This window comes from Conger conger, chromosome 6, assembly GCF_963514075.1.
Source record: "Conger conger chromosome 6, fConCon1.1, whole genome shotgun sequence".
Classification (NCBI taxonomy): domain Eukaryota; kingdom Metazoa; phylum Chordata; class Actinopteri; order Anguilliformes; family Congridae; genus Conger; species Conger conger.
This window is the reverse complement of record NC_083765.1, coordinates 16,094,202-16,238,380: the sequence shown is the minus strand read 5'-3', so window position 1 is coordinate 16,238,380 and position 144,179 is coordinate 16,094,202. Positions and strand designations below refer to the sequence as shown.

The following is a 144,179-nucleotide window of genomic DNA, read 5'->3' as shown; positions in this document are numbered from 1 at the left end:
GCCCATTTATCTGCGATGGGCCAGCTCTCAGCACTGCTAAGGTGAGCCACTGCGGTGCTTCAAACTTCCACCAGATTAAAAAGAGGAAAGGAGGGGGAGTGAGAAAAAGGGGGAGAAAGTCAGCAGGCGAGAGAATCAAATCTTGTTAAAATGTCAGATGCCCTTGGCCAGCATATGACACCGGCGATCATGGTGGGGTCAGAGACGAGCACTTTGTATAATGACATTAACGGGGGCTTGAGTCCGGCTTTGTTCCAGTGAGCGCGCGCGGGGGACACTGCTGCACTCTACACCCTTGTGACTTTTGTGTCCGCCCCCTCGTCACCTCAGGGTAGTTCTTCATAGCAACTTACTGTCCCGGATTTCAGCAGCCATTGGGATCCAGCATTACAGGAGCATAACATTTCTAAACCGTTTCAACATTTCAAAAATATGACTTGGGTAACTCTATTGTGGACTGTTATGTTGGATGTCTGTAAATTAACACAGGCTGGATGGTAAGGTTTTTGGCTCTGTGGAGTTCTGAAGCAAGGATTCATCGGCCCCATGGTCTGCTCTCACCATACAGTAAAACACACTGGAGTGGAACAAAGGCGATATCCTTGTAAGAAATCCTGAACAACCAAATTAAACTTAAAGAACACAAACACACACACACACACACGCATAATCATTGAGCTACTTAGTGGGATGAGCTGAGAACAGGCCAGGAGACTGCTGTGTAATCAATACTGTGGCCAGAGGGTGATTCTTCAAGCACAATTATTATGTGTAATTGTTTACTATTCCCATGGCAATGGATGGTTCACTGGAAAGAGGTTGTCTCCACTGGGGCTGTCAGCGACTGATGTCTTGCTTGAGTAAAGAGGCATGTTTTACAGCGAGGATGTCAGGAAGGGTTAGGCCATGAAAGATAGCCATAGGGTCATCCCTAGGTAACAGCCCAGCAAACATTACCTCATCTTTGAACCAACTCCTTGCTTTCTAAAGATGCGTTCTGTGAATAAATGGCATCTGCTACCTGTACTTCATGCAAACCATCCCTCATTTCTTTGGTGGCAAAAATGGAATTAGGAATTAGACTCAGGCCCTAATAGGTTTTGTGAAGAGGTTCAGCTGTTTTTTCTGGGGGGTTTTTTGTCAGAATGGTGAAGAAATGTGATCTGAGTGACTTTGACCGTGGAATGATTGTTAATGCCACACAGAGTGGATTGAATATCTCAGAAACTGCTGATCACCTGGGTTTTTCATGCGCACGTAGTCTCTAGAGTTTGCAGAGAATGGCGAGAAAAGCAAGAAAAACATCCATTGAGCAGCAGTTCTGTGGGCAGAGACATCAGAGGATAAGGGTCAGACTGGTTTGAGCTGACAGAAAGGCTATGGTAACTCTGATCACCACACTGTACAATTGTGGTGAGGAGAAGAGCATCTCAGAATGCACAACACATTGCACCTTGAGGCAGATACAACAGCGGAAGACCATGTTGAGTTCCACTACTGTCAGCCAAGAACAGAAAGCTGAGGCTGCAGTGGGCACAGGCTCACAAAAACTGGACAGTTGAAGACTGGAAAAACATAGCCTGGTCTGATGATTCTCAATTTCTGCTAAGGCATACAGATGCTAGGGTGAGAATTTGGCACCAACAGCATGAATCCATGGACACAATCTGCCTTGTGTCAACAGTCCAGGCTGGTGGAGATGGTGTAATGGTGTTGGGAATGTTTCCTTGGCACACTTTGGGCCCATTTATACCAATCAATCATTGCTGGAATGCAACAGCCTATTTGAGTATTGTTGCAGGCCATGTGCATCCCTTCATGGTCGCAATGTACCCATCTTCTAATGACTACTTCCAGCATCATAATGCACCATGTCACAAAGCAAAAGTGAACATGACAATGAGCTCAATGTTTTTCAATGGCCTTCCCAGTTACCGGATCTGAATCCAATAGAACACCTTTGGGAGGTGGCCGAACAGGAGATTCGCAGCATGAATGTGCAGCTGACAAATCTGCAGAAATTGTATGATGCAATCATGTCAACATGGAACTAAATCTGTTTTCGACATCTTGTGGAATCCATGCCCCAAAGAATTGAAGCTGTTTTGAAAGCAAACAGCCATAGGGCTCATTGAAAATGTTGAGGGGTGACAACACCACCTTGTTTTTTAGCATTAGCATACGGCTATTGCGACAATGTGTTTTTGAAGTTAGGCCGAGCAGTTACAGGCGGAAGCTTGCCTGCCCCCGCCTGCAATATGAGATTGCTGTTGCAGCGCTTCTCTTTGTGCATCTGACAACTGTTGGTGGTATATGCTTCACCTTTGACCCCAAAGGCCTTCCTCATTCCAACCTTTTCTGCTGGTAATCTCTAATGTCTCTCTGTCTCCACTCTAATTCGTTAGTCACCTCTGCCAGACCACAGGATGAATGACTCACTGCAAACACACATCGACATGATCATGACCATGACTGGGAGTTGATCTTGCACATGACCGTGTAAAGATGCATTTCTTTTGGCTTTGTGAGACTTTAGCACAGCCACATTTTGAATGTTATATCCTACACCCAAAAAACATCAGTCATGGATGTAACAGGACCCAAATGTTCATGAAAAGTACACAAACAGTGGCTGTAAATAATTGACCACATAACCCATCAAAGAATTATTGTACATTCACCACTGGTGTGTGTGGCTGTAGACCTGATTATAATACCCAGTTGCATTCAAAGTTGACATTTGGAGCATGTTATTTTGGGACTTTAAATTACATTGGCTTTACAACATAACCCAAGCCATTGGTCAAGAGCAAAAGAAGAAGCATCCTTTTCAGCTTTCTGCTCCTACTGTTATGGTTAATGGTTGCAATTTGCCTCATGCTTACAACCTCCCATACATTTGGAGTGTATTGGATTTTTTATGATAGACCCTTGACCTCATACAGAATTACTGCTGACCTCTCAATGCAAAACCGTTGGCTGCTCCTTAGACTCTGACACTCTGACACTTCTGGCCCATTGTCCTGGCCTTGTATCCGGGGTAGGGGTGAAGGAAGCGTGGGGCTGTTCATGGGGCTTGATGAAGTGAGGTTTTGGAGCTTGTTCTGGTAGGTTGTGTCCATAAATCCCTTGTGATCAAATCCTAAATGAAATTGTAGGGTTGGGGACAGGACCTCTCCACTGACCCCTCCCACCTCTGGGTATTTAGTCACTGGGTGAAGCAGCAGGCCTCAGCATGCCCTATCAGCAAAGACCGCCCAAAGAGCTGATCACTCTTTAGCCCTCTCCACCAGCACAAATCAATGAGTGCACTCTTCTTTCAGGGGCTAATTGAGATATAAGCATCAGTAGCCATTAAAATGCCATCATGTGTCTTCCATTTAAACCGCACAAGTAGAGTAGCGGTATCTGTCATTTTCCTCAGTAAGAAATGTCTTTTTAACACTGAAAGCAAAATGCTTTTCTTTTCAGTTTTCAGACTTGTATTGCATGCATTTTATTTTTGACTCAGTCTATAAGTAGTTACTTATATTTTGTCTCTTGGACTGTTAAATGATCATTAAAATGAACACTGAGATGGCCTGTAACTCGATATGGGACATATTTGCATTGTGCCTTCATGACACGAGGAGATCATTTTAAAAAGCTGGAGGAGCTCACCGAGCAGACCCTGTGGGCAGCAAAAGAAACTGATCTGTCCTTTCACACCATGGTGATAGCTGTCCTCCAAGGCCTTTTGTGGCAGACAATAAACAGGAGAGGGGCGAACACATCATTTTGATGGAGTGAGCGCTTTACTGCCGCTGTAGGTGTGAGGTTTTTGAATAGTCTCACATTCCCCTGACCAGAAGGATACATTATGTGCCATTGTTAGCCTGCTCTGCTCCAGGCTAGCTGCAGACCTTTATTGTCTCACTGTTACAGGAAGACAGCTGTCAATCACACTGCTCACATGTACTCATTTATCAATCATTGGCTATAAACAACACTATTCCATTTTTCATGTATTAAGTAGATCTAATACCTGGCAGTATTTACAGGCAATATTGCATCCAGACACCTCATGCAACTCAAAAATTTGAATTCCTGCATTGTATCGTGTACGGTTTAGAATCTGTGGGTTTCTCAGATGATACATTTTCTATCTGTGCTGTTTTATATATACTGAAAGTAATATTTTGTTTTTGATATTTACAATTTTACAAGTATTTACAATGCAGGCTATACACCTGCTTTTGTATTTGCAGGCAGCAACCTAAGCCTCTACTTTGTAGTTTACTGATACATACATACATATGTGCTGGTATATAGGGATAATTTGGGGTCTTGTTTCGTAATACGGCACATTTTAGTGTATTTTTGTCCATCTCCAATCCCTCGACAGTCATTGTGGGGAGCATAGACCTTTTTAAGTGTGAAACAGACACTTTACCACTCAATGGCCCAGAGTGCTGGATCACCTTTCACAAAGACAGCAGAACATCTGCCTCTACTGCCAGAATAAGAGCCAGGGTCCAGACTATAGGGCTGACCACCCCCAAAGGACAGAAGCCCAACTGACACACACACGCACGTACGCACACACTCTCTCTTTCTCTATCTCTCTCTCTCTCTCTCTCTCTTTGGCTTTCTCACACATACGCACCTACACTCATATCCACATAGTCATACACATACACACACTCATACACACACGTGTATGCATATAAGTACATGTATCTTCTACATGGCTTAACATTTAAACAAATAATAAAAAATATCAGTTCGGTCATATTTAAAACATACTGTACATCCAGTTCCATTCATTATTATCCTTTCTATTTGCTGGGAAATCTGTGTTTTTCAACTTTCTATGCCACCCTGTGGGGACAGAACATAATCAATAGGTGCAATGTATCTCCATAAACACAGTGGTCATTCATCTGTTTTTAAAGGATAGTTTTTACAGCAGTTAAATATTATATGTACATTATTTTCCCTGTTGTTCCATTTAATAAGGCTGTCAAAATTGATTTGGCTGCCTTTTTATTTTTTCTTCTTTGGTTTCATTTTACTGGAATCTCAATTTTCTCGCACCCATTTTCTAATGATGGATTTCCAAGTTTGATTAAAGTTCAATATGCAAAAAAAGTAAAAGTAAACCATTCATTTTATCACAAATCTGTGTGCATACTTGCAGCTTTATTTTCATGCCCCAGCATACCTTTGCTAGGATTTGTAGAGTGATGGGAGCAGGAAATTATGCCTGCTTATCGACGTCTCCATCTGACAAGCTATGCTTGCAGCGGCTGAGTGGGTTGCAGGACTGAAACTCTTATCCAGACCTCTGTAGTACACGCTCATCTTACAGATGACAGGATAATTGGATAATTAGCAGTTGGCACATATATCAAACTGTTCAAATCAGGTTTTTTTTTTTCATTTACGAAAATGGCATCTGAAAGCCACAACTGCACGACGGAGAGGAGGTCATCCCACTGCTCCATCAGCATTCCTGTAGTTGAACGAACGTGTCAGTACGGGATAATTGCATATGTAGATGCCACAATGTCAGTTTGACAGCCCTCGTGCTTCTGCTAAGATGGGGCTCTGTTTGCGGGAGGGAGGCAGGGCAGTCCGAGGACCCCGCCCACAGGTTAAGCAGACACACACCTGGGCTAAGTGAGTTGAATGTGCGCTCTTTCCCACAGTAAGCGTCTGAGACCGGGGGACTGAGGAGCCGGATACAACAGAGCAGAGAGTGTGTGAAACTGCAGCTAACGCTGAAAAGTTTAGTTTTTATTTTCCTTTCTGGTTACTGTTTATTGTTTATTGTTGTCACGGCGTGTGACAATGGTGGAACGGTGGAATGCCTCTTGCTTTTCTTTCAAATACTCATTACTTAACACTGCTAACACAGCAATAGTAAAGAAGTATATAATAATGAGATAGAAAAGTAAAAATCTGCTAGACATCACCTGCTGTCTATGCATAGATATGTTACAGGACCCTTCTGGTCAAGGTGTTGTATTAGCCTACAATATGTAAAGTAATTCAATTAAAATAAAAGTATGAGTGATGGATCTATGGCTGCTCACTGGATTTTATTTTGTTTGTTGAACCGTTCTTTGCAAACTCTAGAGACTAGTGTGCGTGAAAATCCCAGGAGATCTGCAGCTTCTGATACTCAAACCACCCTGTCTGCCACCAACAATCATTCCATGGTCAAAGTCACTTAGATCACATTTTTCCTCATTCTGATGGTTGATGAGAACATTAACTGAAGCTCCTGACCCATATCTACGTGATTGTATGCATTGCACTGCTGCCACACAATTGGCTGGTTAGATAATCGCATGAGTAATAAAATAGTGTTCCTAATAAAGTGTTCGGCTAGTGATACAGGCACATGCCTATTTTTAAAGTTATTTTTGGATGTCTAAAAAAGGCAGAATGATTCATTTTATTTGACCTTTAGGATCTTTAAAGACTTTTTATTACCTATCCATTAAGAATATACAGGTAATGAAGACTTTTTATACGTGGTCTGTCTAACAAAACAATGTGCTGCCTACATACTATTAATGTGCTCTTTCTGGTCCCAGGTAGCAGTGAACAAAAGCTCTGTAATACAATACTGCGTCCTGAACTGCATGTCTTATCTGGAGCAGATCCCATTTTAGACATTCCTTTTGTCAAATCAAGACATCGGGGAAAATGTTTGATTTGACAAGAGGATTATCACTTGGACATAATCCGCAAACAAAGAAATCAGGTTTTTGACATTTATCATTTTGCATCAATTCTGGGAGCCTTTTACCATTAAGAGCAGCGTTATGGATGCGGTGTAAAGTGGCGGTGTCACTGTGCTGATGGCAGAAGACAGAAATGCAGAAGGTAAAGTGGAAGGTGACATGTCAATCCATCGGTCCTGACTCTCAGAGACATCCTTCTTTCACGCAGAGGGGAAAGAGGACACGCTCAGAAGTGGGAGCTGGTATTATGAGCAACAAGCAGATGGGGCCCGAAAGTTATGTGCTTCTCAGCTGTCTGTGGAACAACACTGATGAGCTTAATTTATGGCCACTTTCTGTGATTGGGGAGGAAAAGTGAGGATCGATCTGAAGCCCTCGCTTTCACCTGTTAAGAGCTTTTCTCATAATTGGCTGCCAGAGCACTACCAAAACAGCTGGCTCCCCCGCCGGACAATGGTATGTTAAGGTATGTGTAAACCGCGCCTGCCCCCCCTCTTAGCTATTGATTTTTAAATGAAGTATCAAAGAAAATCAATAGTAATCAACAAATAGGAAGCAAGGCGTCTCTGTGTCACTTCTCAGGGCCGGCCTTAATCAATTTTGTTGCCTGTCACAATATGGAGTGGGTGGGGGAAACAACAAGGAGCTAAACAGGGAGGGGAAAGTGAGTGGTAGAATGAGTTGAGCCGTATGTCATCTGGGCCACCATTCCCCCCTCAACCGCACATTTTCTCCAACACCTCTCACTGCCACACACGACGGATGTTTCATTCAGAGTTTTCACTGTGTCCTCGGGCCCTGGGTCGCGTTACCGACCCCCCACCCCACACTGAGTCATCCCAAATGTTTCACGGTTTGCAGGTCGTTCAGCCTGATTTCAGTGCTACACAAAGAGACCTGATGATAAAAAAAAGCATAGCCAGCACCCCTGTTCCCTAGTGTGTAAGGAAAAGAGATGTTGGACAGGCAGGAGTTATTCAGAAAGGCCAAAGCACTGGAAGAAGCCCTGTATGGCAGCCAGAGCCAGTGCAAAATGACTTCATGATGCTCTGCCTTCAGCTTCCAGGAGCAGACAGTAATGACTTCCGAGAATGTTCTGGCTAAAACAAAGGTTTTACTGCAGTGCTTCAGGAGCCCCTGGACTGGATGATGAAAAAGTAAATACACATCTGCGCCAACTGCCAGTGGAGCTGGATTATATGCAGTAACTGAGTAAGTCTGAGGAAACTCTTGCCATTGCAGACATATCTCACGTGAAAAACATTGCAAAGTGAAAGCTGTTGGACAGTGAGGACTAGAATGTACAATTAATGCATTCTACATGGTGAGCTACATGGTAAGGATCATGATTCCTATAGCACACACACACACACACACACACACACACACACACACACACACACACACACATATAGCAAGAGGGCTTTTCAGAGACTGTGAGTGCAGAGATCAGCTGGAGTCCTCAAAGCACCAGGAAATGAAAAGTCAAACTACCATACAACAACCATACAAGATAATTGCAGTTCTACAAAATGGGGCTAAAGAGACTGCAGTGGCCAATAATTCTTGGAAGGAACTTAATTTGGACCAGTGGAAGAAAAAGCAAAGCTTCAAGTGCCGTGATCCACAGGATTATGCGTCAGAGAGAAAAACCCTGGTGGGAAGTGTAAAGAGAAAGGGCTTTAGACTGAGACCGGGGTCTGTGGATGTCTGGCAGGAGATTAAGAGAATCGCAGAGAGAGGTGTACTGAGGTGAGAGTCACCTTTCAGTGAGTGGCCAACAGAGACACATTCACACCTGGAGCCCAAACCAAACAGGGATCCAAGTGTGAAAGGGCAATACAGGGCTAAAACATGATTTCAGCAATAAGACATTCATCTCAATGGTGTAATAATAATAATCAAAAACTGATGTTCACTTTCATCCACATTAGGTTTTTTCAAAAAATTATCTGTCGAATAACTAGACTTCATATCACTTCTCACTATGATGATTTCTAGTACTGAAGACAACAGGAAGCAATGTAGTTGCCAACTTTACTTTTCCGCCCATGGCTCAGAGCAGACATGACTCAGACTGGCAAAATAAATAATTATGTAACTTGAACTTAACGAAGCAGCTCTGGTTGCAGCTCTACAATGGAAAAGGGGCATAATAAGTGATCTAATCTGGTTCCAGCTCTTCAGTGGAACAGGGCTTTCCACAGGTCCACTCTAGCCTCACGTTTCCTCTCAGTGGGACTGCTTTTAACCACATCCCCACACTCGACAGTCCTGTTTGCACCGTGAGAAAACGATCGCTAGACTGGTTCAGGAGAACATTTCTCTGAAAGCAGTGGCAAGCTTTAAGGGCAAGTAACAACTACGTATGTGATTGTGGCTTGAAGAGGATTCCTGATTTTTTTCAATTCTCTCTGTTTATGAGAGAGAGAGAGAGAGAGAGAGAGAGAGAGAGAGAGAGAGAGAGAGAGAGAGAGAGCACAACACAGCAAGAGCTTATATATACAGACATACATTTCTTTACCTTTTAAAATAGATGTATGTGCATTGTCACTTTTATATAAGCAACATTGAATAATGTCCTGGGAGAGCTATTTTTATGACACAAACTGTATATGCTCACCACCAACAAAGGTGAATTAAGGGGCAGGTTGTGATTAATTGATTATTGACTCTGCATTGTAGCTTTGTGTGTGTGCGTCTGTGTGTGAGTGTGTGTGTGTGTGTGTTTCCCTTAACTGATTACTAATATTTATAACCCCAGCCCATTTAGCCATGCCTGCTGCAGAAGGTAATATATATCACTTAGCAATTGCTCCTCATTTAACCTCTGGGGATGTAAACCTGTCACTGAAGAATAGTGTAATATCCACATTGATGAAGGGGCATAGTACAGTATTATAGTACAAGCTGTATTGAAAGCAGATATTTCTGCATTTCAATTTGACTATGGAATTATTGTTCTTTTCTCAGAATCTATGGTGATATGATCTCGCAGTGTGAATCCCTGTACTGAGAACATCTTACTGTAGGTTTCCGAGTGTCCAGCCTCTGGCTCTGAAAGTGGCTTAGGCTTGCATTATATGAAAAAATGACGCATGGATACATTGATATTCATGCAGTTGAATTCTTATTGTGCTTGACTATTCAGTTTTCACAGTACGTAAGAATGAACAATAGACGTCTGTTAATAGATTTCAAAAAATAAATCTTAGTCCTTTTCACCATTCCTGATGACGTGTCTGCATCAGCTTCCTCTAAGCTCTTTTACATAGCCTTTACGAGTTTTATGATGTTTTTTAAGGCACAATTCATATTGTACGGAGCCATTTGTGCTGGTTTTATCTGCAGCGTTTTTAGGGTCCACTGATGTTCCTTTTTTTGGCACCATGTTGTAGTCTGTTTTCCACTTCATGTTTACAGTTTAACAATTGGTAAACCTTCATCTGGGACATTTTATTAAGTGTTACTTCAGCTTGTGTCTGGCCCATACACAACGTTCAATTTCTCTTGTAGTTCATGCCCTGTTCACTGAGATTTATATTGTGCTTTAGGAACAGAAGAGAAGTATCTTTTAATCTCCTTGCAGCATCTGTGGAAGACATTTGATCTTGCGAATTGATGCATTTATAGTGTTTTTATGTCTATGAAATGGTATTCCCTTAATGTTTATTTTTGGACGATTGTTAAGGATTCATTCTTTATCCTATACTGCCTTTGATATAGATACTTACTGGCTTAAGAAAGACTGTAAACCATTGTTCTTATTGTAGACTTTTTATGTTAGCAGATAATTAAGAACTGGAATGTGCAATAACAGTTATGTGCAATAACATTATATCTGGGAAATCTCCACTAATTTGGATTACCTCCCAGTATTGTCCTTGGATTCAATATCTGGACATTGACAACCTGTATTAAGGATTGGTCTTGTCCAGAACGCCTGCATGCTTCCCTCTGGTTGGTTGGACATGGCGGGGGATTCCGGGAAGGCTCAGTTGTCTTCCCTCCTCTCCCGGAAACCGCCAAGGCTTATCTCCAGGCTCGTTGACAGTAAATCCCGCTGCTGGTGTGGCGGGATCAGATCATGCGCTGTTATCAGCCGCCAATGACAGCGATCCTCCCTGGCCTCTCTCATGGCCCCACACCCCCGCACCACATGCACAGTCCATGCAGATGTGATTCATCCCTGAGCACGCTCAGTGTCTTCCACCGAGCTCTCCAAGATCACATCGCAGTGACGTGAGCCAGTATATCCCCAGACCTATCATTTCTTCATTATATCAGTTTGTTAATGCAAATATTGAATCAGCCAATCATGTGGCAGCAACTCATGCATAAAAGCATGCGGACATGGTCAAGAGGTTCAGCTGTTTTTTAGACCAAATGTCAGAATGGGGAAGAAATGCGATCTAAGTAACTTTGACTGTCGAATGATAGTTGGTGCCTGACGGGGTGGTTAGAGTATCTCATTAACAACTGATCTCCTGGGATTTTCACGCACAACAGTCTCTACAGTTTGCAGAGAAAGGTGTGAGCATCCAGTGCGCAGCAGTTATGTGGGCAAAAATGCCGTATTGATGACAGAGGTCAGAGGAGAATGGCCAGACTAGTCAAAGCTGACAGGAAGGTGACAGTAACACAACTAACCACACATTACAACAATGGTATGCAGAAGAGCATCTCTGAACACACAACACTTGAATGAACCTTGAAATAGATGGGATAAACCAGCTTCAAAAAAATAAGTCTATAAATACCTAACAAAGTGCTCACTGAGTGTATGTGTGCATATGCTGATTAAAGAGCATAAATAGAATGGGAAAAGGAGAATGTTATGAAGAACTTTCTGTGAAACCAGGAAACAGAAACAGAATAAACAAAAGTTCCTGGCATGGCATGACCTCATGACCTTTCTCTCTCCCCCCGTGTTACCTTATCTTTTCTGTGCTCTGTCCTGTGGCCAGGAGAGGCTTCTCTTGCACACCCAACTACCGTTCAACTGCTTCCTCTGAAGGATGAAGGAGAATCGGAATCACAGGTCAGCACCCGGATCCCAGACTTCCTTTAAATAGTAACAGGTCTCCAATAATAACAGAGCAGAGGGACAAGGCAGCTCTCACATTCTGAAGTTGGTCTTTGAGTCTGACTCTCTTTTTTGTCCTCCTCAATAAAACGCTACTGGAGTCCATAGAGTATTTATTCCAAATAGTCTCCAATTTTTTAATTAAATTCAAGATATCACTATCAAGGGAGGAAAATGCTTTGAAATGCACTCACCTTGTGGGATAATACCTTCTCGGCAAAAATCTTGCAGCGATATAATAATTATGTCATGTGCGATTTAAATATCTCATGATGTCAAATGAGGTCAGATGTCAGGGCGGTAAATGTTCCTGCGTCAATATGTGGTGATTCAGACACAATGATATCACGACCTTGCTCATAGGAGTATGGAAAAGCATGATGTGGCATGTGTCCTCTATCCCCTTCCGTTATATAGTTTCCCGCTTCCAGCCTCAACCAGCTACAATCAATCACCAGAACAAGCAGCACTAGATAACGTCTCAACCAGCTCTAGATAATTGTGGTAGAGTGCAGCCACTGCCTATGATTGATCCAGAGCTGATCCGTCATGATCAACGTACATAGTTTGGAACCAGATAGTTCACTTATAAAGTGAACAGGGACAAGACTCCGGTGCTGTTGTAAAGCAGTGGTTGATCATTGGTTGGATCAAGCATCACTATACACTTCATGAGAGCCCTCTCAGGGCTGCCCTCTAAAGGCTAAGCCCTGAAGCAAGACAGCAGGGTATGCCTGGGCAGATGATAAACCGAAAGGTCCAATCCAGTATGGTTCAAGATGCTGCACTGGTTGAATGGGATCACCAGAGGGAGGCTCAGGGGGAGAAGCGCCTGTGGTGTTCTCCTGGAGATTTAAGACTAGGTTCCAAAAGGTCATTCCCCAGTTATCTGTACATGGCCAGATAACGTCCATCATCACTGAGATAGAGTGCTCTGAGGTGTTATTGTGTGAGTTATTCAGGGAAGTGACATGTCATTGTGTATCACCACTGTAGCTGCAGGTGATACTGCACGCCACCATTCCATTTCATCTCTTGTTATTGGCCCCAACTCTGAAACATGGTTACTCCTGTGTATTGGATTTATTTGGTTTGGTCAGCTACTGCTTTTACAATCATTTTTGGGACAATAACCATCATTGTGTTCAAACTGCCTTTGAGTGACTTTGCAATGAGAAGCCATTTTTAGCCTGCAGAGAGAAGTATTCTAAGACTGCTCACTGGCACCTGTGGTCACATCCATGCCCTCATAATTTCTCCATCAACAGGAAACAGCAGACACTTCATATCAGTAAGTTATAAAATGCCTCAGCTATCTCTTCTGAGGCTGTTGTTGTTTTGTGAACAGAATGAATCAGTGCAGTTTCCCAGACAGATCCTACAATTAGATGCATTTGATTTATACTTTGGAGTTTAAAAAAAGCCTTCCCTAATATTGAAACACATTCTTCTCTAAATTAAATATATCGTATGTGTAATTGCCCTTTGCATGGTGAGTCCATGAAATAACCAAACAAAAGAGTAATATGAAGATGCGATATGACAGAACTGTATATGCTCTATTTCTGTTTATGCTACCTCATTTCAGGTAAGGAAGAAGATTTTCAAAATTGATCACCGATTATGTATTATTGTTACAGTAGTACTTTTTTGTATTATGTGGAATTCCAGTGGTCATAAAAGTGGTTTGATGATGAACCACAGCTGTCTTTGAGAGAGACTTGCAGACATGTGTACCATTTCAGACAGCTAATTATAGACTGCAGTACTGAAGCACAGTATTGATGCCATGTGAGCTTGAGGCTAGAAAGATATACATACATACACACACACACACACACACACACACACACACTCAAACACACACGTAAATCCGATTGAAACCCCTGGCTTTTTCTGATGTTCCATGATGTTATGTTCGATTGGGTGATGTGGGTGGTGCAGTCACCTCTTCCGTCCTGATCAATACGTTTCAAGCGAAGATGGATTGGGGCAGCTGTCTCTGTTTTATGAAGTGGGAAATATAGTCTTTTCCAGCAGGGAGTTGTAATGATGACATACGTATTGCATGCAGGGGGCGGTTCACATTACGTTGATGGTATCAATCATTGATGGGTGGGATGGTACAGAGGCCAATCATTGATGAATGGGAGGGGACAGAGGCCAATCATTGACAAGTAGGAGGGAACAGAGGGAAATGAGTGGCCTAAGGACGAGCGTGCGTAAATGGTCAATTACCACACATCCACCGCTGAATATATCTTGACATAAAACATTTCAGATTCATTAGCATTCCCTCAGACCTTTCCTGACATGTTGGTTAGTAAAATAAGCATGTGTGGCAATGCTGAGCTACCTTTAGAGGCAGTGCATTCCATCACACCCATACTCATCAACAGCCATAGAATCTGAACATTTTACCTTTTGATGATGGCAAAGATAGAATTCCTTGTGTTAACCAAACCGAGTTGAATATATGATCAGTACAGAGCATCTGTGGTTATCCTGAGCTGCATTTGCTCCTCAACAGAAAGGGCAGACCTGAGGGGTCATAGGTCAAAGGTCATGTAAGCTGTCCTTTCTCTGGGGGCCATATACATGGATCAGTTACATATGAGGTATGTAGGAATGAAATGAGACCAGCTCAAATAGTTAACAATCTATATTTTTAAATGCACAGTGTATTTGTACAAAATGTTATGCATGTATGCTAGTAGTTGCCAGTGAACAGCAGATACTAGGGGAATATTACATACTCCTGGAGGTGACAAAATAATAGTAAACACTTTTGTTATGTGGGTAACAGTGATGCCTCACGCAAAATTAATTTCATGGTCATCTTTTAAAAGTGTTATTTTTGTGTGTGAATAGAATTCAGGTCTCTGGGTGAACCACTGTTTGATGATCCTTTGATGATTATACATTTTTTCAATTTTTCTTCCCACATTTATTTTGACTCATAACTCTGAGTAACAAGGTTATATGAAACTGCTTACAGGTTGGGAATCTGTGCCAAACCAGGGAATCAATGCAGTAACACTGCGGTCTCATTGCTATGACCCTAATTACTGTGGCCCACTGCTGCATTGAGAGGACAGACTCCTCATCTGTCCAGCTGTCAGCCCTGCTTGTTTTTTCACACTGCAGTGACACTGTGAAAGAAGAGACTTTTGAAGACAAATGGGACAGTGCAGCTTCTTGGACCCTCAAATTCGGCTGCACTCTTGCATGTGTGTCCTGCACATGACTAAGCTGCTGATTTTCACTCTGCAGTCTATCAGCTGAGATAAACTGCTATCCTGGGCTGCAGAACTGGTGCTCAGCTGCTTCTACTGAGGCTGAGAATTCCTTAATGAATGAAGCCCTGTATCCCTGGGAAACACTAGTCCAGTGATGCACTCAGCTACAGTTGGCACCTGCACAATCTAGATTTTAATTTGAGAGATACAGCACAGCTATAAGAACATGTTCCTCACCTGAATACACCACCTCCCTCTGCAACTGCTCCCACACTATCACCATTTTTACCCTCATAACAGACTCTCTATGCAGGAGAGCTAGTTACAGTAACATTAACTTCTTACAAGTTTGAGATGGCAGTGCCAAATCTGGGAATCAATGCAGTAACACTGAGGTCTCATTGCTATGACCCTAATTGCTATGGCACACTGCTGCATTGATTCATCTGTCAGCCCTGGTTGGTGTTTCGCACTGCAGTGACACTGGGAAAGAAGAGACTTTGGAAGACAAGCAGTGATGAGATTCACTGCTTTAAACTAACTGTGTGATTTTGCTATCAGACTATTGTCCGTTGATTCCTCCTCAGCAGTGTTTGACAGTGCATGGTACTTTCATTAACCTTCTGATGAAACTCCTTCTTCATCAGAGTTGAAATCTTCAACAGAAATCTCTCTCCTGTAGGACCTGGCCGATAATATGCAGGGAGCTCTTTTTTAAGAAAGCCCTCTCATAGGCTAAGCTCATTACTCTGATAGACACTGCCAGTCTGGGCCCCTCCTTCAAAGTGGGGATCCAGCGTGGTGAACCAGGGAGGGCACTCCCTGTTCTAATCCCAAGACAAAGTCAAATAAATACTGTCTCTGTTAGCACAGGGTCTGCCACACAAGCTGCTTTAAGGCAGAATCGTTTGGAGACCGTGACCTAACCAGCAACTGCCGTGTCATTGACCCACCCTACCTGTTATTTATTTTCTCAGCAATATCTGATTCAGTCTCCATTTTCTGCTGTGAAGCCATGGGCAATACTGGGCACTCTAGACCCCCTGACACTTTACCCCCCACCTTCTCATAACCCCCTGCCCGGGGGTCTGCTGTAGTATCTGACCCTGGCACGCCGGTCCCTCTGTGACCGCTAATGGTTTATTTTGTGTCAAACCAGATTCTTAGCTGTTCTCCTGGAATTTTGGGACAGAATTCTCTTTGAGTCCTGCACTTACCAGTCACACGCCCGGTGTGTTTACATTTCAGGCCAAGTGTTTGTCACTGCTTTCAAATAAAAAGGTAGGCTGAGACGGACGGTGTTTATGGCACGGCGGGGACTGTCAGGAACGCTCGGGGCCCGGGGCTCCTGAGCCGGCTCCTCTATTTACATTTTCATTTGCCAGCTGTCACGGGCCGGCTCCCTGCCGAGGTCGGCCGCTGGCTGGCAGCGCCCTGGTGGTGGACGGCGGGCGGACTCCTACCTAGCTGGTCCCGTCAGTCCATTTCTGGTGACCAAGCTGACTTAAATAATGAGCATGAGCAAGCGTGGAAAAGGAACAAATCAAACATTAGTCACCTTACTCAATGGCCTCGCAAATACAGTCTGTAACGGCAATTTAAAAAGACGTAACAGAATAAACTGGTTCGCTGCCACTTTCTTTCTGGAGTGTATTCCACAGAGTCTTACCCCCAGAATACTATGCCATTTGATACAGCTGGATGACAGATTCAAGGGTCTGTTGCTTGCAGGCAGCCAGAGGCTCTCAATGTGTTTGGTGGAAATAGATCTACAGTATAGTGAGCAGAAATGTCCAGGTTCATAATTCTGTCTTGCTGTGAACTGCCTAAATGGCATGCCATTTTGTCTACCATAAATTGAAATATAGAAATTTAAAGCAGCATAGTTGCTTCAATTTCTGTGAATTTTTGGCAAACTGACATTTCATATTAGCTGCCTAAAATGGTGCAACTCAGTAGCCTGTCCATTTCTCTTTACAGGTACCGATCATTCTAGTCCAAAAATCTTACACAGATACGGCTACCGATGAGACAATAGTGAGCACTGTTTCTTGCTAACGAACAGGATAAAAGTAATCAAGATTCATAGACTGTAGCATCGCACTCACTGAACTGAGATCAGCGAATAGCACAGATTGAGAAATCAGTTTTTGTTCCCCAGACATCCACTGGGTGGCAGTTAAAGGGGGAGAGGTGCCTGAATTTGAGAAGCGCCTTTAGAACAGCTCATTGTAGGTGGGTGACACTCTACGCTTGTCGGATTAGGGCGGAAAGAAAAGGAAATCAGACAATGTTTGTACGTCCCTGCTGTGTGCTGTCAGCCTGATCGTTTCCCTTGGCTCAGAGGAGAGTACTGCATTTGTTCTGAGCTGCTGCCATTGTGTAGAAGTGTGGAGCAGTTCCTTGTTTGTTTAAAGGAGCTGTCAGAAGAAGGGCATATTTTGGGAGAGGGAGGGGGTTGGCCAGGTTTATGGAGTATCCTGTCTCTTTGTAGTTCTGTTGTAAAAGCCTTAATTTACACTGTCAGGATTTGGAGTGTGAATTAATGCAGAGGCACAAGAGTATAACGATAGAAAATCTCTGCCAATTTTCACCATTCTCATGTCCAACGAAAGGCTCAGGTCAAACCTAGTCATCTGTAAAATGTTCATCAAAGAAATGTCGCAGTTTGTGGGAATTCCCCAGATTCCCTGAATGGTTGTTTTATTACCAGTACCAAGAATAGAATTTTCCACAAAAAGGATCGCAATAGCTAAATGTCAGGCAAAAGGTTACATTCCTTAGGACGTATGACCATTTTACAGATTTCAGTAGTCTGCACAAGATTGTGATATCCCGATATATAAGATATTAGATTAGATATATCCAACTGATATACAGTTAGATAAAACTTTTGCTTTCTTACGGCATTGTTCGAATCCATTTTATCTGTATCAGTATCTGTTCATGCTCATGAATGTCCCTTACTTTATACTGTCAAAATGTGTTAAAATGGTGGTAAGGAAATATGGCGATTAATTTTACTTTTTAATACTTGTATAGTTTTTCTGTGACATGGATTGTAGTCAAAGCCAGTACATCCATTTATCTAAATAAACAATTATCATAATTTTAAGGTTTCTGGACTGAAGTAAATACTTAATCCATGCATTTTATTTGAGGAGGTTTTTCATATGATGCTGCAATATAAAAAATAATTTCTTAAAAATTTAATGAAATGAAAATATATTATTGCAGGGTTAAAAATATTAGCATGGGTCGATACCAACAGCTCATCTCAGATCAATAAAGCAGCATCTGTCTAATAGGAATGACTGGGTCTGGGTTTGTAGTTGAAACAGAGGTAAATGCTGCAGTTATGGAACCCGATCTCTCTGCAAAAGAGCCCACAGACAGAGCCTGGCTAAACCACTTTCCACAGAGCCTTACGTTGACGTTAACAGCCTGCGCTCTTGTGCCCAGATGCATCAGAAGCCAATGTTTGCTGTGTTTCAGTAACTTATCAGCCAAAGGAAAGGCAACTATGCTTATGTGTGTACTTACATTTTGTATGTCTGATAGCAAGATTGCTAATGTAAATGAAGTGGCTAGGTTGCTATATATTCAGTGAGCACTTAATTAGGTTTTTTTTTTTACTTGGTGTTCTGCTGCTCGAGTCCATCCACTTCAAGAGCATCTGCTCTTTCTGTGTGTGTGTGTGTGTGTGTGTGTGTGTGTGTCCAAAAATCATGATGTCAACTCACAAACAAATGGAAATCTAACCTTAACGTTCTCCGTTCTGTGCAGCAGCCTTGACTCAACGTGGCCCGCAGAGATCAGCACATTTTTTATTAATGGAGCCATGCAGAAGATGGGTGTGCCTTAAGCTCACTTCAACACCTGTTATTGTAAAGTCAGTTAGGAAATGTGCTCATCACATTTGCTAATTGCCTGGGACATTCATAACACTACAGGGCTATTTTTATACACAAAAACGAAAAATGGGAAGGGTGAGCTATCACATCTGTTTAACTTACGTGTATGCAATTCACTGTATACAAATGTTTTTACACCAAATTGAGAGCTTTCCAGATCATTTCAAATTAAGGGCTTTTTTAATTTAAGCAAATAAGAAACAGATGATTTCATTTAACCTAGTTACTAGAGGCCGTATTGCATTTATACTTTTTGAAGACAATTATCCCAACCCTCCCAGTTTATCACACCATCACAAAATAATTTCAGCAAGTGATTTTGTCATTCAGAAAAAATAAAGCGTTGTATTTGTACAGAATATTAATGGAAAATGATGCCTGTATGACCTAAACTGAACACTTGCTGAACAGTGGAAAACCATATAGCAGGAAGACAAAGTCAACCCATGTTTGAAATGATCTGCCATTGAGTGGGTCAAAGTTCTGTTTGTAGTACATGTTTAATCTTCGATTAAATCAGAATTAGGATCAGCACTCATTAATAGACTGCCGAGTTATGCAAGACTTGTGTGCTGGTGCATGGATTGTGTTTCACTGAGCAGCTGACCCCAGGGCAGCACTGGGTGTGCTCACTCTAAGTATTTGTTGTTCTTGTCAATCTTCTGGGATTAATGGCAAGAGTCACAGATTACTACATTTACAACTAAGAGTCACTCTCAGCTAAAGCATTTGTTTTGGAGAAACAGTCAAAGATGTCATCCACGTATCTGGAACTGAGATTCATTTTTACAGTTAGTTTAAGTCAAGTCCCCCAGCATAGCAATGGCACAAACAGGTTCTTTTTTATTTTATTTTATTTTTTACCACCTAACACCTTTTGTACCTTTCTGTGTTGGTACTGATGTTCCATAATGTTCTATAGGCAAATCACATCATCATTACTACAGTCATTTATATATAAAATAGAAATGCATATGCAAAAGTCACAAGTAGTCAAAATTATTAGTTACTAAATCATTGATGGCAAAAAAATATTGGTGAAACTTCATTACTTCAGTGCTTTATTCTTTATAAGGGGACTTTTAAAAGTCAGTAATATTGGGGCCGGCATTACTGTATGTAAGAACTGGTGATGTCTAGCTGTGCTGATTTCTCTTGGACAGGATTGCTGTGAGTGAAAAGGTTGGGAGAGACACTTTTTCACTTTATCAGGCCGAGGGCATACATTCATACAGCCGTGTGCCCCCAGCTCATGCTGTCCCATGATGATAAAAATGGTGTTTAAAAATGTTTGCATATTAATAAATGTATATTAAGTCATACAATGTATTATCCAAGCCTTGATTTTGGTTTGTACACTACTGGGGTTAGATTAGCTGAATAAAACTCGCATATATTTTTTCAGAAACTGTAAAAACTTTTTTTTTTTTTTGGTTTATTCTCTTCATTGGCTGGAGTTGCTGTAAGGGGTGGGACAATTCTTGTGTCTGGTTCTGTAAAATCTGGCCCTGAGGGATACCCATGGTAATGATGGTTTAGATGGAATTTTAGCTGTTTCTTTCCTCTAATGATCTCCCAGCCTGTCGTCAGGAGCCTGAGGGTTGGAAAGCTCCTCCTCCACACTTTCCTGTCAGCCAATGGCAGAGGTCAGTCTGATTCAATAGAGAGACAGGGCCATCCTGCTATTCCAACACCTCTGTCAACTCCTCAAATTAGCAACCATCCCCTCTTTTGATCAGAGTAACATGGGTTACCATGGGTAATAAACAGATATAAGTACCTGGCTGGAAAATGTGGGCTGTCCCATGTATGCAAGTCTATCCACTCTTTACTCAGAGATGAGGATTATAAAATAGGCTCTAATCCAAGAATTCAGTCTGCCACCAAGGACTAACCCTTACATAAGTTAGTAATATTATCATTTATCATTATAGAGATATTTGGAATATTGTATGTTGTCTGATTTTCATTTTAGCTTGGATGTTTTTATGTTTACTGTTTTAATTGAATGTCACAATTCAATTGATTGTGGCTTTCAAGATGTCCATTAAACCTCAGCCATCTTCTCACAAACTAGGTTTTCATTTAAAATGGCTGTTTTTACAGACAATCACAGTTTAAAAGGGGGTGGACAACCAGGCAGGGGAAGTTTTGTCCATGACTGTTTGCAACCTAGAGCTGATAGACTGAAGGAGCAGATGTTAAGAATGTTAAACTTTGCAATTCTGCATGTGATTACTTTCTGATGGATTTATACATATTCAAGGGTTGTTGTATAATTATTATTGTGTTTCTTTACAAAAAATATTAAACTCAGTAACAAATAAACACTGTGTTCTGTGCTTGTTTGCAATGCTGCCAAAAAGTTTCTTTTTTCTTTTTTCTTCTTATTATTAACAACAGATGCTGCTACTAACATTGAAACTGGAGGCCATTGGCTGCATTAAAATCAACACGCTATAATAGACTCTGAAACAATATGCCATATCACCTGCAGAGGAGGGCCTTAATAATGTTATACAGAGCTTTCCTAGGTGATTTAATTAAAGACAGGCCTATTGAAATATATGTGAAAACATGACTTTTCTGATACAAAATCAACTGAACAGGTCGAGAAATGGGTAACATTATACCTGTACTTTTCATTCTATGGAAGGTTGTGCTTCAGCATTTCACCACATCGCTAATGAAACCTTTCAAGAGATTTCTGTAAAAAAACAACGTGCATGAACGCACAACCACATTTGGCCACACCAGCAGCTCGTTCCCATTCCTAATTAAGAACCCCTACTATGATCAATCTGTGGAATGTTCACAGTTGTTGATTTCACAGGGAAAGTGATTAGAACTAAAATAATCTTTACAGTGTGTGGGGCAATTAAATGCTGTATTTAGAAATGTGATGCTTGATTATATTTCAGTTATATCTACAGTAACACCTGCTCAAGATTAGAGTACAACATTAAATTAAGAACAGATGAATTGTTGTGGTTGAAGATGACTGTAAGTGGTTGCTGGTTAAAATTTTGAAGCGTAATAGAAAAAAGGTGGAATAAGAGTAAGAACAATATTTGGCATCAGCATGTTGTGGTGTCAGAATAGCTGGTCTTGTAACCAAAAGGTGCAGGTTCAATTCATAAGAGACATTGCCATTTAACTTAAGTTCAGCTGCTCTATACAAATTGCTTCAGTAAATATTCAGTGTTTCACAATATAGACTGTGCCATAAATAAATAAATGAGCAAATCAGCAAACAATTTAACCAACCATTACCATGAAAGCCCAAGTTAAACCTCTCATCCTCTCCAAAAAGTCCATTTAGCAAGCCTTCTTCAGCCATTTGTTTTCAGCATGCTGAAAAGCTTTTAGGATGGTGTGTTGATGGGCTATTTAAGAACAGCCTAAGCCATATAAGAAGCTTTTGGTTGCACGGAGAGATGTACCGAGGCCTCTCAAGAAAATGCTCTTTACAGTGTTAGCTTAGGTTTAGGCTGTGGAAATGTGTAGGTTGTAGAAAATGGGAACCATGTCCTTTTAGTTTTGTTGCATTGTCAATACATTCATAAATGGTTTCTCCATAAAAATAATGAATATGTGCCTATTTTACTACAGTGCTGGGAAGATGTGGTTTGGGGCTGGTGAAACATACTGCTGTTAAAAATGTTTTTTTGTTTTTTTTCACCACAAACTTGCACAACCTGACTGTAATGTAAAAAGTTGCAAAGATTGATGGGGTGATATAAGACTTCTGTCTAGTGTCCCCACCCCCACAAATTTCAGGGCACCCTTCCTTCCCCGTCGCTGTCTAAAACCCAATCACTTAACCCCACTGAAGTTCAACCTTTTTTTCTTTTTTGCCTATTGTACCACTTGCACACATGACTGACAGGGAAGGAGCTTATGTGTAATTCTGAGAGACACTTTTTCCATGTTGAGTTCAGAGGAATGTGTTGGGGCTTGCAGGTCTTGCTGAGTGAAGCATTATGCAGGGACACGGTTAAAGAGATGATGAGCTGACTAAACTCAGGCTCTTCATGTGTGCTCTGTGTTCCCTTCCGTCGGCACATCGCAAATCCACAGCCCTCCCCCAGAAAGCCCCTATCCCATTAGCCCAGACTCAAATAGACCTCAGATTTTGGGGAGCCCATCCTTCCATTTTTGTGTCTGTTGATTTATACGGTCCTGTTGCCACAGCGGCTGACTCACTGCCAAGCCTTGGACACAACCTCCCGCCTAGCTTCAAAACAAAGGGGAACTATGTAGACTTGCTGAAGGTCTTACCCTTTAATTATGACTCAATTTACTGCCATCACTCAGTAAGCAGGCCTTGAGCTGGGCAGAACAAAGCCAGTTAATTATGTAAAAATATCATGTAAAGTTACCTTTTCATCACTAGCAAAGCTGGCCCGAACTCCAGTGTCCACAGTGTTCTTCTTTGGAGAAGGCCAGTAGTACTCCACCTTAGAGACAGAAAGACTTGCCAAATATGCTTGTATTCAGACTTATTTGTTTCGGTTTCTTACCATCTTTCTGTGGAGTACTGTTGACCTTGCTTAATATAGACTCAGTTTTTTAAAGATGTCCAAGATTTGTTTTCCTTTTCCTTTTACAATGTAATACTACTTGCATGTAGTATTGGAGCCAAACATTCAAAAAAATAAAGGCAAACACACATTGAACCAAAAAGAAAATATTCATAGTAGCAATATGAAGTTTATCTGTTGAAAGCGCATATTGTTTTATAAACCCAAACTCAAACAGTGTAATGTAATATAGAATAGACATAACTGTAGACACAGGCACAGATAACACAGCAAACTATGACCTCACAGTCTTTTGCTTGAATAGCAATAAAAAGGTGAGGTGTACTTTAAATGTAAAAGCTTCTCAATTAAGAAAGATAGCATTCATATTGAAGCTAAATTTAAGTCCAAGAAGTAAGAAGCAAATAAGTAAGAAGCCAGTTACTAGGTCCCATGAAGGACTAAATGAATGTTCCAGTACTTTTTAACAAACGTTCTAACCCCCCACTGGACTGCATATTTCAGCACGGACCTCATTGGTGCTTTGGATATAGATCTGGGAGGTTGTTTCCTTGCAGTGAGCTCTGACTGCAGTGGGAGCCAGGAGTTAGGGGTGGGGGCAGGTTGTATTTTTGAGATTTAACAGGAATGCTTCAGGGGAACACTTCGGTGTTCAGATTTCACTTCAGCTCTCCTTTCGGAACTGGATTTGGGGGAGGCTAGTGAAAAAAAGAGAAAGAAATAGAAAACTCTTTCCTCTCAAAATAATTTGATCCCTTGGTCCACCTTGTTGTTTCTGACTGCATTTCTTGTTCGTCCTTCTTGGAACAATGCAGATCAGGTAGCGTTTCAGGTGAAAGGCGGAGCTGTCTGCCCTGGAACAGATTCCACAGGTAGTTACCATGCCCTGCCACTCCTACCACAGTCCTGCACATTCTGGCCACCCGTCTCCAGTAATGGCTGATGTTATCTCCTCATGGTGTGCACCATGGCCACAGTGCAGATGTCCCAGCGGCACCTGGAAGTCTGCTTCCCTCAGTCTTTGCAGCCGGGACCTACTCTATGCTACTCTTAAAAATAAAAAAACATTATTATTGATATCAATAAATGCCTAGAATTGTCATGAATTGATTGATCATTGTGTAATGAATGAAATCTTTTAAAAAGGGACTCAGGTGTACATGCAAAAGTTGACTAGACCGACATGTCATTTTCTTAGAGTGATACTGGGCTGCTGGGTAGCTCATGCAGTAAAGACACGATATGTGGTGCACGGATGAGCCCCATGGATGAATAATTAGTGACTGTGTCACCCAGGGTTCATTGCTATCTAGCAAGCATATCTGGGTTCAAATGGTATTTGTTATGCATTCATTTATTTTGGGATCATTTAATTTGATCAAATACACCAGGGAAGCTTAGTCAAATGCAGAAAAGAAAAATAAATAAATAAATAAATAAAATAAGGCTGGACGATATAGCCATCGCGGTGCATCAAATTGTTTTTTTAGTGCAGTAAGAACTATCTCTGGAATGTGGCGATAGTTTTTGTTCCCTCTTTTCATCTTTAATCATACTTGATATGGGGAGAAAGAACATCACTTGTTGTATCTTTATCCTTACAGTAATTTTTTAACTACCACATAGAAACAGCATGGCCCTGTTGCTCTCATATCAACATTGAAAAGATACGAGTGATGTTTTTTTTTCTCCCGGGAAGCCATTTAACTTTGGCTCAGAAAGTTGGAGGTGTGCTACTGCATCAGGAATGATTAAATAAAAAAAGCCTGAAAGAAATCTAGCATCACATGCCAGAGATTGTTACTGCACTTACCAAAAAAAAAATTATACCACGATGGCTGTATCGCTCAGCCCTTAAGCCAGGTATTTACAGCGGGAAAGCACTGAGTAGGTCAACGAGGTTCCAACTTAGGTTCCAACGAAACGTTCAGCCTGGTTCTAATGCTCGGCCTTGAAAAGCATGGAGCATAACAGCAAGCTGAAATATCTCCCTAGGAAGTGTACCAGTAGCGCTTGCTTGCGAGAGAGAAACGGCTCCCATTAGTTGGATTCCGCAAACAGCATTTATTTTATTCTGCGGCTTCTGGTTCTTTCAACTCAGTAAACACAGTTAAATATTAATGAGAAGTTTCCCATGTGTAGCAATGGATAATTTCCCCCCTTTGTTTTATCGATCTCCTTTGTATTATTTTTTTTCATTTGACTGATACACAAGTACATTTGTTCAATCCATCACCCTGAGAATGGCTTCTTGTTTTTGACTGGTAGACTGTTGTTTTCATTGCTTTGCCAAGGTTGCCCTCTGAGTGGCCATACACTCTCATGGGGGACAACCTCTAATGGACTCAAATAGCCATTCACTTCCCTCATTAGCATTTGCTATTTTCTCTACTCCATTAACTGCTGAATATGCGTCTTATATTTATAATGCTTTTAGAGACTATCTTGAGGCAGTCAATTCTGCAATAACTGAAGAGTACTGAAGCCAGCTGAAGTGGTGAAGTGAATGTTTAAATCTCTAAAGGAGATGCAGCTTTGACCCAGGGTGACATTTCTGCAGCCAGTAATTAAACTCCAAGCTGGAACAGGTAGCTTTTTAATAGCGATTTTGTTTTACTCTCAAGATATCTTCACAATTTATGGAGGTGGGCATGGCCAGGACCTTGTTTAAGGGCTTCCCGTTTATTTTGTTCTTCTGCTTTTTTTCAAAGTTGGAATGAGACAGCTACTTTCCATGTTTAAGGAAGAGGAAGAAAGAATTCAGTCTTGACCTTTTGCCCTGCCAGGCATGCCATCTGGGCTGTTATGGGTGCTTTGGTACCTTCTTTAGATTTTCTAAAGAAATGATAGCAATTATGGCAGACTGCCAATCCATACACATTTTTTATTACTTGAAAAACTTGTTGAACATTCAACCAATACAAAGGCCAGTTGTTTAAGCCAATACTACATTTGCTTCAGAATGTATGGTTAGACATTTAATAATACAAATATAAACAGGTTAAATGTTTTTGTTGTTCAGTGCGTAGAGGGGGTGTAAAATCTTTATGGCTTGTAGAAGTGTGGGCAATAAGTGATACATCCCAAATGCTTTTCTTCTCAAAATACCTGAAAGTAAATTAATTAAGATGGGACCAAGAAATGATGAGTTATTTTAATGTTTATTTTAACATGTTACAGTGCTGATTTCAGATTAAAATTCAGTTCAATTGTTTAGCAGAATGTTATTTCAAACTATGCTCTTATTCAAAAAAGAAATTTTTCACAGCAATAGCATGTGGAAGCTCTTAAGTGGTGCATGTCTTACTACCAGTCCAGGGTTTGATTCCTAGAGGGAAGCAGGTTGTGCCCTTGAGTAAAGTAATTTAACTGAATTGCTTTCTTATAATACCCAGCCATATAACCAAATAACATTTAAGCTATGCACACATGGATTTGTTCGTCTGATACATATCAAGAATAATCAGTCAAATGACTGGGGTCAGAGAGACAGTAACCTTAATATGCACAGGTTTATCTGTGTACTGGGAAGACCCAGTATCGATCGCCTCCTTTCAAATAAGGCCGGTGATTTACCAAAACGAAGACGACGGCCGGGACGCTCCAGGATATCTTCCCCCAGGGATTTGATTTCCATCTTGTTGCCATTACATTAATGAGCTAATTATTCCCCGAAACGATGTTAATATCTCCGCGTGCATCTGCCGGCATTCCCGAGGGAGGATCAGGATGTGTGGAGCTGGAGGAAATCAAGGTCGGGCGTCTGCAGCTGGAAAAGCCGACCGCTTCCGTCCACATAAATAACCGGCTCATGAGCGCACTGGAATATGCATGAAAGGCCAGTCTCCTAGACACCGACCCTCAAAGTCCTCAATAAATAAAGACGGGGTCCCACACAAAATGGCCAATAAGCTGTCTCCCTCACTTCCCCGTTCTCCCTCCCTGTCTATGACTCAAGGGCTGCAGCTGATTGATTTTTGTTTTTGTTTTCATAACATTGCTCCTTACGCTGTTTCCTTTCAACTGACCTCACAGGAGCAGGTGAATCAATCTTCACTGAAATTCATAAGAGGTCAGGGAGGAGAGTTTGGAAGGATCCAGTGATTAACCATGTTCTGACTTTGGAAGAAACCACTGCCCTTATGGTCCCAGTAGATCTGCTGTTTCAATGGGCGTATCAGATGGATATATGCAGTTTTGGAAACCTTGTTTATGAACTGTAGATAAAAATCTAGCTGTAAATTATTAGCACATGTTCAAATCTGATTAATTGTGTTCCAGTAATGAATGTCCATTGATAGATTTGAAAGTGCAATACATTCATTTTATTTGTGTATTCATTTAAATGTATTTATTTACTGCTGAGATGTTTCAACCCTTCCTTTTTTGAATTGTGAAACAACCCTAGTATCTTCCCTGTCATTGAAGGCATCTGCATTGTGTAATGGTCAACACAGCACAGCAGAGGTGCTAACCTCAGAGTGTTGCTGGGGTAACCAGCCAAAATAAACTCATCACAGGTCTCCAAGAGAGCAGCTGTTTCAAGTGGCCTGGGAGAAGAGGGGTGACTGCTTGTTTTTATTATTATCATGATTATTACTTGGCATACAGACACTTTAAGGAGCTGGCTTAAGAATGTGAACTTTGGGGGTCAGCCATCTTTCTGTCTTCCAGTAGAGGCCACTGGAGAGCAGAGAAGACACGACTGCCCCCGCACCGACTCCCCAAACCCATACCCCCCCCCCCCCCCGCCAACCACTCCCCCTGGGCTCAAGACCAACCTCCTGTCAGCATATGAGCCTCCTCCCCAGAGTCCGCCGAGAGTCCAAAAGATGCAACCAGGAGCTCATCTGAAACATTTTCACTTTCAGCCCCAAGAAGGAAGGAGCACTCGATGTGCTACAAGTAGGCTCACAGAGGATAGCATGCAGCATTGCCACTGGCATGCCTATAGTACGTCGCTCTGGATAAGAGCATCTGCCAAATGCCAATAATGTAATGTAATGTAGTAGATTAAAGGTAAAACTTGCTAAAGCAAGAAAACTAATATCAGAAGCAGGGACTAGGGCGGCCTGTAGCGTAGTGGTTAAGGTACATGACTGGGACCCGCAAGGTTGGTGGTTCAATCCCCGGTGTAGCCACAGCCATTGTGCCCTTGAGCAAGGCCCTTAACTCTGCATTGGTCCAGTAGAGGATTGTTTCCGGCTCAGTTTAATCAACTGTAGGTCGCTCTGGATAAGAGCGTCTGCCAAATGCCATAAATGTAATGTAATGTAACTTGGGTTACACCTATGGGGCAGTATTAATAAAGCCATTCAGACAGTAAATACAGTAGCAAGCCTGTCATGTAACAGACTCTTGCACTATAAGCTTGAGATTATCCACTGAAATCAGAACTTTGCTTTGGCTAAAATGGCTAAATGAGAAGAAATGATTGCTTGTTAATATTTATATATTTATATATTTATTTGGCTGATTCACTTAACTAGAGTGCCTTTTGAGGCTATCACATAATGGGTGGAGACTTTTAAATACTTTTGAGTGACTCACATAAACTAATCAACGTGTTACCACCAGCGAGTCATTGGTAACAGCTAGTTCATCAATTCTGTTTCCCATTGCTACTATAGGTCTAAATAAAAGTGTGAGACTGGTCTATCAACAGGAGCACATAATTAACCATTCACTGTCTGGGCCTGAAAAGGCTTTTTCTCAGCCTCTGCTGACAAGGTTAAGCTGTTTAAAGTAGGTGAGGAGATTACACAGTTTATTATCCTCCCCATCTCTCCATTCCCCCTGTTCTGTCTGCCAGCATGGGACGGCGTGGAAATATAATCCCATATCTACAAGATAAACCTTTATTATGGAGAATATTAACAATGCGCCCTTTTGTTTTTGGCTGAAGCAGCCTGCCAGGGCTGGAGTCAGATTTGATGGGCTGAGCGACAGAGCGCTTGAAGCCGGAGGAGGAGGAGGGATGCAGGCCGTGGAGCAGGGTAGCTCCGCATATTTCTCCAGTAACTGGAGAGGGGAACAGCATGTCACTTTACCAAATTGCCCCTCAAAAGCGTTGACGTCGGGCTGTCAGAGAAGGGCAAAAGAGGCGGTGATTTTTCACGAATTGAGCAAGGCCGATATTGTGAGTCATGCATTGAGCACAAAGAAGGAGGAAGGAGGTGTTGTCAGTCATTTGAGGCTCTGGGGGTGAAGTGTGATCCGTGGGGTATACTGTCGGCTCTGTTAACAAGTGTCCTTTACAAAGTTTCAAGGCAATGTAGTACACCGATATTAAGGTTTGCAGTTTGAGTTAACGCACAAGATGTGACACATGGGACTGAGTGACAGTGCGGAGCAGAGCTTTTTGACTTGCACCATACGCATGTTGTAAAGGTCAGAATTTCTGGCCTTGAGCAAAGAAAAATTGCTTCAATGCAATATCCAACCCTAAGATTGAATGATATGTACTATGGATAGTTTGTTTCCATTGATAAAAGCAAGAAACACAAGAAAAAAAACTAGGAAAGTATCACCCACATAAGAATGGTAATGCAGTGCAGTATGTGAATTAAAATAACCATACATCTCCCAAACAACATCCCATCTTAAGCATTAAAAATGTGACTGTTAACCTGCTTGCAATATTAATATGGTTTACTTACTGCAGAAATGTATGATTCATTATATAAAGTGACATAATGTGGGTTGGGAGGTTGAGTGGATGTTAATTATTATGTTCAATTATAAATTTGCTCAGCTGACTTGTGCATTTTACATTTTGCGCACTATGCATTTGCGTTGTTAGATGTTTAATGTAGTAATCCATATGGATTTGAGCAGCTGAAGGAGAAGTATACCTTGTGGTGACACGTGGGGCCTGTTGTGTTCTAGTCATCGTCAGTTTGTATTTGGTTAGTGACAGTCGACAGCTGTTTTTTCCTTAATAAGATTAGAGTAAAGAAATTAGTTGTGCATTCTTTAATCTGCCATTTAGCAGGGCAGGCCACCTGGGGCCTGTCGTGTCCCGTACGCTGTGAATTCCTAATGAGGCCCCATATAACTCAGCCCTGGAGTGGGGACAGAGCTGGCTGCTTTTCCCAACACAGTCACTCTCCCAGGCCAGAAACAAAGCAGACACACTGACATTCAATACCGGGATGACTTCCTTAGCACACTTCCCTGTGTGTTTGCTGAAGGGGCATCTGAGATTGTGTTCTAGCTGTGACTTTTTATGGTTTCACGGAAAGGTGTAGAATAATCATTACAAACAGAAAATGTGTTTTTGTGCTTGAATTAACCCAGACTAATAGGCAGTCAGTGTGAAAATCATATGCATGCAGCATACAGCAAATTTAATAAACACATAAATAGTCTGAGCGGTGCAAGCATTCTATGGAAATCCACACCAGCAAAAACTGGCATGTGTGTCAGAGCATGTGTGTGTGTGTGCGTGTGTGTGCATGCGAGTGCTTGTGTGTGAGAACGTGAGAGAGAGAGAGAGTGACTGACAGAGATTGAATTGTGGTGCATGCTCTACAGAGAGCAGGATGCATTGGTAAGAAGACAACAAACCTGCAGCCATATTTAAAAAAAGAAGTGAATGCTGTTTGTTTGAGTTTGTTTTTACAAGGTTTTTAAATTTAGCCAGGGCAATCTCACATTCTGTTACGTAAAAAGCTGCTTTTGGCAAGGTTACACAAATGGATCTCTCTCTCCCTCTCCCTCTCCCTTTCTCTCTCTCTCTCCTTCCTCCCTCTCTCTCCTTCTCCCTTTCTCTCTCTCTCCCTCCTCCCTCTCTCTCTCTCCTTCTCCCTCTCTCTCTCTCTCTCTCTCTCTCTCTCTCTCTCTCTTTCCTCCAGGCAGATCAATCAGCCGGCTCCAGTGCTGGTCGGTGGCCCAGAATGCACTGTTTTGGAGGAGGTTCTCATGTTACGTGGCTCCTTCCACTGAAAGGAGGCTGTATTATCAGTCCGCTCAACCGTGCTGCTTCCTTTTTTCACTCACTTTTTTGTGCTCAAAAGATATTCTTTTTATCAATATGTTTCAATTTCAGCCTTACAATTGTGAGCTGCTCTTACCCTTGGCAATCAAAATAAGCTATAATTAAAAACCTCTCTGAAATGGAAAACTTAATGTGGCTTTGTATCTTGCCTCCATTAACTCTTCTTGATGTTGTAATTTTGTGGTTGTGACCTGGGTAGATTTTTCTCATTTCTTTGTATATTTAAAACCTATTCCATCCATATGTCTTATATTCTCCCGTAGCAGTTTCAAGCGACTGCCATAAGGATTTTTCTTTGAATCTTCCAACTGCTCTTACACATCAAGATTGTTTTTTTTACTCCTGTCACCATATTAATCAGTTCAAAGTCTATGTTTGTGTATGAAGCTGGGCCTTGCACCAGTATATGTATGGCAGAACATTTGATGCTTATGGAACTGTTAGTTTACAAAAAAAATGTTTCTTCATGTCTGCAAGCGGTTATTGACAGTTCAATTCCGAATGCAGTATCCCAGTGAGTTTTGGCTGAAAGCGTACAGCAGATGTGAAGGTTATGGTAGATATCAAAATGTTTATGACTAGAAATAAACATAGCCTCCTTTGGAATAGGCATGTCAGAGTCCTCCAAGGAGCATATAACTCCTAGTACTCTGTTTTTGGTTAAAATATACAGCTGTCAGAAAATATTAGCTGATGAAAGCAGTGAGGGGGTGATATGCAAGTCTGAGTAGAATGATTGCTCATTTATCTGTTGCATTAATCTACTCTCAAGCTTGTTTAAGGCAGTCATCATGCTAACTGGCTTGTAGTTGCTTCGTTGTTTTTATATAATACTAACCCTCTGGCTATTCGATGTCTTACTTGCACGGCCGAGCTGTGCGAAGAAAAGGCTTTTTGGAGATGTTTGTGTGGATGGTGACTGTGATTGGATGTCTTCTGGCCCTTTAGGGTCATTTGGCCTTAAGTCGTGGTCATCGGGTCAGAGATTAGATTGTCTTCTTGACTGGGAGGAATCTGACAAGCAGACAGAGCAGGTTTCTTACAGCATTCGCCAAGAGATTCCTGGTCTTTCTCTCCAGACTCTCGACATCTTCTGCTGACACCTACTCTGGACACTTCCTCTTTTACTTACCACCTATGAGGATGTGTTTGACTGCTCTGATAACAAAATCTGGGAGTGAAGAAAAAAAATGCTAACTAGGGAGTACAAACATGTCAAAATAACCATGCACAAAATGTGCTAGTTTGCATTTTATCAATGGTAGCATTGGCCATGAATATCTTGATTTTCTGCCTGCTTCAATACGCTGAAATAATACAAATGGCAGGTCAATGACAGATGTTTCTATAACATACCATTAAGTTTGATGTGTACTAATCTTGCTCTTTCTCTCTAAATATTCTTAGTATATACATTTTGGTTTTTTGGGGGGGTTGCTGCCTGGAAGACAGGTCACTGCAGGATGGTGGAGGTGAGCCAAAATCAAGCAGGTTCCCACTAGAAAAAGTAAAAAAACAGTGTCCCTACTAGGTCATGAGGTCATTAAAGATTGTATAGAACATCCTATGGGTTTTCTCAGTGTGGCCAAATCCCCAATATGGCCATTTCCTCTTCCCCTGCATAATAGGTTTGTTATTTCTTTGGTGATTTTTTCCCTTCATTTACATAATGCACAGATAATTTATAAAAAGGGATTTTTGGTGTTGTGTAGTGTATACTTATACCATATTCTAATAAATTAAATAGGAGACAGTATTTAAGATGCCTAGCTGAAAGACAGGATGTCCCCTGCAGTTTCCAGTGACTGGTCTATCATAACATATAAAGCTGTACAACCCTTATGTTTCACAGATGGCTGTAGAATCTTGTGAACCAGGCAATTTGCTAATTGAAAAGTTATGTACTGTACATGCTGTGAATAATTCAAGCTGTTCTCCGCTGGAATTAACTGGATGTTTTGAAATGCAAATGAGGGATTTCATGAAAGACAAATTAAAGATTACTTCTGTATATAAAATACAGACAAGGATTGTATGCATTTATTGTCAATGTTTGTTACAGATATATATTCAGGGGAAGAGTTACATTCATATTCAGGAATTGTAGAATAATAAGGACATCATAATAAGGATAATCTTATCCTCCCTCTGCTTCTCACTTCACAGAGGAAAAGGAGTTCCTTCAGTCCCTCCTTGTGTTTTCTTCCCATGATGCCTTGTCAGTTTAGGAATGGTTGTTCAGAGTATGTGTTAATGTTAAGCCACAAAGCCCACCCTTAAGAAAAAAACCCCGCATGTGAACACCCAACATGAGAAGTACACACAAGAGTGGGAAAAGGTAACATACAGAATGCTCTTTCAAGTATTTCATGTTTTATTTTCACAATTGAACATTGTAGTTCACATTAAATCCATCCAAGTCCATGACATCTGCAAATGTTGAATTTCCAGTTCTCTTGCAACAATTTCTTCTCACATGTGATTTATTTGAATATGAAAATGTGGAATTAATGTTAAAATTGCGATTTGAACATGTGGCAAATGTGTTTCTTTTTGTAAGGGCAGTGCAGGCAAACTAACTCTTTAGCTGAGAGCAGACGAAGGGACGCAGCCAGGCACACGCAAGGGGCCATCGCTCACCACTTCCTCACAGGCCGTAAAATCATCAAGGGCTGGGCAGATAGCGGAGCCTCTGGTCTGCTCATCCTGGCTGGGAAGTGCCCTCCAGCCCCTCCCGCCCTCCCCACCTCTCTTTTCAAACGTGTGAATTCCCGGAAACAAGAGACCGTGGTGTTTAGTAAATACATAACCTTTGCTGGGTCTTGGTTCTCCATTTCTCTCAATGTCCGGTCTGAAGAAGCTACATTTCCTGAGGGCCCAAAAGAGGAGGTTAGCCTAATATTCTGCAGTTTACACAAAACACAACTCACTGACAGCACTGAGAACTGGCTTATTTACCAGGTTTGTGGTTTCTAGATCAGTACACCCAGGCAATGACCAAGGGACATCTAGAAACCTGAGTTGTGAGTAAAAACCCTAGTTTCCTGGATGTTCCTTTTGGTGTTCCGATTATTCTGGTCTTCAAACCTTTATAAATGGGATACGGTTAAAATATTTTCATTATTCACTATTAATGTGAACATACTGGCCTCCATCTACTTTAGATATTATTGCATTCAGAAATATAAAAGAATGTGCAGCCTTACAGCCTATATTATTGCAATAATCCTGTAATAATTTTCATTATCATAATTCAGCTTTTTGCTGTCTCGTTGTTATCTGTTTATTAGTTTAGCAGTTTATGTTGTTATATTTTATTGATTTATAGAGCTGGATATTAATTGAAGCAACTCAGATTAAATATCACACCTAAGGGTATAATGTTGACGGTCCTCAGATGAAATGTTTTGTGTGTCTGTGAGCATGCATGCATGTATTTGCCTGTGTATTGACTGTGCAAACCTGTGTGTGTATGTATGTATGTATGTATGTGTGCAAATGTAAATGCAAATGTGCATCTGAGTCTTCGATATAAAAGGTACATAAGTGTATTTGTGTCCTTACATGAGTGTGTGTATGTGTGAACTTGCACATGTGAGGGTGGAGTGGGTGTCTGTCAGAGCTGACCTATAATTAGATTAATTCAGTAGTTTATCCTATTTTCCAGCGCTGTCAGCTTCCTCCCTTGGAAAATTCATCATTTCATGTTGTGATCTACCTGAGGAATTTTAAGTAGCTTAGCTTGTCTTGCCTTGTGTAACTGCATCTGAACTTTTAACCCCAGCTGACTTAAATTTCGCACAAACAGTGCTACATTTTAATCAAATATGATAATGGACTGGGCATCTGTAAGCCTTCCTCGATTTTTCCAAGAACAGCAGTCAGACATGAGGTTCAGGAATGAAGCACAGCGAAGCAGGGGGCACATGCAAGGTTTATGAACACTTAAGATGTGTACAGCACCAGTTGGCTTTGATGAACAGGCTGCATATGTCTCCTATAGGCAGTGGCTTTAAGCAAATACTTGTTTATTAATGAACTGGGATCGCACAATGCTTATTAAAGTTAGACCTTCTTCCCATTTGCTAGAAAGGAAATGTGACTGATTGGGGATCTCCCTAAACATGATACAGAAGGAGATCTCTACCATGAGAAAGAGCTAAATATTTTTTCTTTAGGAATTCTTCCCATGAAGTGCTCTCCTGGCATTTTGCCTACTCCTCAATATTGTGTTCTGGAATTACAGCCGAGCTTATTTCACCCAGCTAAGCCCTATTTATAATGGATAAATGGTGTGGATACGCAGGCAGATGCATCATTCTTATTGATAACTTGTTGATATGTAATATTGAATATTTATGCACTATTTTTTAATGGTGTCCACTCTTCAACATCTATGCCTTTAGGGCAGAGGAAGCTCTGGCTGCTCTGTACACTGCTGATGTAATGTTTAAGCCTTGTACAGGAATGCATTGACAGGGGATGCTTGGCAGGGTCCACGATGAGCATGTAGCAGAAGAAAGCTCTCCAAACGTGCCCGTGTGTGAACTGTACCATGAACCTCTTGTGTGCATGATTGGCTGTTTACAAACAAATGTGTCTGCACAGTGCCTGCTCTTGCTGGAAGTGTGTCAGCTGGCTCTCGTGTCTTGCTTGTGATTCTCCTGCAGCTGTACATCGTCTGGTGAGGACGAGTCAGCTGCCAAAAGCAGTGTGAACGAGCAGGTTTTAGAGAGTGACCGCACAGCTGTACTGGGTCACCTGAGATCCCCTTGTGTCCTTTCCTGGCACTGACGCACTGTTTGCCAGGGGCCTCCTCAACCACCTGATTTGAGATATTATCATGTGCTCTATCTTTCTTTATCCTGTCTCTATCTTTCTTTCTGCATTGCTTGCACTCATATCCCCTCCCTCTTTCTCTCCTCCCCACTTCCTCTCATACCTCCTATCCGTGTCTTTTCTCTGCCTCACCAATTTTTCCTTAACTCACCATCTAGCTCCTCTGTCAGTCATATACCTCTCCTCCCCTTCACAAACCTCTTCTCTCCCACTCTCCCTGTAACACTTCCTCTCTCCCTCTTAGCCCCTCCCAACTTCTCCTAGCTCCTCTCTTCCTAATATATCTTCCAACTCTCTCATAGCTCCTCTGTCAGTCACACACCTCTCCCTCTTAAAGCACACCTCCCCTTCACAAACCTCTTCTCTCCCACTCTCCCTATAACATTTCCTCTCTCCCTCTTAGTGCCTAGCATAGAATAGCTCCTTTCTCGCTCACACACTCTTCGTTTCCCCTGAAAATAAGAATTTCCCTGCTACAGCTGTCTCCTTTATTCGGTCTCTCTCCCTCCGAACACATCTCTTTCCACCCACAGCTGCTCTCTCTTTCATTCGGTCTCTCTCCTTCAGAACACATGTCTTTCCCTCCCACGGGCTGCCTGTAGCACAGACACACGGCAGGTCACTCCCCTTCACAGCCTTCCAGTGACAGGCCCATAGCTCCAGCCCAGATAAGTAAACGCAGAGGTGCGTCCTCCGCATTTCTCATTTCTAAAGATATCCATGGAATAAGTCAATGTATTTTTCTCACACGGAATGAGCTTCCCAAAGAATGTTTTAGTGGATGAGCATATGATTTGTGGCTGAATCCCCTTCCAATTTATGTTTCCATCTGTTAGGAATGATATTCTTAATCTATGAAAGAGGGGTTGTGTATTTAGTTAATGGGAAAATTCTAGAAGAAGTAACGCAAGTATCATGAAGGAATCTCCCAAAAGATTAAATCTGCTTGGGAAAACTCCAAAATGTATCTATTTTTGGAATGCAGCATGGGTTGTAAGAACTCCTCTTCTGGTTTTCCCTTGACAAGGATCTAATGGTCCTGGCCAGCACGCTTCCTACAGTGAGTGAATTTGTCTACATTAATTTAGGACACATTCAGTGTCTCGCATTAACACCATCTGTCTGCGATGCTTTAACTGTTACATGCATTGCATCGGTTACTGCAATGTAATCTGCCCAGGTCAAACAAACTAGCTGCCAAAAAACTGCTGGCAACCTCTACTTGAGCCTGGTCCCTGAGAGAAAGCCATCCATGGCTGTAGAGATTATCTGGATACATTTAGAGATGAGGAATGACTGGCAGGTTATTCAGGGAATCTGGGGGGTCTTCATGTTGTCCCTCCTACTGTTTCATGTTTCATTTGACCACCGCTACTTCACTGTGCCAAACCCCTGCAGAGACTTGGCCCTCCCACAACTCTTCAGACTGTGGAAAACTTAAAACTTAAAAACATGCATCTTAAACAAAACACCAGGCCCAATGAATCTGATCTTGCCTGGTTATTCTCAGCAGAATTATGAAAAACAATTTTATCTGCTTGCATACAGTTCGTTACAGTTAATCCTGTTTCATTGTATAAATAAATATAAATGACAAAGGTCCCAGTCGAGGCATAATCATTCATGAACCTCACATATCTGCCATATACACAAAAATACACCCTACAGAGAAGAGCACTGAAGACCGAAACTTGATTGAGCATGTAAACTGTTCAAATGGAGGCTTAACCTCAAAGAGAATTAGAACAATAGTGTGGAGAGTGGTCTTTTCAGGCCACTGGAAGCCTAAGAAGAGGATAAAGTCATAACAAGAGATGTCGGTTCAAGTGTCAGGTGACCTACTGAAGGAGGATAAAGATGAAAAAGAAAGAAAAGTGTAATTATGTGCCAAAGCTGGACAACCTCCTCTGATTGGCAACTATAACAGTAGAAATAGAGAGAAGAGGGGCTGAGATGGAGGCTCGGAGCAGTGTCCAAAAAGCATGAGGGTGGCAGAGTGAATGGCAGGGTCCGATGAGTGATGGCAAGGTGAACTCCTCAGTGTGTGGCAGGTCTGGCTCAAAGGCCAACATACCTGAGAGAGGCACGTTCGCCCAGGGGGAGATCCACATGCCGCAGAGTAATGGCACAATTACCAGTGATTTGTTACTGAGGAGGCGGGGAGAGAACGCTCAGACCTGTCACTCACAGACAAATTAGCAATGTCAGGGTGGTGGGCTTCACCGTAAAGGGGATGTATCGAGTGTCGTCTAAGGTGGGGGGTAAAATTACCCTGAAGATTACCAACCAGCACTGTGGGATTCTTGTAGTCCAAGGACTTAGTCAGTCTGCATAGGATCTTTGTTGCTTTCTTTTGTGGAAATAGCGTTCACACGCAACTTTTTTTCCTGCATTGGGCTGATTTAAATTTCTTTCAAGTGCATTATATTCTGCGTGCACCTTGAAACACTCGGCTAGTATGTGCATGTTTTCAAAACAACCAAAAACGGTTACACATGAAAAATCCAAAACCTCCATTATTGAAAAAAAACTATTGAGGTTGTTGAATTATTCCTGTTCTGGGTTACTTCCCACAGCTACAGTGACAGGTCACTGAGTATCACTTCTCACGCTCCGCCCTCTGCGCCCCTGTGCCAATCATGTTCTTTGCTGCTGTTCCTAGTGATGCTTATTTGGTGGCTTAAGGATCATAAACACATATTGACATCCCTCAGCACTGTGCTCACTTGCTTCAAGTATTCTATCACTGACAGTACATGAGCTCTTATAACTTTTTGACATGGAACACCTCCCACCTTTCAATAATATCAAACAAAATTGCCCCAGAATTGTGAAGGAACAAAAAAAGACTGTCATATATTACAGCTTATGTGAGCTGAGGAGCTATGCTTATACAGTACATTTCTGAGTTTTTAAATAAGGTAACCTTTTAATAGGCAACATTTTGTTGAGTACAGCTTTTGCTCAGAGATGTGACAGAATTGTCCTTGTGTCTGTGCTCTTATAGATGGGGAGCCCCTGGCCTCTCCACCTACTGAAGCAGTCGGTGCAAGGGCATGCCGTCCACACATATCACTCCATATCTACTCATATTTCTGCTCTATACTATAGAAAGTCAATTATTCTGTCTTGGCCTACATCACTTTTGACATTCCCTGTGTCTGGAGATTTGTTCTCTGAACTGAAGTCATAACAAGAGTCGCATTTTCAGAAATATGTGCAGAGACCAGGAGTCACATAAAAAAATAGAGATCATATTTTATCATCTTTCAAAGTCTTTGTTTTTATTTTGGTTGATTTTCCGCTGTATGCTTCTTTCATGTACGTAGTTCATTAAAATATTAATGTGACCATATTAGCAAACATATCACATTAACTTACCACACAATGAAGGGCTGGTTCTGAGACTGGGTAATGTACAGAGACGTGTGGCTCCTCCCCTCTGTCTGCTCTGACCTACGACCCCAGGAGGCCCTAATGGAAGCACCTGAGTGCCAGCTGATAGCAGTGACAGGGCGCAGTGTGAGAGACACTTTTACTTCATGGTGAAAGCAGTGGACTAAATCTCTATTTCCTGTTTCTGTGTGATGTGCACTGTGACCAGGATTTGCAATAGGAACATCCAGGGACCCAGAAGCTTGTGAAGAGATTCACACAATCAAGGCCCTATCCCTGTGGCCAGGAATATTGATGCCCATGCATTAATTTTGTGTATGTGGTGCTGAAAAATATTTGCATCTGTGAAAGGAATCAGTGATGTGATGGATTTGTAGTATTTTGTTATTAAAAAAGAAAACTGCAAAAGCACAAAGAGCACATTTGTAAAAGTACACTTCTAAGAATCACCAAGCCATTGTATATCTGTATCAAGATAGAAGGCTATTGCATATCTAATCCATCAGTAGTCATTATGTATATTAGAATTGATATTACATTGGGATTCCATTCAGTGTCAGGGCATTGCATGCTTATTTTACAGTAAGTCACTCAGAAAAACTCTAACCATCAGTTGCCAAAGGTGAAGAGTTCTGTATACAGATGTTAGAATAATCAGGAAGTGTAGCTGGCTCACAGCATTATGAGTAATGGAGGGGTACAATTGTACTGTGATTTCAGACAGCATTTCTGTTTCTCATGTAGGGAGGCAATTGTAATTCTATGCTAAAGCTGTAATTGTCAGATTGTAAAACTCACCAGGGGGTGGTCTTAGGCTTATATTGGCTTTTTGCACAACAATTGTGTTGCCGGTCCTGTAGTAGACAGCCTGACTGTATGTGCTGGGATGTGCTATAGCCTACCGCACCAAAGTGCTGGTTGTATTGTGCTGGGTTCCATTAGCTGTGAGAATAAGCCACCTTTCTGCAGGCTGAATTTCAGGGCTTCTGTTTCAGCGTAGGAAGTGTGTGCATACAGTGTGCATGTGTGTGTCCATGCATAGTGTACAGTGGTGAAGTTGGCAGAGATAAATCACACCCTAATTTCCTAAATCTTTGGGTTTGGGTCTTACTGTACGTTCATATTACATTGCTCTAATTTTTGAGGCACAGCATGCCTGTGCCTCTACTCCCTCCCCCACACCCATCCCACGGCGAGGCTGAAGTGAAGACAACTCTCCACTGTCCCCAGAGTTTATTCATATCATTTCTCTCCCCCGATGAACGCACCCAGCTGCACCGCTGAACCCGATAGGCATGCTGTACAACCCAGGCAGCCCACATTATTGATATCCAAGCGGACAGCCCTGGTCAGCGGGTAAATCTAGAACCCGCAGAGACGAGACTTCCTGGTAAACCACCGACAACTACATGGGTTGGGTTTCTAATCCTGACAGCCCAGGTCTCCGGTCCCCGTTGTCGACAGAGCAACTGACACCTCCTCATGACCATCTAACAGGTTCCAAGACTTTCAGTTGATTGTCAGCAGCTCCTCCCTTCAGTTGGCAGTCAGAAATTCAGCCTCAGTTTTAATACAAGATCTGCAGCATTGCACTGTGGCCATGACTTTGACAAACTCAATTAAACTTCAAATTGTCCTTAAATATTAAATGATACATTTAGTGAAATGTCATGCTGTACAGTAAGTTCAGCAAACATCAAACTTCAGATTCTTTCTTTTTTGCATTCCAAGTTTGACCCCATTGGATCAAAAATAATAGTTTCATTCAAAACAAGGCCATATGAGTACTTTACTCCCGGTGCATTTGACATCAAACAACAAAGAGCATGATGCCAGCAGCACTGCAAAATGACCCAATACAATAACAAGTGCTTTAACAGTGTACCCTTAACAAATACACTGTCACAGTAGTTTACATCTCAAATCTCAATCTTATTTGGCTTGGGTAAATTTAAATAGTCATATCTTGTCATTTTATATCTCAAACTTCTGACATGCTAATCCTTTTTTAGTGAAAACTTCTCATCAACAGCCCTTTCGTATGCACGATTTCATGTGTCTACAGTTGGACGTAAGGTTTTGGAACCAGTCACTTATTTTGCATTATTCTGCATTTTGGCTGCCATAAAAGGTTCTTATCAGTGGGCAGCCCCTGAGCAGTCATATTAATATGGTATTACATTCTCATACACAGGGTATAATGCCCCCCTCACAGAGGAACGCCAGTATGTGAATAATGGGGAGGGTAGTTTACTTGGAGCTCCTGAGCTGCCATGAGGAGACTGTAGGCTATTTCCTCTCGGAACAAAGCTGACCTTTAGGAACATAAACGCATGTGCCCTCTGACCTGAGGCCGTCTGTTTAGTTTGAACTGAGCTGTACAAGTCTCCACAGGGGTTGGGCACGCACGATTAGTACATGGCCATGGCCATTAGCAAGTGTCCGGAGGAGACGAAGAAGAACAAGAACAAAGCCAATGCTAAATCAGTGACAAGCAAACACACCAGAGAGGAGTGGATGGCATTATTCATGTTTAGTGCGTCAGAGTAAATACTCTGAGGGTGTTTAGTGTGGCTGCGCTGTGTTCTTGCTATTCAAAGCAGATGCCAATCTGATACACACTATTCTTATCAACATGTTTAATTACTGTACTTTATGGCCAAAGTAGTAATGAACCGTGTGGTTTGGATTATGCAATGCCTCAACTAATAGGTGCCCAAGGCAGTTAGACTGCTTTGCTTTGTTCTGTAATATACTGGTGAAAATAAGGATGTCATGACCTTGAATATGAGGAAGAGACCAGGATGATCTGAAAGCTATGCTGAAGCGATGTTTTTCTCCCGCAATTTGTGAATGGTGGGTTATTTTGCATTGGTCTGAAGATATTCAGAGGTTCTGGTGGAGAATAAATCAACTGTTGTAAAAGCCTGACATACCATTCCACTGCCAACCCCTACCAACCAAAGCCATACAACTTTGGAGATAAACCTCAAGTTGTGTGAAGTTATCGAAGGCATGGAAGGGTAGATTCTTTGACACTCCTTACTGACAACCAACAAAATTGGCATTCCTCACCATCACATACTGTACGTGGATATTGCAGTCTATATTTCTCCAAAAGTTCACATTGATGTCCAGGATAGGATACCTAATTGAGAACCTTCTATATGACAGGCCAGGAAATGTAAACAGAGAAAAGGTTTGATCCGCCATGGAGGGTTCTTCATGAGCCTGTTTCATGAAGCAGGATTACTCGGTGAGTTAGTAACGGGAGTGAGTAATACCCAGAACCCTTCCAAATCTGGAACATGGATCGAAGTAAAAAGAACAGTTCCAGGTTATACTCAGCGTAGTTATCCACTTAACTGGGTAATCCTGCTTTATGAAATAACCCCCAGCTGTTGTTGTTTATACTGCTGTTTAGAGGCAACCAGCAACCCCAGCAACCACCCATCCCCCAATTGGATATGCCTCTTTCCTGACCTTTAGATGCTCTGTCACTTTGACATGTTTAATAAATACTGTCGGACGGACACTGATAGAATCTCATGTGTGAGGGGGCAGAGTGGTAGAGCGGACCCTGCTTCCAGGTCTCCATGCTGTCGGATGGTGAAACTGGAACCTGTCCCTTCTTAAAAAGCTTCAGCTTTTCCATGGCAGTGCTGCACCACCTCACCCTCAACTCCAAAGCATGAAGCCCTCTTCATTTATTGTATTTCCTCTGGTCAGTCAGCCAGCAAACACTCCTGTGCCAAAGTCTTTTCATATCAACTGAGAACATTTGCATAGGATTGCTACAAAGGGTCGGATTCTGGTGTATTACAGACAGTCAGATAGTTCCACAGAATCCCAGAGTTCTACTGTAATGTTTCTCTCTGCTTATTATTTTGAGGTTATATGATGTATGGCCAATCAAACCGCAAACATAATGCAGTGTTTCATTCAAAATATGGCAAAATACCACAACATTTACAACTACAACATCATTGACAACTTCTGTGTAAGGAACTATGCTTAGAAACTCTGGTTATGTTGAAATAAACATTTTTTCCATGTTTACATTTGCACTGAAGAGCTTGTTTTTCATTTATGATCCTTAATTTAGTCATGAAAACTTTACACAAATTGAGGTCTTCTGAGCTGGACTAACAGTTTACAGGAAAAATGACACGCAAAAACATGTGCCAATAAAGCAATTCAGATTCAAGCCTTTTGTAGCCCTTTATAGTTCTTGTTATTGTTTAACTCCATACCCAATGTAATTCTACAGTAATATGAAAAAGCCTTTCTTTACAAAAGGAAACAGTCAGAGTTCCCTGAAAGAACAAAACCATTACAAAACCAATACTATATTATTGCCACTACCTCATGCATTTCTGCACCACACTTTCACAGGCTTCCTCCTCACAATGCTACTGCCACAGTAGAATGAATGCTAGGGCCTGGGATGTATTAATTAAAGGGATATGGAGTATGTCTAATTTTTCACACTCACAACGCAAAAAGCAACAAGAGGTTCCTCATAAATATCTCAGTGGCTTGGCACCTCACACAGGCCCAGGGGCAGGCCTTCGGCTGCTTCTCAAAGCCAGCCTTTGTTTCCAGCTAGTCTGGCAGCTTTCATCGCACCCTGGTTGGCGCTCTGCTACTCCTGTCAGGGGCAGCGGTGCATGCATGCGGCAGAAGGGGGGCAACAGGGCTTCTGTGTGTACCAGACTGCCATGCATGGCCTGTCGCCATGGCACCAGAGCACCCTGCAGCATGGCCAGCCTTGCCGTGGTTAAGATCAGCATGTCCCATTGAGCCAGCAATGCAGCAGTTAAGGAAAAACTTTGCAGTAAGAGTAATGTCCTCATACAAGCAGCAGCCATTCAACAATTTACGGGCAGATTATAGATTCTAATAAATTTTTTGCGGTTAATTAAAAGATCTGCTCCGATTTTATGACAGTTCAGTTCCCCCGCTCACCGCTCCTATCCAATTTAATTATTCTGATGTACATAATTAGCATGTGCCGACCATTGTTCATTTCATTTGCATATTATATTGGATAATTGAATGAGACCTGATGATTAAATTAGACCAGATGACAGATGATTCAGCTTTGTCCGTACACAGAAAAGTTACTGGAATGACCATGCTGGGAATAGCAAGCTTTTGCATATTCATTTATTCCCTACGCACTTTACTAATTTAAAAAATGTGTTGCAGCAAAGTCTTTAAAGTCGTGACTTTGCTGCAGGACACAAGCTGCTGATGTTACCTCACGCTTGGCTCCTTCTCAACTCTGCTCAGAAATAGCAGGGGCAACTGACGGGTAAAGGAAACCACTGGCATAGGAAAAGAGCGGGCCATTTCAAAAGTGTTTGGAAGGTTCTGTCTAACCTCCACACATCACATCTAAAGATAAGATGGACTGAACCCGTGTAGGGTAATTCATCACATTGAGTTGTATAAATGTAAGCACTACCAATCAGGCTGTTATGTGCATTTCTGGAGCTCTATTTCCTTATCTGACTGCGGACATGACTGAAATAATAATATTAAAATAAAAATAATAAAGAACATTCAGTCCCAAGATTTTCTACTTTTCTTCTAATATCGACAATCAAATAAAAATAAAAAAGCTTAATTTAGAGGAGCTTTGAAATTGTATTTAATTTAGTGTGAATTAGCATTCTTAATCCACAGTCTTGCAAAATGACACACGGTTTGCAAAGCAGTATCAGACATAGATGTTTTTTAATTACCCTTTCCCTCTGGTTCACACTAAAGATAGCCCTTTACAGTGTCAGATTCTTGGAACTTTGTCCGTGTGGGCTTTGAGCTGGATAAATGTTTAGAGGGAATATTTGGAACAGCTTTAGCCTTTCACATGCTAATGTAAGCAGTGGAGGCACCACAAAGCCTCTGTGACCTGTGGGCCGTGAGCTGACCCAGACTGCTGATTCAGGGCCGGCCGCTCAAACTCTGTTTATATATGTGCACAAGAAATAATGCCCATCATAAAAACACAACTTTGAAGGGGAACTACTATCCAGAATGATATATAACTACTTCTGAGAGGATATAAATAATTCAGCCCATAGCAAAAAAAAAAAAAGAGAAAAGCTACCGCAGGAATGGGAATGTTAGAAACTCAGTGAGTTTCAGCTCAGGCTTCTTGTGACAGTGTTTTCAGTCATCTGTGGGAAGATCCAGGGAGAAAGGACAGCAACACTGAGATGCAAATAACAGTGCAGTTTGGATTGGTGGTGTGATTTGTTCCCATGTATATTATTAGAAATTTCCTTTCTCCTTTTGAGAATTTTGCACGAACTGACAGATTTAAAAAAAGATTTTTCAATGTATTGTATTAAGGTTGATGAACTTTGTGAAATAAATAAGTTAGCTAAAAGGTCTCAGCTGCTCTTCAGTGGAAGCAGTAACGACTCAACGAAGCAACCTTTAGGCAGCAGTCTTCTGAACATGATGTGACTGATTCTGGTCCTTGTCAAATTATTTAAAATAGCACATACACAATCTCTCTCTCTCTCTCTCTCTCTCTCTCTCTCTCTCTCTCTCACTCACACACGCACACACGCACATAAGTGAAGGATCTATACATGTTCCAAGGCTAAGAAAGCCAAGAGTTTCATTAGCCGTAATCATTAGATGGCCCTGGTGCAGCCCGGCTGTGGTGAAAGATGGCAGGTTGAGGGAAAATAAACGGCTGCTGTAGGTCAACTGCTTGGGATACACTCTCGGGCACCCCCAACTCCACTGGCTCTGTCTCCTTCAGCTGTCCCACTCCCCATTCTTCAACACGGGGTGTTTTCTCCACCATGTAACAATGTATCACACACACAACAAATTGGACATTTTTAGCCTTACATGACTAAGACTTGGCACTTTTTACTGTGAATCCACAGTTTGTAATTAAGGAAATAAGGCCACGGTAGTGACAGTGTCACATCCCCTGTTCCTGTTTCGTAGTTCATTTCCCTGTTCATCTGTATCTATGTACTGCGTATTTTATAGTTCCATGTTCCATTTCATGTTTCTTTGTTTGCACTGAACCTGTCCCATAGTCTCGCCCCCCACATCTGTTACGTGTTTCCTAATGTGTAATCACAGTCACCTGAATCCATTGTGTCTCCTTACCTGCGTATATAATCTGTCTGTTTCCATATACTCTTTGCCAGATTGTTATGTGCCCTGCTTCCTGCTTGCCATATTCTCTAGCATTTTTGTTACCTGTTACCTGTTACCTGCTCCAGTGTTCTGCTTGCCTGTTTCCCGTGCCCTGCTTACTTGTTTGTGTGTCCGACTTACCTGTTCCTGTGTTCCTGTTTACCTACTCCTGTGTTCCTGGTTCCATGTCCCATTTCCAGCCCACCACCTCTTCACCTCTGCCCAACTCCTTCCCTGCTCCTGCCCCATTGGACTGACTACCTGGTATTGGATCACACTCTGCCTGATTTCCATTTCTGTTTGGCTTCTGAACATCGCCTGTCTTATCATTATGAACTGCCTTATCCTTGTTGCTACTGTTTGCTGGCTATTGACCTTGGACTGTGTCAACTCAGTCAATAAACTACCTATTCTGCCATTTGCGAGTCCGCACTTGGTTTCAGATTGCCTGCTTGTGACAGGGAGCTGACAGGTATGAGAGTGAGAGTCTGCTTACAGAGACAGATGAATGTGGCTCAAAGACCCCCACTGAAACAAACAAGCAAAAAATGCCTAACCTGCATGTCTTTGGACTGTGGGAGGAAACCGGAGTACCTGGAGGAAACCCACACAAACACGGGGAGAACACGCAAACGCCACACAGAGGCCCCCGCCCACCCAGGACCTCCTTGCTGTGAGGTGGCAGTGCTAAAACTCAAATACTGAAGGGCTGCATCGTCTGCTGGTTTTGGGTGTGTGCCCACAGTACACACCTTGTCATTAATTGGCGAAAGATGTCTGCACACCTAAATTGAATGCTGACTGAACCACCAAAACCTGCAGGAAGATAGTTTAATGATGATTCCTGACGGGAGAGCCATGTCTCCACTCAATCAATCAAAAATCCATCCAGTGAAAATGGTGTGCAGTATGGTGCAGGAAGTCGACCGTTTTCCTGTTAGCAGTTATTTACTTAAATGTACTGAAGTCAAGTTGCCGTCAGATTGTCTGAAAGGGGCGGTTTAAGACCAGGGGAAATTTACACAATGTTTACACACGTTGCAGAGCCTGTCAGTAGGTGGAAGGCGCTGTTAAGATAAGTCCTTTCAGCGGTGACTTCCTTTCATAGGGCATCCCGGCATCCTCAGACGTGCTTTGGACTCTTATCACTAACTTGACCATGCCTACTTTATGGTGATACGAATGTTTAGAGAGAAGAGGGGGATCTGTTTCGCACTTTAAGGGCTGGGAAGGTCTGCGGCTCCGTTAGAAGGCCTCCCTTTCCTGTGAGCTGAGGTGCTCAGGCCGTCTAGACGCCGGGCGTGACAGGAACCGGCCCTGTAGCTGTTTGATCAGGTCGTTTTCTTCCTTTTGCTGATATGTGCTATATTACAATGGGCATGTGCCTGGTACCCTTAGCACTGACTCCCAGGCGAGGGCTCCAGGGAACCAAAAATTATGGTATTCATATATTATTTTTCAATACTAAGGAATATGCTGCAAATATTATATCCACAATCCAAAAACTGGATCCATAATCAAGCCATTTTAGTATTTTAGCCATTATGTAGGTTGTCCAAGAGATTACCAACAGTGTCCTATCTTGATCTCTTGACTTTTGCTTACAGAAATACATGGCAGATTTATTATGCCACTCGGTTTCTAGGAGGCTTCTGTGAAGGTGGGATTTTTTTTTCTTTTCAGGGTACTTGACCAGTTTGGAATATAGCTCATTCTTCTCACACTGTCCTACATTGTCTGGTTTAGCATGTTTGCCTTTCAGATTCATCCTCTGGTACTTGCATATGCTTTTAAATTGTCATTTATTCTGTTTTTTTAGTATCTGAGCTTCAATTGTACAGAAGGCCCCAGATAGCTTTACCAGTGGATGTTATTCCACACAATCCAATATTCACCTGTCCTCACATAGACCCGCTGCTGACCCCTGTTTCCACCCCAAAATACTTTTCTCTCAACCATGTTTGCATTTCAGAACGTAAACTTTACGTATCCTTTGTTTTCCCAGAAAAACAACATGGGAGTTATGTAAAGGAGCGCTGTAAAAATGCTGTCCGCCCACTTCAGAAAGGTCAGAGTTGTCTGCGTTTTTACGGGTCTCTGTTTAATTGCTGACTGATTCATCAGTTCAAACCCATGTCATTGGTTTTATTGCCTGTGTTCCTGAAAGGAGGCCACTGTGGAGAGGGAGCGACTCGGTTCAGCGTAAATCCCTACCTGGGGCAGCAGGCAGTTTTGTCCTTATAGTCTGTTTGAAAGGCAAACTTCTGCTTCCTTTCTGCCAGATGACCTTGTTTTGTTTTATGCCTTTCCCCACTGAAATGCATACTGGAGCCATTGAAAATGTGTGTATGTTTTATGGCCAAATGCTTGATGCGCTTGGAATATAAAAGGGCCAGGCAAGTTTTGGAGCTGCCAGCATCAACTCCCCCTTCTACATAAGGATTTTCACTGAGTTTAAAAATGCTCATATTCTATTTTAGTCAGTGGTGTCTTCAGCACTGCCCCTCCTTTCATTGGCATTATCCCCTTTATTTGATAACCGAAGAACCTATTTGATTTAGACATTTTCTGTAGCAGTCTTAAATTATTAGGAACCTGTGAGAACTTTAATGGCTCGGTGGACCCATATGATCAAAAGCCTCTCTGTACAGCTGGCTGGTTTGCAAGAGAATTCTGATTTCAGTGGCAGCTTCCATTATTCTTTGCATACAATCCATTTATACAATTGGATATTTAATTGACGCAATTCAGGCTAAGTACGTATCCTAAATCCTGCTTCCCTAACCATTATGCTGCACTGCCAAGTATTCTCAACAATTTTATGAATAAAGCAAACACCAAAAAAAGCTAGAGATGCACAAAATAACAATCATATAAGTGCCATATTTTTTTATTATTAATTTGAAACATTGATCCGTAGTGTACAGTAGAAAGGTAAGTTTTTACTGGCTTGCTGAAGGCAGTGAATCTGCCTTCCTGATTGATTGGGGAAGGTCGTTCCACCCTCAGGTGCACAGCGCTGGAAGAGATGGAGCAGCTAGCTTGTAACAGGATGCTGAATGGAGAGGTGTGCTTGGACTACATGATATGAGCTTGGAGGGGGACATTTGCAGTTTGGTATTCCAGTATGTGAGAGATTACAATGTGGCCACCATGGGGAGCCAGTGAAAGATGTTCACAGGTGGTGTGGGATGTGTGAATTTTTGCTGGTGGCACAGATCAGAGATTACGAGAGTTTGCGAAAGTATCTCTATAATGTAAAATTCCACCCACAGTCACTCAAGATACATTTTTCTACTTCAACAAATTAAAATTACTCTCTTACAATTTATAATGCATGCTGAAAATTGCACACTGAGATAACTTTTTTAAAGTTACATTTTTTGGAACCTATTTCTATATCTTTAAATTCTATTTTTGTATTTTTACATTTTTAAAAAATTAAGATGAAAATGTTCCCTTTCCATCTTAACCCACAAGTTTAAACACCAACAATACCGAGCACACTTTATAAAATGATCTCCAACATGTATTTAGACAGATTAATTTCGCAGAACCTCCCATGAGTTATGCTTTCTGTTAAGGCGTGTATCATTTTTCTTAGTCAAGATAATTACTTGTGACAGGTGGGAACAGGGTGAAAAGCATTCTGTAAACAGACCATTTCTGCTTGGTTAGAGAGAGGTGAGCCTGCGTGAAAAATCATTTCACTCTGGAAGAATCAGCTGTTGCTGTAGGGTTTTAGTACCTGAGGGAAAAAAATATACAACTGTGCTTTGTGCTAACAGTTCACAAAAATATGTTAAATATTTTAATTTGATACAAAATCATCTGACAGCCCTTTGAACACTGCTGTAGAACACAGTCTAGAGAGGCCTCACCTTGAAATGATTAGAAAGAAGAGGGAAAAATGAATTATTGGTTTGTTTGTCATGCTCTTAAACCCCTAAAGTGCATTATTAAACGGAGAATGTATTGGAAGGGTATTGTTAAGTGTTTTTAAGATCTTGTAAATCCAGGTAATTTATGTGATTGTGGTCGAGGAGCTTCACCCCGCTCTTATGGTTTCAATTTGGGGCTGAGCTCCGAAACTGCAAAGCTGTGTTTTCCCACCAACAATTCACCGCCGTGACCTCCCTGGTTCTCTCCCAGTCCTGTTGGAAGCTGGGCGACGGTCGCACCGGCCACCGAGAAGAAGGAGCAGCAGGGCAGGGCACACGCTCTTCTTTCTCATTCCTCCCCTCTAATCAAACTAGCCTGGGAGTGATTTGATTTTGATACTGGTGAGCCGGATATAATGGTGTGATTGAAAGGCCTGAGTGAATGGTGGAGCAGGATGCAGTCCGTTGGGGATTCCATTAATGGTATTGCTTCATTTATTAAAGTGAAGATGGCATGGTGTGAGTGGAGGCCCAGCTGTTGGGGGGGTTGGGTGGGGTGGAGGGGGGCACGCTCTCCCCCCGAGGTTGGGCCATACTGAGCTTGCCCTCTGACACCGAACCTTGCGTGCGGGTTATAGGCCGATGTTAAATCAGACTGGATTTTTTAGTGGCACTTTACACTGTAAACCTTCTGAGCGTCTTGCGTACCACTGTCGGATTTCAATTCCCAGCAATGCAGCCAGCCTTGAATCCGCTCTTCATGCTACATTTCTAACATTTCATTTTGTATGTTGATAAAAAACCTGTTAAATAAAATGGTTAAGGCCTGCGTTTGCTGCCGTGTAGCTGTTGAGTGTGTGGCTTTAACCTTTACTTCCTCTCATAATGGGTGTTGGTGTGTTATTTTTGCGGTGGATTTACATGACGGAGGGCAGCGCAAGGTGATTTATGATGCTGTGACACAGCAGGCAGCGAGACTGAATGAGCACGCTCCGTGTGTGTTCCAGGTGATCAGGGGATCTGCCCAACAGCCCAGTCTGCTGAGGAGGCCTCTGGTACCTCAACCACGCGCTGCTTCCTGTCCCACAATAATTTGAGCCTGTCTTAAGGCCTCTGCTCACAGTGGGCTACATGAGATTGGCTGCATGCTACAGGCCAGTATCATAGGTGGTTCTCCATCTGACTTCAGCCAAGTATATTCTTCCATTATACTGATGATTGTTTACCTTAATGCAGATACTGTATGTCCCATTGTCTGGAGTGCTTAAATATAAGTAATGGTCACATTTATACATGTAGATGTCTATCATAGCAAATACCTACATACAGGTTGGTATTGCCTATCTGTGTTAATTGAGATTACAGTACACTGATTAAAACCAGATACAATCATTATGGTTCACTTTCAAACAGATACACATCTTTGTAAGGGTCTGGGTTACCTTATTTGGGGCAATATACAGTACAACCCAGCTTTAAATTCACACTGCCTTCTCTGCAGGAGACACAGCAGGTTCATTCATGTTCCTCCCTCTGTCCATCACTGCTGCAGTACTCTACCAAGTTTATCGTATAGCTCAGCAGCCTGGATAAAACAAATTGCCATTGGCATGGTTGTGCTTACTTTTACCAGTGGTTAATAAGTGAAGGAAGAATACAGCTTTTCATAATATGTTTATGTTCATTTAATTTCCACATTTCCCCAGCAGCTGATTTTAGTATGTTAATAGTCTAAAACATTGACTGTGTCCTGCATAGTGCCCACTGGTGAAATTCCTAACACATCTTAGCATTCACTTCAAAGTTTGGCCATTACAGATGGTCGCCTCAGACATTTCCTCTTGATTTACCTTCGACAAGTTCAATCCCCAGTAAAGAGGTCACCTTATGCATTTTCTTTGACCTGCTACCTAGACTATTTATCTAAAGATTCGTTTGAGTCAAAATGTAAAGAAGATTGTAATTTTGAACATTTTTTTTAACAAAAAATGGAAAAATGTATCATTTCATTCTGCCTGGTGTCACTGACTGGAGGTTCAAAGGAAGTTAGAATACAAAAAGCCCTTTCACCTATGATTACAGTTATCCAGCTAACTCATTAAACTTGCTCTGTGAAACAGGCCCCTGGAGGACATCATCAATATAACCAAAGATGTAGAAGATTATGTTGCTATCTATAAATGAATGCGGCAACTACCAAAATATATTTTAGTGTACCAGTTTAGAAGAGTATGCTTCTAGGCAAAACAAAGGATGCAAGTATTCAATTGTTCTAAATACATGACTCGCTCATGGCTGAATTTGTGTTACTTTGTGTCATAGTGTTTTTAACATGCCAGTTTACCTTTGTTTTCATCAGAAACACACATATTTTTCCAAAGGTTAAGCATACTTTTAGTTGGAATTAGGTAATTACAAAAATTCTGTCAGCAATTGATTCAGAATCATGCTTGTTTATTTATGTTATAGCATTTATTTTCTATAGATTATTATGAATATTCTGTTTTCACTGAAGTGTATTGCCATTGGCAATACATTCTTCAGCTTCCCATCATTAATCATTAAGCAAAAATGTATTTTCTTTAGGTTAAATGACTGTATTTAAATCATATTCAGTGCCTATGATCTGGTCAGATTTTCAAATCCAATTCCTGTCTGTTAAACATTAAACTGTCCAACTTCAGTTTTCTGATCTTTTCTTTAAGGCAGAAGCTGAATTGTTTATTATTATTATTTTATCTGAGTTGTTATCTGCAGAGTTGTTATCCAGTAAAAAAAAGTAAAAGTGGCAATTAAAAAGAAGGGCTCAGCTTCTGGCTTTTTAACGGCAGGATTTAGACTTCAGAACAAGGCCCCATTCTCAGAGTGTTCCTGTAAAGTGTAGTTCTGCTGCAGCTGTGCAGCAAAAATATAATACATTCATATTTGTTATTGTGTCAGATGAAGAATGGCCAGGTAAGAATACCTGTTTCAAACTTGAGTCAGTCTTGAAAGCAAGAATGCATTATAGACTGATGAATCAATGTTCCTGATTTATGTGTTTATGACTTTTGGAACATTTTGAAACATTACCACCTCAAGAGTAGGGTAGTGATTTGGAGGAGCCTCAGGGCATCATGGGTCAAATGCTTATTACTCTTGCATTGTTGTAAAGCAAATATTTTGTTTCAGGATTAAGTTAAGTCTTTGGAAACAGTATGATGTCATGTACTATGCCTGCCAATTATATACCTCAGGTAGTTGCTGTATCCCTGCATGATATATGCTCTTTAGAAATGTCTTTGTGAGTTTTTTTGACCTGACAATAGTTTTTCAATACCCAAATTCAGTCTGGTCCACAAAATCATTGCCAGGCTGTCAGGATGATCTGCCAGGAACATATGTTATCTGTGACCATGTTTGTCTTTGCATCTAATTAACTTTCTTATGAAAGCGTGTTTTTTTTTTGTGGTTCTTTTACAAATAATAATAATAATAATAATAATAATAATAATATTATTATTATTATAATTATTAGTAGTAGTAGTAGTAGTAGTAATAGTAGTAGTCGTAGTTACGCAATGCTTTATGTGTTTTTTTTTCAATTTTATGTTCAGATTTCTGGTTGAGGATGCATTTTGTTAAAACAGCCCATCTCGAGAGTAGCCTAATATCAGAAAGCTAAAATTTCACCAACCTGATAATCGTTTGATTAGGCGTTGCCGCGTTGCTGCGATGACAATATTACAAAGGATTGCACTTGAGACGAAAATCCGGTTCTGATGATTTTCTATATGGTACTATAAATGTAAAACATGCTACAAAGGCCGCCGAATAAAGTTTTCTAATTCTCATTCTTCCCATTTCCAATAGCCTACAGTAGATGCATGTTTCACATAATTTTCTTGGCAATGTGAAATATGAAGGGATCATGATTTACTACTGAATTATTGATTCCCCATGAGATGATCATGAGGTGATGTGAAGCAAGTCGAAAGAATTCGGAAGTCGGAAGAATTCGTTTTAAAAGATGTGAAAAAGAAATCATATGAACATCGAGCATTTCATACAGCATTACTTTCCTTCTTGCACCAATTTTGTAACACTGATTGGCACTAGCACGCTTGTATGAAGCCTGGAATCCAGAAAAGTGTGATTAATTTGCTATGGATCTACCATCGCCATGTGGGTATTTTTATATTATTATACGTTTTAATCATGCATTGTCAGATTATTGTAAGGTTATTTGATACTTCTAGCCATCATGACTAATTTCATCAACGATTTGTATACAGAAATACGTATTTAGTCCAATCGCTGTCATGGACAATTTTTGTTTAAAATTCTGAAGACTCCATAGGCTATAGTCCAGGGTATTCTGATTCATGCACAAGGGCCGCACAACTGTCCATACACGCTGGAGCGAATAGACATCGGAAATGGCACTTCTACCATAACCCATTCAAATAGGCTATGATTAGTATCTTTTTGCATGACATTCAGAAGTGCTCAGTTAGCTAGCTCAAAACAAAAAAAACGATATATATATATATATATATATACACTAATAGAGGAAAATCGCATTTATTGGCAAGGCTTATTAACTGGTTTATTCGCATTAGCTATGGGCTAATTTAATCGGAGCCGAATTTATATTTTTACTATAAGATTAGCCTCCTTCCGGATTAGAAATAATATTTTATCAATTTTATGTCCCCTGTTTGTTCTAGGCCTATGCCTTCTTTGTGCAAGGAATTGGTTCTTACAAATAAATTGGTTACGCTACTGAAAGTATTCAAAGTTATAGGTTACTGAATCGAATCGGGACTTTAGAGAAAGCCATAGGCTAATTGTAGGCTACAAATCAATATAGATTAGAATAGATTTGCTTTTTCGGTGTTCAGTGTTGTTTCCTGTGTTTTTCTTTTACTTTTATTTTAGGATATCTCTTTATAATCCAGCACATAGTTTTCGGGTGTCTCTACTTCTTGCGATAGGCTATCCACAGTCCATCCCCGAAAACAAATTGTAGTGACCTGACACATAAGATCCGGCTCACCTGGCCATGTAGTGGCCAGCGGTGATGTAGCCAATTTTGTCAATGTAAGGAAAATAAACCGAGAAAATACACGAGTAGATTTGCAGATCAGGCTTGCCTTCAGCTCAACCTCCCAGCAAAAGACACGGGCCTGTTGTGGCTTCATTCAATGTATAATTTGCGGGTGATGCCAAGTACAGATAAGACGCCGCCGATCCTTGTCCGCTGTCTAGACTTGTAACTTAACAAGTGAAACTGGATTTATCACATCACAAATCCACCCGCCAGGGCAGATGACCAAATCGTCCCCCTAAAATGCCATGTCACTAAGAAATACAGTAGCGTGAAAGTTGACTGGTTTCATTTCGTGTCGCTCATAATTTCATTAGAAAAAAATGAATGACGAAAATGTCCCCTCTGTTAAATATTTTAAAACCGATTTCTATTACTTTTATAATATATAATCTAATTCTATATAACATAGCCTTTATCTGCTACCAAGACTTCTGATAAAATTACACAATGCCGACTTTATAGGCTATAGACTTTCATGCAGTGATAAAATAGCTATAAAAATAGCCTAATTGTTCTTAATCAATTGATTCAGATAAACCAATATCTTCATATAGGCTGAAATTGTCATTTTTAGAGCTACAGCAACAGCAACAACAACAGCGAAAATAAGAATTATCTAAATAACCTTATGTTATGCTGCTCTGTTATAATTACTTGAAGCACATTTTCTGCTTTAATCAAAGTGAAGCACTTCTGCCTGGACAATACTGCTGCTATACTGCTGCTGCTACCATAATAATAATAATAATAATAATAATAATAATAATAATAATAATAATAATAATGTAACATTAACATTATTGTTGTTGCTATAGTGATAGTAATACATTATTATTATCATTATTATTATTATTATTATTATTATTATTATTATTATTATTATTATAGTAATACAATGTGTTATTAATGTTATTATTAATGTTGTTGTTGCTAGTAGCTAGTAGATAGTAGCTTGGCTACATTAGGCTACCAATAACAGTAAAATACTTAATTACTTGAAATCATTTGTATTTAATCGATAGCCTACATATAATAGATTCCGTCTTTGAAAAGGTGGGATCAAAGTATATTTAGTAGATCAGTAGATCATTGTGAACTGGGCTGAGGGTTCATATTTTGAATCAATTAAACGTGACTAATTTTTCATCAATTAAACATTAGTCTACTAAGGCTCACAGTCATCAATGTGAGGCGAGGATATAGACCTAATATAGGCCTAATATTTGCAACTTTGTTTTGATTTGACTACACCTACATGACCTTTTGGATATGTGCATGAAAATGTGAACTTCACAGTTTACAATACAAAGTACCACAGACATAAATGAGCATTTAACATATTTTATTACGGTCAGATATTCCTGTATGAACTTGTTCTGACAATAAATAACAATAACTTATTTTGTTCTCAAAGAGGCTCAAATAGTCTGTCCTCCGTACATTATGGTAAACTATTTTACAAGTATCTCTCATGTCACCTTCGGAAACCATGCGCATAAAGACAAACACGACTCAATAACGAAATAGAAAAAACAAAAAACAAAAAAACATGTATCACGTTGACGAAAAAACACCGATGGCCATGAATTAAATAAAAATGTTCGTAAGGTTCGACACAGATGGCTCCCAATTAAGTTCAAACGAAAAAAGGTTTGTATATCCATAAAGATGGCTCCACTTCTGTTGGACTCCTGTCACCAAGTTGTTGCATCGCCTTCGGCTCAACCAAAATCTCACGATGCTAACTAAGTCTTGAGAGAGTTTTTGCATTATAGGAAATTGTTCACAAACTGTCTCTGTCATGCTATATCCTCTTCAAAGGTCTGTCTTCAGCTGATGTTTTTTATTTTTTATGTTTATGAACTAGGTCGTTCACATGCAGGGTGTCGGGGACATGCTTTTCTTGGGGTTCTCTGGCTTTGGTCGGTCTCATGTATCGGCAGGGCTCGGTACCATGCTGTTTGGAGTGTCGGGTAACTGGGAAGATAGAGAAGTAACATCGCTTCCGGAAGAATTACCCAAGGAGCCCGATTCTGAGAAAGACACCTGCAAGATGGGAAATAAATGTGTCAATCTGTATCTTTGAGCAGAAATATGTAAAACGGCAGAGTAGTAATACATAAAATGTTAAATTCCTAAATGTGCATGTTTTCACTGTAAATTGGGCAGGACATACGCTATAGTTTGTCTAAACATAGTGTGCGAAACTTAGCTAAACAGACAGGCCCATGTTTTTTTTTGTTTTGTTTTTTCTGAACCACTATTCGCAAACTCGTTGTATTGCCTGAAGGCCGTGTAATGAATAAACGCTGTCACGGATTAATTGACCTTTAATTTCGTCATTCGTCATTAAAGCCACTCCTTTCCGCTTAGATTGAATCTGGACCATGTTGAATCTGTTGTGGAAACTAGCCTATTTTCGCCTCGTGTGAAGCCATAGTTCTTAAAAACGGGACGCAATACCAGACTGTCTTTGTGAGTATACTCTTGTTGTGCAGTTTTTCATTTGCACCCAATGAAGGAAAACTATTTTTTTTTTTAAAGTGTGTAATTTAGCATGAGTGCACCGGGTGTGTAGCTCATGCCGGGCGGTGAGGTCTCGATAACCCCAAGCTATATAGTTTTAATGTCCCCATTGTGATGAAAAGGCTGTATACAGGCACACATTCGTTGTGTCAAGGAATAAGATGTGCGTCTGAATGATGTTAATATTTATGTTTTAAAAGTAGGCTATCTTATGCGCCCCGTTGCAGTAAATGTTCTGCTAAATTGGTGTATTTCCTTGCGGAACCCCCAAGGAAAGCATAATTGTGTCAGTATGCCAATGTTTAGATTATTTGTAGCCTTTTGTCCTTTTGACAATTTTCGCAAGTTAGGCCTACGTGTTTTCCAACGTGTAAAGCTGAATATAGGCTAGACATATACGAAAAGTTTAACTTAAATCCATTAGTTAAAGGTACAAAGCCCAGAAGTAGGCTGCGCATTCCAACTTATTTGTCAAACGCAACCTTGCATGTTTGAATACCTCTGCATTTAAATACAAGTTTTTACGCTTACCAGTTGTTGAAAGGCAGGCTGGTCCAAATCACTCTGCAACGCGAACTCGCTTAAGGCTTTCCAAGGGGGCTGGTAGGTCTGCACCTCTACGGGGTTACCTTGAACCGTATTGTCGTGCCTAATTGGACTGCCTGCTACGAGAGGCGTACCCGTGAGTCCTTGGAGGTTCTGTAACCAGACAAAATAATATGAAGTTAGCCTGCAACCTGTTGTGAGATTAAAACACATAATTTTCGTCTAAATGTTTGAATTAATGTTTTTAATTATTATTATTATTAATAATAAGTATTTTGCAATAAATATAATTATATCATAATGCAATATATAATTCATGACAATATGCAAACTGGTTCGCGTAATAAACGTGTAGAACCAGCGAGAACCCATGAACAGCCACATTCGTGCAATAGGCCTAACAGAATTTCTCATATATCATTCATAACGTTTCTCTATGTTCGGCCTATTCAGAGAGCACCACAAGCACTCAAACCTGTATTAATCATTAAAAATATATATATTTTTGCCAGCATATAGACGTAGCCTATAATATACGATGTAAATACTACTACAACAACAACAACTACTACTACTACTACTACTACTACTACTACGAATAATAATAATAATAATAATAATAATAATAATAATAATAATAATAATAATGACATAAATAATAATAATGAATGATAGGCCTAATTATCATCGTCAAAATAACTCTGAACAGGAACGAGTCATACATTGTCTAATATTCCTCAGCTTTCTAGGAGTTAACACAGGACGATAATAAACATATATATAGCCTAGAGCCTACTCAGACTAGAACAGAAGAAGATATAACATTAAACTGATATTTTAGCCTAGCAGTGAGTCCAAACAACGTTTTGAAACGAAGAAAGCTTTAGGCTTCAGCCTTACTTTCAGCTGATTTAGACAGTAAACGGAGAAAAATGTAAATAGTACGTGCAGAGCTTACGGTTTTGTCACTGTGTTGCTGTTGTTGAAGTTGCTTCATGAGAATAGATCTCTTCTTGTCTTTACAGCGCTTGTTCTGGAACCAAACTCGTATAACTCTCGGGCTGAGGCCGGTCATTTCTACCAACTGTTCCTTCATGAGGGCATCGGGCCTCGGGTTGGCATTGTAGCAAGTCCGCAGGGTATGAAGCTGTTTCTCATTCAGCACTGTCCGTACGCGCGTGGTCTTCTCGGACTGCTTGTGACCATGATTTCTGTGTGTTGTCTGTCGTACTGTCACTGGGTCTGCCGAAGGACAGCACAGGTAAAGTAACCATCCTCTAATGCACTTATTTAATTTAATAAGACAATTGTGGGATTCACATAGATTAAGTTACACAAAATATACAAGGCTAAAATATACCGTACTATTACTATTCTCATTTTCAATCAAATTCAGAAAAGAAAATGCATGCTAGTGGTCATCATCATAATCATCAACACCACTACATTACGTTACATTCCAGTCATTTGGCAGACGCTTTTATCCAGACCGACGTACAATAGAATGCAAATCATAACCAGGGATGACCACCACTATTACCATCATCATCATCTTATTATTAGGCTACTACTATTATTATTACCATTATTATAATTGTTATTATCATTATCAATAACATTAGTATTATTAATACTACTACTAACAGTAGCAACAGCAGCAGAGGTAGAACTGCTTCATTATGGTTAAAGCAAAAAAGTGATTACAACAGGAAAGTTAGAAAGAGAAAAATCAATCGGCCTATGCATCTAACCAGTCCCAAAAAGCCGCAATACTAAGTCATATTCATATATACGTCAACTTAGCATATCACAGAACGGACGTATAATTATTGTTCATAATTTGTACATTCTGCGGTAAACATACGTATTTATTTATTATTTATTCATGCACAAGAAACGTGAGGAAAAAACGTGTTTAAAAAATCCAAATTATAAACTGGTCAAGTCTTGCTGCTATTCGCCTATATAAAGTTTAGCCAAAAACAAAACGGAAAATGGAAACAAAACTGAAAACTTCAGCGTTGCCTCACATTTACTATACTATAAGCAATCTATCCTCCCCAAAGTTTAATGTAATTTCCCTCTCCCCAGGCTAGGCCATGTTTGGAAAGAGCAGAATGACGTTTCACACTGATACATTAGCCTATACTAAATTCATTTTTATTTATTTTTATATAGGCCTATGTTGTGTTCAACAATATCTGAGATGTGAGAGAACGGAATTCCCCAACCAATATTGCGCACCAAACTTCCCTACACACTTAATAGCATATCAATCGCTCGAATCTGAACAGATTTTAATAAGGCCCCAGAAGGCCATGTCCGCAGTCAGAATGTTTAGGAATAAAAGTTAAACTCAGTTAGCTACCTCATCGGTTAAGAATGTAGCACATGAGCACATGGGTTGTGATTAACCATTTGCTTTGTGAAGAGATTGCCCACACTATATTGCAATAATTCATAAAAGACGTAGCACCAGAAAGGACATAATGAAAACTGCAAGCTCACTGTACGATAATAACTATTACGATTTAGCAGCGGATATATGTTACATATATGCTGTCTATAGAAATTTCAAAGAGGCTATGCATCTTTTTAATAAATGCTTATTATTTCTTAACCCAGCCTACTTGACCTACAGCACTGAGGCTAGTATAGGAGTAAGATTCCATTCAAACATAAGATACCTATCTTTTATTATCTTCTGGAAATGTAAACAGTTTAATCACACTGCGGGCATTGCAGTAACCCAATCATTGCATTCTAACATACCGTAAAACTATATTTTCAATAAAGTGTCAGAGCATATGCCTAATATGGCAACCACATAGTCCATTCATTGTTTACAAATATTACAATTCACGAACGTATTACTGCTGCAAAAATATTCAGAAAATTAAATTAACAAAAATACATCGCGTTGTCTGTAGCAACTGGAAAAGGAAACCAGGACTGGGGTTGGACTGACCTGCCAAGTGGAGTGACCGGTTGGAGTGGATATGTCCGGGACTGATGGGACTTCCTGCAGAACCCCGCTCCATCAATAAGCTATGATCAGCCCGACATAGCAGTTCCTCCTCCCGCAAAGAGAACTCATCCCCTGGCAGAAGCTGCCTGCTACACACTGAACACCTGAAACATTCGATGTGATAGACGTTGTCCCGAGCTCTCATGACGAGATCGCTGCTGCTGAAGCCAAGGTTACATTTAGCACACTTAATGCCAAATAACCTACAGGGAATACAGAAGGAACACGTTTTTAAAAAGAGCATAGTGACCATACAATGAACTGCTGTCCTGAATGACAAGCTTCTGTCCATTGAAATGGCCCGTTATGAACATTGAAGTTAAATAGGTTAGGTGACACCACAAATAAAGAATGATTATTTAAAGTCCTATGCAATGATTCAACCATTTTTTTGTTAAAAACACGAACTATTTAATATAATCGATATAAGAAAAAATATTCTGTAAAAAGTTCTATAATTTTACTATGAGAGGCAAATTTAACAATATATTTCACTACAAAAGTCGTTAGATCTAAGGCAGACTTTGGGCTTATCATAAAAAACACTGATTTTAGACTGATGTTAGAAAAATTTTGTGTTTCAAGACAAATTCATTGTCAGAATTTGAGGTAATTTATTGTCACACAGAAACCTCGCTTAAATCGATTTCTATATTATCAAAAAGCCAATTTATTTTGCTGATTGGCTTAAGTATAATTTGTGAAAATATAAATCAAATAAAAAACCATACCTTACATAATCTCTTTTGCAGTATGTCTTCCCATCCCGGACGAAGCAAGTGCAGGTTTCATCCAGGTATTGATTGCAATCCGCGCACTTCAAACATGCGGCGTGCCACTCCAAATCCGGGGAAACTCTTAGTATGTACTGGTCATGAATCTGACTTCCACAGCCGACACACATTGCGATACCAGACTTCTCTGTGGAAGGCAGAAAAAACTGTAAATATCCGTAGGCTATCACCAAATCTCCCAAATCCCCAGAACGCCTCGCACTGCCAATGAAACCATTGCAATGCATTGGCATTCTCATCGGTGCAAGTGTCACGCTGTCAAGGCTCCATCAGTGACAGCAAGGTTGCTTTTAGAAGTGGACCCTATACCTATGAACTGGACTATAGACTACCTTAACTTCACTGGTAAGGGTTAACTTTTAAGACTGCATTGCTGGCAAAGATCTTGTGGACAATTTCTTCTTCTTTATCTAATTTCCCTTGCCTGCACAAAATGAAACTGTATCATGCGGCTGTTTCAATGAAGAACTAACAGGCGATCTTACTACGGCAAATTAATTAATGACTGCGCCAACTGAATTGATTAACTTAAACCACCGTTATCACCCCACGCACAATGCCAGCAAGAAAGCTATGTGGACAACAGTAGCGTTATGGTATGAGTGCGCCTTGTTGGAAAAAAGGAAATTAAATAATTTGAAAATAGTAGCTATTCGACTTACTTTTGGAATGATCCCCCATATCACCCAAGAAAGAAGATTTAAAAATAATATCCACCATACAGGAAGAATGACGTCGAGTGCGATAGATGCAGAAATGAAGTGGGAAGCAGTCTGTCCCAGTCCCTAGCTGGGTGATAACTTCTATCCTCGGAGTGGAGTAAGAGGAAGACGCAGCAATGCCCCACACACAGGGTGACGTCACACGCAAACCTGGACTAAGACACGTCAATAGGGGGCAATAAGCGACCTACGAAGCGATTGGTGAAACGAGGACAATAGATGCGATGCTCTCGGTTAATAAGTGGGTTTCCACTACTGAGAGGGCTGTGTAGATTACTGCCATTCAAAGGAGTGAGTATATTACGGTACGTCAGGAATGTGTGTGTGTGTGTGTGTGTGTGTGTGTGTGTGTGTGTGTGTGTGTGTGTGTGTGTGCGTGTGTATGTATGTGTGTGTGTGTGTGTGTGTATGTGTGTGTTTATTTTTGTACTGTAGCCGTTTTATTTATTTTGTATGCATGATATAGTACTTTATGTATTTTGATTACGAAAACTACACAGAAGAATAAGGCAATATATGTATATATGCCTTCTTGGACTGTGAATGTTGTAATATGGAAAATAGGCTTTCCTCAACCATTCATTTTGTAGAATATATGCACTGAAACAGACTAGGCTATTTAACAATTCTATCTACAGTCACCAAAGACAATAATTTCTACTTTCACAGTTCCCAGGCTAAAATTTATGAAAAGCGAGACCTCTACTGGAAGAAATATATATATAAGCAGGCATCTTAGCCCTCTTGTGAAATCGGCGTGATTGGCGTCTTATTGGGCGAACGCTTCATAACCATTTGAAGGGAAGGAGAGCAAGAGATGCGATTCTATATATTTTTAGTGAGACTTCCTAATACAATTCTGTCGTTATTTTTTATTAATGCATATTTGCTAAGTTGCCCAACAGTAAAAAAACATTTGGAACTGGAATTAGCCTACATTCTGGCAGAACGCCTTCGTTTAGCCTATTAAGCATGCGTTTTTCACGTAGAAAACAGCACTCATTATAGCACAAATAACCAAGAAAAAAATTACCCGTTACATTCTAATTTCGGCCTACTCATAAGAATTATTTAGCAATTTCGTTTGATATCAGCTTCATAGCAGCATGTATAGACTCGGCAGCAAAATGATTTCATGTTAAAACTAAATTTTCTTTTAAAACTAAAAAAAAAAAAAATCTAATTAAAATAACTAGGAACTAGTTCTTCTTGGTGTAACACCAGTTGAACGAACCAATACAAAAGAGTAGGCTATTATTATTATTATTATTATTATTATTATTATTACCACGATATTCCCCTTTAGAAATACAGTCAAGTACAGAACAATATGATGTTTATGGTTGAGGACGTTAATTCGACCTAGCTTCCGACATACATCAATAAAAAAGTCTTAAGAAAAACGAATTATATTTTACCATAAGTCCGGACATGTAGACTATTCAAATCATTTCAACTGGTCAAAATCGCCTATATAGACTCACCGGGCACCTTATTAGGAACATTTTTACTTTATTACACTTACTTATTCATGCGATTATCGAATCAGCCAATTGCGAGGCAGCAGTGTAAATGCATACAATCATGTAGATACGGGTCAGGGCTTCAGTTAATGTTCACATCAACCATTAAATGTTAGCTAAGTGATTTTGACCGTGGTATTATTGTTGGTGGCAGACAGGGAGCAGCAGTTCTGCAGACACACCTTATTAATGAAAGACGTTAGAGGCGAATGGCCAGACTGGTCAAAGCTGACAGGAAGGTGACAGTAATAACAAATAACCACACAACAGTGGTATGCAGAAGAGCATCTCTGAACACACAACACATCCTAAATCTAAGTGGATAGGCTACCGCAGTAGAAGTCTACTTGGTGAGTGTATATATACATATTTAGGTCCAAAAATATGTAATAGCTATTGATGTTCAACTTCGGTCAACGATATAGAAATACAAGAGATAAGTTTTAAGTTTTGGGCTGTACTTTCAAACATCATAACATGGGCTCTGATTGTGATACAATTTTTAAAAATGAAAACACTGAAAATAATATTGTTCAGACGAGTTAATATAATGTAGAAAACAGAATAACTCAAAAACAGTGAAGGGTTTTCCCAGGCTGCCACACATATTTAACTATTTCAATGTAAATAGACAATGTACAATAAACGTAAATACATAGGTCTATAGTTTGTTTGTAGCCTAATGGCCCGTGGACATGTATTTATTTTCATTAATGTACCCATAATAACGTAATTCTTAGGAATCGCATTTAAGCCAATTAATGATTATATTAATAGATGATTTCTCAACATGTCATTGTCAACAGTAGCTCTAACATAAATAATTCATGGCGATTTAGAATTCGAACTGGAAATGGAGTTCATAGCCTATTGGATGGACAAAAAGTTAAAGGAATGGCGTTATTTTTCCGCGCCTAGAGATGGATTATTGTTTTTTATTCTTTATTCTTTATATAATATATATATATATATATATATATATATATATATATATATATATATATATATATATATATATATATTTATAAAGTTCATGCTATATATTAGCTATATATTAGTTTATATTAGTTTATGACTAATAATTATGACTAATCTCTCAAGATGATTTACGCGTCATATTTGCTTATAAATGGCGCAAACATAACTATTCTTAAATAGGCTACTAATAAGTTGGGATTTAACATTACTTATTAAATATGCGACTTTAGAACTTAATGTTTAGGCCAAGATAGGGATATTAGCAGCACATTTCATGACATTTGATTATAGAAATACAATATATATCAACATAATACGTTGCTGTTGGAAATTATTTTGCACAGGAGCAGAAGGCTTAGGGGTTTGTGTGAAATGCAATTGATATATGGCCAGACTGAAAAGTGTGGCCAGGACACCACCAAACCCCGACTCTGTGATAAGTGATCTGGGATATTTATGACCATAGTGAGGGCCATCCGAAAACATCCAGTGTAGGCGTACCAGGCCCATGCTGGGGCATTGATTTTTCACTTAGTCCAATGGGGGGATTGCCCCCTACTGGCCGACAAACATCGTCTCCAGAAGCAACGTGTCTTTCCTTGAAGTCAAATCTAGACCGGTCAAACCCAGTTCCACTCAGGGTCATGGGACAGAAACATATATGGTGATTTGCTTTCTAGGTAAAATATCTCTAAAATAAGGTCTGTTGTCTCCATCCATAGGTTTCAATCTGGTGAGAGAGATTGATGTTCCAGAATTATTTCCAGTGCAACTCAAGAAATAAAACGTTATTTGGTCGAACGGAAATAAGATTAAAGCGTTTTGGCATTTTTGTTTATCGGTCTGTCTACAGTGTTCATTGGAAATTCTAAAATGAGGCAATAATTACGTCAATTTGAATTTTAAGTCCTGTACACGTATGCACCGGTAGCCTATTATCCAACAACAACAAAAAAAAACCTACATCAAGAGTTTAATTAATTAAATTGTCTTCAGTAGCCTACCTTCTCTGAAGTTGACACCGAGATCCCTTTACATCTCACCTGGAATTGTCCGCAAACCAGTCTTTTTTGATAGCCTATAGCCTAGGTACAACATTTATTGCCTACGTAGGCTACCACATAGCCTACTTCTTGACTTTTATTTGAGGCACGGAATGTGTTGATTAATTGGCTCGGTCATTACAAAGGAAGTGAAAAGGCTATTAAACAGAGTAATTAATCGTTTTGTTTTGACTGCCACAATTATACATAATTAAAAATATAATCAGTGAAACAATAGTCCATATTAAAATCATAAGGCGCCAAAGCTGTTAAAACTGTGAACTCCGGTCGAAATGTAGAATTTTTATAGGCTAATTATTTTACTTTGTGTGGGCCTAGATTGTAGATCCCCTGACTATTGTGTAAGATGTTTTGCATATTAGCCTATTTCAGGAAATGTGGAGAAATATGCTTTCTCTGAATACTCGATGGCCTAGACACTGGATGCTACATTCAACCCACTGCGCACTGTCTTTGGGAAAATATACTTCTAATGTGCTTGCATTTAGACTATAGAAAGATCCAATTAGTCATCGGGGTTCTTTCTCGTGGGATGCAATGAGCATTAACTGAAATTTGTGGTTATTGTTTGTGTGATTGGTTTGCATAAAGCACAGCATATTCATGCTAAAAACAGATGGTCTTACTTAATGTAGCCATAGCTTATTGGGTTGTTGCATCCATGTGAAATATTTCTGGAATATTTGCATATCGACTGCTCCTACCTGAACGACTCTGAATCTATTCTGCGCAGATGTAGGCTACAGATCCTTAAAGCATGGGGATGGCCCATCGTAATATCCGTCGACGACGGCGATGTATCCGTGCACACGTGATACGTATCTATATCCGTCATCTGTGCAGAACAGTTGTAGAAAAACGCAGACACGTCCGACTGCTAGTAGTTGTGGCTGTGACGTTTGTTGCTGTGGAGCAGTGACACTAAATAATGTATAGAACGGTCAACAAAACACATTTGAGACAGCTGGTGAGTAAAAAAACCAACATGCTCTTGCAAATGTTAGCGACGTTTTCAAGAGTTGTCTAAACGCTAGATGATACCTAACCTAACACTAGCTATCTAACGTTAGCCAATTTAGCTGACGATATGTCAATTTGTAGCTAGCTAGCCAGTTTAGCGTTAGGTAACATGATAGCTGGTCACTCACGTGGACATAATAACCACATTCGTGAGACAAATACATATTTTCAATTTAGTATTAGCTATATGGCGTTGTAGCTAATCAGTTAATTCGATTGTTGCTGTCTAGCTATCTTCAAAAGCCTGATCTGAGAAGGTTGACCTTATGCAATACGAACATCATTGGTTACGAAATCACACTTGTTCTTGGTGTAACAGCTGAATGTGTTCCGGCTATCTTAATATTGAACTAGTTAATCTCCAACATTATTGCTGAACGGTACAGCCTAATAGTTATATCAAGCAGATTAATTTGCGCAAGATAATCTGCTTGATATAAATATTAGGCTAGCTGTATCTTTCAGTAATAATGTTGGCGATTAACTGGTTAAGTGTTTTACGCATACTACAGTAACTTGTAGTTAAATAAACGGTTGAAATCTCCCTTGACCTCTCAGATGGTCTAAACATCACCTTTCTGATATTTGACACCCGTCCTGTAACCTTGGAGCAATGACCATTGGTCACAACAAAGGCCTATTTGACTCTAATTATTCTATTAGCTCAAACACATTGATCTGGAATTTGTATAAGCACCAGACAGCTAATGCATTGCATCCTAAAGATTTTACTATTCTGAAGTGCAAGAGTCAAGCAGCTTATAGAGCTTTATAGAGCTGTCAGAAAATCAAACCCATTGCAATAGGTTCAAACAAAAACCAGGACCGAAAGTGTACACACCCCTGCTTTCAGCAGTCAGTCACTCACAAGTTTTACACTATTTACACTAAGAGATCCCACTCTGTAAATTGGGATGACAGTCTGTATAGAACATATGAAAAATTGTGTAACATTTAAAAGTTACGGTGGTTAGATTATTCATTTTGATTCTTGATTCATTAATGCAAATGATTGAGTATTCAAACCCATCACCCATGTTATAGAGCAAGTCAAGCAATCAAGTCAAGCAATGAGAGGTTTCAGTAGTAGAGCCCACAATTAGTGTGAAAACAGGCACTTTGTCCCTAATACCTAATTCTCTTAATGATGGTTTGTGTTTTATTTATGTTTTTTCTCAAAAGTATACCAATGGATGACTCCAGAGTTACATTATGGGTGTCATATCACAATGATCGGAGAGGTCAAGGTTAAAACAGGTCAATGTTCTTTCCTTGCAATGACCCATCTGTGTTTATCTTTTGCTTGTTATCCTCCTGATTTCTTTTTTCTTCCTTCCACATCATGTGTTTCACTGGTTGACCTCTACAAATTAATGGGAGCTCATTGGCTTCCAAAATTACCTACTCTATTGAATATGGGACAAGTCTCGTCAGTCTAGTTTCATGGGCAGTCGGCCTTTCAGCATACTGATTTTGTTTAGGTTGTGAGCTTCCATGTTTTCTGTCATTTGAAGGTGTTCTGTGTAACACACATGCCTAACAATTCATAAAATATGAACTATACTTGCCTCGGCGTACGAAGTCGCAGGTGTACAAAGTCGAGGGTATCTATCTACGGGTGTCCATCCAGGCTGTCCGAGAGCCTGATGTTTGATTTTGTTTTTGCTGCCTGCCCTCATTTCACTGTGTAGTATTCCTCTTGTCCTCCCTAGTTCCCTCCATGTGTTTCCTTCCCATCCCTGTCCTCTCTCCTCTCCCCAGGTCCCAGTCAGGTAGGAGGTTCGCCTCCCGCCAACATGGGCAGAATATCTCTAACCTCATCTTCCCTCCCAGATCCCCTGGTATTGATCTCTGTGTGGCTGGTGGCCTCTGGAACTGCCAGTCCGCCGTCCAGAAAGCAGACTTCATATCTGCCTATGCCTCCCACCCCCAAACCTTGACTTTCTTGCTTTAACTGAAACGTGGCTCTCACCAGAGAACACGGCCACCCCGGCTGCCCTTTCCTCTGCCTTCTCTTTTTCCCACACACCCAGATCCTCTGGCAGAGGAGGTGGCACAGGTCTCCTAATCTCATCCTCATGGAGATCTAGTGTCTTCTCCTCATCCCTCTCCTTCTCCTCTTTTGAATTTCATGCGGTTTCTGTTACTCTGCCGTGCAAACTGTTTGTTATTGTTGTTTATCGCCCCCCGGGTCCTCTGGGGAACTTTTTGGATGAGATGGACATCCTCCTCAGCTCCTCACCTGTCAATGACACCCCCCTGATCCTCCTGGGTGACTTCAACCTCAACTCAGAGTCCACCCAGTCTACCTTTCTCTCCCTCCTCTCTTCTTTTGACCTTACCCTCACTCTTTCCCCTCCCACCCACAAAGCAGGCAACCTTCTTGACCTCATCTTCACAAGGAGCTGCACAACAACCAACCTCTCTGTAACACCACTCCATATATCTGACCACTCCTTCATCTCTTTCTCTCTTCCACTCTCCTCTAACACCCATCCATCTCTCCCACCATCCACTGTCACCTGTCGACAGAACCTACGCCACCTGTCTTCCTCCACTCTCTCATCTACAATTCTCTCCTCCCTACCATCTGCGGAGTCTTTCTCTCGACTGTCTCCCGATGATGCGGCTACAACTCTCATGTCCTCCCTCTCATCTTCCTTTGATTCTCTGTGTCCCCTCACCACCAAACTTGCTCGGGCCTCCCCCCCCAGTCCTTGGTTTTCTGATGCTCTACGAGCTGTCCGAACCGAACTGCGGGCGGCGGAGAGAAAATGGAAAAGGTCCTGTCTCCCCAGTGATATAGCTTCCTTCCATGCCCTCTTATCATCTTTCCATTCCTCTGTCTCTCTAGCTAAATCTTCCTTCTTTCACTCGAAAATTAACGCGGCCGCCTCTAATCCCCGCAAACTGTTTTCAACTTTCTCCTCTCTTCTGGCCCCCCCTCCCCCCCCACCCCCCTCATCACTCACACCTGATGACTTTGTCTCCTTCTTTGAAAAGAAGGTTGATGCTATTCGCAATTCCTTCTCCCAACCCTCCACCCCTGCTGACCCTCCTACCCTCCCCAACTCCCTAACCTCTTTTTCTCCCCTCTCTGACGCCGACACACTGAAACTCCTTACTTCCCACCGCCCAACCACATGTCCTCTTGACCCCTTCCCCTCTCCCCTCCTACAATCTATATCTGATGACATTCTCCCTTTTCTCTTCTCTCTAATCAACACCTCCCTCTCTTCCGGCACCATGCCCTCTTGGGCCACTCCACTGAAACCGCCCTGCTCGCGGTCACTGAGGCACTCCACTCTGCTAAAGCAAAATCCCTCTCCTCTGTCCTCATCTTCCTCGACCTGTCAGTCGCCTTCGATACAGTCAACCATGAGATTCTGCTCTCATCGCTGTCTGGGATGGGTGTCACAGGTTCTGCACTCGCTTGGTTTTCCTCCTACCTCTCTGGTCGCTCCTACCAGGTGACTTGGAGGGGCGCAGTCTCCGACCCTCACCCCCTACGAACTGGAGTCCCGCAGGGCTCAGTTCTTGGGCCTCTCCTCTTCTCGCTATACACCATGTCTCTTGGTTCTGTTATCTCTTCCCACGGCTTTTCTTATCATTCCTACGCTGATGACACCCAACTCTTCATTTCCTTCCCCCCCAACACCCAAATCACCACACGGATCTCTGCCTGCTTGGCTGATATCTCTGCGTGGATGACTTCCCATCACCTGAAGCTCAACCTTGCCAAAACTGAGCTTCTCTACATCCCTGCTAAGTCCACTCCGTCAATCGACCTCTCATTGACTGTTGAGGACTTTGTAGTTTCCTCCTCCCGTACGGCAAAGAATCTTGGGGTGACTCTTGATAACTGCCTCACCCTGGCTCCACAAGTATCCTCCACTGTCAGAACCTGCAGGTTCTTTCTGTATAATATACGCCGCATCCGTCATCTCCTGACGGAGAACGCCACCCAGCTCCTAGTCCAGGCGCTCGTCATTTCCCGCCTGGATTACTGCAACTCCCTCCTAGCCGGTCTCCCAGCGTGTGCCATCAAGCCCCTCCAGCTGGTCCAGAATGCTGCAGCCCGCCTGATCACCAGTCAGCCCAGGTCGGCTCATGTCACCCCGCTTCTCATTGGCCTCCACTGGCTTCCTATTGCCGCACGCACCCGTTTCAAGGCCCTAGTGTTGGCATTTCAGGCTGCTAAGGGGACTGCCTCACCTTACATACAATCCCTGATCACTCCCTACTCCCCAGCTAGACCACTCCGGTCTGCCAGCTCTGGTCGCCTTACGGTTCCCTCTCTACGTGCACCTGGCGGTCGAGCTGCACGTTCACGCCTGTTTTCCGTTCTGGTTCCTCAGTGGTGGAATGACTTGCCTACCACTGTCAGAACAGCAGAATCCCTCCCCCTATTTCGACGCAGACTCAAAACCCACCTTTTCAAACTCTACCTTAGTCCTCCCTCCTGATTTCCCCTGCCCCTCCTTTCTGATATCCCTACCCCCCCCCCCCCCCCCCCCCCCCCAAAAAAAAAAAAAAATGCACTTCTGATGACAACTATGTTTAGAACAGCATTTCCTGTGTATTTTGCTAGTTTCTGGATGTGATGCTCTGACTTATGGTAGAACCTATGCACTTGTAAGTCGCTTTGGATTAAAAGCGTCTGCCAAATGACTAAAATGTAAATGTAATATAGCCAAGTTATAGTTCACAAGTTGCCTTAAAACTTTATTTCAATCAATACCAAGTTACAAAAAAAAAATGATCCTTTCTTTTGATTTTTTCAGTCCTGTCTCTTCAGAAGATGTCAGAGTACCTTGGTTGTAGCTGAGCACAGTAATGACAGTTTGTCCCCAATCACACTAAGTGCGATTACAGCTGCCAATAAGCTGGGTGGAGAGGTGTCTTGTCTTGTGGCGGGAACCAGCTGCACCAAGGTATGTCACTTGATCTAGGCAGATATTGAGTGTAATGTATTCATCTCCCGGTTCATCTATTTATTAATTTTGAAGTCATTTTAAGTATTTAAATGGAAAATTAGGTGCAGCCAGCAGTTCTCACCCCATGGCTGTAACATTTAAGTATGTCTTATACCTGTTATGCTAACCTTAATTTGATAGGTTGCAGAAGAAATCAGTAAAGTCCAGGGAGTCAAAAAGGTTTTTGTGGCTCAACATGATGCTTTCAAAGGCTTACTTCCAGGTAAGCTCATTCACTTTGCACAGCCTGTATCTGTGTTTTATCTGGACATTGTTTCAATGTGTTGTTTTATATGAAGTATTTTCACTATAGAATTCAGTTGTAGTTTATCCCTTTATATAAGAAAATGGAGGTAGCCTATGCATTTTTGTGTTGTTTAACAGCATTGCTTGAGCTTGTGAGGCAGAGGGTTTCTGAAATGAGTCACACAGACGTTATATTGTGGCTGAATCCAGATCTAGGGTTATGACCATGCATTGTGTATATTATGTTGGCTACAACCTAACTAAGGTTCCTGAAATTTCTTCCACAGAGGAGTTGACGCCACTGATATTGGCCACCCAGCAGCAGTTTAATTTTACACATATCTGTGCAGGAGCATCTGCCTTTGGGAAAGTAAGAAGCTGATAACACAAGCTCTGCAAACTGTACTGTTAGATCTTCAGTGTAATCAGGGTATATGTACATATATAAATATGAATATATATAATTTAGTATATTTTCAAATATAGAAGCCCACAAAAGTCGTTTTCAAATTGATAGTTATTTTTCAACATCACATATCAGGTGAGCCCAAAGTAACCTTTAATTTTCCATTCAGAATAACATGCTTAGGTCTGGGTATATGTACATTAAAATCTGTTCTCTCCAGCAAAGCCATGATCTGATAATCACTATGGATTATTGTGCCCTCTAAAGATGCATTTAATTACATCATATTTTCACAAATGTGTGTGTACTGAGTGCTATATTTTATGTTTAGAAGACTAAACCTAGAGTTTTGTAGATGCCATTCATATCTCTTGGCATGCTAATGGATGATTTTTGTGTTGTATGATTAAGTTCCGAAATACAGACGGTTAAGGAGACTATGATTCATGGGACAGCATAACCAGAATAAAAGGCCATAGATATCACCAGCTTATTGAATTTGTTCATATTGCATACGGTTCTGTGCTTTTTTTAAGGGTATGATTTATGGAAATAAAAATTAAATTACATGAGGGGAGAAGCTCCAGTAAGCACAGCACTATCAACAGTTACATATTTTGTAATCTGTCATTCTGAAGTTGAACTGTCCTATTGCTGATGTAATGGTATTTAAATTGAATTACAATGCATTAAACAATATATTGTGTTTTATAAGCCAGGTTGTATTGACTGAAGCAGGATATTAGTCTGAAATCACCAAATACGTTTTGAATGATGCATCCTAATCTCTTAGATACACTTTATGAATAAAACACTTGTGTTTGTCACAGACCACTTCTGATTAATTGCCCATTTTCTCGCAAAGATGCACAGTTATTAACAAAACAGTTTTTGTCTTACCTACAAGCAAAGCTTTTGTTTGTTCTGTTTTTTCTAGAATCTTCTTCCTAGAGTTGCCGCCAAGCTGGATGTTGCTCCGATCTCAGACATCATCGAGATCAAATCCCCTGATACGTTTGTCAGAACCATCTATGCCGGTGTGTTACTTCTCAACATTTTTGTTTGAAATGAGATCGTTATGTTTTCCTTAAATTACTGCATTTAATTAACTTTATTAAGCCTTAAAAGATGGGTTTTATCCATATCTGTGTCGTATATTGGAGGTAAGGCCATGGTGGATGACATGAGCTAAGAAATATCTGCTCATTGTTTAGACCATGTCTGTCAAGCAAAGACAGGCTTGTGCTGTCAGTTCCACCCTGGTCCATCTGTAGTTGTCCCTGCTGTCATTTCAATTTGAAAGCCTTCCAAAAGAAGCATTTAACTTCATCCTGTTCTGGAGTATGCTCAAGAAGTCATGAAATATGGATAGCCCAAAATTACATCTGCCATAGCATATTTTGGCATGGTCTGAGAACTTCTGGATTGAAACGAATTCAGTGGGGATACTCTTGAATGTGGACATTGGATTTTCCCCATTAAACATTTTTCATAAAAATGTCATAGAAATGTCCGGAATATAATTTTACTTACTTTTCTAGACAACATATCTTTAGTTCCTGAGCATCCAATGGCTGTGTGACACATTCCTTCCTATGCGGAAAGCAGGAGAGAAAAGTATTGATGTGGTCGTGCTCTCTGTCCTGCTGTGAACAGGGAACGCTCTCAGCACCGTTAGGTGCAGTGAGGATGTCAAGGTGTTCACGGTCAGGGGGACCTCTTTTGAGCCTGCCCCGCTGGAAGGAGGCAGCGCTGGAGTCGAACAAGGTATAGCTATATTATTACATGTGTCCTCTTCTTCGTGTGTAACATCCGTGCTGAATGAGCCATGCAGGTTTTAATGCTACTGCGTTTGTTTCTGAATCTTATGAAGCATTTTTGAATAATTGTGTATTTATTTATTTCAAACTTCATCACACGCGTTAAGCAGATGTTTCTATCCTGAGCAACTTACCGTTCACAGTGCGTGTCATAAGAGCAGAAGTAAAGAAAAGTTTAAGTAACATTCTTCCAGCTATTTTATGTTTTGGTGTGCTTTTTTGGAAAAATGCATAGTTGATACAATGTTCAAATGCGTGTTAAGTCCAGCGCATGCAGGACCTTTAGCTGGACCTTTAGAAGGGGAATTGACTGCTTTCTTTACTGGCCAGGATAATGTTAGCGGTCGTTGCACAATAAAAATAGAAGGCATTCAGTGTAGCGGATATTAAAGATGCGATATGAACGGGTGTATGGTATGATGGTTGTTTGTGAGATTTGTCTCTGATTGGATCCTTGGAATGTGGAGGTGATAGGCTGGGTCATCAACATGTTTGGTGTCTGTTACAGTTTCCCCTTCTGATCCTGTGGGCATCTCTGAGTGGCTGGAGCAGACTCTGACTAAGAGTGACCGCCCAGACCTCACCAGCGCAAAGGTGGTGGTGTCCGGAGGTAGGGGCTCCAAAAGCCACTCTTCCATCCTCACCCTAGTACCCTGAGACCCAGTAGATACATACGTACAGTGAGCACCATAATTCATTGTTATTTACGTTCTATACTGTTTGAACGGGTACAATTACAATGAGTTTGAAGACTGTCAACTTCAATTTTAAGGTATTTTGACCCATATCTGATGAGCCATTTAGAACCGTCATATACCAAACTTGAATTCCTTTGATTACTTGAATATAGTATTTACAGGAATATGTGTGCATATCATGGCATTATAGGACCAGTCACGCATTCATGCGGTTTGTTCATATGGGGTGTGTGTCCATTCAGGCAGAGGACTGAAGAGTGGGGACAACTTCAAACTGTTGTATGACCTGGCTGACAAAATGAATGCTGCAGGTAAGGGCTGATGTCAAGCTTCTGTAGTGCTCATTCGCTTAATATGAATTGAAAGTGGTTTTAAGTTTGGAATTAACATATTTTGACTCAAGTTTCTATTGAACATGATGACACACACACACACACACACACATTGTACTGTGTGTGTGTGTGTGTGTGTGTGTCAGTCATACTTTAGAGTATATGAATGTATTTATTAATGGTGTTTCTGTATGTTCTGAATGCAGTGGGAGCATCCAGAGCTGCTGTTGATGCTGGATATGTTCCCAACGACATGCAGGTTGGGCAGACGGGGAAGATCGTGGCACCTGTAAGTGATAATGAAATTGCATCTTTCCACAGACACCTTTACTCAGAGCAATGCTCTTATTTAACATGTGTTATTTATATATAAAAGGTATATGTTGTGAAATATAGGGGCGGCACGGATGGTGCAGTGGGTAGCACTGCCGCCTCACAGCAAGGAGGTCCTGGGTTCGAATCCCCGTCAGCCGGGGCCTCTCTGTGCGGAGTTTGCATGTTCTCCCCGTGTCTGCGTGGGTTTCCTCCGGGTACTCCGGTTTCCTCCCACAGTCCAAAGACATGCACGTTAGGCCGATTGGAGAGTCTAAATTGCCCGTAGGCATGAGTGTGTGAGTGAATGGTGCGTGTGCCCTGTGATGGACTGGCGACCTGTCCAGGGTGTATTCCTGCCTTTCGCCCAATGTATGCTGGGATAGGCTCCAGCCCCCCTGCGACCCTGATCAGGATAAGCGGGTTCAGATAATGGATGGATGGATGGATGTTGTGAAATATGTTTTTCATTTGCACTGCTCAAGGAGGCTTTGCTCCACCTTGGACGGATGCAGTTGAGAGATACAGTATTCTAATTACAGCCCCATCTCCTGTATCATGAAATATATATTGTTAAATCGTTTGTATGCAGAGAGGTTTTTGAAGTCATTATTTTTGGGGTATTCAAATCCTGATTCTGTTCCAAAACGTATTGAATAAAATTGACAGTACATTTTAATCTTACACACTACAATCTTTTTTCTACCACATGACAATATTTTCTTCTGTGCCCAATTCTGTTTCCATGGAAATGCACATTTGTGAAACTTACATGGTAGTTGCGTAATGAGGTTTTGAAGAATGAAGAATTCAGGATAGTAGGGCGCTAGTGAGACATCCAAGTAGATTTTAAATGAAGACTGCTTCAAAGAATTGAAAAGTTACAAATGGAAAGTAGATATCAGCATGATTAGCGCATTCCATACACACTTCACTGTACTACAGAGTAAAGTGCAGGTTGAACATTGAAATTGAATGCCTCAATTTGTATAAATATGGTTAATTTGTGTAAATATGGTTACATTTGATTTGGGTAACAGATTTGGGGCAGTCTGTAGGGTGGCTGACTCCCTCCATGTGGACAGGGGTTCAGTACCCTGCAATGGGTCCTTCTGACACCTTCTCTATCTGTTGCCCATTCAGCTTTCTTCCAGTCTAAATAAAACTAACTAAAAATATGAAAGAAGGGCAGGCCGTCTGCCAAGTGACCTTTTCCATTATCACCACTGCATCTGTTGTTTGTTGACTGTTACCTTTTGTTTGATAATCAAACTTGTTAGAATCTCAGGAGTATTTAAAATTCACAATATGTAATTAAAGTTTCAAACTTGTAATCCCATTGCCTAGGCAAAATAAGGGGCCAAGTTGTGCTCTACCCTCATCCATATTTTGTAGTCATGGTAACAAATTATGTTTTTACCATGTTTTTGTTTTGTCTCTTAACTAGCCAAAATAAAGGTCAGGTGTGGGTCATGCTCTCCACACAACGATGTCCACACATACACAAGATGATGTCGTGCAGAGAAAAGTTTTTTTTATTTATTGTCGTCAAACCGGCAGTCATTTCTGATAGGACTACCACATCCATCATTCTGTATTATTTCAAATCAAATATGCCTAAAAAGATTTGTTGTCCCATTACAGCGTTCTTCTGGGATACACAAGATATCATTATCCACACATTAGGAAAGTTGAAATCTCTAGAAGTGTAGTTAATGGCTGATGTGAAACCCTAAATGATTACCAGACCCATTAGACGGAAAGAGCTGTCATCATGCCTAATCCGAAACTTGATAATAAAATTTTTTTAAAAACATTAAATAAATATAAATATTAAGTAAATATTCTGTGAGTATTGTAGTTCACATGTAGAATCTCTTTCTTCTTGAACTGGTTGCAAAATATTTTAAAGAGCATGCCATCTTTCTCAGTGTGTTCTTACAGAAATCGTACTGGTAATACATAATACTTCTCTCCTGAAAGTATTACAGTGTTGTGAATATATAATTCATTATTCTTCAGACTTAATGTAGCCTTCATGTAATAATTAATATGAATTTAAATTTAATTTGAATAGTAATTGCTGCCTGCAGGCATTTCTGCATTGTTGATTGAAATCACTATTGTTGTTCTTTTGGGTGTAACTGTGTCATCCGTTTTAATTTACAAATGCACAACTTGTGTTCCTTTTATGTATTATCCTCATGAGCATAAAGTACCAGACCTCTGAACTTATTCAAGTCTTTCTCAACACATATCCTTCCTCCATGTCACTCTAACGAGGAGGGCAACCCCTCAACGCGATCCATTCACAAAATACAAAATATGCCAGATGGAATATGTATCTGTTGTTTAATAGCCGTATTATGGGTTCAATCTATAATCAAGAGATCATCAAAAATGAATAAAACCACTATGAGAAAATAAATAATAACGCTACAATGGTAGTAGCCTGTAATAATTGCTTAAGAGAGAGAAAAGGCCAGTTCAGTTGAATGTTGCAGTTGATCTGGCAATTCTTAAGCAGCATAACGACCATATGTACACATTAGAACTGCAATAACTGGTTGAGTAACTGGAACTTGTCACACTAGCCCACACATATCATCTCTGACCTGAATTAAGTACAAATGAAGAATTATGTGTCAGAATGTAATAATGATGGGTGTGTATTAAGTATTGAGTACTTTACTTGCCAGGAGACGAATCTCTCTCTCTCTCTCTCTCTCTCTCTCTCTCTCTCTCTCTCTCTCTCTCTCTCTCTCTCTCATCTCTCTCTCTCATCTCTCTCTCTCTCTCTCTCTCTCTCTCTCTCTCTCTCTCTCTCTCTCTCTCTCTCTCTCTCTCTCTCTCTCTCTCTCTCTCTCTCTCTCTCTCTCTCTTCTCACACACACACACCATATCTCTCCCAGTCTCTATCTCTGAGAGTAGCTCAGGGAGAACTGTCCAGGCATGGTAAATTGTGCAGCCATTTGTTTCTTCCCACTCCCACCGAGCTTGTGTATTTTTTAAACGCAGGGGCTGCCCAGAAGTACTTTTTAGTGGAAAACTTTAGAGAGCAATTGTATGCAGCTGGGACTGGGGGATACCTCCTCTCCCCCATTTACTCTCTGGCTTGGGGGAGAGAAAGGCACTAGATTGACAGTGGCTTTCATACCGGATTATCCAGCTCGCTTTTAACTCCAGGAGAACTGTGTTCACAAATGATGCTGTGCTCCTCTGGGGCTGCCACAGAAACATTAAATTGTACTGAAATATTCATATGCGAGTGCATTAGCTGAAAGCAATTGATGTGGTGCCGCCGTCTCCCAAGAGGGAGGCTGCAAATGGTGCTGGGGCCAGGCTCCCGTGGCAGACGCCCTAAGCGCTCGCCTCATGAGTAAATTACAGCACCCGGCCGGCCTGGTCAGGCCTCTCCAAAACTCTGTGGTGGGGCTTCCCCGGCATGCTGGGTCTGTGTGATTTCACTCACTAGGAGCCATAGGCACGGGTATCGTGCCAGACAATGTTTCATGGAAAAAACTATTTACAGCTGTTCCATGTATTCATTTAGAACCCCTGAAAATGGAGTGGGAAAAAAATGTTTGTGTTTTGGCCCCTTTGGTGGCTTCTGTTATTTCAGTGGAGTACTGTATTTAAAAATACACAGATCTCAGGTTTGACCAGAGGAGTCGCTGTTGTGCAGCCTGGCATGGCACAGCACCAATGAGATTTCCCTTTAAAAAGAAGTGAATATATGCCCACATTGAGTGTTCTCTCTTTCTTTTCACTCTGCAGGAACTTTACATTGCTGTTGGGATTTCAGGAGCTATTCAACATCTGGCTGGAATGAAGGACAGCAAGGTAGACCTTCATTATCAAGTGTCATTTTTAGATACGTCACTGCAGTTCTTGCCATGTTTATTTGCTGGTGTGTACTCACAGTTCTAATATAGCACATAAAACAATACTAATGAGGTTAATATGCCATGTCAGCTTTAATTTAAGGGCATTTACATCAATATTGGTTGATCCACGTAGGAATTAGTATTGTTTTAAATTAAATCCAATATGCTGGAATAGAGAGGGAAAACAACATAAATTGTGTCACTTTCCCAATACGTTTGTATTTTCCTGTATTTCTATTTGTTCGTACATTTAAGTACTGTTCATTATAGAGCACTGAGCTATGTATAAATGCCATACTAGGATTTGAGGAGACTGTAAATGCTGACAAGCCATCCCTAGGTATGTAAATCGGTTGTCGCAACCAAATATCTTGAGCATTTTAAAAAGTTTATCTTGGCCTCAGCTCTGTTTGTTAAACCATAATAGATATCTTCTCTAGATGTGCAGGTATCTAGCATGAGCTCATGCATTACAACATGCAATTTAGGGTGCATGTATGCGATTGCAAGCTCAAGTTACTTGTGTTGCAGAATATTGCATTCAATTCCTTAGAGCTCGACTGTAATCGGTATATAAACCCTACAGTGCCCAATGGGTTTTCACTTTTCAGTGGGTCCCCTCATTATATGACAGCATGGGATGAAGATGAGTCTGAAACCGGGCTGTCAGTTTATTTCTCCCCTCCTCTAGTGGGAGTGACCCACTTTCACCACGAATGATGGAAGAGAAAGTATCTCTGCGGAAGCAAATGCAAAATGCAAAAACTCTTCTGCAGCCATGGCAACAGTCTCCTGAGTAGATTCCGTGAGCAAAGCAAGGGGTCTGTGCTGGGAGTCGCTGCACTTAAGAAGTGTGTTTTAAAAAGGAACCTGAGAAGCTTTTTAAAGAACGATGTATAATTTATTTGTATTTGTCTCATGCTTCAGAAGACTTCTCATTCTGACAAATAACCCATTTCTTCAGTTGCTCTTCCTTATATTCTATTTTGGCGTCGCAGATGTTTGCAAAATATTATCATGAATTCCTGACAAAATTACTTATATTCCCCCGTTTGTGTTCACAAGGCCAGATTGGGTCAGTTAGTTACGTATGAATATCCGGATATTGATTTGATTAGAATGCATAAAAAAATGAACGTTTGTATGTTTTATTGAACCCAGAGGATGGCACATGAAATGTATTTTCAGTGTGGTCCTTGTGGTCCTATTACTGTCTGTGTATTCCAATGGTATAAATCTACTGCCACTGGCTGAACAGAGGCACATTCATTGCAGTGGCTGGGCTTTAGTGTATTGAACTTCATGTTTCATGTGTTGAAAATAATGGTATCTTTTATTTATTCTTTATTCTTTTAAAATTTTCAGACAATTGTTGCCATTAACAAGGACCCAGAAGCTCCAATTTTCCAAGTCGCTGACTTTGGTTTAGTTGCTGATCTTTTCAAGGTAGGATGCACAACACCCATAGTTTAATTGGCAATGTTTTTTTAGTCATTGTACACATTCTCAGGTTTTGTGGTCCCCATGGTAATCCTGTTGGTGCCATTAAACACAGTCAACTTCTCCCAAAAATCACAATTTTGTTTTGCCCATCTTTTCTCAGTACAAACCCATCTGTACATGACAACAAGTCACCAGACAAATGTGAGGCCTAGATTAAGAGATTAGATTAAGGCCTAGAGTTCAGTGTCTTCAAGCTGTTTTTTTCTCTCCTCATTGCCTCCTGTTTTAACATTACAACATGTGGTTTTTGTGCCATTGCAGGCATGAAATAAGAAATGCACTATATAAAATGGTAGCTTTATTTAATTTTAGATTGAAAAGTTAATAATTGAATAATGTTACGACTGCAAAAACATTATGTATGGACTGCTGCATTAATTTGACAATGAGGATGTCAGGTAATTCAGAATTTTGATTATGTTGGGTTTTGACTGTGGTGTATCTCCACTTAAGTAGACTACCTGGTCAAAGGTCCTACAGCACATGGAGTTGTGGATCTGGTCACCTGTGTGTGGTGGGGGGGGGGGTGGTAAGCAGGAGGGTGCCCTGGGTTTGTGCCAGGGAATGTTGGCATCATGTTGAAGTTGCAGTCCTCTAGGGAGAAAGTAATTGCCAGATGAACTCATTTTGGCAACCAGGAGACAAAGCAGCAGCCAGCCCGAAACGCGTGCAGGATTTCCCTCTCAGTTTTGTAGGACACATTATTCCCTCTAATGGAAGTGCTGATCTGTTGAATTATTGAGGTTCGAATTCATCAGCGCGGTTCAGCTCGAGAGCCTCCTGTTTGCAGGGAGACACGGCACCCCCTGGAACCGCAAGAGTAACTGATAGTTAAGGAAGCGGCTGGTGTTGGTTTCAGCGTTATCTGTGCTTCTTTACACGTCCAACGGCCCGCAGCCTCACCGCTCCACAGCTTCAGCGCCTCCTGTCCCTCTGCTTCCTGTGCCAGGAGCTCAGTTCTCTCTCTGGAAAGAGCCCTTTGTTTACTGTCAAAAGGCTAGTGCTAGTTCTCTGTTTGTTTAGCTGTAGCTCATCATTTATTTATCTACCATGCAGTGCGTGATAGGCCCTGGTGTTCCGCTAAACCCTTTAAAAGTGACTGAGAACAATGGCCCTGTAGCATACGTCGCTGGTGGCCAGTTATTGCACGCAGTCAGTCCTCAGATGGCAACTTGAACTGAAGAGATCAACTCTTTTTTTCCACCAACTAAGTTGAAATGCTTTTGTTATTTGCCAATCGTTCTTCTATTTCCAGTGATTGGCCGACACCATTAGTGGAGCCAGACGAAGCTTTTATGTGATCCACTATCCTCTATAATCAGAGGGCAGTTACACACCCTTTGAAGGTCACACATGCAGCATCCCCCTTGAGATTTAAACCTGCAATCCCCTGCTCCTACTGAGCATCCTACTGTGCATCCCTAGTGTGTTCTGCTGCCCCGCAGGCTGTTGGCTGGGATGGGGCCAAAGCCCCAGCTTGTTTGAGAATGTTTCTTTGATTTGCTGATGTCAGTTTAATGTTCTTCCTCCAGGCTGTCCCTGCGATGACTGATGCCTTGAATAAGTGATGCAGCACAGGAACGTCTTCCAGCACCCAGCTATTCTCAGCCACAAAATGTGACCGCAACCTCTACACATGCACAACAAATACCTCTTGGAACTGATAGACTTTTTTTCATTTTTGCAATAAAGAATAGAAGTTGTTGGAATTTTAAGCTGTGTGTGGTTTTCCCAGTGCTTTTGTGAATTACCTGATTGACCAAATTCGTATTCAGTGGCTGTTTCATACAAAATATTGAGTTGTATTGGTACTGGCAGTCCTTAAAAGTATAATTTTATGTAATACTATTCAATGAAATGGATGTAAAATGTGAAATTCTGAAACATCACTCCAGCAGTTCATATTTATATTGTCTCCAAACAATTATACTTATAGAGAATCTTTTAACATGAAAGAAAATTGGCTGCGGTATAGTTTTTGTTGTGGTAAATTTTTTTCCATTTTAAAGGTGCCAACATGGTTCTACAGCCTGAGAGATGTTGGAATACATAATTAATGCAGTGTGGCCCTACAGTATGAAAAGCAGAAAAGCTGTAAATTATGTAGGCTGCTTTTACAGTTTTCAGTTATGATCAATCTCAGAGGTAATGGGATCAAAACACCTTTTGCAATGTATACAACGCCAGGGAATTTACAAAGTGTATTTTCAAACGAATGGAAAAGTCACTGTTCATTGGTGAATTAACTTACATTGGAGTGTTATGATGTTCAATGGAAATGACCTACAGTATGTTTTCAAAATGAAAGTATTATTTACATCATAGAAGCTGAGGAAACAGTTCAGGCAGATGATAATGTCATGCATATAACTAAATGTCATATAACTACATAATTGAAATATAAATGTGGGATTTTAGATAAATATACTGAGAAAATTACAAGTTGAGTCTGGGCTTTTTGTATGCACACTTCAATGGGTTGTTTTGCATTTTAGCTTTGTTATAAAAGCTTTGTAAAATTGATGATCATATATTAATCTATTTTCAATACCCAGACCAGAATAAAACGGCTTTCTTGATTTCAAATGTCATAATATAACAAAGCTACCCATATCTTTAAACTGACAGCTGTATGGGGAATGTGTAGTGTGGTACACACACGGGTCATGTGGAAACTGGAGTGTTTGTGTTTTTTCAGCAGTGGACAATAATTCAAAGCCATTAACATTTTCCATCAGTTTACAAACTTGCTTTTAATCAAAGGACAACTGCAGTCTGCAACAAATTTCCTCCATGTTCAGGTTATAAAATATCTGTAAACATTAAAGTGCACAGGCTTAGTTTGCCAAATTCTGGAAGCAGATCCTTATGAAGGTTTGTGCTATGATCACTCCATTTCTGCTAGTTTGAGTAGTTTAAATCGATCGCCTTTGCTTCTCAAAAATCCCCAGTAGTTGCTTCCCTTGATCTTTTCTTGATTAATAATATAGGAGTGAACATAGTTAAGCCTCTTGAATTTCAATACAAACATCATCATCTGTAATGTAGAAAGACGAAAGGTAAGAAATTGCTGTGAACACAGCTCATCCAATCAAATCAAATGTACCCTGCAGTAGCCGGATCAGAGACTCTACATTTTGTTACAACATTGTATACAACTCAAAAGATAAATGCACTTACCACCCTATTTCCCATGATCACCTTCTCACACCCAACACACCCCAAAATGAACTGTAAAAGAAGTACGTATATCAGTAACACTATTGAATATGTTGTTCTGTAAAAGCTTTAGCATGGCACCTTGCTGGTTATTCACAATGGAAATTCCTGATGATTCATCAGTGCTGGCTCAGAACTATTCTCCCTGCCGTCCACTCCTCACCTGACAGTTGTGCAATTTTTGACCAGGAGGGGGCATCACAGTTACTGTGGGGTTGGCACGGTGGGGGGGTGGGTTAATACAAAGAGGCCAGCAGGAATGTTCAGTTCATGTCAGCTTGGTTCAGTTTCTGAGGCATGAGGGCTGGGAATGGGTGCCCCCTGCTGGTCACTATGTGTCAGGCAGGCGGGTGGCAGGGGCGTGGGCAGGGTCGAGCAGTCTGTACTTCTCCCCTGGGGGAGGCTCGCTGGCCTGCAGGTGGATCAGGGGCTTGGCCTGGAACACGCTCAGGTTCTCCTGGTTCTTCCTGTTGTAGATGTTGACCCTGTGCTCCAGCTGGGGGCTGGTCTCAGCTGAGCCAGTGGGGCTGGGCAGTTTCAGGTTGACGGGGTCCAGGCCTTTCTGCGCCAGGCAGGAGTCCCCCGTCAGGGAGGAGAGCAGCTCCTGCACCACCGCGCTGGGGTCCCTGAGGCCCGCGGACAGGGAGCTGCAGCAGTGCTGCCCGGTGGGGCCCACCAGGGGGCGGTAGTCCGAGGTCTCGCGGGCGCTGCTGGAGCTGAGCGTGTGGCTGCTGGCGCTCTGTCCTCGGACCGTGGAGACGCCGGCCGAGCGGGGCGCGGAGACGGACGTGTCGCTGACCGAGCCGACCACGCGTGTGGGAGGGCCGGGGGCGTTCACGGCCAGCATGACGGAGGACGTGCTGCTGGGGTTATTGGGCAGGTGCACGTCGATCGCCGCTGTGGTTATGACACGCGCGCCAATTTCTGCCGCCCCCGCATCTGCGCAAAGAAAACCAACAAACCCAGAAGCCATGACCCCACAAGATCATCAGCAAATTATATACATTACGGTACCAGGTATATTCAACAGGTTATATTTTCAGCAACCAGCAACCCAGGAAGCCCAGAGAGGTATATTAACTGTAAAATCAATTGCTTTTATTTATTCATGAAGTGATGAGTAACAATGAAAACCAGCAGACCCTATGGCTGAACCACCGCTGGGACCCTTTCTGTACAAGAGCCTCTCTACTTACCACTGCTGGGCTCATTGTAGTACTGGCTGATATAGTTGTTCATGTCATCTCGGACAACGGAATCTGGAAAAGGAAGGATTACAGTACACAGGAGATCAAAATTGGAGAGAAAATACATATTTCCAGGAATATATTGATCCAGCATTGTCATACGATAAAGCCTGGGAAAAATGTGGGCTATTTTGGGCCAAATTAAACATTTGACTGCATGAGGCAGTCCAATTATGTGAACTGACTTGAGTCCTCTTTGAGTAAGACCAGACCAGAAATAACCTCAAGCTGGAAGCCATGGATTTGCACACAGACCCGTTTTCAGTCCTGAAGTTACACGTGTGGTTTTGTGTCTTCACATTCACATTGTTTCAGCGGCAAGCAGTTCTTATTGTGGGCTAAGCTGGGGAGTAAAGGGGGGTGCTTTCCTTGCCTGATTTGTCCCAAGCATGGGGGCGGGGGAGGGGGGGTGCAGGTGGGAGATGGGGGGGGGGGGGGTAAAGTACTCTGAGTGCCCCTGCCATCCCCAGAGGACCGGCGTCTCCAATGGCTAATTTCATTTATTTTTTCGAGGTTTTGAAATATTAATTCTTGGCAGCCCCAAGAGGAGAAGCATTGCACTCGCTCAAACACCACCAAGACAATCACTCTGTGATTAATAACACATGAGTCTCAAAAGAAGCAGTCAAACTTAAAAGGCTCTCAAATATGCAGTCATCCGCCAGACGCTCTGATGCAAGAAGGAACATTTGGGGTGACCTGCCTTGTGAGTATATCAGTGTCATCTTTGTTCTGTATAATATCCATCAAAGCTGTATACTTCTGAGTCTGAAAACCACATAAAATATCCTTTTAATTTTTATCCATATGATTTTTATGCTAGAAGTGAATTCTTCTGCTCTTTGAAAAATAGCCAGAATTGTATTCTCTGAAGTAGCTTGGCTGATAAGATGTAGTGGCGTGCCCTTTGCTTTATCGTGACATTATTAGCTGTAATCTCTGTCTAATCCTCACTGGGACAGAGTTTAAAGAGTGAGCAGTAAGGAGTGCTCTGCTGTGGTCAGCATTCTTCATAAAGCCATGGGATTGGGCCATCACATCACCCCATGTCCCAATTTAACAGCTCCTTGAGATTTCTTTGTTCTTTGGAAAAAGAATAGTCCCAAAACAGCGACAAGTCCCTTAGCCTTTTTCCAACAAGAAAAGAGACTTACTGAGGCTATTACTGTGTGACACTTAAATGTCATGCATTCATATTAAAGAACCCCCTCCAGGAAGAGAAAAAACCGCCACCGGCCCATCACCAAAATCCCAAGCTCTGTCCGCTCCGTTGACCTGCCCCCTACTCGGGAACGTGGGTTTTTCCTCTTGCTCCTTGGAGCCAGATTTCCCACAATCCCCCCAGGGCACCCCTGGGGACCCAGCCATGGCATGTTTTCCCCTGCCTGTCATGGTTACCAGGTGAAATGGAACAGATGTTCTGAGCTAGCCGGTCTCCCCACAGAACAAGGCTCAACGTGTGGAGCACTCTGTACCTGAATTAGCCACAGCACTGAGATGGCCACAGGGGCTTATGTGGTAAATGGATCGGGCCGGTTTTCGCCTTGGTTACAGAGGTTTTTAAAAGGCTTTTTGACCATAGAGGGCACAGAGTAGGTTGTGTGCTAATGCTTGTTTTAGGACCAGTGTTGCACACATCTCCAGGGCTCTGCTGTCAGATTCACACTTTGCCACATTTCAATGATCCACTGTTATGCCATTTGTCACTTTGTGTCCTTCACAATCATACAGTGCGCTCCATTAGCCTTGGGACAAATACATATTCCTTCTCTTTCTGAAAATCTACACTTTAACCGTATGTGAATTGTTTGATTATGAATCTAAAATTGTGGTACAGAGCCACAAGAAAAATCAAGAAAACATATGTAAGTCTTTGTCCCAAAACTTACGGAGCTCACTGTCTTTCCCAAACCAGACTTGCGTCCTGATAAAGGCTGAGAGGCCGATGCACATTTGTCTGTTTTCTATTTCGTAATGTAGCCCATAAAATAAAGGCTTTTTAACTTGTGGAGAGAGTCGCCTGAGAATTTCTTTGGATTAAACAAGAAAACAAGATTAAAGATCTTTCTCATTTTGTCTGACTGTCACTCCCTCTATCACTCGTGTTGTTTTGCAATACGTAACTTGAAATGAGCCCTAATACACACTCACTGAGCACTTTATTAGGTAGACCTGTACACCAGCTTGTTAATGCGTATATTTAATCAGCCAATCATGTGCAGCAACTAAATGCTGAAAAGCATGCAGATATGGTCAAGAGTTTCAGCTGTTTTTCAGACCAAATGTGCCAATATCTACAGTATTAAACTGCAAGTACATAAGTAAAATATGAACACAGTATATAATGTGAAGGTGACGAACTGCAGCAGCTGGGCGGAATGAGGTGAGAGGGGGAGAGAATGAGGGAATGTGGGTGCTGCTGTCTGGGTCTGTCTTTAGGAGGGGGGGTGTACCTGGTGGGGCCCGGGGCTCTCTGGCTCCTCCGCGGCCCTCATGGTCTGACTCCCCGGGGGCCAGCCCCTCCACCACCTGGAAGCTCCCCGCCTGCTTGTCCCACACATGGTGCATCTGCATGGCCGCCTCACGCTCTGCAGCCAGATCCAGATCCTGCTGCGCCAGGTGAGCCCGCAGCTGCCTGATCTCAAACTGAGAGAGAGAGAGAGGAGAGAGAGAGAGGGAGAGAAACTTACGGAGAGAGGGGCAGGGGAGAGAGAGGGAGAGGCAGGGGAGAAAGAGGGAGGGAGAGGAGAGAGGGAGGAGAGAGAAGGAGAGAGGAGAGAGGGAAGGAGGAGAGAGAGGGAGAGAGATAAGGAAGAGGGAGAGGGAGGGAAGAGAGGGAGGGGAGAGAGATGGGAAAGAGAGGGAGAGAGAGGGAGGAGAGAAGGAGGGGAGAGAGAGAGGAGAGAGGGAGAGACAGAGGGGGGAGGGAGGGAGGGAGAAAGAAAGAAAGAAAGAAAGAAAGAAAGAAAGAAAAGAGAATTAGCCATCAAAACTGTAGGTCAAATCTATCCACAGGGCAATGGTGACAAAATTAGTTAAAGAAGAATCGTATTCTCAGCCTGGGGACTTGTGTACCAGTACCACCAAACCGCACTAGTGTTTCTCCACCATTACATCTAACTTACTGGCTAGCCAGTGTATCTGATCAATCCCATAACTGGATTCCATTTACTCCTCAATGAAAGATATTGACAAACAGCCAGTCAAATTGCTGTTGAGCTTGTTTGAACAGTATCCAGTAAAGTGGTCAATGCCTGGGACAACCACAGCGACTTGTCATGATGTACAGCCGTTGGCTCTTTCAGTATTGATCTCAGGGGTCCTGAGCACAGGAGACAAATGTGATTGTAAAACTCAATCGACTGCAACCCCATAGATGTGTACAGGACAGCTGCCAAAGCTAATTTGGGAGATGTAAACAAATTACAATGAAAGGCTCCAAGATTGTATCTGTCTGGCTCCTCCTCAGCCACGGCAGAAGGCTTGTTAAAGCTGGAACCCGCTGAAATGAGAATGCTCACCAATAATGAGGATTCAGCTAAAAGTCCTCATATCATGCCATGGTTCTTTGTTGCGTGACTTACCATTACTCGCATTAGCGTTCAGCGAAACTATGTATATAAATGTATATGAAATTCACTTCTATAAAAGAAGTATCGTATTTGTGTTGCTAATAAACACAGCTAAATCCCAAAGCATGTTACAGTTCTCATTTATGTGATATGTTACTGCCCTCTACTGGTACACAGTGTAAAACACTTTTAGCAGAATAAGAAAAGCAGGCGGTGTGGCAATATGAAGTGCAAAAAGAAATTCAGTCAGCGATAAGAATAATCCCCTCCCACTTATCAGCCAGGGAGAGATACGATTGATGGCAGGATGACAGGGTCAGATCAGGCCTGAGTATTGAAGGTTACAGTGTGTCTGGGCCGGTGAGAATAACAGTGATGTAACAGGTATCAGTCAGAAGCAGTGACAGTAGGGGAGTTGTGACAGGTGTCAGTTGGGGCTCAGTGTTAATAACCGTGCGTTGACAGATATCAATGTGATTGACTTATTGTACAGCGGTATGGTGACAGGGCTCGTGTGAGACTGACAGGTGGCACATTCAGGTCTCGGTGTAGCGGAGGTGTCAGTCCGAGGGCTCCTGAACACCCGCAGGGTCTCAGAACTCACAGCCTGCTCCTGACAGATCTGGGTGAGGCGCTCCAGCTGCTCCTCCCTGACCGCCTTGGCCTTTTCATACTCCTGGATCTCCAGTTCCATCTCCACCTTCACCTGGAGTACGTAGGCTGAGAGAGAGCAGAGCAGAGTCACATCACTGCAATACTGTGGTGACTGGTGGCATGCTGTTACAGCCAAAGTATTACGACAAAATGTATTCTAATCTTTAGTTTTTTAATCAGAAGAATGATGAGTCTCCTATAAACACAGAACAATGCACATGTTCCATAAAACATGACTACATGCTGAAGAGACTAGCTGTTCAAAGCATATTGCTGGGTCATATAGACAGTAGATCTGGCAACACAAGAAATAAACAAATCTAAGTGCCTGACAAAATAGGGTCTTGTGGAGATTGACGTGTGGGTAGGGGGTGTTATTCATAGAGCTGTCAAAATGTAATGGATACGACACAGTCAAGGGAACACAGCAAATTATTATTTCATGGTCATTGCAAGGAAATGAGCAGTGTGGGAAAGATGAGTGTGGAAAGGCTGTGTGGAGCCACAGTACTGAGAGCTGCTAGTGGGAGCTTGCCAGACAGGGATTAGTGTAGAAGTTCAATTTATAGAGGCACGACACAAGTTCCCCCTTTTAGTAGCCAATAGTATAGTGTATTGAGTTAGGGCAGTTGTCATATGGATCTTCAGAATCGATTGTGCCTACATCATCATGCCTAAGAACACAGCATACAGTATATTAATTACTGATATTAGGCACCACTCAACAGTTTAGAAAATCAATACAACTATAAAGGGAAATTATATTTGGCAGTTTACCAGGAAGCTTGATCAATATCCATATTGAAATATACAGTATGGTAAACAAATGATGAAAACAATTGATTACATACCAGGGTAAAATCTGAAAGAGGAAAAACTAAATATATAAAGTATTAGTATTAAAAAGTGCTTTGTGTTGCATAACTGCAAACTGTCCACAGTGGAATGCACAGAAGTAAAACATAACGTGGTATCATGGTGGTTGAATGTGACACTTGCCAGTTGTCTTTAGGCAACAATAAAACAAATGTGCATTTCTTTTATTATTCAATCATTTCAATGTATTTTAAAACATATTTTTGTAAGCCTAACTTCCCACTATAAAAGTTAACTCAAACTGTCTGGGTGTGGTAATGAGAACTGTCAATTAGCTATGACATGCTCCCACTTTCCTATAGGCCAGTGGCACAAACTGTGGGTCACAAGTTATAGAGGAGGGATAAGGAGAGTGGTTATCTTCATGTGATGTGACGTTGAAAAATAGGATGATAAATTTAAAACGCTTCCTGCTGGACAATCTACCTACGACCAAGACTCAGCTTCCAAGCAGAGGCAACCAGATTTTCTGCCAGGATTTCCTTTTATTACATTGTGCCATTGATCTTAAATATTGCCCCTGGACCACTGGCAGCAAAAGATCTCCAAAAAAATCAATGACCCACCTCCACATCTGACAGTAGGTCGAACAAGTCACAATACTACACATCAGAATGAAATACCAATCCTGTTCTTCAGGATTTCAAGATCACAAGTATGAAAACAGGAAGGGGCATAAAGGTGTTATCTTCCCAGTTACCTGGGCTCAGGTAAAGCACAGCAAGCACACTCACCATCAATGATTCTCTTCACCCTCCAAATACGCAAAGTAATAATGAGACTGATGGCATCCCACGGGCTGCTGGGTCCATTGGCAACAGTGGAGGCCACCATTGGGGCCAGAGAGAGGACGATAACAGCACCGTCAAACACCTGTGGGCCACACAGGGACACGGCCAGGTTAGCAGTGATCTGCAGGGACACTCAAGGACACTATGGAGCCAGCTGGCAAAAATTAGTGTGGCTGTAAAGCCTTGATCGTCATTGAGTTATATTCATGGGTCAATTGACTCTCAAGGATGAATTCGGCAAACAGATATTGTCCTCATTCTATGCTGTAAAGTCATCTCTCCTCACAAATATAACCTTTTTCAGAGACAAAAGTGGGACTGTAATAGAGGGCAATGCTACGAACATGCATAGAAAGCCTTAAAGGCCTAAAGGCGGAGATGACACTCGCCAAAAAGTATGCTCCGTGTTCATAGTCCATGGGTGGTCTGAAGCAGGGTTTCAGCCTGTTTCAGTCTGTCTCATCAGGATTCAGCACAGTACCTCAGCCAGTCCTGACCCAAGCAGACCACAGAGTGCTTACCTCAACTTTGTTCTCGATGTAGTCCCAGATCCCGAGGATTACAATCCTAAAGACCGTCTTGATAATGAGAAAGAGAGAAGAAAAAACAGACATATGGGAAATGTACTTTTAAATATGCAGTTACTTCTGCGTATATAGCTATTAAAGGATATCTTGATTTACCTCATACTGTGGGGTTTTGCTTTTATTTTATTTTATATTATAAAAATGATAAAAAAACAGAAAATATTACATTGATGCCTCTATAGCTGAAACCTCTATACTGATTATTACCCTTGCCTCTGAGCTATGCAACATCCTCCGCATATAACCTGTCAAGCAATTAAAAAATAATTGACAAAAGGAAACAATGGATGTATGCAAAATACACTGCAGTTCACAAAATCTTGGCATCTCATTAGGGTCAGCTTTCCAGACCCAATTTATTATTTTATTTTTTTGGAAGGTGGGGGTGGGGTAAAGATCTGCTCACCTGCTCTGTTTGCAGTATGCATTGTATACATTATTTGAAACTGTACAGGAGGTGGGAAGGCTCCCGACAATGGGAGTGAATGTACAGGAGTGGCTGGCCCAGGGATGCACTGACTGGAGTCATTCCACTGATCTCTATTCACTTCCAGTATCGAGGGCTGAAGTTGGACATTAATGCCACACGTCTTGGAGCTCGAAAGCAAAAGTAAACACGCTTGAGGCTGGGTTTGCTATTAATTGTGAATATTTCCACATGATTAACTGCCTCAATATGTATTTTATCATGAATTCTCACCATTGTTATTCAGAACAGGATACAATAACTCCTGTAACATGAAATAGATTGTGAATTTCTTCAGTTCAACTACTGTATATTTATGTATGCAAGTAAAGTGCTTGTAGCATAATTAGAGTCCTTCTACCATATGTAAGCAGCAACTCACCCTTTAGCTCCACACATTTAATGTTATACCTATATTCATATTTAAAATGTACCTTTTACATCACCGGTAGTATCACCATAGTTTTGATGTGTAGTCACATAGTTTGTATGTGTAGATACCAATACAGTTTGTGCCATTGAATGGCAGGAACATGACATCTCTTGTTGTGATGTACGTGTGTGACTCCTCACAGTGGCTTCAGTGGCAGTGACAAACACAACTCCCTCCACCCACTGCATGGATGCAGATCAGTGGTTCACATTTCCTGTTCCTGTGTCTCTCTTCTCCATGTCAAGTGTGGTGTTTTCTCCATGTCCACAGTGTTTCAGTCCTGGGTTGTTCTCAGAAGGGCTATCTTCCCATATCCAATACTTTTGTGAATCACCAAGATTTTGCTCCGATTGAATACTAAATACTAAAATATGAATACTAAATACCACACACCTTGGCCAAGCAAAGTACAACTTCAATAAAAACTAAAAAGAACAAAGACAAATACTAGAATATCAGAGGACATGGCAAAACAAAATAAAACAAACCAACAGAAAAAAGCTTCTACTTGACGCAAACTCTGGAGGATATTTATGTTTCATGAACGCGGGGTTTGCAAAACTGCACACGCATTTCAGCCACACACACTTCACTCGTTTCAGTGACTCAAAGAACTGTTCTCTTTTCTGATTCCAAAATAAATAATATTTAGGAAAAACTCCTACAGAGTGGGATGATCAAAAATGGACAAAGCAGCACAACTCCAGCAAGTCCCACCACCATACCGTACCTTATCAATTTCAGCTCTCATGGCAGGGGAAATTGAAGAAAGAGAAAATAGCCTTTTTAGTGAAATTCAGCTTTTTCTGTCTGAAAACTGTTTAACACTACAAATGATATATAAAGGAACAAAACTGCAGATGTTAAAAAAGAAAAGCAGTGATCTGTCTCAAAGCAAGAACTTTTATCTGCGTTTGGACAAAGATCACCTGACCTAAAACCAAAATGGTTGCCAGGTATAGTGGGGTGGGTTTTGGAGTGAGAATCCGTATGGATGGGGTGCCAGGTGCCGTCTCCCAGCAATACCTGTGTTTTGGAGGTGAAAGAGAGCCGGAATGGTGACTGCGATGGTTGCCAGGTTTTAGCAAGCGTGTTTTGGAAGGAAAGCAGGAACTGTGCAGCAGGGTCATGAGAGCCAAAGACAGTGTGAGGCCTCCATGTCAGCGGGGGCTCTTACAGTGCCAAATACATCCATGCTGAAAGGCCAGTTTGCCAAGAAGAGTTTCAGCACAATATTACTCTATTATAACCAAAAAGAGAAACTCTGCTTTGAAAAATAGGTTATGTCCTACAGTATGTTCATACAACCATTGATGGTACACATTTGAGTTTAATGTTACGCAGGCATGCTGTAGATGCAATCCAAGAGAAGCCAGGACCTGCAGTGTGTCTGAAGGCTGAGGACCGAACAGATGGCAATATGGCAAATCCATTCAATAGCCCTCACACAGGACACCTGTCATATACAGTGTCAGGATCCCGTGTGTATGTGTGTGATGTGTATCTCCTTACCGTAAACCGACCACTTTATTCATGATCTCACCTTTAATTATTACTTACGCCCTATCACTTTAATTAATGCTCAGCCTGTATGGCTGTTTAATTGCTCCTCGTCTGAGGAGTGATTACCTGGCTGTGGTGTTCCTTACCTCGGAGAAGAACACAGACAGGATGACAAGGCTGATCCAGTGCACGATGCTGGCGAACTGGAACGCGTTGGTAACTGTGGCAACAATGCAAGACCAATGAGCGTTTCGGCTGGGGGGACCGCCCCTCTCCCTTCAAGATGACTTAACACTAGCTGATCAATCATTAATGTCAACAAACCCCATCAAATCATATTCAGATCTACTATTAGGTTACATATGATGTATGCTGTGGTGGTGTAGGTGTCAGAGTTAGGGAGTTATATACAGAGCAACAGTAGGGGTTTGCCAGTACCTACATTATAGACTACAGTCAGGCAAATACAGACACATACAGTATTGTATGTATTCATATTCTGCATCTAATTGTCTTGTGTTTTTTTGTACATACCAGTGTCAATACAGTAACTCACTGTTTGCTGTACAATAACAGAACACGGTGTAAAAACTCACACTGCAGGAGTTTTCTGTACAATAACAGGAGTGTGTAAAAACTCACACTGCAGGAGTTTTCTGTACAATAACAGAACACAGTGTAAAAACTCACACTACAGGAGTTTTCTGTACAATATCAGGACAGGGTGTAAAAACTCACACTGCAGGAGTTTGGTGTCGATAAGAAGCTCCAAAGCCAGGAGGACCACCACCAGGACCACGCAGGCCACCAGGACGCAGTTGAAGCCAGCACTGAAGAGGAAGACCTGCCATAGAGCGGCCCTTTGTCCACAGCAGGGCTTCAGCCAGTTCGACCTGGAGAGAGAGAAATCATATCCAAGGCATAACTCTACCTTACCCTAAATAATCCTGGTCAAATATCAAAGATGCAGTGTCTTAAATCCTTTCAATGGCTCTATTTAACAGATTAGATGCAAAATGAACTAACAAGAACAGCAACAAAAACTGGTACATATTTGTAACATAATAATTCTGTTTCAGAGATATGAAGCCAGCAAATCCTGGATCGTTAAATGAAGGAAAATATATTACATCTTCTGGTAAACGTCAAAGATGTCAAGGATTTTATCCCAATACTGAGAAGTTAGCGAGAAATAAACACAAATTTTAATCCCACTTACACCCACCAGAAGGCACTGTTTCGTACTTACACACGTAAGCTTACACAGAGAGAGGGGAAGTGAGAAAAAGGTTTGTGAAAGTGGAACCAAAAACAGACTAGCGCAAGCACCCAGAGAGACGTCAAAGAAACAAAGGAAGAATGAAACTCTACAAGGACAGTGTGACAGGAAGAAATGTGAGGGGGAACTTTACATGCCATTTGTAATTCCATGTATAAAATGTATATAGTGGTGTACAATAAAAGACACACTACTGCATGAGCCACAAAGTCTGGTTTTGATATCCAAATGTATTCCCAACTGTATAACTAATCAAATTTACATTTATATTACTGTAATGTTTTGCTTTCAATATATCACTTGCATCATCAGATTTGGTCACTGGTTCTCTTGGTTTCAGTACATATGACTTTAAAACCACTATGATAAATAATTCCACACACAGCTAATTTGGCAAAGGAAATGAGGCACACCATGTTTATCTCCATCCCCATACCTACAGTATATCATCTCTTGTTAAGCCCTCCTACAGTGCAGCCTCTTAATAGCAAAACTTGAACTTAAACCCTGGGTTATTCATTAATACAGCCCATGGTGGTTGTGCATGTAATGAGTAGGCATGCATGTTTATTATAAATTTGGCTTCTAAATTTGACTCTTCATTTTTAGATTATTCAGCTTGTTCTTATGACGTAACCTCATATGAGACATGCCCATACTGACTAATCAAATGGGGTCTGAGTTAACCCCCCTCCATTCCTGAACCCAATGAGTGTGCAGGTGGAAAATCAGATCCTGTCCCAGGATGCACTGCTGCTCGCCCAGCATGCAGGGCACAGGAGGCAGCCGGGCCCCAGACCACAGCCGCGGCGGGATAGGAAATCTGGCGCTCGCCGTTCTCACCACACACTACCGCTCACCTGACCAGGCCCAGCCAATCATGTGTCCATGTGTCAACATCACCCATTTGTGAAAAAAGCTGAAAATAAAAAGTATACACTTCATCTTTCAGGAGATGTTCCTCTGTGCAGTGAGCAGAGTTATCATGGGGTAGGAGGACAAGTATGTAGTAGGAGTGTAACTCTACTCAGATCACCAAGGAATTCAGAGCCAGGCTTCATTTTAGTCTCACATGCGGAAAATGTGCATCAGTAATTCAGATGGGGAAAGATTATCCTCATTAAGTGTGTAGAGATAACACTCATGTGTAAATGCAACTGTGTGTGTGTGTTTGTGTGTGTGTACTGTATTACATAGTGGTGGACATGAAATTCTGCTGACAGGTCCACTTCATATTGCTTCCTCTCTTTCAGAAGAGCTGGAGTCTTGGCTTGTCGGTTCTGCATGGTTGTGACAGGTAAATAATTCTCCAGATTTTATATTGCTTATTATTTATTTACAACTAATCCCTCTGGACCTTCCATCAAGGGAGGCTTTTGTTTGGAGGGATTAAAAGATTTACGAAAACTTTTGTTGTTTGTGTAAAATACATTAATAATACCAAAAGTAACATTTAATGAGCCTCAGCTCATACTGGCTTGGAGGTAAAAGTGATCTTAAGATTAATAATAATATTGATTTATATGACTATTCATAACATAAATAAATATTATTAATAATAAATAATAATAATGGTAATCTTATCAGCTGCTCAGCATTAACCCACTGCAGCAAATAGACCCCTGTAGAGCAGTATAGTGCACGCTAAAAATCTGGACTTGAATGCAGAAGGTATCAGGTTAAAAAGCCCTGAGAGAGAGGCACCGCCATCGAACATTTGGGTCAGATAGCTGAACACATTCAGCGAATATACAGGCATATAATCATATTCAGTGTAGAAATGTTAAGCTGTGTAATGTGCACTGAGTGAGGGCATCTGCCAAGCAAATTAAATAATGCAGTGAAATGAGTGTCAGATAAGTTTGCCAAGGACAAAGCCAAGTTTCTGTAAGCAATGTCAGGGTAATGAAACAAAGGCATAATCACGCTGTTAGCAATCATCTCTTTGGCTGGATATGGGGAGGGAGCGCAGATGGTGCTGGGACCGTTCCATGATTCTGTGCATGGCACGATAAAGTGCTTGTTTTCCACCGCGCTGTAGAAGAAAAGGAGATGTGTCCGGAGGTGGAGCCAGGGCTACACGTTGAATTTGAAGCTAATTCTGGAAGACAGAGGCCAGACGGATTGGGGTGTGTGCAAGTCTTGTGCCCAAAAACTAAACTCAAATCAAGAATTTGTCATAAAATAGAACCATTAGGATGAGACCCATTATATTCATCATTCCTACTTACTGGCTCCATACTACATACAGTATATTACTTCGTTATTTCATACAAATATATTTCTCACAAAAAACTTTGACAAACGTTTTTTTCTTTTCCACAATAATTTGGACAGCCAAATTGAAATTGCCAGTCCATCCCACAGCTGACTTTTTAGCTACTTGTACCTTTTTTTCCACTGTAAACGATTTGTCTGTATGATTGCTTAATCCAAAACACTTCACTGGTTTTTTGCTCCGAAAGAGCAGCCAAATTTTACAAAACTATTTAGACAAATGAAGAACAATATCTGAAAGGTGTAGGAGTCCCAGAGTTAACCTATTCACCTCTCTTGGCTCATAGTATGTACAAAATGTCAGTTTCCTTCACACGTTGATGACAGATCAGATCCACCTTGCTGTGAATCAACCATCATGAAACACAGAACTGTAAATTCAGTCACCCACTCCTTCTCTTTTCTCACTGTACCTCACAGCGTATGTTTTCTTCATCAGCAGCGAGTCTTTCTGTCTACAAACAGGGGGAGTCAAGTCCCATGGTTCCAAGGTCTGAGTCATCATTGACTATTGACAAAGACACTTGCACTAATGATTTTAAATAAAGTGTAATTCCTTATGTTTGGTAGGAACTACAACAAGTCTGCTCCTCCTGAATACCAATCAACACCAGCCATGGAATCCTTTTTCTTTTTCTTTTTCAAATTTCACATCCTGCAATCCCCTCCCTCTCAATGTATCTGGGTAAATCAGGTTTGAGGATTGACTGCCTGCAAAATTCAGAGCGTGACCCGAGATTCCTTGGATACTAAGATACCTCAGTGCTCATAGAGAACTGTGAAGCACAATCACTGAGCGGTTGGGCTCTGAATCCTTCACAAAGGGGTGGAACATCACCAGCTCCTGGTGTATTCTGAAACCAGCCTCTATATCTGCCTTTGTCAGCACACTGAGGGGGAAGTCATCACTACTCATCCAGGCCATCGCTTTCACTTCTATACGCAAAGCACATTGTGCTGAGTCTGCAGTACTGTAGCCCTGAGTGTAAGTCAGGGGCAGTGTGGAAGCAGGGATGAAGGTGGTTACCTGAGCATTCCCACGATACAGTGAAGCTGTAAGGTACAGTCCATTCGGCAGGAAACACAGCGGAGGCTGATGTTCTGGGACATCGGTGTAGCATGACTGCAAAGTCGTGCACAACATCACGAGTCAGCAGAGACAGAAGGAACACTTGGGTTGGCGGTCTCTGTCTCAGTGGAGGTCAGTGCCTAATAGGGCACTGCAGCCCTGCTGGCCTGCTCTGATTGGGCAAAGTAAGCTTGTCCCCTCTCAGGTGACTTTAATGAAACAGCAGCACTCCCACATAGCAGTCACACAAGTCACAGGAGTCAGTCACATGACTCACTGCCCCAGGACAGAGGACAAAGAGAGCAGGACCCTGAAGCTGACCCTCACTTTCAGGCACAGCTCAGTACAAAGACACCCACAATGACACACACCATGCTGCGTGTTCAGAGATGCTCCTGCATGCCACTGTTGTGATGTGTGCTTATTTGTGTTACTCTCACATTTCTGTCAGTTTGATCAGTCTTGTCAATCTCCTCTGGCCTCTCTCATCTAGGAGGTGTTTTTGCCCATGCTCACCATTCGCACCATTTTCTGTCACTTAGATCACATTTCTTTCCCTATTCCGATGATTGGTCTGAACAACAACTGAACCTCTTGACCATGTCTGCACACTTATACCCATTGAGTTGCTGCCACATGATTGGCTGATTAGATATTTGCATTAGTGAGCTGGTGTACAGGTCTACCTGATAATGTGGAAACTGAGTGTATGGGCTTACACTGCCCCGATGCATAGCTATTTTCCATCACCTTGAATGAGTGCAGTTTATTAAAATACATCTCTGGTTTTGCTGCTGCTGGCAGAGAAAGTAAACTCTTTTGTTTTGTCAGTTACATTCTGTGCCATCCTCAAAGGCTATTCAGTTGTAACTGGCAAATTAGTCTTTAAAAATTCAAACTAAGCTGTCAGATAAACATTTTTCAGGCAATGAAAACAGCCCAGTAATTTAGCTGGCAAAGCCTTTGAAAAACAGTACTACCAGAATATGCTGAAAGTAATGTTCACCATTCAGCCTGATACTGCCTCCATGTTGCAGGAGCCACGGACGAAACCCACGATACTGCAGATTAATGCAACTTTAGGTGTCCCCCAGGGGCCTGCATGACAAATGGGCCAGCCAAAAATGCAGACGATAAGACGGCAACGACCTCAAGGGCCCAAACTATTGGAGCACTGTCTAAAATAAGCCCCTGACACTAAAGGCAACTGCAAAGAAAGCCAGCTTCTCATGGAGTAAGTACTCTTTTGTGCAAAACCAACCCACTGAAGCTTACTGTGTGTACTGTATTAAGAATATAAAGGAACAATAATAACCATCCCAGAGAACTAATTTCATGCATCTTAGTGATTGTATTAAATTTATATACACTGATTGACTGGTTAAGAAGATGTTTTTACCAGCTACAGTGGGCTGCAGAATTATTGGGACCCTTAATAAAAATGGAGATAAAGGCTGCATATAATAAACGAAGATTTAAAAGATTTATGTCAATTTATGTCAAAAATGTATTCATGTCCGCTCATACAAATTGATATATAATGTCCATTTTCCACATTGTAAAATGTGACAGTTGCGATAAAAACTCTTCTGTAGTTTATCGTTATTTGGATGAGGGAAAGTGGCTAAACCGGGACATCCCTGCAGTCACTCTGGTGGTGGTATCACCAGGGCCATTGGCCATTGCTTGTTTTAGAACCTTACTGTAGCATATAATGCAGAAATATAAAAATGTGATGTGACGGTACACAGCTCAGCCAGAATAATCAAATGAGAGAGAGCCACTGAAAGTGTTGAACACAAACCAGGCCTCCGTGATATCTACCACCATGTCCCAGACAGGAAGATATATGGGCTGAACTCTATTAATAACTGTACTTCACTTGCCACTGTGCTGGAAATGCTAACAGTGCAAGCATCCCCCCCCCCCCACACCCATGTTTGCGCGAACCACCACCTCCCACAAAGTCGCCCACTCACACTGATATGTTAGGTAACATCACAGAGCATTGCATTCTTCTTCTTACATACAGTAAGGAAAACTGTGCAGTGGTGTAGTAGAAATAGAATGTTTAAAAATGCAAAGTAATGTAAAAGTATGCCTACATTACATGAGCTGTCACCGATCGTGACCATTCATTCATCAACATGGCACATTTTCATATATATACTATACTATACGTCAGAGCACCAGCCCCTGTTATTACATTTCAGGCAATTAAATATACATTTTACATACAATCCATTTCTACAGTTGGATATTTACTGAAACGAGTCAGGTAAGTCATTTGCTGAAGGGTATAATGGCAGAGCTTTAGCTGAAAACTGAACTGGAATTGGAAGCCCCATTCCTCAGCCATTATGCTATACAGTCACACATGTCAAAACACTCTATAATCTCCAGAAATGCTGTAACCATGGACATGAATTCAACTAATGTTTCAATACTCATGTCATGGGGTAGCATACTATAGTATACCCAAATGTTATTTAGTGTAAAATGGAGATGCCACAGCAGACACATTATATTGTAGCCGTGCATGAAAAGAACTGCACATTAATAAAGAACACAGCCCACATACCAACACCCCCTCCCCTCCCTCGGTCTCATGGGATATGACAAACCTTCCTTTTGGGCAAAAAAACCCCAGCTTTCTCATGTCAGAATAACTGTTATGCTTTTTCTCTGTTTTTTAAGTTCACTGTCATTACATGGCATTACAGTTAGAGTTGTGGAAAGCAGTGCTCTTCATAAATCGTCTGTGCAAATGTAAGGAACATGTCAGGACTTTGCTTTGCAGTCCAGAGGGATCGTCCAGCAGGGTCCTTTCTTCCCTGTTCCCAGACACCCTCTCAACCCATGGCCTTCTCCCAGGAGACCAGTTATATGACCAAGACCTCTTGTGCAACCATCTTTTTTTGAAATATGACAGCATAGGATAAGCCATGTAAAAATAACTGTAGACAGACAGCAACATTTAATTCTGTCTGATTCACCATAGACTGCATTAAATTCCATTACTTTTTTCAATGACGCCCTTATCCAGGGTGCCTATTTCCAGTTCCTGACATAAGAATTCATGAATATCTATATTGTATGTATTAAGGTGTAATACAGTATGGAGTTACTGTACAGTATCTCTAGTGAAGAGCCATTTTTAATGTAACCCATTTATACGTGAATGGTTCTAAATTCATCCATCTCTCAGCCAGCTGTCCTGCATTTTGCAGTTGGACAAAAGGAGCAGGTTTGACAGCTTCACAACTAATGGCTAAGTAGAAATCAAACAGAACTTCTGCTTCCCAAACAAAATTGAAAGAATGTGAAACTGTGTAGAGTGTGGTCACAAAAGGTTCAACAGTTCATATTACTGTTTGTTTTGAAATTCCAGATGCTACTACAAATATGAAATTTCACCTCCACCAGTTATAGAGGGAAAGAGAATGCTGCAATACAATAACAGCCTACTAAAACTGCTCGTAACATACAATACCAACAAGACCTATAAACATAATTAACTGCTCAGAATAAAGGAATATATATACCCTTTTTTGCCCAAAGATTACAGACTCTAACTATTTCAATTAGGGCAATAAGTCAAATGGCCAGACAACATTCCAGCCTAATTCATGTGGTGTTCCTATAATGCTCCAGACTTGAGTCACAAAGGAAACAAGAACCTTTGACACGTCTGCGAATGCATGTCTGCATTTTCCCCAGAGCATTTTCTCAGGACGAAGCCAAATGTGATCCTAAATTTCCTACAATGAAGCTGTCATGACTAGCATACCCTGGAATGTAGCTAGGTCACCAAGATGCTAAACAGAACAATATGTGCTTTTAATCTACACCTTCATAAGATACAAATTAAACATAAAAAGGTGTCTTGTCCTGGTTCTACAAATTAAAATTAAAAAGACGTCTTGTCCTGGTTCTGCAAATTAAACTTAAAAAGGTGTCTTGTCCTGGTTCTACACATTAAACTTAAAAAGGTGTCTTGTCCTGGTTCTACACATTAAACTTAAAGAGGCATCTTGTCCTGGTTCTACAAATGGGCATACTAAGCATTTACAAAGGGCACGGTGGTTGCCAACTATTTTCCTGAAGGTTAATTTGAGTCTTTTGTTTCAGTGATAACAGTGTCCTTTAAATAAGTATACTATAGTATTGATAGAGAGAGAAAGAGAGAGAGAGAGAGTTTTGAGTTTTAAGCCACCTTTATTGTGACACTAACATCGCACTGTAATGAAACATCACCGGCCATTTAATGCAGAAGAAAAAAAACCGAAAACAAGAAACTTACTAAAGAAACCAAGTAGCCAACACAAAACAACACCAAAAGTAAAAGTAGAGAGAGAGAGCAAGAGAGAGAAAGAGAGAGCATGAGAGTAAATGTCCTGTAGCCAGTGCATTCTGGCTTTAGCATTCAAGGCTAACATAACTGTTGTCAGCCTTGCAAAAAAAAAAACTTTATGCTGTTCGGATTGCAAACAAACGGAAGAATGGGCGGAGACAGTGAGAAAAAGAGCACCTGCAAGGTGCGCTGGGTCGTGTAATCGAGCGTATGTTGTTTATCCACTCTCGCCCCGAGAGGGAGAGCATCCCACGGCGACAAACGGGTGTGAGTCACAGCTCCTGGAGGGGACGGCAGAGTGAGGGCCATGCTGGCGCTCTGAGAAGACTGTCTGTGCACAACATGCAGGGCCGCAATATGTCGCTGCGATCGCCAGGTGAGAGCCACTCCTCACAAGGCACAGGCTGAGTGTGATAACCAAGAAAACACTTCCTGACCAATGGCAATTCAAGGCTTGTAGACTGTCTAGACTAGACAGAAGTGAACTGTATGTAGCGGGTTCCATATTATTTTCCTTTTCCTTTATAAGTATTTGTGCACCATATGACAACAATATCCATATAAAGACAATATCCAGAGGTCCAGGTCTATTTGCACTGTTAAAAATACCCCATGGACCCCTCCAACTGGAAAAGAGTAGGGAATAAATACAATTCAATTTACCCTGTATATTTACATGCTATACAAGCATTTATAGTAATCTGTCCGTCGTGTCTGTTGCTGTGTCAGTTGGGATAATTTGTCCAAACCATGGGTAATGTAGATACAAAAACCATCCTGTCCTCTTGCCATGGCACAGAACAATAAGGTATGGCCAACAGCAATTAGTCATGAAAGTCAGTCTTATGATCAACCCACGGAAACAGAGCTCAAGTAAAAAGAGAAACCAAGCCAAAACAACTTGCCCAATGTTGTACAATGATAAATACAGTTTGCTCATTGAATCTCACTTTGCATAAATTAGGGTTAAACAAAGGATGAATAGATAAAATAAATATACAGTACTGGCACAAATTATGGAAACACTGCATTTATAAACAGTCTGATGATTAATGTAATATTTTGCAACAATGCCTCTTTCTTGGCACAATGAGTGTAATATCAATATAAAAAGATAATTACCATTTGTGTTAACCCGTTCAGTCCCTAGAGTTTTCAACCAATGAAATGACATTATACGATTGCTTTGAGCCCCTACTAAAACCCTACTAAAATTTCTCAAACAAAGCCAACTCCCACTTAATGTTGGGCTTGGGACTGAATGGGTTAAATAAGTAATAGTCATTACACCTTCCTATATGTATTGGTTCATACCAATGTTTTTTTATAATCAGCTAGAACATGTATTTTTTTGTAAAGTATTTTTCTACATAAATTACAATACCCATGCATAGACATGTTTGTATACATTTAAAATTCAAATTCATTTCAAATTACTGATGGCCACAGACTGTAATTATCACTTGTGTTCAAGAAGAATGTTTCCAATACATTTTTACAGATCTGAGAAACAGCAACAGAAGAAAGGGTACAGACAATAGTACTAATTTCCAGTGCCAGTACTGCATGTCAATTCTAGAATCTGGAATTGCAACTTTACTTGGGTACTGGCAGCTCTTTAGTGACGTCTATGTCCCCTTTGTATGTTTTTATTGAGCGTATAACTATGGAGTAGCACATAGAATGGATTTAACACAGGGGATTGCTATGGTGTGAAACCCAAGGCTTGGCTGTGTGAATGGGGTGTAGAATCAGTCGCCTACCCTTCTCTGGTGTCCTCCTCGTCCAGGTTAGACAGGAGCTGAGAGCCGGCCAGGGAGAGGTCCAAGGCAGCCAGCGGCAGGTCCCGGTAAGTGAAGCCCACCAGCTGGACCGGGGCAATGCACTGGCTCTCCTCCTCCGCCTGCTGGGATATGATCTCCAGGTCCGACACGCTGGCCTGCTGAGCTGCCCTGCAGAATCAAATGGAGGTGACAGCATTACAGAGTTATTTTACCTTTATTTCATCAGGTAAGTACACTGAACAGTCTTCTCTTTAACACTGAGGTCCAGGTAAGTACACTGAAAACTATTCTCTTTAAAACTGAGGTCCATGTAAGTACACTGAAAACTCTTCTCTTTAACACTGAGGTGCAGGGAAATAATGAAGTGGGCAGGGAACTAAATGCGGCCAAGGATCATCAAATCACGCTCCTCAAAACCCAAAACCCAGCCCTGCTTAGCTTGAGCAGTTTGATAAGAGGACAGTACAGGAGTAGACAGCACACACAGTTAAAACAGTAGCTGTAGTATTTACATTATAGATGGCTGAATTACAGCAGTAGATGGGTAAATTGTAGCTTTTGCGGTAGAAAACACTCAATTCTGTCTATTATGAAGAGAACATCCCATTTGATCTAAACTTTAAACTGGAATGAAACCAAACAAACAGCAAATATTTATTTTCTTTTATTTTCTCTAGTAAAACCACAAAACAGATTCCCACTCTGATTTGTGATTGGTTTTGAATGGATTGCTGTCTGATGCACAGCAGGCTGTTATAGGTAGATGGGGGTGACATGAGAGATGACATTAACCATAGAAAAAGGTCAGCTGGATAATTCTTGGCTTCCAAAAAGAGGAAGAGTACGATAGTTCCACGGCTCCTGCAGCTTAGCTCAGGACTGTGGGGAGTCATATCAGACACCGAACACTGGACAGAGAGCTGATAGCATTGTATTACCATGGTATGATACCAAGCCAACTTCCAACCAATGTAAATGGTAAATGGTTGGCAATTAGCAACACAGCGTCTTTATCCAAAGTGCTGTACAATTGGTGCTTATCATTCATCCATTCATACACACACTCACACACCAACGGTGATTAGCTTCCATGCAAGGCACCAACCAGCTCGTCATAAACATTTAGGGGTTAGGTGTCTTGCTCAGGGACACTTCGACACACCCAGGGCGGGATTGAACCGGCAACCCTCCAACTGCCAGACGACTGCTCTTAACGCCTGAGCCAATGTCACCCATGTGAAGTATTTATGCCCATCACTAAGCATGTACATAAATAATGCAAAGGCAGAATTAATGCCCAGATTTCTCCTCAGCACGTGCTGGCTTGTCTTTTCAGCGTGATGTCATTTTCCCCCCAGCAAACATTCATATGACCCAGTTTGTCTTCCATGCTAGTGTTGGATGCTTCATGCTGCTCTGACACATTCACACACATACGCACGCTCGCACACACACACACGCACGCATATACACACACACACACGCACACACATACCCCAGCTGCAAACAAGATGTGACACCTCATTGTGTAGGACCGCACAGCTCTGGGCTGTTGCCCCGTGCCATGTATTTTTAGACTCCAGCAGATGCTGGTATCGTTTCTGTTGGGACGTTGCTTCCCATTGTCAGCTGGAGGGAGCTGTGCCCTTATACAAATTCATTGGGTTTATAAGTCCTCCCAAGTCAAGTTTTTAGTTAGCTATATCTACCAAGTTATTTCCGTTAGTGCCACGATAATAACAAAAAGGTAATTACATGATCCTAATAAAGCACTGTAAGGGTTACAAACAGAATCTTGGAAACAAAAAGCTGAACTGTAAGCACATACGGTATGGTAAACACGAGTTATCATCAGCACCGATGCTGCCCTGCAATCCTTCAAGGACATGCGTTCTCTCCAGCAGCTCACGGGACCCTGTGACACGGCATGAGCTTGACAGCCACAGCACCACCAGGGCTTAACAATGACTCATCCACACGATAATGATGCAAGCATGCCGTGAAAATGGAAACTCCTTCCTCCCGGCACATTTTGATGCAACCACTAACTACATCAGTAACTAGATGGTCAACTCTGTGTTCCCCCAGTCCTCTGTATTTCCTTTCTCCAGGGGGGTTCAGGTTGGTGGCAGACATTTCCACTGCCATGTGGCTTTATTATGTAAATATTTATGAAGAGGCATGCATGTCCAAGGGCAGAACGTCCGTTGCCATGGTTTTGTGGCTGTCATTGGTCATGACCATTCATGAATACTGATAATGAGTGCACACATTTGAACATTTCAGCTTCGACTGTGGATATGAAACACTCAATACAAACAATAAGCAGCTGACTGTCTGCGCTGAGTGAGGAATCCTTGGTGAAACCAACACACAACAGTATCTGAAGAATCAGAGAGAGAAAAAAAACTGTTCAAGAGAATGAGAACAAAAGCAAACATTGGTAGTATGCCTGAAACTTAGTTTAAGCTTGTGAAGGTATAAGGGTTATAAACCGAACATAATCTATGGAGAATACAAAACCTCCCTTGTGGGTTTCTCTGGCACCAGACTTCAATTTGGCTCTGCTTGCTCAAATGTTACCAGAACCTTCATTTCAAAGGCAAACTGTGACTGAGGAAATGTAAGTTTGATGGTAAAAAAAAATGGTAACATTTTACAATAAAGGTACATTAATTAACATTAGTTAATGCAGTAATCAGCATTAATTAGCTGTGAACTAAGTTAGCTCTAGACTAAATGTTTCTGGAGGAACTTTTAGGGGTTCCTCAATTTACCACACCAGCAGAAGCACTGGAGGTGCCATTTTTTCAATTTTTTAAGGTTCTCTGAGAAACCATTTGGAATTATATTATTATTATTATTATTATTATTATTATTATTATTATACAAATACTACTTCTACTAATACTACTACTACTAATAATAATAATAATAATAATAATACATTCATAATAACAACAACAATACTAGATCACATACAAAATAATGTATTATTTAGAATATATGTACGTAACAGTAAATTCAATGTTTAGAATACATCTCAGAAATCGACACATCCAAATAACAACTTATTTTAAGAAGACCAAGGGGCAGCATTCAGACCAAAGGCACTGAGACCAAGGGGCAGCATTCAGACCAAAGGCACTGAGACCAAGGGGCAGCATTCAGACCAAAGGCAGTGACACCAAGGGGCAGCATTCAGACCAAAGGCAGTGACACCAAGGGGCAGCATTCAGACCAAAGGCACTGACACCAAGGGGCAGCATTCAGACCAAAGGGCAGCTTTGCATTGAGAGCCATACGTCACCATGTCACATTACCAAATCATAGCAATACATTTTAATGAAGCAAAGAGAAAGGTTATCACAGGGCAGAACTGGCTTAGGGCAGTCTGCCGACCAAACAGAAGGTCACACCACTCGGCACAATTCTGCAGAAGGATGAGCTAGTAAACAGGATGACCACAAAACTGTATGAGCCTGCTTGAGAGCCTGAAACCACAGCCAAACACTGACTGTGGGAATGTACTCCCACATAAGCCTCTAGGCGAAAGCAGGAAGAAACACAGGTTGTTCATTTCGAATGGCCCGCATAATCATAAAAAGATTGCGCCTTTTGGACTCTAAAAATAATCTTGTAACACCGTCATTTCTGTTGCACGCCAAATAAAAAGAAGTGCATCTACCGCCATTACACAAGACACAAATGCAAAACAAATAAAATGCAGTTGATATTGTACAATTGATAATGTAGTTCTGGTTCCCACACATTTTTACGACCACAGTTTTGGGGGGAAAATCCATTGAAATACTATCATATACTATAATATTTAACAGCTTTTAACAAAATATTTTAAAATGACAATGTCTATCTCTATATAATCATATGATAAAATCAATAGCAATTCCTGAACATTGCCATGAAAGATACCCAGGCTTGCCAATTATTGTCTGATATCACCCCGTTTACTCCACACTGCGATGCAGATATTGTGCACTCACAATGGGGTTGTAGGTTCAGATTTCAGGTGGGACACAGCTGTTGCAATGTATAATTGTGTACCGAAGCAAATTAGGTTAAATATACTGTTTATTTGAGTGTAGGGGGCATCTGTTCAATGAAAATATATTATGTCAAAGCAATTATCCTCCAGACATTTCCATTCGCCTGCTGATTTTAGCTGAAACTGAACTCCGACCTAGCAATTCAACCTGTTGATTACTGAGCCTGAATAAATTGCTGACTTTAAGCTGAATTGGCCCAGTGGCTGCTAACTAATCCTCAGTTTAAAATATACAGTAACTGAAACTCAACAGGAGAAAATTCACGTGGAGTAAAGACATGCATCACCATCTATTTGCGTGAACAAAGGCAACTGGGGGTTGAAAGCAGAATTGGTTAACCTCTCAGCAATGTCAATCTGTCAGTTAACATTTGACAAGCTCATTTTCAGAAATGTAAAGAAGTACACATATTGAGAGATGCCAGGAAAACATTACTTTTACATTAACTTTTATTATAACCTTAACTTTCTTCCATTGAAAACAGTGTAAATTTGACTGTTTCAAATCTGATCTGGTTTGAATGCAGTATATGAGAAGAATATGGGATGAGAAGGACACAACAGAAGACAATCAAATAATTTGCTCAAAATGAAATTAAATAAAATGAAAATGATTACTGAGCCAAGATAAAAACAATATAGCATGTAACGTTCACATAAGAGCATTGAATGTGGATCAATCTAACAGACTAGTGAGGCACGGCACAAATTAAATTCCCTAGAATACCTGACTCCACTGTCAGAAAAAATGGTTCCAAAAGGAATCCTGTGATTCTATAGAAGACCGAATCTAGTTTAAGAGTTCTTTGTTGGGCAAAATTGATCTTTGTCTGGAAGTATTCGCACTTCTCACCTATGGTAGAGGATTCCATAAATAGGTTCATGACACACTGCTGTTCAAACACATCACAGAGCACTCTGCAGCATGAGGCGAGCTTTACTGGATCTACATAAATAAGGCTTATCACATGTCCGATCAGTAGATACAAACCTTACCTAATATTGATTTGCTCCAACCGATTCCTCTCGTTGGCAGAACCATGTGAGTAGTGAACATCTTAAACAGAGCAACCCTAGTTACAGAAACCTCGCAACCCCAGAGAAAAACATTGCGGTAATGATGGTCACTCTCACACCACAGGTTACTGTGCAGAGCATTAAAACAGCCAGCCATCAGGACCTACTAACCTGCCAACAGCCAACACTGTGCATTACTGCACCCTGGAACAAGCCCTACCTCACACGTCAAAGATTCATTTGATTGTACAGGTGGGGGAATGAGATGAGATGGCCAATCATTACAGAAAACTGTTGCTTAATGAGCGGGGTTGGGTTAAAGGAGCCCACATTTCACCATACAGTAACAGAAGCCAGTAGAGGAATGTACTAATCGTAATACACTTTACTGATAAAATATTACACCATGATTCATGTCAACCCTGACTGCACATTTAACCTTGTGTAAAATATTAAGCGAGGATGTTTCAGCCATGGCCTAAAACGCAGCCCATTTCATTTAGTCAGGATACAAGCTCCTATAAATCATGTATATAAATTAGTGAGCTGTCCTGAAGGTATTCTGCAAACTGGAATATTCATTTGCTGGGTGTGGCTTACTGTACTTAGCAATACCTTAACTGTGATATAAGTGCTATGAATAACATACATAGAGATGAGGTTAGTAATGGAATTCTGATATGTGCTCTCGATAAATCCAAAATAACAGTTGAACAGAAGGCAGAATAAATGGCAATGGTTTCAGCCTATTCTGGTAATAATCATCACCATTACATAATTCACTAAGACTATACAAGTATGTGTAAGGATACTTTTTTATCACAGCGGATTCTAGAGCTAAAATATGGTAACAGACTATTACATACTGTAAATATGCAACACATTGTAATTAACAATAGAGAACTGGAAATATTTCTGTCAGTAGTGCATTTGAAGCCAATGCCCATATACATTTTAAAAAATACATACTGGAGCACAACTCACAGTTAAATACACTATCTGACACAATACATTTCTGTTTTGTCTTAAAAATAGTGAAGAACTAGAATAGTAGAACAAAAATCAGAAAGTTCCCCAGAAAACCTTCAGTTTTACAACAGGTTATGTGAAAATCGAAAAAGATAGTATCTGACATCAAAATTAAATTTAACCAAGTGCAGGGCTTTCTCTGTGTCGGTGAACCCAGCCAAAAACATCCTAATTCTGTACCAAGAGCAGAGCCGGCGCCAGAGCAGATCTACTAGAGGGGCATTGGGTCATCGGCGGGGGGGCACTGCCGTTTGAGAAATATTTTAACGCAGTGGCGACAAAATAGTCCAACACAGCAGAAATGTCATCAAAATATAAAAAACGAAAAACGTTTTTCTTTATTAATATAAATTATTTCATTAGCGAATTTCGGTTTGGTTTTTTTGTTGTTGTTAATTTCCATACACGTCACTTCGAGGCTTTGTGGTAGCCATATGCACAGTTTATGCATTCACACACACAGGCGATAATAGAAGGTAGAATGGTGGGGTAAAGTTAAGCCCTCTCGACTCCACCTGGGACGGAGAATCACTCAGATGACACACAACGGAGGGCTGTCGTGGAGGCTAAACGCAAATAAATGCAGTTTACCCACCTCTGACATGTCAGAAATAGAGTTTATCCACCTCTCAACAGTATGCACCTCCAGAAAACCATTTAGTAAGCCTACCACAGGTTATAAACATTGGACAGCAACCTGTTGGATTCTGTTGTGAAACCATTTATCGACAAATGATCGCCCCTTACCATTGTAAACAGTTGTAGGATACTGTTTTAACACAATTTGGACAGGCCTGCCAGTCCCGAGCTCATCAACCGCTCTCCGCTGACTAGGAGGGCTTGTAGATCGTTGCTCTATATGGCTGCGCTGGTTAAGTCCGTTCGCGGTTGTCCGCAGCTAGCATTAGCAGAAGGGCCAGGTCGGCTCTCAGAGACCGTGGCTGTACTCGTGGTGGTGGCCGGAGTGTCAGAGTCTGCTGATGGAAGAGGCTGGGGAGGAGGAGGTCTAAGCCATTTTCGTAAATCCATGTTTTGTCGATAATTAGGCTAACTGTCTATTTAGACGGACAACTGTTATTCTTTTCGATTCCAACCAACAACTTGTAATGGATTCTGCGCGCTGCAGCGCAACGTTAAAAGTAATCAAATGTAACAAGTTCACTCAGCGACCAATGATCATTGACCAAGACCGAGTAACCTGCTATGCACACCCAAAATTATGCGTTTTCCCCGTTAATTTCATTTTATTTCATTTAAGTTACAGTTTGCACATTTAATATTAAAAGAATAACTAAAAGGGATTTTTTTTGGCCACGCCATGGCCTGTGGTAGGAGGGGCATCAATGCTCGCTAGGGGGGGCACGGCCCTCGAATGCCCTACGGACCCGACACTGACCAAGAGGCTCTTTAGAGTCATAAACAAAAGCATGTTCCATACTGTATGTCTTTTCTACAGACCTCTGTAGAATACAGCTGGGAACTCACTCAAGCAAATAACATGTTTAGGTGGTTTGCTTGGTCCTTTAAAACCAAGGAGAATTGCAATGAAGTCAGATTCTTACATCAGAAACGCCCCCACGCACCTCACCATTACCATAAATGTCACTGTCATCAGAATGTCATCAGACCTGGTATGGTCTCTAGGGACTGTACCAATTACATTTAGTAATGAGAATATAACAGGAGGAATTCAATAATGTGGCTAAGGATATGACAGCCTAAAATATCCTCATCTGAAGCACACTGACATCCATATGTGTGGTTATGCTATGTTTCCAACATGTTTTTATATAATTTTGTTTCCCGTTTTAAAAGTGAACACACTGTCTTCTGTTTCAAATTCACATTTTGGATATTTGTGGCGTACAGTTTACATTGTCAATTTTGATATTACAAACAGGCAATTAGCTTATAAAGCCATATTTGTCCTGGTAGCAACCTTGCTACTGCCCCATCTCTGTTTGTTTGTATAGAACGGTTCTTTCCTTCATCAATCACTCAATCTCGTTTAGACCTAGCTGGGTGAAAACATGGTGATGCATGTGAAATGTGTAAGTGTGGGTGTGCTGACTGAGTACTCAGAGAGGCCCCAGCGCAACAGAGCTGCTTTCAGCGGGGCTAAGCAGAGCAGTACTTACTGAGGGTCGGCCATGCTGAGGAGTCAGGACTATGGCTGGGGTTCCACGGGATGTCACCCAAATTTAACACCTGAGGCCACCACGAAGAAGAGTCTCTTCATGCACGTACATAATGAACAGAAGTGGGAGAAAACAGGAATATCAATCTTCACTTTTGAAGGGTTCTTTTTCCTCCTGTGATAGATTACAGTGTTATTTATGAGAGCATTTTGGTGCCTTATCATAATAAGTATGGTAGGGGTGACCTTCATGTTTGTGTCTACACAGGTTTGAAGGTGGAATGGTTGTGTGAAATATTCCACATCAAATGATTCAGTATGCCTGGCATATCAGAAATTTGACCAAGATGAACAAAGATGATATCACACTTTATATAGCACCAAAAACATTCACTACAAACATCTGTGTATTTCAGTGAGCTAACAGAAATACTCCAATAGCATTAAACTAGATAAATACTGTAGACAGATAGATACGCATATTTCATATCACGGTTCTGATCTCTGTACGGCTTCAGCTAAAAAGGAATATCATCACTAGCTAGGTCAGGGGGTGCGCTTATTGGGTGATTAAACTTGGAATAGCGGGGGCAGATGAGAGGATCGAGAAGAAACCAATTGCTTAAGATTTTGTCTGCGGTGAATTCGTGGTCAGGAGGGATTCATTTAACTTTATAAACGTCGACTATGCAAAACTGAAAGTAGACGTGGCAATATTTAAAATGTAATCTGTTATATGACTTATTTCTGGAGCAAGTTGCGACTAACTCCATTGCAGAGCGTTCCTCCAATGTGTAGAAGATTCACTGAATTCCACTTGAAATTGCAATTCAACTAATTACGTTTCATTTAAAATGTTTTGTTTTTTATTATACTTTGAGAAAAGTGGACGTTTAAAGTTGTAATATAGACAAGGGGACGTTGATATTATTCTTAACATACTTGTTACTGACATCAGACGTGGTGAGAATATAAAGTCTATCCTACATTCCTTTCTTGCCGGGCTTTGGACAACGCTCACAACAATTACCTTAACGAGAAAGGGTACCCTACCCGTCCTGTGATAAATCACGCTCAATGTGCCTTCCCCGTTCACAGACTCACACACCCCTACACACCAATACCGTAATACTTTTCCCCTAAACTATGTCAATAAAACAGCATTTTCTCACACAATGTATCTCTCTGTCTCCAACGTGAACATGGACCTATATTTCCCAAATATGGGTTTATCACACCAACTTTTCTGATACCTTGTTCACATCCACCCTTAAGTAAATCTGTACCATGCTTTTCGTTTACAAGGCCGCGAACTCCTTTCGCTAACAGCGCGCGTTGTGATTCGAGGCAATACATTATTACAAAATAAATATCAGTCTTTCTTGCAATTAATTAACAATATACATGGAAATAATCAATGAAACCGCTAATAACATTCCAAGTTTTGGTCTTTAGAAGATCATCTATAAGACGAAAAATGCAGATGAAGAGGTAACTAATGTGGGGGAGGGGGTTCACACCGGTGCGGGCGAAGCGGATCCCCATTAAACTCACAATAATCAATTATTAATTTTGACCAGAAAACCTACCTTAATTGATTTACATTGTTGACAGTCTATCCGTGCCTCGTGGGCCCCCGTGGTGGTGAAAGCAATATCTCCCTTTCCGTTGATCAGTGTGAGTTGAGCTCTGGGTTTGCAGTGTGTAGGCTGCTATCCTTAGCAGTTGTGCGTTGGACAGACACCCCTGCCGCTTCTCAGAATACAGGGCATAACAGAAAGGCTGAATCCGAAATACAAGCATCATCATTCAGCAAGATGTTATTATGAGTCCCCGTCTAAACAAGTAACTACGAAGCTGCATCTCTGAATCTGGAAGAGGACATTTTGCCTTCTGCTCCTGGTTTCCGAGGGTTTCCCCACTATCGCTGCAGGGACTCCTCGCGCCGCACATATGTTCCAGAGCGTGGAGCTGTCCAGGGTCTGAACATGTGATTAACCTCGGAATTCGTGAAGCGTCGTGACACGCTTTGAAAAACGAAATGGTTGTCTCGTTCGAACAAACGACATCGAAAACACAGAGCTTTTCATTGCGAGGACTTGAAGCAGCGACATGGCCAGAATATTGCCAATTGTTAGAATCCCGTTACACAAATGATCGCACTTCGGATAATAAACTCGACCTGCGGTTTTTAATCTGGCAAGTGAAAATAAAGGCAGCCTTATTCACCATATTTGTGATATTTTCTCTCGGGTTGCATCTCTCTGTGTATCCTTTTTGCTTGAATGTTTTCCGAAATTATGATACTATGGCAATATAGGCTATCACATCTTTATAGCAATTGGCTTAACCGTTTGTCAGTCAACAGAATAAGCCACTCGATGGTTAAAGCGCACATCACAGTGTATTTGCAACCTCTATAATTAAGAAAGCACGTCCGTGGTCTGCTGAAGAGGCTATCTTTTCTCCGAGTGTAAGCGGTCCTTGGTTTTTCTCTATGAAGGAAACAAGCACTCTGTCTTGGTAGGGTGCAATGGCTATTTAGCCTACGCATGAATATTATTCGAGTGTTAGACTAAGCCATGACCGCGCATAGCAAATTAAAATAATATATTAATAAGACATGCCATTTTATAATTCCTCCTTTCTGACATTTTCATAAGATGAATGGCGTTCAAGTATGATTCAGAGACTCCGTAGGCATCAAGCTTAGAATAAGTATCCTGCATGTATGTCCTTAAAATACATTTTATTTAAAATATAATAGGCCTAGATTACGTAGAGAAAATGCCCTTCTAAAATCTATTGTTTCCTTCTTCCCCTTATTGAAATGCATAGACTAGCCTATGTGATGTTTATTTAATTGTGACATAACTCAATATCAAAATGTAACAGTAATCAATATTTTGTGTACATTTAATTACATGGTAATATATTTGCGTCAGAGATTAGTTGCAGATGCTGAGGCTACACGGATTGTGCATGAACATTTGCTAAATGCATATTTATTTTGTTATATAACGGGACAGCATCATGTTGTGCTTACATGAAGAACTACATCTCATACAATGTTTTATTACCCTTCAGATGCAAACAATGAGGAACTTCAGAGTCCACAGGGACAATGGATTATGTGGAAGCAGTAGTTTTCTGTTTTATGTAACCTAGAAAACTACAACCTAGAGAAAGATCATTTCCACATGGAAATATTGTCCTTTTGATGGTAGAAATGGTGGTAGGGTAATTGGCTTGTCTCCATAGATGAACCCCTTTCAATTATTTATGGAACCCTCTATATGTGTGATGTGTGAAGGCTCCCAGACAAAGAACCATTTTGCCTGTCAAAAAACTTCCTTGAACTAAATAGAATTATTCTATGGAATCACAATTCCTTTTGGAACCATTTTGTCTGAGAGCATAGAATGGAAAAAGAAACAGGTCTTAACACACATGAGACACACCTGATAACCATACCTCAATGAGAAGCCAAGACAGGATCTAAACAAAAGTGTGAACATCATTATAGAAACAACAATGAAACGGCAAATTATCAATGTTCTGTCAAGCAGATGCTTTCTAAACCTAATTGAGTTTCCCAAACATAAGACAAGTTAGCATCAAATAGCCACATTCTAAAAACAATCCCAATCTCTCTAGGCTATATCCTTTACTAAATTCTTCAGAGTAATTAATTAATGTTTTTATTTAGCATCGAAGCAAGTGGAATGACAGACACCTCTTTTTTATTGGCGTCACCATCATGAAAGCAATCACCGGGAGGCTCTGAGCCTGTGGATTAGCAGAGCCACTCTGCTTTGGAACGCATGAGATGCATCGTAATGACAGCAATCTCATTTAGACATGCAAATGAGTCAAACTGAATAAACACACTTTCCACAATACATTTATGGGCGTATTATGAACGCCTACGAAAGTGCAGGACAGCTTAACTGTCATCACAAGAAACAGTTTGTGGAATAAAGGTTGATTAATATAGGGCTAGTGTTCACAAGCAAAATGAATCATAATGGGTTAGAAAAAAGTAGGCACTAGTACTCATTACGTTAATGGCATTTGGCAGACGCTCTTATCCAGAGCGACGTACAACAAAGTGCATACCCATAACCAGGGATAAGTGTGCTGAAAGACCCTAGAGGGAAGTACAAACAAATAAACAAGCAAACAAACAAACAAAGCAAAAGTGACCAAACTTAACTAGCCAAACACTGCTTACCAAACTAAAAATACCGATACACAAAAAAGTAAATCACAGAAAGACAACAATTAAGGTTCACAGGGAGGTAGGGAGGGACGGGGAAGAGGCTGCTGCTTGAAGAGGTGCGTCTTCAGTTTGCGCTTGAAGGTGGGAAGAGATTCTACAGTTCTGACCTCAATGGGGAGTTCATTCCACCACTGCGGAGCCAGAACAGACAGTAGTCATGAGCGTGAGCTGGAAGTTCGGAGAGGGGGAGGTGCCAAGCGGCCTGTGGAAGCTGAACGAAGAGGTCTGGCAGGGGTGTAGGGTCTGATGATTTTTTATAGGTAAGCTGGGGAAGACCCCTTAACTGCTTGGAAGGCTAGAACCAAAGTTTTGAATTTGATACTCGATCAGGTGCCTGTGGTATGCCTGCATTGGCGGCACAATATTAGTGCATAAATAGTCCTTCTCAGTCCTCTAGCCTATGTGGAAGTAAAATTCCCACAATGCTTTCCATAACTGTGTCATGGTTTTCACTGTCTACTTCTGGAAATTCCAGTATTTACCGCTCTAGACCTCTAGAGGGCTTGCCGGCTTAGTTCAGCAGGAGAAATTACCTCCTGCATGTCGAACGCGGGTGTAATCATGGCCGATTGCAGTCAGCTGCTTGGAGAACTATTTAAGTCTCTTCCTGGCACTGCTCTGAGCTTTTGTGTTTCAGTTTGACAGGTGCACAGAGCCGGTATAGAGGTATTGAGGTAGACAGCTAGAGAGTTGTTCGAAGACTGCTAGTAGTCTTCAAAAGCATTCAGTTATAAATTAGAAATAGAGAAATGTAGGGACCTATTTTGTTTTCCTTTGGGTTGGTTAGTTCCTGAGAACCTTCCCTATTTTTGTTTCTTGGTTCCGCTTCTGTTTTGAGGAGCGAGTGGCAGAGTTTGGCACTTAAGGTTTAGCCCATTTTTCCTGACCATTATAGCTCAGGTCAGATTTGCGGTTGGCATATTGCCGGGGAGTTTGGTTCCCTTTTTACGTTCTGTTCTCACAAAACTCATCCACTTCTTTAGAGATTTCGTGCTAGTTTGCACTTTCACGGTTTTGTTTCAGTGGGTAGTTCGGCAGGGAGTCTCTCCCGTTTTCTGTTATATTCCTCGCCTATATTAGTGGTTATCCAACTTATCGTTGGTAACTTTGTGATCCCTTCCCGGTTGCTCTTGGTCTCCTGCCCCTGCTCCCTTACAAACTGTGGTAACTTTTCTATCTCCCACAATGCATTCATTGTCACACTCTGTGATTCCCCGTTCTAGCGTCTCCTGTTTTCTACCTGTTGTGTTCATGTCTCTTGTCCTAGTTCACTTTCTGTAGTTCTGTCATTTGCCTGTTGCTCGTTGCTCATTTCCCTGCTCCTGTTTGTCATTTCAGTTAAATCGTCTGTGTATTTATACCCTTCTGTTTTCCTTGTTTACTTTGCCAGATTGGAATGAGTTCTGACCGTTCTTTTCAGCATTTCTCTGCCTGTGTACCCTGATTTGTGTTCTTTGAATTACCCTTCTGTTGTGCATTTTATTACCTCTTACCAGACAAAATAATTATATTAATTAAAACAGACCAATGTATTTGACCAGTGTGATCATTCATTCCTCTCAAATATGGTAAAAAATAAAATAAAAAAAATATATAAAATACATAGCACCTGCATATGCTTGTCCAATGAAAGGACAAATCTTGAATCATGGCCATATTATTTTATGGGCTTACATTATCTTTTTATTCACTTAGCTGACACACTTATCCGGGCCCAAGTTTACTCCCTTAAACTTACAGTAATTAAAGCTGAGTGCCTTGCTTTGATGTAAAATAAAAACTTGTCTGGAGTTCAGTACCCAAAAATTACAAAAAAAAAAAATCTTAATAATATGTTTGGTAAACGCACTTTCCCAAGGGTGAATTCAGCAGACACATTTTTCCAGAACTTACAAGCCCATTCAGCACAGCTAAATATGTTAAATCTAAGTATGTACTTCAGCTAAGCATACAATCTCACCTAGAAATTGAACCTACAACCTTCTAGTTGCAAGCCTAGTTCCTTATTTACCAGACAAATGCGAATGAAAATAAGAACTTTGTACTAATTCACACCTCCAACAACCATAACTAAGTGATACAAGCCAGACATAGTCCATTATTAATTCAAACTGATATCTCATGATAATACCTCACATCTGCAATTCTCAGTTGTGCTGATAACTGCAGGTGTTACTAAGGCCATTGTGTGTTAAGGCCAATTTGCAGAGGTTGCTAGGGTGGTCATTGACGTTTCCTGAGTACTGAGTCATGCTACTACTGCACAATATATACTGTACCACTAATGAAGAATTAATTCAGATAAGAATGTCTTACAAAGTGTATGGTGACAGCATGACTTACTGCTGCATGTGTTTATTTCTTAAGTTATAATAAAGACTACTGAGAACAACCATAAGCAGATATGTCTTCCCTCGAATCTTGAAAAGTATTTGCCTTTAATGTATATATCAGCTAGAGATAATAAATAACAGTCAAGAATAAGTTATTTGCCCTTTCCTAGACTGAGAATATTTCTCTCACTACTTGAGACTTAAAATAAAAAGAGTGCACAGGTTCTGTTTTTGGGTGCCCTTTTTAAGATTCGGGCGATGAGTCATTCTGCTATGATTATGTAAGGCTGGTATTGTATGACATTAAAAGGGAAGCGGTTGTAATGTGCAACAGCTTTGTATTTAGAATGTGGCTGTGTGCTGAAAACCTGATTTGACTCCAAAGTGTTTGGATTCACAAAATGTGATACAGTAAAAGTAAAAAGAGGTGTTGGCAAAAATTAACTTTCTAATTGAACACTATTGAACTGAACTATTACTTTTCATTAAGAAGCACAGAAAGGACACAATAATTAAAAAAGGCTTCTCAGTAAATCTTGGCTTACAATTTGGCTTGGAGTTCCCAGGCTCTACCTCTACTCAAATTCTAGAAACAAAGCCTCATCATATTTGTTTTATTAGATGGTATGCAAGATTCACACCACAAATTCTCAGTCTCTGTCAAGCTGTCCTGTTCCATAAGTTTCACATACACTCAGTGATCACTTTATTAGGTAGATCTGTACACCAGCTTGTTAATGCAAATATGTAATTAGCCAATAATGTGGCAGCAACTGAATGCATTAAAGCATACAGACGTGGTTAAGAGGTTCAGCTGTTTTTCAGCCCAAATGTCAGAATGTGGAAGAAATGTGATCGAAGTGACTTTGGCCATGGAATAAGTGACACAGCTTAACTGATTATCACCTGAGCATCACTCTAAGTACTATTTCAGTTCAAGCCTCCCAAGCACCAACATCACACAAGCAAACTATAGCAACGCCAGTGACCACTTTGTCACATTTTTTCAAGTTTGAACAAACTCCAATGTGTGAGCGCTTTTGCACAATGTATTTTCAAGATGTTCAAAGGTCATCTACACACCATGTTAATGTAGTTATCATGAGTTCTACTAGAGTCCCTGCCCATGCCCTTTGCAACCACTGCACTATGTCACTGTAGTGTGCTGCAGGGCAGGGGGTGGCCACTGATCAGGAGGTCAACAGACTTTAAAGTGAGGCTTGCATGATAAAAAATATATATATATATATATGTTTAGTGGATGTCCTTATTCAGGGAAATTGAAAAAGATCATCCTTTTAGACAGCAGATATTTAGAGCAGTAATATAAATGAGGTGTACTCGAGGGTGCAACAGCAGCTGTGCTCTTTCTGGGAGTGTTATTCTGCCACCTTCAGAACAACATTACCCATAATGATCACTCACATCATCTGAGGATGCATTAAGGCCCATTAAGCCCAAATATATCATTTTGTATAAACGATGGTGTCTTTGGCTGCAACCTGCCCAGGTGAGAGTGAAGCTCAGGGCGTCCTCTCTCTCTCTCTCTCGCTCTCTCTCTCTCTCTCTCTCTCTTGCTCTCTCTCTCGCTCTCTCTCTCTCTCTCTGGGGTGTTCTGCTGATGTCAGCCTCCCTGTTCTCCCCTGTGCCTGTCCTCATCCTGCAGCAATGACCATGCAATCAAGCAGTCATAGAAGAGTTAAATGCAGTAGCTCTGTGCTAGAAATGTGTGCATGTAAATAATATAATCTTCATACTTTCATACCAACTAAATGTATACACATACAAATATTTGTGGCTGATTTAATTAAATGTACACTTTCTTCAGTTGTTAAAGATTAGTGTGTCTGTAGAGCTCTCAAACTTATTTCCTGAGAGGTAACAATGTAATATCTATAGCAGTTACAATTCTACTGATGATATCATCCGGCCTAATGTGAAAATAATTATCACAATTAAAAAGAGATTTGACTTTAGGACATTAGTGGGTCTTGGACATGGATACTTTGTTACCAGCAGGTGGTGCTGTAGGATGCTAACACTGCATTTAATGACTGTAGTGTCAGTGAGAACCTTTAACAGCACAGTCCTGACCAGTCAGCCCAACAGCACATGAACCCAAGAGCAGTATATGTGACTTTGCTGTACTTTGCTTACAATTTGTTTCTGTGCAGTGCATGAGCTCACTAATCAACACACATTAGATACATTCTTTAGGATATTAACTTACTGTTCACGTTTTTGATAACACAGGACAAACATTTTTAGACAGGTTATTACTATGCCGCATCTGATAAGTTGTGCACTCAAAACACATTTTTAAAATGATATTTACTTTGTTATATGAAGGACTTTGGCAGCTATCATCAGTATCAGTGGTGTGTACAGAGTGGCACCCATTCCCAAGTATGTAATTAAGCATCTATTGGTTTTTCAGTGCTTATTATATATACTATAATTCTGATTTCTCATAGCTGATAACCGTGAGTCACCAGCAACATGAGCAGTACAGCAAAATGCTCAAACATGAGAGCTGTTGAATGTGACGCCCGGAACATCAGATCCTCCAGGAAGCCAGCCCCAACCAACCCCACTGTGTGTGAAAGCCACATCCTCCCTGCTTCAGAAGAAAAGACAACACAATTAGATGATCCTTTATACTCAGGTTACACTGAGACTGCATCGGAGAGAAAACTAAATCTGTCATCACATACCACATGACTGCTGACTGCAACAGAGAGAAACTCATTCCAACTTCTGCTTACAGTGCATTATGCAGACGCTTCTGTAAATCAAATGCCAATTAAAGCCTTAAAAAAGTTCATGAGATATATATAGAAAGCCACCCACCAGAGAACTTAGTCACTCCAGTTTCTTAGTGGTAGAATGAACTCCACAGCCTGGCCACTAGAACCAGCTCCCTGTCAATACTTAAAAGTCCCTTTGCTTTTTACCATAGACACCGTACTTTCAGACACAACAGTATAATTTGTTGACTTATGCATTTCATGTTAAACATCCTCATAGAAAAAAGGCCTAATTATGTAATATGTGGACAGCTTTGTGGATGCATGTTTCTTTATGGCCATATCTCATGCTACATTTGGCAACTGGGAAGACATTTATGTTGGTAGTTCCACCTGTCGAACAGTGTGAGATGCATATGGGGTGCACACAGAATGTCTCTTTCAGAAATGTCTCTTTCCCTTTATGCAGGTCTTAGGCTGGCAAATATAATATTGTTTTTATTTTTATATATTTTTGAAAATGAATCCCCAACACTGGTTAAACACCTTCATCACTGCAGCTGTACATGAAGAACATAGCTTTCTTTGTACCTTACGAGCTTGCTGCATCTACCCTAGGCATTTCACTGGAATCTCCTTCTAGATCTTGGCAGATAATTTAAATTAAAAAGCATAATTATTTGCAATAACCATCACCATTATCAATGAGATCTCCCCACATTTCTGGGATTCTTCTGTTTTCATCATTATTTAATATCATGAGGAAACTAGCCAAGGCAGGATATGCCAAAAAAAACAAAATGAAAAAACATTTTGAGGAATACTAACACTAGCACCAAAATGCCAAGGCTAATAATTAGTTGTATATTATGTAATGTTCACCAATATGCTTATATGGTCTATAACATTATATAGTATTTGTACAGGTGACCTGTGACCTCCTGGGACGGCCACGTTTCAACTGAAAGTGGCTTTACATAGCCACGTTAAGCATGTTAACCTTAATCATGGTGTCATGGTTAAGTGCATTAAGGTCACCCATTCTGGTCATGTAATCATCCCTATGAGCAGATACACAATGCTTACACAATCCTTTGCTTTCCCTAACTTCCAGACACAAACTTGGTTCCCAGGTTAGTATAGAACTTGAGAAGAAAGCAATTATCTGACCTTCCTCAATAGTAACAATAAAAATAACAACAATAATAATAAATATAATGCATATTGTGTGCATTGTCTTTTGGTTGTATTTATCTGAAGTGGAACTGCATTGATTTTTGTACATAATGTAGAGTTGCAACTTAAGGTTAAGATGGAGCGTTAGAGCAGTGGCTCCAAACTTTAAGCTTTCTCTCACTCTGTGTTTTATCTTCCAGAGCTGAGGGCTGCTTGAATGTGCTGCTTGAATGTTTACATGACAGCTGAGTGAGTCCAGTCAACGCCACTGAGAAACTCCAGTACTGCGCTCTCTGGTTTACATTTTCAGAGATTGTTGCTGTCAACACAACCAAAAATTGTGATAAGCTTCTCAGTCCACCTCCAAGCTAATCTTCACCTTGACCCAGCCTGCCATATGTAACAGACCAAGATCCCTTGCACCACTGATATATTGCTTTCAGTACTGGCCTTAAATACGATGAATACATGAAGTCATACTCGACATACACCACTTCCTGTCCACCCAGGAAGCAGCTTCCAGAGAGACAGGAAGTCTGTGCACAGATGTTGAAGATGTTGTTTATATGACTAATAATGTGCAGCTAGCATTGGCCTAAGAAAATAGGCCAGAACCAACCTTGATTTTCAACAAAATGGGTTGCCCAAAGGAAAAAAGTGCAATATTGATAAATATTCGATTATAGTTTAAGATTTACTGCAATCTACAAAAATCTAAATAAAATACTGAGGAAAAAGGTATCCACAATAGGGTCCCTCAAGGCATGATTACCATTCTGAGAGCTTACCCTTTCAGGGAAGGGGCTGTTGTGTGATCCTCAATCTGCAGCAATATGTTGGCAACATTGTGTTGAGGATTGTTCCAGCCACTGGAAGTGATCTCATCATGGTCAATGTCAAAGCAATGTCATTCCCTCTAGCACACACCACATACATGATATGTCCTGTTCAACCTCTTACGTCCCTGTGCGGGTGAGGTTATTTTTTTTCCTGGGTGCAATTTTCAATCAGTATGGTAACAGGAGATACCATTCGAAAGCATTAAAACTCAAGATTTTATCTGTATAACATATTTTAAAATGCCATTGCACTTCAGCGACAAGATGTTCAGTGTTGTGACTTGACTTCAGTGTGTTTCTAAGTGGACCAGCCACAGCTACAATAAGCTGTATCCAGTCAAAAACAGAAAATCTTTTCAGTGGGAAGAAAAGCTTCAGAAGACCTAGTCAAAAGGGTTCAAGAATAGCAACCATTTTATGAAAATTTTAAGCTTGTGTCAAGAAAAGGGACGTTACTTAAGGGGTTAATTAAAAGTAAAATATACAAATTGAGGCTAACCATTCCTAAAAAATGTACTCAATTATCTGCAGGTTATCGCATATACAGAGTCCTATTTTGTACGCAAAGACTATAATACATTTCCAGGCCATACTTCACACAGGGCTATTCAACGCCTGCTGATTGTCCAGATTAGAAATCAGGGAATGGAAATGCCTATTGTTGTACTGGAAGAATATTTAATATACATAAATAAATCTTGTTATCCGTTCTTATTTATAAACAGTTATCAGTTATGATTGATGCTCTGATTTGCACTTTATTGTATGCCCCTCTGGATCAGAGCGTCTGCCAAATGACTAATATAATGTCATGTGTAAAATTCAATCTTTTTGCAAATGTTTTACAAATATTAGGCCAGCTTGAATATTATAGCTAGCAAGTCAAGGCCTGGTCTAGTAATTGAATCATGCCATGGACCACATTCAACAGCAAGGTTTAAACAAACAAAACACTACTTGCGGACAAGCTATAGTAAAAGACGACATAATTACAATTACATATGTGGGATATATTTAGGGTAATTCAAATTTTTTAGCAGTAAGTGTGGCTCATGTGAAGTTTATGTGAGAAGCAGCAAATGTTACCCTAACCACCATAAAAAGGTTTTGTACAATTGCATTGGATGTACATGGTAATACACCACAATCCTGTCATTAGACACACCTACACGGCTTGGTAAAAATTTTCCTGAACTTAATTGCTAACCAAGTGCATATTACCTATGGTAAAGGATAATTCAATTCTGATCAAATTGACGTCATTTCTGGGATGGAAGGAATAAAGTTTATAATTTCAACAACACCCAAATAATTAAAAGAATGCTGCACTTAATTTAAAGAGGGCACACAAATATTACACCATTTATGAAATCTCAAAACATTGTGGTTTTATTTAAATTTATGAACTTTGTACATTTCACATATAGCAAACATTTAAAATGTGTAACAAAAAAAAAGAAAAGAAGGAAGTCCTTCAAACTGCAGGGTTAAAAGTGTGGGAGAACACGGAACATTCTGAACGTTAATGCTGCCGTACATTTTGGAATGGTTTGTTTTTTAAAGTAAAAATAAATACTACTGACTGTTGATGAATCCTCTTACAACCATTAGAGAATAATGGCGCAGTTACTAAAATAGAAATTACAATATAAACAAAACTACCTATGAATAAACTTTTGAAATTATTCCACTCAATTGTCACCTCCACAGTAGCATGTGTGTATGTATGACCTTGGCAATTCTATGCAATGCACACAGACTTGAGGACATTATATTTATACAAAAGTACAAAGTATAAGAAGGAATACATCTGTTCAACAAAACCTTGTGGTTACTCAGGATTTGGCCCAATTAATAATGCATGTGCATAATAGAATCTACAAGTGCAATATTTGTTTTTCAAGGGAGGCTTATTATTGAAACTGGGATGTATGATAATCATCACCTTTAATAGAGGAAGGGAGAGGAAAAGTTAGATTTTTGGCAATCATCATATTTATCAAAAAAATTATAATAATTATTTGATTACAAAATGCAGACATCATTAAAATGATCAGGTTGTTGGAATGCTAGTGTTTCTCCTATTTGGCTTGTCCAATCCCTCTGGCTTGGTTCTGCACTGTGCCTCACTGAAAGCACGTCAGTGAGCATGCAAAGCTTCTGGTTACTCTTTTTCCACCAGAGGGGTGAAAGAGGGAGAAGTGGAGGGGAAGGGGGCCAGGGGAATCATGGTAAGCATGGTGCAAGTAAAACCAACAAAAATGACCTAAGTTTGGAGAAGGAAACCCAGATTTTCACATATTATTTAATTCCAATAGAGTCTGATCCAACATCTGATGCAGGTCCCCGTTTTCTTCTTTAGCATTTGAAAGTTTCTCTGTTAGAACACCAAATAAAATGGATTAAATTCATCTTGTGATGCAGTCAATAGCATACAGCAACATTTACTTGATTACTTTCTCCAATTCAAGAGAATTTTACAATAGAAACTGAATGGCAAACCAATAAAGCCATTACTTTGCAGCAACATTGCATTCATACCATCTGATTGGATGTACCATTACAAAAATATACGTTCATATTATACACAGTACACAGTGAGCATTCACTTTAGTTAGTAGCCATCTGAAAAATACAATACACACATATTATACTATGGTATAAACAAAGTACATTCCTGGCATGCATTAAAAATTAGGATAAAGATATGCATATGATATACAGCATATACTATTTTGCAATACGGGTCAGTATTAGGAATGTTAATTTCAGTCATTGTACACTATGTGACAAATTAAGGCATCACTCTTGAATGACAGTTTGGTTAGTCTTCCTTTGATCTCCTGAATATATTTTTGGTCTCATCCAAGACAGAACGATATACTACATATTTCTTACACACATCTGTAGCCACAGTGCATAAGGAAGAGTAAATATTCAGGTTATAAAAGTACAACCCAGATAACAGTAAGATACTTTTTAATCTCCGATCAAAGCCAGTCTTAGTTCGTTAGAAAGAAGGCGATTTTTCACAAGTTGCTGGTAGAGTGGATCTGGACAGCAGGTTAAAGACAGGGACCGGGACAGAGACAGAGAAAAGAAGAGAAATCACACAAGTGTTAGTTCAGAAAAACAGATCAAGCCAAATGTAGCAAGGAGTTTAGGGGATTACAGAAAGCCACTCAATGAAAGCCCACACCTGCTCATACTCTACCTTTAATTAAAGGATGGGTCAGTGATGTAGACAAAGAATGCCATGTGACAATGGAAGTAATGCAATGTCTCTGAACCCTTTACAGGGGTTTTGGGTTTCATTTGCCACTCCTGCATTGGGAGATCTGCGGGGTGGCAGCAAATTTGCATTTTTTTTTTTTTTTTTTTTTTTTTTTCCCACAGTAGCTAGTTGTTCACACAACCACCACCAGGTGGCAAATGTGAGCACTCTAATTCATTGCTGTCTGAAATACTTGCAATGTTCCAACAGCAGGGGGGAGCAGTGTCATATTTCCAATATAAGCGTAAGTTAAAACAGTGATTGCTATTCCATTGTATACAGACATCGAACAGTTAATATGAAGTCATTCAGTTGATTACATTCAACAGTTACTTGCCAAATATACGCTCTGTTTGACTATGTACGATAATTTTCTTTAAAAAATTATCATATGGTGGTTGAAGTATGGTGGTTGCCAGTTGTCTTTAGGCAACAATAAAATAAATGCGCATAATTATTTTAGTATTCAGTCATTTAAATGTATTTTAAAACTTAATTCTCTAAGCCTAAACTGTCAATTAGCTATGACGTGCCACCACTTTCATGTAGGCCAGCGACACACTGTTGGTCACGGGTTATAGGGGAGGGATAAGGGGCGTGGTTATCCTCGTGAGACGTACTACAAGGAAAAAATTCCCAACCGGTTGAAAATAGGACGATAAATTTAAAACGCTTACTTCTCCAAATGAAAGAACAGACATATTTAACACTTTCATCGTGTTTCTTCAAAGCCCTCTTGTGCAAATTGCATATAAAAACCTAGAAAGTGTAAACAACCACCATGTTACTCCTTTAAAAACCACGTATACAGCTATGATAATTTAATATTTGGCAATGCTGGTTACTCATCACTCCCTCCAAAGTGATACATCTGTGCAAAAAGACAGAGTCAGAGGGGAGAGCACCTTCCAGTAGTGTCATGTTTGAATACTTGCTTCTTTAACTTTTGAATGAGGCTATTCACCAAAAGCCTACTTAGGCTACATGTTATTCATTCCAGCGGATATCTCTGCATTTTTCCACCGGCTGTGGTCATTGTTCCAATGGTTACCAGTATGAAAGGCATCACTTAAGCCACAGATCGAAGGGCCAAGATGGAGCCAAGTAAGGTCTTTTATGCACCTGAAGTCCCATCAGGCTATTCCTCAGAAGAACGATAACCTCAACTCCAATCCATTAACACTTCTACATAGCACTGACCAGTCTATGAACTAGCACTTACTCCAAAGGGTAGGGTGCTGCACATTGAAAAAACCAAAACCTCTAACAACTGGATTCATTGAGTTCACTTAGGCCTCAATGTTCTATGACAGAGGTGGGCAATACCGGTCCTGAAGGGCTGGTGAATAGGCGGGTTTTTGTTTCCACCAATGGCTACCATAACCTCGTTAAATGAGCTAATGGCCTGTAACACCAGTTCACTCAAGTTAAAATGGGAACCTAAGGACAGTCTTTGGCTGTCTTTCATGCTTTATCAGGCGCTGTAAACATTATGGCTCATTAAGAAATGAGGCAAGAAGGTGCTATGGAAAAATAGAAACTGATATAGCCCTTGTTGCCCACCTGTTCTATGACATGAGGACTTTTGATGCATCACCAAAATTTACAACTTTCACAAGGCACAATTTTAATAACTTGGCATGAAAAAGCCACAAACTGGCTAGATAACATTATTTCAGAAAGACAAATGGTCATCAAAACTGGACAATATTATCGACTCCTGACTGATTCCTGAAACCATCCTATTAAGGGGCAAACAATGTTTACTGCACAATTGAGGTGGTGAAGCCCATGCTTCTTCTGTCCATTGGTGTGTGTGTGTTTGTGTGTGTGTGTGTGTGTGTGTGTGTGTGTGTGTGTGTGTGTGTGAGAGGTAACAAGACTCCCAGCTTTTTAGTGGTCAAAATGACCAGATTTTCATGCCATCACATTATGTATACTAATGATTCTAAATGGAGCACACAATATCTTAAAAATATGTCTTCTACCTATACGTGACATTACTACATAACAGAGAATCGCATGACTTCAAACCATTTGTAGTGTGTTTGGGTGTGATGAGGATGCAATAGGAGATCAAACACTGACACAATACAGATCTCCTAAACCCAGGCTGGAAGGGCCACAACTCTAACTTTAAACCATTAACGATCTCACACCTAGTTCATCTCAGACAATGAAATGAATAAGGTGGCTAGGTAAGTTAAACAACCCTGCAGACATTGCAGCCCTCTAGAACTAGGGTTGAGTAGCAAACCGCTAAATAGAGTAGTGCACTTTAGGGTTGATATGTAAGAAAGGGGGGACAGAATCAGTCATTCAATATGGAAGGAATATCTACAGTATTCAATAGTCTGAATTTGGAATAACCCAATTTTGTTTGTAACATGCAGTCATAGAACATCATTGAATACTAAGAAGTGATTGAAATGCATTGTGTTTGATACCTGTTACCAAAAGTCTGAAAGCTAACACTTATTCAGCTGCTTGCTGGCAGATTAATGTTTGCCTCAGAATACTGCTCTCATAATGAGGTGCAACAGATAGCTGTGACCATTGTCAATATACTGTAACATGAAGTACTCCATGCTTTTTTGGAGAACTAAGGGCACCATTAGGTAAAAATGAAATCCGCCAGGAAGATTCTAATATCAACTTTTCAGATTAGTAGATTCTATGAGGGTCATACATTTCCTCCCGTTCCATACACTGCATGTGGTTAAGTGGCTTTGTTTGCATCTTCTAAAATGCTGCCCCGCTAACTAATCACTGCTGGCCTTTCCTTGCCTGGGCTACTGCTAGATCAGTGGTCACTTCCTCAGAGGATTTGGATAACTATTAAAAACATTTGTAATTCACCTCTTTTACAGAACTCTGGTTCATAATCTCTCTGAAATTACATTAAATAAAGGCACATCTACACACGCACTACTCTCACACGCTTAAGTGACCAGTGAACTACGAAAGCACCTACTCGTGTGACGAATGGTTTCCTCCAAAAAATGAGCATGAGTTTGTGAGCTCCTGGGTTTTATTGAAGCCACTCAAACAATAAATTAAGCACAGAAAAGAAATAAAAAGGGAGGGGGGGAAAAAATAACAATAAACCAACAGACAAAGAAGGAACAGAAGAAATTAAAAGGAGAGAAGTATACCTTACATAGATGGAAGGAAGTTTATTTTACACAGAGCAAAATGTTTGCATGGGTTCTGTACAAGAGATGGGCCGAGCGGCGGTGAAGGGCGTGCTCTGACACAGGAGGCGGTGGAGTGAAGGAAAGGGCGGGAAAGGAAGGGGAAAGGAACTGAGAGAAGGTGCTCAGCCGGCAGGAGGCGTCTCTGATGTGATCTGGGGAACAATTTATCTGTGCGGGAAGAAGCAGGTACAACAGTGTGATGAGGGAGTTAGCAATGAGAAACCGCACCGCAAAGCAGACAGTTCTGCTCATGCCATGCAGGTGAGAAATGGGGGGGGGTGTCTCAGGTGTTGTGAGCAAAAACTCCACAGCATGCATCAAAAATGTTAAAATTTTTGGTGAGTTACAAAGGAACACTTTTTAAAACTGGAATTAAGGCACTACTAAAGGCACTCATTTTTGCCTTCGGGTGGCTTTACAACATAATAGGATCCACTTCAATGAACGTGCACAAAATCAGTCTCTCTTCAGTGCAGAAGTAGACCGTGTTCGTAAGGGACAATAGCTGAAAACCTAGCATAGTTCTCACTGAAATGCGTACAGTTCTAATTCAGTTCAACACCACATCATGCAATGTTTGAGGATTAACCAGACACCTAGTAAACACCATAAAGACTAGAGATTGTGAGTTGAAATATAACACGTATATTCCCCCAAATAAGCAGTACTTTTTCCACTCCAAAAACCATAATTGCAGAAATAAAAAAAATGAATGTCAGTCTGTGATGTTTCCATGTTATACTTATACAGCTCTGACCCTCTGTATAAATGCTGAATGTAAAATCAGCTATTCCACTGCTGCACACTAAAGGGTCCCAGAGACCGTCCTGGTGCCCCAGACTGATGTTAGAAACGCAGTCATTCATAAGGCATTTCTTCACCGCCCGTCAAAATGGCAACAAACCATCACGATCTTGCGTGATGTGACGCCCAGGCCCTGTTACAAATATTTTGAGTATTAATGTCACTAAGGGCGTGTGCCAAAATGAAAAAGGGAGCACTACAGAGCCACAGACTGGGGCGCTTTGATGTCACTGAGAAATGCAGCAGGTGGTTTCTGGGGGAGGGGTACTGCGGGGGACACGAGTGTGAGAAACGCAGGAGAACGAGCTGTCGGGAGAGGGGGAGGGGGTGCAGACGCAGGCAGGCACAGCAGGTGAATTACATGGAAGTCATGTCGTTGAGAGCGTGATCCAGCTCCTCGCTGATGGCCTTGTACTTGAGTTTCTGGGCGTACAGCTCGTCTAAGGGGGGGGTGTGGTGTTGGGGGAGGGGGGGGAGAGGAGGAGCGAGGTGGCCGAGAGAGGGATGGAGGGATTGGAGGGGTGAAGGACAGGACAGTGCATCCAGATGGCCAGCCAATCAGGCCACAGCGAGATGACAGACAGCGCCAAAAGAGAAAGAGAGTGGAAAAAGGAAAAAAGGTTATCAGGGAACAGAACAGAAATGTGATGAGAGCACTCGCTGGTGCCATGTTAAATTCCTCAGGTATGCCAGGGAATGCTGTGCAAGTCACCCTAATTCTACAGCCCCCTTCATACCCATCAGCGAGACGGGTTCACAGCCACCGCAATTAGAGCAACAGCTTCATGAGAAATTCTTTCATTCCTACACACTGTGTACTGTAGCCTACTGTAACTGACTGGAGAAAACATAATTCTCAAAATCCATCTAAAACAACACACAATCTATACTCAATTCCTACCAACTGAACCTAAAAAGTCTGTCCTCTCACTATATTACAAACAACCAGAGGCGTATATTGTTTTTATCCACAAGACAAGGTTCCTAGGTTCCTACTTAACTGTGCCCAGGGTGTGTAAAACCTGCTGGTCACCTCAAAAAGCAGTAGCCTCTTATGCTGTGCGCCTTGTTATGACAAACCAATCTACATTATGTCACATGATTGAATCAACCAAACAAACTCAAGCAACACTAGTAGCTGAACTATAACTTCATGAAATAAGCCCACTAATCCCATTAAGAAAGTCACATAAACATTAAAGGCAACTAACAAGTAGGAAACATAGGTGAGCAGCAATGAAGGGGAAAATAACAAAGAAAGTAGATTGCTGGCTTTATTCTTCTAGGTACTTTCTTAGAAGTACAGTACAGTGGATTTCTCTGGGATTAATGAATGGTGCGTGAAGAGATGCTAACCAGGACAGAAGCCTGGTATGAAAAGCTGGAAAGTGGAATTGACTCAAAAAAAAATCATACCTTCCAGGTCATCAATGGTCTTCTCAAGCTTGGCTACTGATCTCTCAGCGAACTCAGCGCGAGTCTCAGCCTGTGGGGAAGAGGGTAGACTTTTAGCGTCACTCAAACACACACTACGCTGTGAATGAAGGCTGTCCGACGGCAGGGGGGAAACTCGCCTCCTTCAGCTTGTCACTGAGGACCTTGATCTCCTCCTCATACTTGTCTTCCTTCTGTGAGTACTGTGAACAGATAGGGGGACACGTGTCACAGAGCCGCCAAGCCCGCAGCGCACTCACTGCTTCTGAAGCAGAAGCCACAGGGACTCTGAAGAGAAACCCTCAGATCCTGTCTGAATCTACCGACGCAGGTAACGCATTACTCTGACCCTACAGCGGCTCACCACCAATGCACCTATCAAAAACATGTATAGATTTATCCTCAGAATGGTAAACAAGGTCACACCATGCACTACAGTCTTGTAACATTACGAAATATTTGAGGGTTTCTTTTGAAAATATGCCTCAAAATATGCGCTACTTGTTACCTTGGCACTAGGATATGACAAAAGGTGCGCTACAGACATTCAGTAAAGATTACTAAAGTAAATGGAAAGTACAGTACACGTACTCGGTAGGTTCCTTGCTGAACATTCTACAAACGTTTTAGATCTTCCACTCTTGTGGAAGTCTGGGGGTTTCAAAGAGCAGAGCCCAAACTGGACGTGGAGTGGACCTTACCTTCTCAGCCTGGGCCTCCAGTGACTTCAGGTTGTTGGTCACAGTTTTCAACTCTTCCTCAAGCTCAGAGCATTTGCTGGTGTTTTAGACGTGGGCGAAGCACAGAGCGAAGGGGACAGGGTTCAAAGAGGAAGGGAGGGTTTGAACAGACGAGACAAAGGTGGGAAAGGGAAGCAAGACAAGGACAGCGAAAGAGGGCAAAAACAGACAAAACAAAATGAATTCAAATCCAGCGAATAGAAAAACGCGCTCCAAAACAGACAAATGCAGCAGAAGTGGAATGCAGTGATGTACTATGCAGCCTCAGAGACATTTGGGAAACCAGGTCCTCTACAAGTTTTTTAAGGAAGAGCACTACATGGATACAATTCCCTGTCCAATGTCAAACATTCTCAGCTCCTGCTGGGCAAGAGTACATCAAGCAACAAGCAAAAATCAGGTTGTGAACGAGAAAGCAAGAAAAAACAAAGTGCTGCGCTAACCAGAGGATAAGCAGCAGAGATGAGGGTTATTTAGCCCAAGGAAATTTGGAAGTTGACAAAAGCAAAGTTAGTCAGCAGAAATAAAGCTATCAATAAAGTTAGTTTATAAGTACCTGTGAGTTTGTTGCATTTAACGATTTTAACATTTGTTCCCAAACTTTAAGCACTTCTTCAGCTTTCCGTGCCCGTCTGTTAGTGGGTGTGACAAATGCAAGGCCATTCAAAATCACAGGGAAAAAACATGCACTTTTACTGAACATGCAGTGAGCAGGCAGATTACTAATGACAAGCTCAGCTGTCTGATTATGATGGTGGTTGTGGCCTGCCTGGGCAATATAAAAGACGTGCGAGCCGATGGTTGATGCAGGTCCCAGAGTTGGGTAAAGATCTCACCCTTCAGACAGCTCAGCACGTTCCTCTGTACGTTCAAGATCACCCTCAATGATCACCAGCTTACGGGCCACCTGGAGACACAGCAGACACGCATGTTAACACTCTGCCTGAACATGACTATGTGTGTGCATAGAATCATGTGCACAACTGTAATGTGTTATTAGCGGTTGTTAATGTCTACCAAAATTAACATGTACTTGTGAAAATGCCTAAATGCCTAAAAACAAAAGTTAAAGGGGGAGTAGGTAAACAGTAGGATTTGCCACTATCATCTCATTAAGGATTTAAAAAATGGTTTAGTGCATGGGCATGAAGACACTTTATAAGAACTACACAATTTAAAGCAGTAGTTATGGTAAGGGGCTGGGATTGTGGGTCTGTGTGTCCTCTGAATGGAGTTGGGGGCTGGGATTGTGGGTCTGTGTGTCCTCTGAATGGAGCTGGGGTCTGGGATTGTGGGTCTGTGTGTCCTCTGAATGGAGCTGGGGTCTGGGATTGTGGGTCTGTGTGAATGGAGTTGGGGGCTGGGATTGTGGGTCTGTGTGAATGGAGTTGGGGGCTGGGATTCTGGGTCTGTGTGAATGGAGCTGGGGTCTGGGATTGTGGGTCTGTGTGAATGGAGTTGGGGGCTGGGATTGTGGGTCTGTGTGAATGGAGTTGGGGGCTGGGATTCTGGGTCTGTGTGAATGGAGTTGGGGGCTGGGATTCTGGGTCTGTGTGAATGGAGTTGGGGGCTGGGATTGTGGGTCTGTGTGAATGGAGTTGGGGGATTGTGGGAAACTGACCTCTTCATATTTGCGGTCGGCCTCCTCAGCAATATGCTTGGCCTCCTTAAGCTGGATCTCCTGCATCTCCAACTTCTCCTCATCCTTGGACGCCCTGTTCTCAATGACCTTCATGCCTCTGTCAAGGAGAAACATTTGCAGCACATGTCAGTCAACATTCTACACAGCGACAAGATGCCTGCCTGCGCATGTTGTGTGAAAATCTTTCAGCCAAAACATCCATTACCAGTACTCCTTAAGCAAGGAGCCCCCCAACTTTTTCAAAGAGCAAGTATCAAAGGTACATTGCTAGGCTGACTTGTGGCTTGACTAAAACAGTCGGTTAGGATGGCCAATTCAGTGCCCTTCTCAATGGCAGCTGGATGAGTTTGGTTTCTGGGTTCCGCCCAAAAGCCAAATTCAACCCCCCTTTTAAGCTGCACAAACGTATGATTCAAACTGGAATCGAAGGATGAATTTCCATACAAGAAAAAGATTATAGTGTTCTTTTCTTAGACCTAAGACTAGCTGACCTTTGCTAAACTATAAGGTTATAGTAACCAAATAAACAGTGCAGACTGAAATGGACACAGGGATTGGTCCATGTCCATGCACTGGGGTGTGCAACGCAGAGGGACTGTTTCTCGAAGAAACAAAGGCATAAGAACACAGCCTTGTGCTTAGAGAATCACTGCTTATTCACGACCTTGTTGTTTCTGCGAAAACAATCCCCATTTGTTTCATGCCAATAAATGGGATCGCTTGTTGTCACTGATTGAAAGGTGCCCTTTGCATTCTATTGGGAGAGCCTGATAACTTCACGACTGCATTTCAGATGGAGGCCAACTGTCATGTATGGCTCACAAACAGCAGTACAGGAAGACCGTAAGCTGCACTACAACAATGTTCTAAAAGCACGTGAAAGAAAACGGGCTCTGTGGCTAGCTGGTGGAGGAGTACGGAAGTTACCCTCGTGCTTCTAAATGTGAAACAACGCAGGGCCTGCACATGGCAGCCTGGTAGAGGAAGGAGCTCCACCACAGAGCTGCAGCTCAATGGAGGGGGGAGGGGGACTCCACACAGACACACACCTCTCGCTCTCATCTGCAGCCTTCTCAGCCTCCTCCAGCTTCTGCAGGGCAGTGGCCAGACGCTCCTGGGCACGATCCAACTCCTCCTCAACCAGCTGGATGCGTCTGTTCAGGGAAGCTACATCACCCTCAGCCTAGGAGATGGGAGACAGCACGGGGGTCAGTGAGGGAGAAGCACAGGGGACACACACATACGCAGAGAGGACAGGCATGCGCAGGAACCCAAAACAGAAACACAACGCGGTATATATCAGTGCTCCTTTACAGAGTGTACCGGCCAACAGTCTTTATCCCTATACTAGTTTCACTTCTGTGTCTGAGTGTTTGTGTGTGCGTGTGTCTATGTGTGGTCGAAAGTATATTGCAATGACCAAGGCTGAACCAAAGGAAAACTTTGAAGGTCCACACCTTCAAACCAGAACCGCTAATCTCACTTCTGCCCTCAACATTGCAGTTGCAGTATTAAACGAGTCATTAGGTCCAACAATAGCAGGAAACGATAATGCAGTTTACGTTTGCATGTCACATATCGCCACCCAAGTCATGTTACTTCAGTCCCTGGCCCAGTCACTGTCTAGTAGCGTACAGCGACTCAAATTCTCACAGCAACACTAATGGTTTAAAAATGAACCATTTTGGACCTTATATTGGAGACACTGGCAGGCTAACAGGGATTATGCTGGGACAGGGTGCCGCTGGAGGATCTGAAACGCTTTAAGGGTGGATCAAACATAAACAAAATGAGATTAACTTTTATCATCTGACTCTCACAATGTTGTTAATACACTCTCCATGGATGTACAGCAGTTATTGTGGTGGAGTAGTGCACCATAATTTCCAATTATTCAGCTCTTAAGCATTTTCATTCAGTGTGAAACACTGTATTTATTTGAATGGGTTACAGAGGAGATATACTATATATAGAAGCATCTCAATGGGACTCACCTGGCTAAATACAATATTATGGCTTGAGGAATAGAAATTAAGACTGCACAAGTGGTCTAATTCATTTTTTGCCATTTGACAGCTACTGATGACATGTAAAATTAAACCACATGCAATCCATGTGTGGTGGGTTCACTGCAAAACTTCTGCAGTCTAGCATACCATAAAACTACTAGGGAGGAGAGTAGGATGAAGCCTTGTGCATCTTTACCATCTACTACCCACTACTCTGCCTTAATAAAGTTGTGTTTTGATTTTTATAAACCACACAATGTCAGTCGCTTCTGAATTAACGACAATGGACTGTTCTGCTAATTGGGAGTACAAACAGGCATGTACTTCCCGCTTCAGTAAGTGCTAGTTGTTAATCGGAGCAGGCTGGCTGAGCGCAGCTCACACTATAATGCATTGCCTAATTTCTGCCCTTATAAGGGAAGAAAAAAAGTCGAAACCATTTGTAGAAAAGGATGCAGATGACAGACTTGCTCACAGTGGCTTTGCATTCAGTCTGTAGCTCAGTGGTGAAAATTAGTCAGCCCGTTCAACAGTTTTTAGTAACCCTTCCCTGATGCCGAGTGATGTTGATGCTATTGCCAAATCAATACATTTGACAACATATTTTAGACTTGCATATTATGTTTCACAAGATATGCGTGGATAAATCAAATTATGTCCTTTCCGCCTTCACTCAAGGTTAATCAAAGTGTACGTCTAACTCATGATCCAAAAAAAGATGTATTGCCAAACTGCGGCTCGTTAAAAAAAAATACATATATATAAAATAAGCATATTAGCACGTTTCAAATACGGGTCAGTCTATACATGTTCATTATTTAAAATGATCAGAAAGACCTGGAAGTAATTATTTTAGAAATGTACATTTTCTGAAGACAATTAGCTCAATTGGCATGTTTCCCCCCTACCCAAATCGGTCATTTGTTTAACCTATGGCGAATCGTTTACATTCAGCGATTCTCCACCATTGAACAACTATTAACTCCGTTTCAAAGCTATAGCTTATAGCTAGCCAGTCAAAAACAAGCAAGCTAAAACAGCTGGGGCCTCACAGCTCGGAACTAATTAAGTGAACTTACAACACAATAGATCAAACCTATCCAAATTAGCCCACGAAACAAATAATTTACTGATTCGATTTGTAGCTACCATAGCTAGCTACAGTAAATATTAGTGCTGCGAGGCCGTATCGTTAGCCTACATAATCAAGTTTAGCCTGGGTACCTGGGAAATTCAGCTATATTGCTGCACAACATCAATCATTTCCATCCATCATCTTCGCGTCTCACACATGCGGATGCCAACTAACACTCAGCGTTATTTTTACTAGAACATAGGTTTAATTAAAGAAATTATGGCTATTTCAGTCGATACATTTTCCGTATGTTACTGTTAACAAAGTCTTACTGATTCTCTTGTTTTTCTTTCCAAATCCAGTTCTTTCTGCAGTCTCTCAGCTTTTTCTTCAGCACCGTCAGCCTGCTCTTGCAGGGACTTTATTTTCCTTTTAACACCCTCCAGTGATGTTAATCCTGCCATTTTTTTTTATTAAAGAATGCACCTAACGTATTTATGACTTTCTTGAAAGTTAGCACGGCGCGTATCAAAAACCCGTGGATTGTGCAAGTAGAAACTACGTTAGCTGCTCCGTTCTTTGCTAGAGTGGAGACGCGCAGCAACGTCTGCGCTAAATACCGGAAGTAACCTTGTTTTCATAGCCAAGCCCCAGGCGAGCACACATACAATGACAATGGAAATTGAATTCATGACATTTCTGCAGTTGCAGAATCATTGATAAATGCATAATAAGGAAAGGTGTTTGCTAGAGAATGTAAATTGACATTATAATTGGCGTGCCTAACTATTAACATTCCAATAGCACATTCATACACTAGCTGCGTTAGCAATGAGCTCCCTCTGCTGGTACAAATTATTGTTCACTCATCAGAGATAATTTGCGAGCCACATTAAATAATATATAAATTACAACTAGCAAATTTTCCTTTAATTTATTGGACAAGAAGGACTGCATCCAGTCTACAACATGGGTGTTTAAAAAAAAGAATCCTCAGACCTTTACTCGCTGTAATGTAATTCTCAAGTTTATATTATAGTACATAGCCTATAATTTATAGTGCGTGAAAAAAACGAGAAAACGAGAACCTTAAATAATTTAACTATACACATATCTATACGATTTTCTTTTTGAAAAAAAAAAAAAAAAAAATTGTTATGAAACTTTCCAAAATAATGAACTGTAAAACTAAGGGAAACATTAGCAATAATAATTGTAGCACTGGTATAATATAAATTATTTATTGATAAGTAAGTATTAATTAAGTATTAAAGTATAATGAATTATTAATAAAATAAATATCCAATATAAATGTGCACATTGTGAGAGTATAATAATTGCCCCAATAACTTTCCAACTTATCTGCTACCGAACGTTAAAGCTTAAATTAAATTGCTTATGTTGAACATTTGCAAATAGTTCACATAGTTTTCCTTTTATGGCGCACCCTGCAAAAAAACGTCCATTTCATTCGCCAGAACCCCCAAATAAACGTATATTGGGCTCACAACACGGTCAGGTGAATGTATCCAATCCTTGAATAAGCTATAGACACACATTTTATATGCAAATATTGTGGTAGTTTATTATAGCTTACTATGTCCGCCTACATTCATTCATGAAGATTCAGTAAAACCTTTTCTCTGGTTTGGTTTGATTGTGACATTGTGGGCTGGTTCCCCCAGACAAATATTAAGCCTAGTCCAAGACTAAGTTTCCTTTGAAGTTAATTCTCCATTGGAGAAATGTTTGCAGTCCAAGAGTAGGGTAAAGTATTGTCTAGGAAAACACATCACAATATGTGTAAAAAAACATGATGAACGCTGTTAAAGTGCAATGAATAATTTATGCAAAAGTTAATCTGAAGTAATACACTGACATTTTAAACGACCACCCCTTTTAACTCAGGGGGACAGCCAAAGTGGGTGAGTTCTAACCTGACCATATAAAGCACTGAGCTATATTTAACCATCCGCTTGCTCTTCTGTGAAGACTGCACATTTAGCAGGTTTGTTTTCATACTTGATTCTCCATTTTCAAGATTGCTAGTGTATTTTTTCAGCTGATACGTGCTTGTATGTAGATGATGTAATATTGGAATACTGAATCTATTACTAATCTGGTCTATTGACTGGGTAAACCCACATCCGAATAAAAACATCTTTAAATTGAATGTGTTCATGTTTTTTCATGTGTTGTAACAAATACATGAGATATATAAAATGACAGTTCATTTAAAATGTCCATTGTAAACTGAAAAAAAAAAAACAAAGGCTAAATAATTCTTTTTTTGATTCAACTGTGTATTATAACAGCATTCATACTGCCAAGCAATATGGAAAGTAGGGTGGGGCACAGGTATAGCTCCACCTGGATTAGCCAAAGCAAGTTGGGTATAAACAATTGAAATTGGGTTAAACCAGGTTGCAATAAGAAACTTAGGTATATGACATAGTCTACACACTGTCATTTTACATGTTTACGGTAATACGTCTGAAGAAAGACTGTGGAGAAGCAGAGAAATGCAGGAATGGTGCGTTTTTGGGACCTTCGTTACTTACATCGGCGGCTTTCTTTTCAGCCAGTTCCAATTTCTCCTGGGCATCCTTAAGAGCCTCGGAGTACTTGTCCAACTCATCCTCAGTTGACTTCAGTTTCTTCTGCAGTGCTACCAGATCATCCTCGAGCTTTTAGAGGTTCGATTGAAGGGTGTGCAGCGGGAAACAGAGAGCGTGAACGCGCACAGGGAGCGCGGAGGCACGGACAGACAGGGACAGGGAGAGAGAGATAGAAGTTAGGGAAAGTTTTGGAAGCAGGCAAAATACCTTTGTGGCGAGCTCTTCCGCACTGAGCAGCTTCTCTTCAGCGCCTTGGAACTCCTCAATCACTTTATCTCTTTCGTCTTCGGTAAGACGCAATTTCTTTTCCAATTGATTTATATCATCCTCTAACTATACATGCATATAAACAAGAATTTTGCTTTTAAAAACATGCAAGATTAATATTTGAAACAATTATTATTTTTACATTGAAATGTGTTATTTCATTATATTTAAATAAAAATGCAACATGGCTCCTGTCTGTGTTAGACATTTATATATATATATATATATATATATATATATATATATATATATATATATATATATATATATATATATATATATCCACAAAAAATACAGTGAAGCATGCACTATACGAAGTACCAATTACTCAAAGGAGCCACCTTTCTGTAACAGTTTTTGACGATGCAAAGGTAAAAAAAATCTTATCTGGTGCAGATTCTTAAAAAGAAAGTATTCCCAACACGACAATATAGCGGTTTTTCTTTCATGCTCCTTATTTCGTCTTCTGTAAATTCTCTATTAATCCACACCGAAGAGGCGATCCAGTAAACTTGGGCTCACGAGGCCACTCGGTATTCGTGCTTTCTAATCGATTAATTTGATTTCCCCAATAAAACAATGCAGACCTGTTTGCTTCTCTCCTCAGCTGCCTTCTTGTCTCCCTCAGCCTGTTCAGCTCTGTCCAAGGCATTCTCCTTGTCGAGCTTGAGCATCTGCATCTTCTTCTTGATGGCATCCATGGCTGATTATTGTTTGGGCGGCTGCACCGAGTGTTCCAAAAGAAGTTTAAGAGGTAGGTCGGAGAGAGACTGAGAGCGTCTGTGCCGGTCTGAACGCAAAGCTGGAGTGCGAGCTCTTTCGGACTGTACCCTGTCAAATATGTACTTTGGAGAGGGGGTGATCGGATTCTTTTGGTCATACAATACTTTTTTGGAAACGGCCCCCCCTGCTTCCCTCCCCGTGCCCTGTCTTTTTTATGGATCTGTTTGGCGATTCGCTGTTCCCAGACATTTGACCATTGATATGACTATATATGGGATCTGATGGGGGAGAGGACACCCCTTTCCCCTCCAAGACGCCTGTTCCTATTTCTAACACTGTAAAAGTTAAACCGCAAGGAATAGGCTACGTTGCGCATGGAGA

At 41.1% G+C, this 144,179-nt stretch overlaps 4 protein-coding genes across 7 annotated transcripts; 1 reads left to right on the top strand and 3 right to left on the bottom strand.

Moving 5' to 3' along the window:
• Positions 1-57,222: 57,222 nt before the first annotated feature.
• LOC133131253 (insulin gene enhancer protein isl-2a-like) lies at positions 57,223-67,081 on the bottom strand. Of its 4 annotated transcripts, none has more exons than XM_061246522.1 (6): positions 67,019-67,081; positions 62,729-62,918; positions 61,938-62,200; positions 59,928-60,211; positions 58,955-59,122; positions 57,223-57,943 (listed from the first exon to the last, which is right to left on the bottom strand). In XM_061246522.1, exons 2-6 carry the CDS (start codon positions 62,899-62,901, stop codon positions 57,827-57,829), a joined length of 1,005 nt encoding a protein of 334 aa, XP_061102506.1. In that variant the 5' UTR covers positions 62,902-62,918; positions 67,019-67,081; the 3' UTR covers positions 57,223-57,826. The 4 variants fall into 4 exon arrangements, with proteins under 4 accessions (XP_061102506.1, XP_061102504.1, XP_061102505.1 ...); XM_061246520.1 differs by lacking the exon at positions 67,019-67,081 and adding an exon at positions 63,454-63,587; XM_061246521.1 differs by lacking the exon at positions 67,019-67,081 and adding an exon at positions 63,454-63,587 and having other exon boundaries at positions 59,928-60,205.
• Positions 67,082-67,903: 822 nt separating this feature from the next.
• On the top strand, positions 67,904-83,993 carry LOC133130712 (electron transfer flavoprotein subunit alpha, mitochondrial-like). The gene is made up of 12 exons (XM_061245496.1): positions 67,904-68,045; positions 72,883-73,032; positions 73,216-73,297; positions 73,608-73,690; positions 74,664-74,763; positions 75,383-75,493; positions 76,055-76,156; positions 76,487-76,555; positions 76,783-76,865; positions 80,666-80,731; positions 82,141-82,221; positions 83,811-83,993. Exons 1-12 carry the CDS (start codon positions 68,007-68,009, stop codon positions 83,844-83,846), a joined length of 1,002 nt encoding a protein of 333 aa, XP_061101480.1. The 5' UTR covers positions 67,904-68,006; the 3' UTR covers positions 83,847-83,993.
• Positions 83,994-85,005: 1,012 nt separating this feature from the next.
• Positions 85,006-116,905, bottom strand: LOC133131020 (transmembrane protein 266-like). The gene is made up of 11 exons (XM_061246097.1): positions 116,228-116,905; positions 114,640-114,734; positions 106,369-106,557; positions 96,365-96,519; positions 95,773-95,846; positions 93,159-93,215; positions 92,581-92,719; positions 90,921-91,036; positions 89,198-89,390; positions 86,694-86,756; positions 85,006-86,436 (listed from the first exon to the last, which is right to left on the bottom strand). Exons 2-11 carry the CDS (start codon positions 114,651-114,653, stop codon positions 85,829-85,831), a joined length of 1,608 nt encoding a protein of 535 aa, XP_061102081.1. The 5' UTR covers positions 114,654-114,734; positions 116,228-116,905; the 3' UTR covers positions 85,006-85,828.
• A 15,545-nt stretch (positions 116,906-132,450) lies between these two features.
• Positions 132,451-143,900, bottom strand: LOC133130770 (tropomyosin alpha-1 chain). The gene is made up of 10 exons (XM_061245594.1): positions 143,663-143,900; positions 142,752-142,877; positions 138,156-138,289; positions 137,086-137,203; positions 136,301-136,371; positions 135,426-135,501; positions 134,865-134,927; positions 134,707-134,776; positions 133,652-133,730; positions 132,451-132,654 (listed from the first exon to the last, which is right to left on the bottom strand). Exons 1-10 carry the CDS (start codon positions 143,774-143,776, stop codon positions 132,651-132,653), a joined length of 855 nt encoding a protein of 284 aa, XP_061101578.1. The 5' UTR covers positions 143,777-143,900; the 3' UTR covers positions 132,451-132,650.
• Between the last annotated feature and the right edge of the window lie 279 nt (positions 143,901-144,179).

Bases quoted from the DNA above. Each gene is read 5' to 3' on its own strand.
- LOC133131253 (XM_061246520.1), bottom strand. From the start codon at position 63,511: ATGGTGGATATTATTTTTAAATCTTCTTTCTTGGGTGATATGGGGGAT. The intron at 62,201-62,728 runs GTATGGTTTTTT...TATTCCCTGTAG, and splicing joins TGCAAAAGAGATTATGTAAG to GTTATTTGGCATTAAGTGTG. The intron at 59,123-59,927 runs GTAAGCTCTGCA...GTCTGGTTACAG, and splicing joins AGCAACACAGTGACAAAACC to AACCTCCAAGGACTCACGGG.
- LOC133130712 (XM_061245496.1), top strand. From the start codon at position 68,007: ATGTATAGAACGGTCAACAAAACACATTTGAGACAGCTG. The intron at 73,691-74,663 runs GTAAGAAGCTGA...TGTTTTTTCTAG, and splicing joins GAGCATCTGCCTTTGGGAAA to AATCTTCTTCCTAGAGTTGC. The intron at 82,222-83,810 runs GTAGGATGCACA...TTCTTCCTCCAG, and splicing joins TAGTTGCTGATCTTTTCAAG to GCTGTCCCTGCGATGACTGA.
- LOC133131020 (XM_061246097.1), bottom strand. The intron at 96,520-106,368 runs GTAGGCGACTGA...CTCTCTCTCCAG, and splicing joins GAGGAGGACACCAGAGAAGG to GTCGAACTGGCTGAAGCCCT. The intron at 93,216-95,772 runs GTAAGGAACACC...CTCATTATCAAG, and splicing joins TGTCTGTGTTCTTCTCCGAG to ACGGTCTTTAGGATTGTAAT.
- LOC133130770 (XM_061245594.1), bottom strand. From the start codon at position 143,776: ATGGATGCCATCAAGAAGAAGATGCAGATGCTCAAGCTCGACAAGGAG. The intron at 142,878-143,662 runs GTCTGCATTGTT...AACCTCTAAAAG, and splicing joins CTGAGGAGAGAAGCAAACAG to CTCGAGGATGATCTGGTAGC. The intron at 134,928-135,425 runs GTAAGGTCCACT...ATCTGTTCACAG, and splicing joins TGGAGGCCCAGGCTGAGAAG to TACTCACAGAAGGAAGACAA.